General features: G+C 48.9%; 1 long non-coding RNA gene across 1 annotated transcript; it reads right to left on the bottom strand.

Annotated features, from left to right (window-relative positions):
* Positions 1-44,692: 44,692 nt before the first annotated feature.
* LOC141182969 (uncharacterized) lies at positions 44,693-90,300 on the bottom strand. Its single transcript, XR_012257990.1, has 3 exons — positions 89,965-90,300; positions 87,300-87,386; positions 44,693-44,956 (listed from the first exon to the last, which is right to left on the bottom strand). It is a non-coding gene; the product is annotated as an uncharacterized lncRNA (long non-coding RNA).
* Between the last annotated feature and the right edge of the window lie 53,879 nt (positions 90,301-144,179).

Here is a 144,179-nt window from a genome sequence, read left to right as displayed (position 1 = left end):
ATAGCAACTGGGTCTCCTGTGCACTGTTGGCCTAAGCAGTGAATGGAAGGCTTTCCAAAATTATGAGGAACTGCAATGCCCCTTGGAAATGACATGGAGATCAGAGGGCCTAAACTAAACCGTTTTTCCATTTATAGCAACTGGGTCTCCTGTACACTGTTGGCCTAAGCAGTGAATGGAAGGCTTTCCAAAAATTATGAGGAACTGCAATGCCCCTTGAAACAGACGTGGATTACAGCGTACTAAAAACCTTCTACCCATTATTGGGGAGTGTGTTTCCCTTAGTTTTCACCTTTGCATTGAAAAGCAAAAGCTGACTAAAATTAGGAGGAAATGCAATGCCCGTTGGAAGAGTCGTGGAGATTAGAGGTAAGGTAATTAAAAACAACATTTCAATGCCCCTTGGAAGAGCTGTGGAGTTCAGAGTGGCTTAAGAATACGCTTTTAATGCCCCTTTGAAGAGACGTGGAGGTCACAGTAGCTTAACAAGATGGTTTTAATGCCCCTTACAAGAGCCATACAGTACAGCATCTTAAAAACATTATTCCCATTATTGGGGAGTGGGTCTCCCATAGTATTTGCTTATGCCTTCCAAGCAAAAGCTTCCAAAAATTATGAGGAAATGCAATGCCCGTTCGAAGAGTCGTGGAGGTCCCAGTAGCTTAACAAGATGCTTTTAATGCCCCTCAGAAGAGATGTGGATGACAGAGTGGTATAACAAGACGCTTTTAATGCCCCTTACAAGACACGTGGAGGTCAGAGTGGTATAACAAGACGCTTTTAATGCCCCTTACAAGACAACTGGAGGTCAGAGTGGTATAACAAGACACTTTTAATGCCCCTCAGAAGAGACGTGGAGGTCAGAGTGGTATAACAAGACGGTTTTAATGCCCCTTACAAGAGACGTGGAGGTCAGAGTGGTATAACAAGATGGTTTTAATGCCCCTCAGAAGAGACGTGGAGGTCAGAGTGGTATAACAAGATGGTTTTAATGCCCCTTACAAGACACGTGGAGGTCAGAGTGGTATAACAAGACTCTTTTAATGGCCCTCAGAAGAGACGCGGAGGTCAGAGTGGTATAGCAAGACGCTTTTAATGCCCCTTACAAGAGACGCTCATTATTCTGGCATTTGGCAAATATTAAAAATTATGGTAATCCTAATTGACCTAAAATGGGAAAGGTTTATTCTGATTTCATGTCAGATGTTGAGAAAAACATGCAGATGTGTCTATTTATACAGTGTATGGAAACTTCTGATTTCAACTGTATATATATATATATATATATATATATATATATATATATAATATATACACGGCGAAGCTCACACACCACAACACCCACAGCAGAGGAACGGGCTGCACACACACCTGCTCCTGTCAGTGCTGAGAGCGCTCCTCATTTCGCTGCTGGCTCCGCCCCTCATATCGCTGCTGGCTCTGCCTCTCATATCGCTGCTGGCTCTGCCCCTCATATCGCTGCTGGCTCCGCCCCTCATATCGCTGCTGGCTCTGCCCCTCATATCGCTGCTGGCTCCGCCCCTCATGTCGCTGCTGGCTCCGCCCCTCATATCGCTGCTGGCTCCGCCCCTCATGTCGCTGCTGGCTCTGCCCCTCACATCGCTGCTGGCTCCGCCCCTCGTGTCGCTGTTGGCTCAGCCCCTCATATCGCTGCTGGCTCCGCCCCTCATGTCGCTGTTGGCTCCGCCCCTCATGTCGCTGCTGGCTCTGCCCCTCACATCGCTGCTGGCTCCGCCCCTCGTGTCGCTGTTGGCTCAGCCCCTCATATCGCTGCTGGCTCCGCCCCTCATGTCGCTGCTGGCTCCGCCCCTCATGTCGCTGCTGGCTCCGCCCCTCACATTGCTGCTGGATCCGCCCCTCATGTCGCTGCTGGCCCCGCCCCTCATATCGCTGCTGGCTCCGCCCCTCATGTCGCTGCTGGCCCCGCCTCTTATATCGCTGCTGGCTCTGCCCCTCACATCGCTGTTGGCTCCGCCCATCAGCCGCTCACAGTCCTCAGCAATATGGAGACATCCGCACTGATCAGAATCCTCGGGGACGTGGCCTGTCACTGTAGTCACACAAGGGTTGTCATGGAGATCTCAAGGGAAGGCAGGAGGGCGGGGCTTAGAGCAGGAAGTAGAAGCCGTGCAGTGTGATTGGCTCCTTACCTTCTGCCAGTAATGGAGCAGATATATGGCTCCTATATAATGGAGGGGGCTCAGGAGGGGTTCCCCACCCAAAAGGTCAGGGGATAAATAATACTGGACATGAGCGAGGGCAGGAGGACATTATTCTATATTGTAAGAAATCTGATTTCTTCTTTCCTCACAGTTTTTCCTGTGCAAGGCCACATGTATTGTGCGATAATCTGTGAATATGGGGGGATCTGCTCCTCACATCCACATCAATCCCCCCACGTCTGAGCTCTCCCTTACAGGGGTCTTCTGCTCTGCACATTGATGCCGTATCCATGGAGATGACATCATGGCCGGTACATGCGGATCTCCCCGATGGGACCCTCATGTATCTGGAGGACGAGGCGCTGCTGCTCCTCGGGGAGAGGGGGCACAATTCCTGTACACATGATACAGGGGCTTCTGCCATCTCTGGGCTGAGAATAATGCTGGCAGCGTGCAGTCTACATGATGTGAGGATTACAAGTCTGCAGTCACAGAGAGTCACACAGATGACTGCAGGCCTTCAGCTTCACACCGGACAATCCCTTTAAATACATGTATATTGGTCTAAAAATACTTTTTACTATTTTGCTTCATGTAATATTTGCTCTGTTCGGCCTTTACCAGCTTTTTGTTTCCCAGCAGCACATTGATGGCTGCAGAATGAGTTAACTTGAGATTCAGTCAGTGAGCTCCTTATGATGTGGAGTTTCCAGCTCTTTTATTTCTGCCATGATTTATGACTGAATCAGAGATCAGCCCAACTTTCATGCTGGTCTGTGAACATAATCAGCACAGAGAAGGTCAGAATGAGCTCACTGATAAATTCTCAGTGAGCTCATTCTGCAACTAGCAATGCAAAGGAAATAAAAAAGCCAAATTGTTTATGAAACGTTATTGAAAAAATATTTGTATGTATATATTTAGCCCAAAATGTCTGAGTGTCCATATCCTTAGTACCAGCACAGCTGAGGATTTGGTACAATCAGGGGCGTACATAGGAATCATGGGGCCCCATAGCAGAAGTTCTAATTGGGCCCCCCCCCCAAAAATTTTTTTTAAAAATGTAAATAATTGTCGGAGTCACAGAAGATCAGATCTCACAACCTTCCAACCTTTACATAGTAATTTTCCTCCTGCTGAAGTCCTAGATCCCTTTTTCATTGCCCATAAAGTGTGGTGCCAACAAAAGTGCCCCCCAAACACGGTATGATACCCCCATGGTGAATTCCTCCATATGCACAGTATAATGACCCTACTGTACCCCACCTCAACTCCCAGGGTAAAGTATGATCCCCCAACTGCCCCACACCTCTCCACACTCCATAGAGTATAATGCATTCGCCATAGTCCTCCACACAGTATAAGACTCTCGCCATGGTTCTCCACGCAGTATAATGCACTCCCTCGTGGTCCTCCACGCAGTATAATGCACTCCCTCGTGGTCCTCCACGCAGTATAATGCACTCTCACGTGGTCCTCCACACAGTACAATGCACTCCCCCATGGTCCTCCACACAGTACAATGCACTCCCCCATGGTCCTCCACACAGTATAATGCACTCCTCCATGGTCCTGTACGCAGTATAATGCAGTCCCCCATAGGGTAAAATGCAGCCCCCCCCCCACCCGTAGGGTAAAATGCAGCCCCCCCCCCTCCCGTAGGGTAAAATGCAGCCCCAGTCCTCCAGTATTATCAGTACTCACTGATTTAAGAAATAAATACATACTTACCGCTCCTCGTTCCCCGCTGCTTCAGTCTCTGCAGCTGATCACCTCAGCAGCTGCCAGCTCAACTGTCTGACACAGCGTGGCGCGTCATCATGCCGCTGCGTCAGACGCAGAGGAGGAATGATGGGAGAGGGAGTGTCACATGATGCTCCCTCCAGGTTTTCGTGGGCCCCGGGCGAAAGAGTCTCAGTGGCCCCTTTAACACATCCAACCATTCATGATACACAGATACAGCAGAGAAATTATAGATATAGATATAGTACAATGCCAAAAATGTCACTGACTTCTTACATTTCATGAGTGATATCTACTGTAAATTCTACAATAGCTCAGAAACCGGTGAATCCTCACAGCGCACAGTGCAGACCGGACAGTATAGTCCTCCATACAGTGTTATGGCACCACTAAGTCCTCCATACAGTATTATGGGCACCACATAGTCCTCCATACAGTATTATGAGCCCCATATAATGCTCCATACAAAATACTGGATCCCATATAATTCACCATAGAGAATACTGCCTGGTCCCCATGTAATGCCATATGCAGGCTGGACCCCATACAGAGGCCCCACAAGCCCGCTGCATCCTCTCCGGGGCCCCCACAAGCCGGCTGCATACCCCCGGGGCCCCCACAAGCCTGCAGCACCCCCCCCAGAGCCCCCACAAGCCTGCAGCATCCCCCCCAGAGACCCCACAAGCCTGCAGCATCCCCCCCAGAGCACCCACAAGCCCGCAGCATTCCCCCCTAGAGCACCCACAAGCCCGCAGAATCCCCCCCAGGGCCCCACAAGCCCGCAGCATCCCCTTAGGGCCCCCAAAATCCTGCAGCATCTCCCCGGGGCCCCCAGAAGCCCTGGACCGTACCTGCATCACCACCAGTAAAGGTATTGAAGTTTACCCTTGTGTGTGTGCCTGTACTTCCTCTGGGACCGTCCTGCCGTCTCCCTCCTGCTTCCACCATCTTTCTACACCTCTACACTGCCCTGAGGCCTGCTCCACCTGTGGGGAGCCGTCCCATCATAGCTGCCCCTAACATCAGCCTCAGTGGACTGTCGCAGCGCTGGTAACCTCTTACCAGAATCCACAGGTGGCGTCACGACAAATTCCCCTATAAGCATTCCCCCCCTTTTGAGTGACCGCCCTGAGCCACGGACCGGGCCAGCCACCGTGATATCCCCCGGCAACCAGAGGCCCGGCTGCCGAGTGCCCCACGGCCCTGGGGGCGAGTCACTATGAACAGTGGTTCATGAATTAATATTCACAGTGACCCTCCATCCTGTGATTAAAAGGGTCCGTACATTTGACACCTCCGTCTGACTCCCACAGTCTCCTCCGCACAGATCGATATTAAGATGGCCACCGCAATGGCATGGGGAGTGCAGCGGTGAGTCCAGAGCGCAGCTCCTCGCTCTAAAATGCCCATCAGAAAGAAGAGGTCAGACATTTATTTTCTATGAGCGCTCTATTATCCTATTTATCAAACATCAGCACTACAAGAATCCGTCCTGAGCCGTGCTGGGATCTTTGAACGTGGGCCCCCGGGAGGATCGGGCCCCTCATGGTGGAGCAGATCACACTCATTATAATCCATCACTGATAGAAGATACATAAACAACAACACAGGATGATTGTAAAACAGTGAGGTAATATTTTATTGAGCCACCAAACACACAATAAACATATCGAACAGTCCCAGCAAATACCTAATATGGTGCAAATTACAGAGTCTCACCCTTCCGCTGACTCGCTGGGATTAAAGCAGCTGCCAATCCGAGGGGCTTCTGGGGCTGACTACCCCCACCAATGGCACCCCCACCAAAGAGCACCCACAAAGAGGAGGTAACAACAAGCTTAGAAAGCTGACAGTCCATTGAGGTACGTGGCCAGGAGACCAGAAAGTTCCAACCTGGCTTCTCCGAACATATCCATGGAACTAGGTGACCGGAAGGTCCCGACTTGGCTTTTTCCGAGCATATTCACGAGTTCCAGGTGGCCGGAGTGTCCCAACCTGGCTACTCCAAACATCTCCATGGGACCAGGTGACTGGTGGTCCCAACCTGGTTTTCCCAGATGTATCCATGGGTTCTATAGTAGTCAATGGAGCAGATCTGTATTCCTCCAGCCAGGGCTGTGGTCCCTTAAGCTGGCATCCTGTAGAAACCAAATCTGTGTCCCTCTTAATGGATTCATGGTGTTCTGTGGAGCTGTCCCATAGAGTGTTCCTGGCAGTGGTTTTGTAAAAAGACTCCTTTATGTAGTTCACAACTGTCCTTCTTCAAGACTTCATTCACAGGTCAAGAGAAAGGGGTGGTGTTACTAATTCCCATTACTGGAGCATCCACCGTTCATCCCCCAAATGTTGACTTGCAAACATTGCAAACATTGAAGGATAAACTATAAATTCCGAAACAATGCAAGTCAACAAATTGCATGGACTTATAAAATGGTAATCAACATATTTAGCAAACATCCATTGTTCAAAGAGCCTGCGTCCCTGTATTGTAAAGATAACAGTACAATAAACCAGAAGAGTTGATATAAGAGGTAAATAACCATTTATCAATGAACAAATATCACCTCAACCTACAAGATGAGTCAACATTCAGACTCATGACAAAAGATCATGTGCGTTGACCAACCGAAGAAAGAAACACATAAATTCAATAGTTAATAATTCAGGCAATAGTCTATCATTCTGGGCCTATGGAATTTACATCTGGATAATTACGATTAAATGCTGTGTCGTCACAGGCCCCTTTAGTTTTAGGGACTGGCAGGGGTCCTTTACAGTTGCTCTCCCACTAGTTCATCCTACTTTCCTTTACTCCGTTTCAATAAAATATTTGGAAATATACAAAGTAAAAACTCAAATATAATTTTTTTTCTTACATTAAAACTTGATTTTATTAAAATAAACCCCCAAAAAACAAGAACAAAAAAACTAAACCTGATTAACATCGCAGAGAACAACAATCCAAACTGTACAACGATCACATGATTTATCCGGCACAAAAAACAGCATAAGAATAAAATAGTAATAATTAATGGCAAAATTGTAGCTTTTGTTCATTTTGTCTCTATACTGCACGATAAACGCTGGAAAGAAAAAATATAAGAACCATTCCTGGGGTTTTGCCATTGAATGCTGGAAAAAATAAAAAAACATCAGCAGAATTGTTTTTTTTATTAATCTCACGCAAAAGAAAAATGCAATAAAAATTATAAAAACTTTGTCTGTTCCCCAAAATGTTACCAGTGAATCCTATAGCTGCTCCGCATGGACCCAAACTGGTAAACTAAAAACTCCTGCATGCCCCGTGTGTGTGTATGTATATATATATACATACACATATATATATACTCCTCTGTACTATATACACGACAGAGCTCACACACCACAACACGCTCCGCTGCGGCGCCACAAAAAGAGCGGACCTGGCTGCACACACACCTGCTCCTGTCACCTGTATACACAGTTGAAACCAGAAATTTACATACACTATATAAATGTTAGAACCCTCCTGTTTGTTTTTTCCATCTTGTGTTTTGCGGTCACAAGACCATCTGCCTTTATATTCCAGCTCCGCCCTTTTGGCTGTGTTGGACTTCAGTGTTGTTTGACTGCTTTGCTAGCCAGGTGCTTCTGTGCCTTTCTCTGTCAGTTCGCTTGGTCCTTCTGGGACCTCTAGTACCTTTTTGTCAGTTTATCTTTTTGTGTTCTGTAACAACTTCTCTGTTTAGGAGATGTCCCATTTTTGTACCAGTCCTTAGTTCTTTTAGGGACCCCTCTCCTTTATGCTATAGGTCTTCGTTCAGACTAGCCGAGGACTAAGGCGGGTCTGTTCGCTAGGAACAGGCAGCCCGCTACATCGTAGGGATTCAGCTTAGTCTTACTGTAGGGATAGCTTTCTCCTTTCTTTCCTTAGTACTTGTTGCAGATCATAACAATAAAAAGACACATATGCATGTTTTTCTAAATATCTCACATGAAATCAGAATAAACCTTCACGTTTTAGGTCAATTAGTATTACCATAATTTTTAAGATTTGCCAAATGCCAGAATAATAAGAGAGAGAGAATGTTTTAAAGCATTTTTATTATTTACTGCTAAGTCATAAGTTTACATACACTAATATTGCTATACCTTTAAAAAATTCTGGACTGCCCATATGATGATGTCATGTGTTTGGAAACTTCTGATAGCTTTTTTGGCAACATCTCAGTTAATTAGAGACACACCTGTGGATGTATTTTAATGCACACCTGAAACACACTGCTTCTTTGTGTAGCATCATGGGAAAGTCTAAAGAAATCAACCAAGATATCAGGAAGAGAATTGTGGACTTGCACAAGTCTGGCTCATCCTTGGGTACAATTTCAAGATACCTGAAGGTGTCTCGTTAATCTGTACAAACAATTATATGCAAGTACAAACAAGATGGGAATGTCCAGCCATCATACCGCTCAGGAAGGAGACGGGTTCTGTGTCCCAGAGATGAACGTGCTTTGGTCCGATATGTGCATATCAAGGACAAAAGCAAAAGGTCTTGTGAAGATGATAGGGAAAGCTGATAAGATTGTGTCAATATCCACAGTGAAATGAGTACTGTATCAATATAGGCTGAAAGGCCACTGTGCCAGGAAGAAGCCATTACTCCAAAAGAAAGCTAAAAAAGCCAGATTAATGTTTGCAAATGCACACAGCAACAAAGACCTTAATTTTTGGAGACATGTCCCGTGGTCTGATGAAACTAAAACTGAACTTTTTGGGCATAGTGACCATCGTTACTTTTGGAAGAAAAAAGGAGAAGCTTGGAAGCCTAAGAACACCATCCCAACTGTGAAACATGGGGGTGGCAGCATCATGTGGGGTTGATTTCCTGTAGGAGGGACTGGCGATAGCGCCACTCACAGGCATCACGTGACCCCCCGGCTGCAGCCGGCTCTTTCTTCCGCTGATGTCACGTCAAATGAGGGGTGACATTAGTGTCGCGGACCCCGCGGTGGATGCTGGGCTGTGGGCGGGGGTTACCCCGCGCGTCCCACCCAGCATCCTCCACGCCCCACTCCCAATGAATGAAGAGAGGGAAAGAGGGAAACTTTTGACTTAGCAGTAAGTAATAAAAATGTCCTAAAACATTCTCTCTCTCTCATTATTCTGGCATTTGGCAAATATTAAAAATGATGGTAATCCTAATTGACCTAAAATGGGAAAGGTTTATTCTGATTTCATGTCAGATATTGAGAAAAACCTGCAGATGTGTCTATTTATACAGTGTATGGAAACTTCTGATTTCACCTGTGTATGTATATATATATATATATATGTGTATAATATATACACGGCGAAGCTCACACACCACAACACCCACAGCAGAGGAACTGGCTGCACACACACCTGCTCCTGTCAGTGCTGTGAGCGCTCCTCATGTCGCTGCTGGCTCCGCCCCTCATATCGCTGCTGGCTCCGCCCCTCATATCGCTGCTGGCTCTGCCTCTCATATCGCTGCTGGCTCCGCCCCTCATATCGCTGCTGGCTCCGCCCCTCATATCGCTGCTGGCTCCGCCCCTCACATCGCTGCTGGCTCCGCCCCTCATGTCGCTGCTGGCGCTCCGCCCCTCATATCGCTGCTGGCTCTGACCCTCACATCGCTGCTGGCTCCGCCCCTCACATCACTGCTGGCTCCGCCCCTCATATCGCTGCTGGCTCCGCCCCTCACATCGCTGCTGGCTCCGCCCATCAGCCGCTCACAGTCCTCAGCAATATGGAGACATCCGCACTGATCAGAATCCTCGGGGGCGTGGCCTGTCACTGTAGTCACACAAGGGTTGTCATGGAGATCTCAAGGGAAGGCAGGTGGGCGAGGCTTAGAGCAGGAAGTAGAAGCCGTGCAGTGTGATTGGCTCCTTACCTTCTGCCAGTAATGGAGCAGATATATGGCTCCTATATAATGGAGGGGGCTCAGGAGGGGTTCCCCACCCAAAAGGTCAGGGGATAAATAATACTGGACATGAGCGAGGGCAGGAGGACATTATTCTATATTGTAAGGAATCTGATTTCTTCTTTCCTCACAGTTTTTCCTGTGCAAGGCCACATGTATTGTGCGATAATCTGTGAATATGGGGGGATCTGCTCCTCACATCCACATCAATCCCCCCACGTCTGAGCTCTCCCTTACAGGGGTCTTCTGCTCTGCACATTGATGCCGTATCCATGGAGATGACATCATGGCCGGTACATGCGGATCTCCCCGATGGGACCCTCATGTATCTGGAGGACGAGGCACTGCTGCTCCTCGGGGAGAGGGGGCACAATTCCTGTACACATGATACAGGGGCTTCTGCCATCTCTGGGCTGAGAATAATGCTGGCAGCGCGCAGTCTACATGATGTGAGGATTACAAGTCTGCAGTCACAGAGAGTCACACAGATGACTGCAGCCTTCAGCTTCACACCGGACAATCCCTTTAAATACATGTATATTTCTCTAAAAAGACTTTTTACTATTTTGCTTCTTGTAACATTTGCTCTGTTCGGCCTTTACCAGCTTTTAGTTTCCCAGCAGCACATTGATGGCTGCAGAATGAGTTAACTTGAGATTCAGTCAGTGAGCTCCTTATGATGTGGAGTTTCCAGCTCTTTTATTTCTGCGATGATTTATGACTGCATCAGAGATCAGCCCAACTTTCATGCTGGTCTGTGAACATAATCAGCACAGAGAAGGTCAGAATGAGCTCACTGATAAATTCTCAGTGAGCTCATTCTGCAACTAGCAATGCAAAGGAAATAAAAAAGCCAAATTGTTTATGAAACGTTATTGAAAAAATATTTGTATGTATATATTTAGCCCAAAATGTCTGAGTGTCCATATCCTTAGTACCAGCACAGCTGAGGATTTGGTATAATCAGGGGCGTACATAGGACGCAGAAGTTCTAATTGGGCCCCCCCCCCAGCAACAAAAATGTAAATAATTGTCGGGGGTCGCAGAAGATCAGATCTCACAACCTTCCAGCCTTTACATAGTAATTTTCCTCCTGCTGAAGTCCTAGATCCCTTTTTCATTGCCCATAAAGTGTGGTGCCAACAAAAGTGCCCCCCAAACACGGTATGATACCCCCATGGTGAATTCCTCCATATGCGCAGTATAATGACCCTACTGTACCCGACCTCAACTCCCAGGGTAAAGTATGATCCCCCAACTGCCCCACACCTCTCCACACTCCATAGAGTATAATGCACTCAGTATAAGACTCTCGCCATGGTTCTCCACACAGTATAAGGCACTCGCCATGGTCCTCCACGCAGTATAATGCACTCCCTCGTGGTCCTCCACGCAGTATAATGCACTCCCACGTGGTCCTCCACGCAGTATAATGCACTCCCTCGTGGTCCTCCACACAGTACAATGCACACCCCGTGGTCCTCCACACAGTATAATGCACTCCCCCATGGTCCTCCACACAGTACCATGCACTCCCCCATGGTCCTCCACACAGTACAATGCACTCCCCCATGGTCCTCCACACAGTACAATGTACTCCCCCATGGTCCTCCACACAGTATAAAGCCCCCGTCTCACATAGCGATATCGCTAGCGAGATCGCTGCTGTGTCACGGTTTTGGTGACTCACCAGCGACCTCACCAGAGATGTCACTATGTGTGACACTTTGCAACGATCAGGCCCCTGCTGTGAGGTCGCTGATCGCTGCAAAGTGTCCTGGACCATTTTTTGGTCGTTGGCCTCCCGCTGGCCAGCACACATCGCTGTGTGTGACCAGCGGGACCAACGATCTGGCTGGTAACCATGGTAAACATCGGGTTACTAGGGGCACGCGCGCACTTAGTAACCCGCTGTTTACCATGGATACCACTCTGCTACGGTGCGCGGAGGCTACCGTTCACCTTAGCAGAGTGGTATCCATGATAAACAGCGGGTTACTAGGGGCACACGCGCACTTAGTAACCCGATGTTTACCATGGTTACCAGCCTGCTCCTGCTTAAGCAGCAGGCTGGTAACAGGAGAAGGACATCGTGGAACGATTCTTTCCACGATATCGCTGCTCCCCTGATCGCTGGTGAGCCTGCCTGTTTGACAGCTCACCAGCGATGTATTAGCGATGCAGCAACGATCCCTGACAGGTCGTATCGTTGTCGGGATCGCTGCTGCATCGCTTAGTGTGACGGGGCCTTAAGACACTCGCCATGGTTCTCCACTCAGTATAATGCATTCCCCCATGGTCCTGTACGCAGTATAATGCAGCCCCCCATAGGGTAAAATGCAGCCCCCCCCCCACCCGTAGGGTAAAATGCAGCCCCAGTCCTCCAGTATTATCAGTACACAATGATTTAAAAAATAAATACATACTTACCGCTCCTCGTTCCCTGCTGCTTCAGTCTCTGCAGCTGATCACCTCAGCAGCTGTCAGCTCCACTGTCTGATACAGCGTGGCGCGTCATCATGCTGCTGCGTCAGACGCAGAGGAGGAATGATGGGAGAGGGAGTGTCACATGATGCTCCCTCCTCCAGGTTTTCGTGGGCCCCGGGCGAAAGAGTCTCAGTGGCCCCTTTAACACATCCAACCATTCATGATGCACAGATACAGCAGAGAAATTATAGATATAGTACAATGCCAAAAATTTCACTGACTTCTTACATTTCATGAGTGATATCTTTTGTAAATTCTACAATAGCTCAGAAACCGGTGAATCCTCACAGCGCACAGTGCAGACCGGACAGTATAGTCCTCCATACAGTGTTATGGCACCACTAAGTCCTCCATACAATATTATGGGCACCACATAGTCCTCCATACAGTATTATGAGCCCTATATAATGCTCCATACAAAATACTGGATCCCATATAATTCACCATAGAGAATACTGCCTGGTCCCCATGTAATGCCATATGCAGGCTGGACCCCATACAGAGGCCCCACAAGCCCGCTGCATCCTCCCCGGGGCCCCCACAAGCCGGCTGCATCCCCCCAGGGCCCCCCTCAAGCCTGCATCACCCCCCCCAGTGCCCCCACATGCCTGCAGCATCCCCCCCATAGACCCCACAAGCCTGCAGCATCCCCCCCAGAGCACCCACAAGCCCACAGCATCCCCTCCAGGGCCCCACAAGCCCGCAGAATCCCCCCCAGGGCCCCACAAGCCCGCAGCATCCCCTTAGGGCCCCCACAAGCCCGCAGCATCCCCCCGGGGCCCCCACAAGCCCTGGACCGTACCTGCATCACCACCAGTAAAGGTATTGAAGTTTACCCTTGTGTGTGTGCCTGTACTTCCTCTGGAACCGTCCTGCCGTCTCCCTCCTGCTTCCACCATCTTTCTACACCTCTACACTGCCCTGAGGCCTGCTCTACCTGTGGGGAGCCGTCCCACCATAGCTGCCCCTAACATCAGCCTCAGTGGACTGTCGCAGCGCTGGTAACCTCTTACCAGAATCCACAGGTGGCGTCACGACAATTTCCCCTATAAGCATCCCCCCCCCTTTGAGTGACCGTCCTGGGCCACGGACTGGGCCAGCCACCCGGCAACCAGAGGCCCGGCTGCCGAGTGCCCCACGGCCCTGGGGGCGAGTCACTATGTACAGTGGTTCATGAATTAATATTTACAGTGACCCTCCATCCTGTGATTAAAAGGGTCCGTACATTTGACACCTCCGTCTGACTCCCACAGTCTCCTCCGCACAGATCGATATTAAGATGGCCACCGCAATGGCATGGGGAGTGCAGCGGTGAGTCCAGAGCGCAGCTCCTCGCTCTAAAATGCCCATCAGAAAGAAGAGGTCAGACATTTATTTTCTATGAGCGCTCTATTATCCTATTTATCAAACATCAGCACTACAAGAATCCGTCCTGAGCCGTGCTGGGATCTTTGAACGTGGGCCCCCGGGAGGATCGGGCCCCTCATGGTGGAGCAGATCACACTCATTATAATCCATCACTGATAGAAGATACATAAACAACAACACAGGATGATTGTAAAACAGTGAGGTAATATTTTATTGAGCCACCAAACACACAATAAACATATCGAACAGTCCCAGCAAATACCTAATATGGTGCAAATTACAGAGTCTCACCCTTCCGCTGACTCGCTGGGATTAAAGCAGCTGCCAATCCGAGGGGCTTCTGGGGCTGACTACCCCCACCAATGGCACCCCCACCAAAGAGCACCCACAAAGAGGAGGTAACAACAAGCTTAGAAAGCTGACAGTCCATTGAGGTACGTGGCCAGGAGACCAGAAAGTTCCAACCTGGCTTCTCCGAACATATCCATGGAACTAGGTGACCGGAAGGTCCCGACTTGGCTTTTTCCGAGCATATTCACGAGTTCCAGGTGGCCGGAGTGTCCCAACCTGGCTACTCCAAACATCTCCATGGGACCAGGCGACTGGTGGTCCCAACCTGGTTTTCCCAGATGTATCCGTGGGTTCTATAGTAGTCAATGGAGCAGATCTGTATTCCTCCAGCCAGGACTGTGGTCCCTTAAGCTGGCATCCTGTAGAAACCAAATCTGTGTCCCTCTTAATGGATTCATGGTGTTCTGTGGAGCTGTCCCATAGAGTGTTCCTGGCAGTGGTTTTGTAAAAAGACTCCTTTATGTAGTTCACAACTGTCCTTCTTCAAGACTTCATCCACAGGTCAAGAGAAAGGGGTGGTGTTACTAATTCTCATTACTGGAGCATCCACAGTTCATCCCCCAATGTTGACTTGCAAACATTGCAAACATTGAAGGATAAACTATAAATTCCGAAACAATGCAAGTCAACAAATTGCATGGACTTATAAAATGGTAATCAACATATTTAGCAAACATCCATTGTTCAAAGAGCCTGCGTCCCTGTATTGCAAAGATAACAGTACAATAAACCAGAAGAGTTGATATAAGAGGTAAATAACCATTTATCAATTAACAAATATCACCTCAACCTACAAGATGAGTCAACATTCAGACTCATGACAAAAGATCATGTGCGTTAACCAACCGAAGAAAGAAACACATAAATTCAATAGTTAATAATTCAGGCAATAGTCTATCATTCTGGGCCTATGGAATTTACATCTGGATAATTACGATTAAATGCTGTGTCGTCACAGGCCCCTTTAGTTTTAGGGACTGGCAGGGGTCCTTTACAGTTGCTCTCCCACTAGTTCATCCTTCTTTCCTTTACTCCGTTTCAATAAAATATTTGGAAATATACAAAGTAAAAACTCAAATATAATTTTTTTTCTTACATTAAAACTAGATTTTATTAAAATAAACCCCCAAAAAACAAGAACAAAAAAACTAAACCTGATTAACATCGCAGAGAACAACAACCCAAACTGTACAACGATTACATGATTTATCCAGCACAAAAAACAGCATAAGAATAAAATAGTAATAATTAATGGCAAAATTGTAGCTTTTGTTCATTTTGTCTCTATACTGCACGATAAACGCTGGAAAGAAAAAATATAAGAACCATTCCTGGGGTTTTGCCATTGAATGCTGGAAAAAATAAAAAAACATCAGCAGAATTGTTTTTTTATTAATCTCACGCAAAAGAAAAATGGAATAAAAATTATAAAAACTTTGTCTGTTCCCCAAAATGTTACCAGTGAATCCTATAGCTGCTCCGCATGGACCCAAACTGGTAAACTAAAAACTCCTGCATGTCCCGTGTGTGTGTATGTATATATATATATATATACATACACATATATATATACTCCTCTGTACTATATACACGACAGAGCTCACACACCACAACACGCTCCGCTGCGGCGCCACAAAAAGAGCGGACCTGGCTGCACACACACCTGCTCCTGTCACCTGTATACACAGTTGAAACCAGAAATTTACATACACTATATAAATGTTAGAACCCTCCTGTTTGTTTTTTCCATCTTGTGTTTTGCGGTCACAAGACCATCTGCCTTTATATTCCAGCTCCGCCCTTTTGGCTGTGTTGGACTTCAGTGTTGTTTGACTGCTTTGCTAGCCAGGTGCTTCTGTGCCTTTCTCTGTCAGTTCGCTTGGTCCTTCTGGGACCTCTAGTACCTTTTTGTCAGTTTATCTTTTTGTGTTCTGTAACAACTTCTCTGTTTAGGAGATGTCCCATTTTTGTTCCAGTCCTTAGTTCTTTTAGGGACCCCTCTCCTTTATGCTATAGGTCTTCGTTCAGACTAGCCGAGGACTAAGGCGGGTCTGTTCGCTAGGAACAGGCAGCCCGCTACATCGTAGGGATTCAGCTTAGTCTTACTGTAGGGATAGCTTTCTCCTTTCTTTCCTTAGTACTTGTTGCAGATCATAACAATAAAAAGACACATATGCATGTTTTTCTAAATATCTGACATGAAATCAGAATAAACCTTCCCGTTTTAGGTCAATTAGGATTACCATAATTTTTAAGATTTGCCAAATGCCAGAATAATAAGAGAGAGAATGTTTTAAAGCATTTTTATTACTTACTGCAAAGTCATAAGTTTACATACACTAATATTGCTATACCTTTAAAAAATTCTGGACTGCCCATATGATGATGTCATGTGTTTGGAAACTTCTGATAGCTTTTTTGGCAACATCTCAGTTAATTAGAGACACACCTGTGGATGTATTTTAATGCACACCTGAAACACACTGCTTCTTTGTGTAGCATCATGGGAAAGTCTAAAGAAATCAACCAAGATATCAGGAAGAGAATTGTGGACTTGCACAAGTCTGGCTCATCCTTGGGTACAATTTCAAGATACCTGAAGGTGTCTCGTTAATCTGTACAAACAATTATATGCAAGTACAAACAAGATGGGAATGTCCAGCCATCATACCGCTCAGGAAGGAGACGGGTTCTGTGTCCCAGAGATGAACGTGCTTTGGTCCGATATGTGCATATCAAGGACAAAAGCAAAAGGTCTTGTGAAGATGATAGGGGAAGCTGATAAGATTGTGTCAATATCCACAGTGAAATGAGTACTGTATCAATATAGGCTGAAAGGCCACTGTGCCAGGAAGAAGCCATTACTCCAAAAGAAAGCTAAAAAAGCCAGATTAATGTTTGCAAATGCACACAGGAACGAAGACCTTAATTTTTGGAGACATGTCCCGTGGTCTGATGAAACTAAAATTTTACTTTTTGGGCATAGTGACCATCGTTACTTTTGGAAGAAAAAAGGAGAAGCTTGGAAGCCTAAGAACACCATCCCAACTGTGAAACATGGGGGTGGCAGCATCATGTGGGGTTGATTTCCTGTAGGAGGGACTGGCGATAGCGCCACTCACAGGCATCACGTGACCCCCCGGCTGCAGCCGCCTCTTTCTTCCGCTGATGTCACGTCAAATGAGGGGTGACATTAGTGTCGCGGACCCCGCGGTGGATGCTGGGCTGTGGGCGGGGGTTACCCCGCGCGTCCCAACCAGCATCCTCCGCGCCCCACTCCCAATGAATGAAGAGAGGGAAAGAGGGAAACTTTTGACTTAGCAGTAAGTAATAAAAATGTCCTAAAACATTCTCTCTCTCTCTCATTATTCTGGCATTTGGCAAATATTAAAAATGATGGTAATCCTAATTGTCCTAAAAAGGGAAAGGTTTATTCTGATTTCATGTCAGATATTGAGAAAAACCTGCAGATGTGTCTATTTATACAGTGTATGGAAACTTCTGATTTCAACTGTGTATATATATATATATGTGTATATTATATACACGGCGAAGCTCACACACCACAACACCCACAGCAGAGGAACGGGCTGCACACACACCTGCTCCTGTCAGTGCTGAGAGCGCTCCTCATATCGCTGCTGGCTCCGCCCCTCATGTCGCTGCTGGCGCTCCGCCCCTCATATCGCTGCTGGCTCCGCCCCTCATATCGCTGCTGGCTCCGCCCATCAGCCGCTCACAGTCCTCAGCAATATGGAGACATCCGCACTGATCAGAATCCTCGGGGGCGTGGCCTGTCACTGTAGTCACACAAGGGTTGTCATGGAGATCTCAAGGGAAGGCAGGTGGGCGGGGCTTAGAGCAGGAAGTAGAAGCCGTGCAGTGTGATTGGCTCCTTACCTTCTGCCAGTAATGGAGCAGATATATGGCTGCTATATAATGTAGGGGGCTCAGGAGGGGTTCCCCACCCTAAAGGTCAGGGGATAAATAATACTGGACATGAGCGAGGGCAGGAGGACATTATTCTATATTGTAAGAAATCTGATTTCTTCTTTCCTCACAGTTTTTCCTGTGCAAGGCCACATGTATTGTGCGATAATCTGTGAATATGGGGGGATCTGCTCCTCACCTCCACATCAATCCCCCCATGTCTGAGCTCTCCCTTACAGGGGTCTTCTGCTCTGCACATTGATGCCGTATCCATGGAGATGACATCATGGCCGGTACATGCGGATCTCCCCGATGGGACCCTCATGTATCTGGAGGACGAGGCGCTGCTGCTCCTCGGGGAGAGGGGGCACAATTCCTGTACACATGATACAGGGGCTTCTGCCATCTCTGGGCTGAGAATAATGCTGGCAGCGCGCAGTCTACATGATGTGAGGATTACAAGTCTGCAGTCACAGAGAGTCACACAGATGACTGCAGCCTTCAGCTTCACACCGGACAATCCCTTTAAATACATGTATATTTCTCTAAAAAGACTTTTTACTATTTCTCTTCATGTAATATTTGCTCTGTTCGGCCTTTACCAGCCTTTAGTTTCCCAGCAGCACATTGATGGCTGCAGAATGAGTTAACTTGAGATTCAGTCAGTGAGCTCCTTATGATGTGGAGTTTCCAGCTCTTTTATTTCTGCGATGATTTATGACTGCATCAGAGATCAGCCCAACTTTCATGCTGGTCTGTGAACATAATCAGCACAGAGAAGGTCAGAATGAGCTCACTGATAAATTCTCAGTGAGCTCATTCTGCAACTAGCAATGCAAAGGAAATAAAAAAGCCAAATTGTTTATGAAACGTTATTGAAAAAATATTTGTATGTATATATTTAGCCCAAAATGTCTGAGTGTCCATATCCTTAGTACCAGCACAGCTGAGGATTTGGTATAATCAGGGGCGTACATAGGACGCAGAAGTTCTAATTGGGCCCCCCCCCCAGCAACAAAAATGTAAATAATTGTCGGGGTCGCAGAAGATCAGATCTCACAACCTTCCAGCCTTTACATAGTAATTTTCCTCCTGCTAAAGTCCTAGATCCCTTTTTCATTGCCCATAAAGTGTGGTGCCAACAAAAGTGCCCCCCAAACACGGTATGATACCCCCATGGTGAATTCCTCCATATGCGCAGTATAATGACCCTACTGTACCCGACCTCAACTCCCAGGGTAAAGTATGATCCCCCAACTGCCCCACACCTCTCCACACTCCATAGAGTATAATGCACTCAGTATAAGACTCTCGCCATGGTTCTCCACACAGTATAAGGCACTCGCCATGGTCCTCCACGCAGTATAATGCACTCCCTCGTGGTCCTCCACGCAGTATAATGCACTCCCTCGTGGTCCTCCACACAGTACAATGCACTCCCCGTGGTCCTCCACACAGTATAATGCACTCCCACGTGGTCCTCCACGCAGTATAATGCACTCCCTCGTGGTCCTCCACACAGTACAATGCACACCCCGTGGTCCTCCACACAGTATAATGCACTCCCCCATGGTCCTCCACACAGTACCATGCACTCCCCCATGGTCCTCCACACAGTATAATGCACTCCCCCATGGTCCTCCACACAGTACAATGCACTCCCCGTGGTCCTCCACGCAGTATAATGCACTCCCACGTGGTCCTCCACACAGTACAATGCACTCCCCGTGGTCCTCCACGCAGTATAATGCACTCCCACGTGGTCCTCCACGCAGTATAATGCACTCCCCGTGGTCCTCCACGCAGTATAATGCACTCCCTCGTGGTCCTCCACACAGTACAATGCACTCCCCGTGGTCCTCCACGCAGTATAATGCACTCCCATGTGGTCCTCCACGCAGTATAATGCACTCCCTCGTGGTCCTCCACACAGTACAATGCACACCCCGTGGTCCTCCACACAGTATAATGCACTCCCCCATGGTCCTCCACACAGTACCATGCACTCCCCCATGGTCCTCCACACAGTATAATGCACTCCCCCATGGTCCTCCACACAGTACAATGCACTCCCCCATGGTCCTCCACACTGTACAATGTACTCCCCCATGGTCCTCCACACAGTATAAAGCCCCCGTCTCACATAGCGATATCGCTAGCGAGATCGCTGCTGTGTCACGGTTTTGGTGACTCACCAGCGACCTCACCAGCGATGTCGCTATGTGTGACACTTTGCAACGATCAGGCCCCTGCTGTGAGGTCGCTGATCGCTGCAAAGTGTCCTGGACCATTTTTTGGTCGTTGGCCTCCCGCTGGCCAGCACACATCGCTGTGTGTGACCAGCGGGACCAACGATCTGGCTGGTAACCATGGTAAACATCGGGTTACTAGGGGCACGCGCGCACTTAGTAACCCGCTGTTTACCATGGATACCACTCTGCTACGGTGCGCGGAGGCTACCGTTCACCTTAGCAGAGTGGTATCCATGATAAACAGCGGGTTACTAGGGGCACACGCGCACTTAGTAACCCGATGTTTACCATGGTTACCAGCCTGCTCCTGCTTAAGCAGTAGGCTGGTAACAGGAACAGGACATAGTGGAACGATTCTTTCCACGATATCGCTGCTCCCCTGATCGCTGGTGAGCCTGCCTGTTTGACAGCTCACCAGCGATGTATTAGCGATGCAGCAACGATCCCTGACAGGTCGTATCGTTGTCGGGATCGCTGCTGCATCGCTTAGTGTGACGGGGCCTTAAGACACTCGCCATGGTTCTCCACTCAGTATAATACATTCCCCCATGGTCCTGTACGCAGTATAATGCAGCCCCCCATAGGGTAAAATGCAGCCCCCCCCCACCCGTAGGGTAAAATGCAGCCTCAGTCCTCCAGTATTATCAGTACACACTGATTTATAAATAAATACATACTTACCGCTCCTCGTTCCCCGCTGCTTCAGTCTCTGCAGCTGATCACCTCAGCTGCTGCCAGCTCCACTGTCTGACACAGCGTGGCGCGTCATCATGCCGCTGCGTCAGACGCAGAGGAGGAATGATGGGAGAGGTAGTGTCACATGATGCTCCCTCCTCCAGGTTTTCGTGGGCCCCGGGCGAAAGAGTCTCAGTGGCCCCTTTAACACATCCAACCATTCATGATGCACAGATACAGCAGAGAAATTATAGATATAGACATAGCACAATGCCAAACATTTCACTGACTTCTTACATTTCATGAGTGATATCTTTTGTAAGTTCTACAATAGCTCAGAAACCGGTGAATCCTCACAGCGCACAGTGCAGACCGGACAGTATAGTCCTCCATACAGTGTTATGGCACCACATAGTCCTCCATACAGTATTATGAGCCCTATATAATGCTCCATACAAAATACTGGATCCCATATAATTCACCGTAGAAAATACTGCCTGGTCCCCATGTAATGCCATATGCAGGCTGGACCCCATACAGAGGCCCCACAAGCCCGCTGCATCCCACCCGGGGCCCCCACAAGCCTTCTGCTTCCCCCCGGGGCCCCCACAAGCCTGCAGCACCCCCCCCGCAGAGGACCCAGAAGCCTGCAGCATACCCCCAGAACCCCCACAAGCCCACAGCATCCCCCCCAGAGCACCCACAAGCCTGCAGCATCCCCCCGAGAGCACCCACAAGCCCACAGCATCCCCGCCCAGGGCCCCACAAGCAAGCAGCATCCCCCACAGAGCACCCACAAGCCCACAGTATCCCCCCAAGGGCCCCCACAAACCCACAGCATCCCCCCCAGGGCCCCAGAAGCCCACAGCATCCCCCCAGGGCCCCCACAAGCCCACAGCACCCCTTCAGGGCCCCACAAGCCCGCAGCATCCCCCCCAGAGCACCCACAAGCCCACAGCATCCCCCCCAAGGCCCCACAAGCCCGCAGCATCTCCCCCAGGGCCCCACAAGCTCGCAGCATCCCCCCCAGAGCCCCCACAAGACCGCAAAATCCCCCTTAGGGCCCCCACAAGCCCGCAGCATCCCCCCCAGAGCCCTCACAAGCCCACAGCATCCCCTTAGGGCCCCCACAAGCACACATTATCCCTGCATTATTCCCCAGAGCCCCCTAAGATCTCCACAAGCATTAATTAACCCCACCAGACTGCCCTCCAGCATTAACCCCCCCAAATCCCTCACTCGCAAGTATCAAGCCCCCTCACCCCAAAAACAACAAGAAGAAAAGACATCAGACCAGCAATTAATAGAACAATCTCCTGTTTCTCAGCTTAGGATACTGACCTCCTCCTGCAGCTTCACCGGCAGCTCTGTCTCTGCATGAGACTCCGGAGTCTGGTGCTGAACTAGAACACGCCCCCGGAAATGACATCATACCTGGAAGGATCCCATACATTCTAGCGTCTAGGGCACCGGAAGAGGTAAGTATTGTGCCGGCCGGGGCCCTGAGCAGGCGGGGGGCCCATAGTACGCTGGGATGCCCGATGGCGAGTAAGCCCCCCGCCTGCTCAGGGCCCCGCCGCTTGCCTGGGTGCAGGAGGGGGACCCGATGCGGGGGTACACAGTGCAGGCGACTGCTATGGGGCCCCCCCAGCTCACGGGCCCCATAGCAGTCACGTGGCCTGCCGCCATTGGCGGGACGCCACTGGGTACAATGGTGTCTGGCCTGGACAATCCTCTGTAAGGGAAACCAAGTCCAAACTGATAGATTTTCCCTGCACTGATACATTGTAGCAAACGGTCAGGACAGGAGGGGGATCGTCTAGACTGAATACCATTGTAATAAATGCTCCGCTGTTGTCAGGATTAGATTTTTTTCCGGTTCTGGATATTAACAAGAATGATTATATTCTCAGACAACAAGCAGAGATCTTACAAATGGCAGAAAAGTGGAATAATCCTTCATTGCAGAGATGAGAACTTTCCTCCTGTATCCGGCGGATCGTCCTGTGGCTGAGAACAGTCTTTGCGGAGCGATTCCTCCCTATGAGGGGAACGTCGGCGCGGTGGAGCTGCTGTATCAGCCACGGAGGGGAATGAAGAGCAAGAAAGATTTATCCCTCATCCTGGAGGATCCGGATCTGAAGACTGCGGAGATCAAAGCTGAAGGTGAAGCCACATGTGATCTGTATACATCGGCAGAGGGGTCGTCACATGAGGAAATCCCCCCATATATATGGAGATGGCGATCTGTGGGGGCCGGACACAGAATGGGTGTGTGGTGTAACCAAAGAGAACACTAAGTCAGCACAGGAGCTGTGTACACAAAACGGAAGCATTCTGCAAAGTTACTTTATTCTCTTTATCCCCTTCCCGACATCCGCAGAATTTAAGTGTCGCAATTCCAATGAGTTGTGGATTTTTGGTTCAAGTTGCCCAACGGGACCAAAAAATAATGTGATAGAAAAGGATTAAAATTGAAATTTATATATATAAAAAAAATCCTTTTAAATTTCCTACCTCCATTTGTCAATACAAAGCAAGACTAAAAGATTATATATATATATATTTATTTATTTAGTATTGACACACTGACAAAAAGTCCGATCTATCAAATCATAAATATATTAACCCCTACAGCAAATGCCCAACAGCAAAGATAATCTAAACACCCAATTTTTTTTTCTTTTTGGGTAATTTTACCTCCCAAAAAATGCATCAAAAAGAGATGAAAAGTTTGTAGACGGCAGAGAATGGCATCAATAACCCCCGCAGGTCGGCGAGCAGAAAGCGAACCTCGCCCAGATTCATCAGCAGAAACATGGAACAAATGCAGGGTCTCACAAAATGGTGACACAATACCGGGTTATTTATTACTGTTTGGTGACACCATAATACGGCAATTCTGGCTTCTTAATTTATTTTTCCGCTATTTAACGTGCGGTTTAAATAATTTGGGCTTTGATAGGTCGGACTTTTACAGACACGACAATATAAAATGTTTCTTTTTTAATTTCTTTTTTTGTTACCTTGGAAAATAGGGGGGATTTAACATTTTTGTTTATTTTTTTACCTTTGTAAAACTTTTTTCTTTTTTTTCCATTTTTACTTTATTTTTTTATGTCCCCTTAGGGCACTTGAACCTGCGATCTCTTGACTGCTTATTCTATATACAGTAATCCTCTAGTAATGCAGTATACAGTTTATAAGATTAAGTTCAGACTGTGGATGAACTTCACAGGAGTACCAAGATGGCAGCCATGCAGGCCTTCACCATTCCCCTGACTGCCATTGTCATCCATTTCCTGGCGATAGCTCAATTTAAATGCCGCTGTTGGCTCAGGTGGCCACAGTCTACTCAAGTCGCTGCTGTCGGCTCAGGTCACCGCTGTTCTGGGCTGGCTGGCAAATTGCACACAGTAGCAACCCATCCTTATTGAGTTTTATCTGTGGCTGATTCATAAAGTGAGTAAAGGCTACAAAGCTTTAAAAAGATAAAGCCGGTGTTATGATGTAATAGTTGAGGTCAAATGCCGACTAGATTCTCATCCACTTCTATCAGTGGGCTACTCAGAGAGGTGTCTGAGACTCTAGTCAGCATGTGACCAGGCTCGGACTGGCCTGCTGAGGAATTCCCTGGTGGGCCCCACTGCAGGGCCAGCACTGACAAGAGAAGGAAGGCTCCTCCCACTGGTACACTAGCACAGCTATGCACTTGTCTATATACCGTATGCTGTGTGTGTGGGGGTGTGTGGTTTGACTTGTCTATATACTGTATGCTGTGTGTGTGTGGGGGGGACTTGTCTGTATACCGTGTGTGGGAGGTGGGGGACTTGTCTATATACCGTATGCTGTGTGTGGGGGACTTGTCTATATACTGTATGCTGTGTGTGGGGGGGACTTGTCTGTATACCGTGTGTGGGAGGTGGGGGACTTGTCTATATACCGTATGCTGTGTGTGGGGGACTTGTCTATATACTGTATACTGTGTGGGGGACTTGTCTATATACTGTATGCTGTGTGTGGGGGACTTGTCTATATACTGTATGCTGTGTGTGGGGGGACTTGTCTATATACCGTATGCTGTGTGTGGGGGACTTGTCTATATACTGTATGCTCTGTGTGGGGAACTTGTCTATATACTGTATGCTGTGTGTGGGGGACTTGTCTATATACCGTATGCTGTGTGGGGGACTTGTCTATATACTGTATGCTGTGTGTGGGGGACTTGTCTATATACTGTATGCTGTGTGTGGGGGACTTGTCTATGTACTGTATGCTGTGTGTGGGGGACTTGTCTATATACTGTATGCTGTGTGTGGGGGGGGAGGGGGTGGGGGACTTGTCTATATACCGTATGCTGTGTGGGGGACTTGTCTATATACCTTATGCTGTGTGTGGGGAACTTGTCTGTATACTGTATGCTGTGTGGGGGACTTGTCTATATACCGTATGTTGTGTGTGGAGGGGGAGGGGGTGGGGGACTTGTCTATATACTGTATGCTGTGTGTGGGGAACTTGTCTATATACTGTATGCTGTGTGTGGGGGACTTGTCTATATACCGTATGCTGTGTATGGGGGACTTGTCTATATACCGTATGCTGTGTGTGGGGGACTTGTCTATATACCGTATGCTGTGTGTGGGGGACTTGTCTATATATCGTATGCTGTGTGTGGGGGACTTGTCTATATACCGTATGCTGTGTGTGGGGGACTTGTCTATATACCGTATGCTGTGTGGGGGGGACTTGTCTATATACTGTATGCTGCGTGGGGGTCTTGTCTATATACTGTATGCTGTGTGTGGGGGACTTGTCTATATACCGTATGCTGTGTGTGGGGGACTTGTCTATATACTGTATGCTGTGCATGGGGGACTTGTCTATATACTGTATGCTGTGTGTGGGGGACTTGTCTATATACTGTATGCTATGTGGGGGTCTTGTCTATATACTGTATGCTGTGTGTGGGGGACTTGTCTATATACCGTATGCTGTGTGTGGGGGACTTGTCTATATACCGTATGCTGTGTATGGGGGACTTATCTATATACTGTATGCTGTGTATGGGGGACTTGTCTATATACTGTATGCTGTGTATGGGGGACTTGTCTATATACTGTATGCTGTGTGTGGGGGACTTGTCTATATACTGTATGCTGTGTGTGGGGGACTTGTCTATATACCGTATGCTCTGTGTGGGGAACTTGTCTATATACTGTATGCTGTGTGTGGGGGACTTGTCTATATACTGTATGCTCTGTGTGGGGAACTTGTCTATATACTGTATGCTGTGTGTGGGGGACTTGTCTATATACTGTATGCTGTGTGTGGGGGACTTGTCTATATACTGTATGCTGTGTGTGGGGGACTTGTCTATATACCGTATGCTGTGTGTGGGGGACTTGTCTATATACTGTATGCTGTGTGTGGGGGCTTGTCTATATACCGTTTGCTGTGAGGGGGACTTGTCTATATACTGTATGCTGTGTGTGGGGAACTTGTCTATATACTGTATGCTGTGTGTGGGAGACTTGTCTATATACTGTATGCTCTGTGTGGGGAACTTGTCTATATACTGTATGCTGTGTGTGGGGGACTTGTCTATATACTGTATGCTGTGTGGGGGACTTGTCTATATACTGTATGCTGTTTGGGGGACTTGTCTATATACTGTATGCTGTGTGGGGGACTTGTCTATATACCGTATGCTGTGTGTGGGGGACTTGTCTATATACCGTATGCTGTGTGTGGGGGACTTGTCTATATACTGTTTGCTGTGTGGTGGGGACTTGTCTATATACCGTATGCTGTGTATGGGGGACTTGTCTATATACTGTATGCTGTGTATGGGGGACTTGTCTATATACCGTATGCTGTGTGGGGGACTTGTCTATATACTGTATGCTGTGTGTGGGGGACTTGTCTATATACTGTATGCTGTGTGGGTGACTTGTCTATATACTGTATGCTGTGTGGGGGACTTGTCTATATACTGTATGCTCTGTGTGGGGAACTTGTCTATATATTGTATACTGTGTGTGGGGAACTTGTCTATATACTGTATGCTGTGTGGGGGACTTGTCTATATACTGTATGCTGTGTGGGGGACTTGTCTATATACTGTATGCTGTGTGTGGGGAACTTGTCTATATACCGTATGCTGTGTGTGGGGGACTTGTCTATATACCGTATGCTGTGTGTGGGGGACTTGTCTATATATCGTATGCTGTGTGGGGGACTTGTCTATATACCGTATGCTGTGTGTGGGGGACTTGTCTATATACCGTATGCTGTGTGTGGGGGACTTGTCTATATACCGTATGCTGTGTGTGGGGGACTTGTCTATATATCGTATGCTGTGTGGGGGACTTGTCTATATACCGTATGCTGTGTGTGGGGGACTTGTCTATATACTGTATGCTGTGTGTGGGGGACTTGTCTATATACCGTATGCTGTGTGTGGGGGACTTGTCTATATACTGTATGCTGTGTGTGGGGGACTTGTCTATATACTGTATGCTGTGTGTGGGTCTTGTCTATATACTGTATGCTGTGTGTGGGGGACTTGTCTATATACCGTATGCTGTGTGTGTGGGCTTGTCTATATACCGTATGCTGTGAGGGGGACTTGTCTATATACTGTATGCTGTGTGTGGGGAACTTGTCTATATACTGTATGCTGTGTGTGGGTGACTTGTCTATATACTGTATGCTGTGTGTGGGTGACTTGTCTATATACTGTATGCTGTGTGGGGGGGACTTGTCTATATACCGTATGCTGTGTGTGGGGGGGACTTGTCTATATACCGTATGCTGTGTGGGGGGGACTTGTCTATATACCGTATGCTGTGTGTGGGGGACTTGTCTATATACTGTATGCTGTGTATGGGGGACTTGTCTATATACTGTATGCTGTGTGTGGGTGACTTGTCTATATACTGTATGCTGTGTGGGGGGGACTTGTCTATATACTGTATGCTGTGTGTGGGGGACTTGTCTATATACCATATGCTGTGTGTGTGGGGGACTTGTCTATATACCGTATACTGTGTGTGGGGGACTTGTCTATATACTGTATGTGTAGAGGACTTGTCTATATACCGTATGCTGTGTGGGGGTCTTGTCTATATACTGTATGCTGTGTGTGGGGGACTTGTCTATATACTGTATGCTGTGTGTGGGGGACTTGTCTATATACTGTATGCTGTGTATGGGGGACTTGTCTATTTACCGTATGCTGTGTGTGGGGGGGACTTGTCTATATACCGTATGCTGTGTGGGAGGGACTTGTCTATATACCGTATGCTGTGTGGGGGACTTGTCTATATACTGTATGCTGTGTCTGGGGGACTTGTCTATATACCGTATGCTGTGTGTGGGGGACTTGTCTATATACCGTATGCTGTGTGGGGGACTTGTCTATATACCGTATGCTGTGTGTGGGGGACTTGTCTATATACCGTATGCTGTGTGTGGGGGACTTGTCTATATACCGTATGCTGTGTGTGGGGGACTTGTCTATATACCGTATGCTGTGTGTGGGGGACTTGTCTATATACCGTATGCTGTGTGTGGGGGACTTGTCTATATACCGTATGCTGTGTGTGGGGTACTTGTCTATATACCGTATGCTGTGTGTAGGGTACTTGTCTATATACCGTATGCTGTGTGGGGGGGACTTGTCTATATACCGTATGCTGTGTGTGGGGGTCTTGTCTATATACCGTATGCTGTGTGTGGGGGACTTGTCTATATACTGTATGCTGTGTATGGGGGACTTGTCTATATACTGTATGCTGTGTGTGGGGGACGTGTCTATATACTGTATGCTGTGTGTGGGGGACTTGTCTATATACTGTATGCTGTGTGTGGGGGACTTGTCTATATACTGTATGCTGTGTGTGGGGGTCTTGTCTTTATACTGTATGCTGTGTGTGGGGGTCTTGTCTATATACCGTATGATGTGTGTGGGGGACTTGTCTATATACCGTATGCTGTGTGTGGGGGACTTGTCTATATACCGTATGCTGTGTGGGGGGGACTTGTCTATATACCGTATGCTGTGTGGGGTACTTGTCTATATACCGTATGCTGTGTGGTGGGGGACTTGTCTATATACTGTATGCTGTGTGTAGGGGACTTGTCTATATACCGTATGCTGTGTGTGGGGGACTTGTCTATATACTGTGTGTGGGTCTTGTCTATATACTGTATGCTGTGTGTGGGGGACTTGTCTATATACCGTATGCTGTGTGTGGGGGCTTGTCTATATACCGTATGCTGTGAGGGGGACTTGTCTATATACTGTATGCTGTGTGTGGGTGACTTGTCTATATACTGTATGCTGTGTGTGGGTGACTTGTCTATATACTGTATGCTGTGTGGGGGGGACTTGTCTATATACCGTATGCTGTGTGTGGGGGGGACTTGTCTATATACCGTATGCTGTGTGGGGGGGACTTGTCTATATACCGTATGCTGTGTGTGGGGGACTTGTCTATATACTGTATGCTGTGTATGGGGGACTTGTCTATATACCGTATGCTGTGTGTGGGGGACTTGTCTATATACTGTATGCTGTGTGTGGGTGACTTGTCTATATACTGTATGCTGTGTGGGGGGGACTTATCTATATACTGTATGCTGTGTGTGGGGGACTTGTCTATATACCATATGCTGTGTGTGTGGGGGACTTGTCTATATACCGTATACTGTGTGTGGGGGACTTGTCTATATACTGTATGTGTAGAGGACTTGTCTATATACCGTATGCTGTGTGGGGGTCTTGTCTATATACTGTATGCTGTGTGTGGGGGGCTTGTCTATATACTGTATGCTGTGTGTGGGGGACTTGTCTATATACTGTATGCTGTGTATGGGGGACTTGTCTATTTACCGTATGCTGTGTGTGGGGGGGACTTGTCTATATACCGTATGCTGTGTGGGAGGGACTTGTCTATATACCGTATGCTGTGTGGGGGACTTGTCTATATACCGTATGCTGTGTGGGGTATTGTCTATATACTGTATGCTGTGTCTGGGGGACTTGTCTATATACCGTATGCTGTGTGTGGGGGACTTGTCTATATACCGTATGCTGTGTGGGGGACTTGTCTATATACCGTATGCTGTGTGTGGGGGACTTGTCTATATACCGTATGCTGTGTGTGGGGGACTTGTCTATATACCGTATGCTGTGTGTGGGGGACTTGCCTATATACCGTATGCTGTGTGTGGGGGACTTGTCTATATACCGTATGCTGTGTGTGGGGGACTTGTCTATATACCGTATGCTGTGTGTGGGGTACTTGTCTATATACCGTATGCTGTGTGTAGGGTACTTGTCTATATACCGTATGCTGTGTGGGGGGGACTTGTCTATATACCGTATGCTGTGTGTGGGGGTCTTGTCTATATACCGTATGCTGTGTGTGGGGGACTTGTCTATATACTGTATGCTGTGTATGGGGGACTTGTCTATATACTGTATGCTGTGTGTGGGGGACTTGTCTATATACTGTATGCTGTGTGTGGGGGACTTGTCTATATACTGTATGCTGTGTGTGGGGGACTTGTCTATATACTGTATGCTGTGTGTGGGGGACTTGTCTATATACTGTATGCTGTGTGTGGGGGTCTTGTGTTTATACTGTATGCTGTGTGTGGGGGTCTTGTCTATATACCGTATGATGTGTGTGGGGGACTTGTCTATATACCGTATGCTGTGTGTGGGGGACTTGTCTATATACCGTATGCTGTGTGGGGGGGACTTGTCTATATACCGTATGCTGTGTGGGGTACTTGTCTATATACCGTATGCTGTGTGTGGGGGACTTGTCTATATACTGTATGCTGTGTGTGGGGAACTTGTCTATATACCGTATGCTGTGTGGGGTACTTGTCTATATACTGTATGCTGTGTGGTGGGGGACTTGTCTATATACTGTATGCTGTGTGTGGGGGACTTGTCTATATACTGTATGCTGTGTGTGGGGAACTTGTCTATATACCGTATGCTGTGTGGGGTACTTGTCTATATACCGTATGCTGTGTGCGGGGGACTTGTCTATATACTGTATGCTGTGTGTGGGGGACTTGTCTATATACTGTATGCTGTGTGTGGGGGACTTGTCTATATACCGTATGCTGTGTATGGGGGACTTGTCTATATACCGTATGCTGTGTGTGGGGGACTTGTCTATATACCGTATGCTGTGTGTGGGGGACTTGTCTATATACTGTATGCTGTGTTTGGGGGACTTGTCTATATACTGTATGCTGTGTATGGGGGACTTGTCTATATACCGTATGCTGTGTATGGGGGACTTGTTTATATACCGTATGCTGTGTATGGGGGACTTGTCTATATACCGTATGCTGTGTGTGGGGGACTTGTCTATATACCGTATGCTGTGTGGGGGGGACTTGTCTATATACCGTATGCTGTGTGGGGGGGACTTGTCTATATACCGTATGCTGTGTGTGGGGGTCTTGTCTATATACCGTATGCTGTGTGTGGGGGACTTGTCTATATACCGTATGCTGTGTGGGGTACTTGTCTATATACCGTATGCTGTGTGGTGGGGGACTTGTCTATATACCGTATGCTGTGTGGTGGGGGACTTGTCTATATACTGTATGCTGTGTGTGGGGAACTTGTCTATATACCGTATGCTGTGTGGGGTACTTGTCTATATACCGTATGCTGTGTGCGGGGGACTTGTCTATATACTGTATGCTGTGTGTGGGGGACTTGTCTATATACTGTATGCTGTGTGTGGGGGACTTGTCTATATACCGTATGCTGTGTATGGGGGACTTGTCTATATACCGTATGCTGTGTGTGGGGGACTTGTCTATATACCGTATGCTGTGTGTGGGGGACTTGTCTATATACTGTATGCTGTGTTTGGGGGACTTGTCTATATACTGTATGCTGTGTATGGGGGACTTGTCTATATACCGTATGCTGTGTATGGGGGACTTGTTTATATACTGTATGCTGTGTATGGGGGACTTGTCTATATACCGTATGCTGTGTGTGGGGGACTTGTCTATATACCGTATGCTGTGTGGGGGGGACTTGTCTATATACCGTATGCTGTGTGGGGGGGACTTGTCTATATACCGTATGCTGTGTGTGGGGGTCTTGTCTATATACCGTATGCTGTGTGTGGGGGACTTGTCTATATACCGTATGCTGTGTGTGGGGGACTTGTCTATATACCGTATGCTGTGTGTGGGGGACTTGTCTATATACCGTATGCTGTGTGTGGGGGACTTGTCTATATACTGTATGCTGTGTATGGGGGACTTGTCTATATACCGTATGCTGTGTGTGGGGGACTTGTCAATATACCGTATGCTGTGTGTGGGGGACTTGTCTATATACTGTATGCTGTGTGTGGGGGACTTGTCTATATACCGTATGCTGTGTGTGGGGGACTTGTCTATATACCGTATGCTGTGTGGGGGGGACTTGTCTATATACCGTATGCTGTGTGGGGGGGACTTGTCTATATACCGTATGCTGTGTGTGGGGGTCTTGTCTATATACCGTATGCTTTGTGTGGGGGTCTTGTCTATATACCGTATGCTGTGTGTGGGGGTCTTGTCTATATACCGTATGCTGTGTGTGGGGGACTTGTCTATATACCGTATGCTGTGTGGGGGGGACTTGTCTATATACCGTATGCTGTGTGGGGTACTTGTCTATATACTGTATGCTGTGTGGTGGGGGACTTGTCTATATACTGTATGCTGTGTGTGGGGGACTTGTCTATATACCGTATGCTGTGTGTGGGGTACTTGTCTATATACCGTATGCTGTGTGTGGGGGTCTTGTCTATATACCGTATGCTGTGTGGTGGGGGAGGGGGTGCTGGACTTGGTTCTCTTTGCTATATGTGGGGGAGGGAGACCTGGATAAATATGCTATACATGGAGGAGGGGAGCTTGGCTATATACTGTGTGTGGGGGAGCGGGGACCTTGGCTATATACTTTGTGTGGGGGAGCGGGGACCTGGCTATATACTTTGTGTGGGGGAGCGGGGACCTGGCTATATACTGTGTGTGGGGGAGCGGGGACCTGGCTATATACTGTGTGTGGGGGAGCGGGGATCTTGGCTATATACTTTGTGTGGGGGAGCGGGGACCTGGCTATATACTTTGTGTGGGGGAGCTGGGATCTTGGCTATATACTGTGTGTGGGGGAGCGGGGATCTTGGCTATATACTGTGTGTGGGGGAGCGGGGACCTGGCTATATACTTTGTGTGGGGGAGCTGGGATCTTGGCTATATACTGTGTGTGGGGGAGCGGGGGCCTGGCTATATACTGTGTGTGGGGGAGCGGGGACCTGGCTATATGTGGTAGGTGTGGGGCAGTTGATGTTACGGGGGCAGCTTTATTGTGAATGTATATGTAGTGGGTACAATGTGGAGGACTCTTTATAGATCACAGACATCATATGTGCTGATCAGGAGCCTTTCTGTGAATGCGATGTGTCAGGTCAGAGCTGCACTATTGCTAGATGATCTTGTGGGTGAACGTCTCATTCAGACGTCTGTTTTTTTACATCCATGTTATTGACAGACATAATACGCACCTTTATCATCTATGGGGCAGCTCACATATCCATATATATATATATTTTTATTTGCATATAGTAACAAACATTGATACAATTCGGATCGATCCCTTTGATGAAAATCAGTTTTGTTGTTTTTTGCTTTTTTTTTAATGTACCAGAAAACTACAGATGTCTGAATGAGGCCTGAAGATCTGTTCAAATGTGGCAGATTGTTCCTGGAGGATTTCCATAGAAAATCAGAGCAAATTAGCAAAAATCCACAAGAAAATCCACAACAGCAAATTTGCACTGCATGATTATGGTGCAAATCTTTCTGGTAATTCACTGTGGAAAACAGCAGCGTGTAAAATAAAAAGAAATAAACTTGCTGGGAGTTGTAGTCCCTCACCACATACTGCAGTGTTATCATGACGCAGTGATGGTTTAGTTACATGACCGGTGCCTGCGCTGTCACTTGCTGGGAGTTGTAGTCCCTCACCACATACTGCAGTGCTATTATGACGCAGTGATGGTTTAGTTACATGATCGGTGCCTGTGCTGTCACTTGCTGGGAGTTGTAGTCCCTCACCACATACTGCAGTGCTATTATGATGCAGTGATGGTTTAGTTACATGATCGGTGCCTGCGCTGTCACTTGCTGGGAGTTGTAGTCCCTCACCACATACTGCAGTGCTATTATGATGCAGTGATGGTTTAGTTACATGATCGGTGCCTGCGCTGTCACTTGCTGGGAGTTGTAGTCCCTCACCACATACTGCAGGGCTATTATGATGCAGTGATGGTTTAGTTACATGATCGGTGCCTGCGCTGTCACTTGCTGGGAGTTGTAGTCCCTCACCACATACTGCAGTGCTATTATGATGCAGTGATGGTTTAGTTACATGACCGGTGCCTGTTCTGTCACTTGCTGGGAGTTGTAGTCCCTCACCACATACTGCAGTGCTATATGATGCAGTGATGGTTTAGTTACATGATCGGTGCCTGCACTGTCACTTGCTGGGAGTTGTAGTCCCTCACCACATACTGCAGTGCTATTATGATGCAGTGATGGTTTAGTTACATGATCGGTGCCTGCGCTGTCACTTGCTGGGAGTTGTAGTCCCTCACCACAAACTGCAATGCTATTATGATTCAGTGATGATTTAGTTACATGATCGGTGCCTGTGCTGTCACTTGCTGGGAGTTGTAGTCCCTCACCACATACTGCAGTGCTATTATGATGCAGTGATGGTTTAGTTACATGATCGGTGCCTGCGCTGTCACTTGCTGGGAGTTGTAGTCCCTCACCACATACTGCAGTGCTATTATGACGCAGTGATGGTTTAGTTACATGATCGGTGCCTGCGCTGTCACTTACTGGGAGTTGTAGTCCCTCACCACATACTGCAGTGCTATTATGACGCAGTGATGGTTTAGTTACATGACCGGTACCTGCGCTGTCACTTGCTGGGAGTTGTAGTCCCTCACCACATACTGCAGTGCTATTATGACGCAGTGATGGTTTATTTACATGATCGGTGCCTGCGCTGTCACTTGCTGGGAGTTGTAGTCCCTCACCACACACTGCAGGGCTATTATGATGCAGTGATGGTTTAGTTACATGATCGGTGCCTGCGCTGTCACTTGCTGGGAGTTGTAGTCCCTCACCACATACTGCAGTGCTATTATGATGCAGTGATGGTTTAGTTACATGATCGGTGCCTGTGCTGTCACTTGCTGGGAGTTGTAGTCCCTCACCACATACTGCAGTGCTATTATGACGCAGTGATGGTTTAGTTACATGATCGGTGCCTGCGCTGTCACTTGCTGGGAGTAGTAGTCCCTCACCACATACCGCTGAGCTATTATGACTCAGTGATGGTGAATTGTGTATCTAATCCTATCCTGTGTGATACTGTCTGCTGAGCCGTGTATCTAATCCCGCCCTGTGCAATACTGTCTGCTGAGCTGTATCTCTAATCCTCTTCTGTGTGATACTGTCTGCTGAGCTGTGTATCCAATCCTGTCCTGTGCGATACTGTCTGCTGAGCTGTGCATCTAATCCTATCCTGTGTGATACTGTCTGCTGAGCAGTGTATCTAATCATCTCCTGTGTGATACTGTCTACTGAGCTGTGTATCTAATCCTCTCCTGTGTGATACTGTCTGCTGAGCTGTGTAGCTAATCCTCTCCTGTGTGATACTGTCTGCTGAGCCGTGTATCTAATCCTCTCCTGTGTGATACTGTCTGCTGAGCTGTGTATCTAATCTTATCCTGTGTGATGCTGTCTGCTGAGCTGTGTATCTAATCCCCTCCTGTATGATACTGTCTGCTGAGCTGTGTATCTAATCCCCTCCTGTGTGATACTGTCTGCTGAGCCGTGTATCTAATCCTACCCTGTGTGATACTGTCTGCTGAGCTGTATCTCTAATACTACCCTGTGTGATACTGTCTGCTGAGCTGTGTATCTAATCCTCTCCTGTGTGATACTGTCTACTGAGCCGTGTATCTCATCCTCTCCTGTGTGATACTGTCTGCTGAGCTGTATCTCTAATCCTACCCTGTGTGATACTGTCTGCTGTGCCGTGTATCTAATCCTCTCCTGTGTGATACTGTCTGCTGAGGTGTCTATCTAATCCTCTCCTGTGTGATACTGTCTGCTGAGCCATGTATCTAATCCTCTCCTGTGTGATACTGTCAGCTGAGCTGTGTATCTAATCCTCTCCTGTGTGATACTGTCTGCTGAGCCGTGTATCTAATCCTCTCCTGTGTAATACTGTGAGTTGAGCTGTGTATCTAATCCTCTCCTGTGTGATACTGTCTGCTGAGATGTGTATCTAATCCTCTCCTGTGTGATACTGTGTGCTGAGCTGTGTATCTAATCCTCTCCTGTGTAATACTGTGTGTTGAGCTGTGTATCTAATCCTCTCCTGTGTGATACTGTCTGCTGAGCTGTGTATCTAATACTCTCCTGTGTGATACTGTCTGCAGAGCAGTGTATCTAATCCTCTCCTGTGTGATACTGTCTGCTGAGCTGTGTCTCCAATCCCCTCCTGTGTGATTCTGTCTGCTGAGTCATGTATCTAATCCTATGCTGTGTATCTAATCCTCTCCTGTGTATCTAATACTCTCCTGTGTGATACTGTCTGCAGAGCAGTGTATCTAATCCTCTCCTGTGTGATACTGTCTGCTGAGCTGTGTATCTAATCCCCTCCTGTGTGATACTGTCAGCTGAGCTGTGTCTCCAATCCCCTCCTGTGTGATTCTGTCTGCTGAGTCATGTATCTAATCCTATGCTGTGTGATACCGTCTGCTGAGCTGTGTATCTAATCCTATGCTGTGTATCTAATCCTCTCCTGTGTATCTAATCCTCTCCTGTGTGATACTGTCTGCTGAGCCGTGTATCTAACCCTATGCTGTGTGATACTGTCTGCTGAGCCATGTATCTAATCCTCTCCTGTGCGATACTGTCTGCTGAGCAGTGTCTCTAATCCCCTGCTGTGTGATACTGTCCGCTGAGCCGTGTATCTAACCCTATGCTGTGTGATACTGTCTGCTGAGCTATGTATCTAATCCTATGCTGTGTATCTAATCCTCTCCTGTGTGATAATGTCTGCTGAGCCATGTATCTAATCCTCTCCTGTGTGATACTGTCTGCGGAGCCGTGTATCTAATCCTATCCTGTGTGATACTGTCTGCTGAGCTGTGTATCTAATCCTATCCAGTGTAATACCATCTGCTGAGCAGTGTATCTAATCCTATCCTGTGTGATACTGTCTGCTGAGCTGTGTATCTAATCCTCTCCTGTGTGATACTGTCTGCTGAGCCGTGTATCTAATCCTCTCCTGTGTGATACTGGTGTGCTGAGCTGTGTATCTAATCCTCTCCTGTGTGATACTTTCTGCTGAGCCATGTATCTAATTCTCTCCTGTGTGATACTGTCTGCTGAGCTGTGTATCTAATCCTCTCCTGTGTGATACTGTCTGCTGAGCCGTGTATCTAATCCTCTCCCGTGTGATACTGTCTGCTGAGCCGTGTATCTAATCCTCTCCTGTGTGATACTGTCTGCTGAGCTGTGTATCTAATCCTATCCTGTGTGATACTGTCTGCTGAGCTATGCATCTAATCCTGTCCTGTGTGATACCGTCTGCTGAGCTATGTATCTAATCCTTTCCTGTGTGATACTGTCTGTTGAGCTGTATCTCTAATCCTACCCTGTGTGATACTGTCTGCGGAGCCATGTATCTAATCCTCTCCTGTGCGATACCGTCTGCTGAGCAGTGTATCTAATCCTCTCCTGTGAGATACTGTCTGCTGAGCTGTGTATCTAATCCTCTCCTGTGTGATACTGTCTGCTGAGCAGTGTATCTAATCTTATACTGTGTGATACTGTCTCCTGAGCTGTGTATCTAATCTCCTCCTGTGTGATACTGTCTGCTGAGCTGTGTATCTAATCCTCTCCTGTGTGATACTGTCTGCTGAGCTGTGTATCTAATCCTATTGTCGTCACTGAATTTTGGGTCTTCTATCCTTTGGATTACGAGCTCGGAGAGAATGAAGACACAGGACAGGATGTTTGTGTCTAAACATACTCTAAAAACTTTATTACAAAACACAGGGCTAATATACACCCTAAAAGGCAGGAAACAGATTTGCCATATATGGTTCGATTATACAGTTTAGCTGAACAAGCGAAAAAAAGCTAGTTTCTGTATGCTTTAAAATATTTAATTAGACTTATCTAGTTAGCAAGGTCATTTCATCTTTCTGCAAGAACACATTATTGCTACAAGAAGAAACATCTGGCCAGGGAGTATACTTTATCTTCTCACAATGATACAAGAAGGAACATTCATAGCTGTTGTTTTCACCTAAAATAACTGTCAGACTTATATAGCATAGATTGGGCCTTTAAACTTGAGGGACTCCATCTTCTGCTATAACACTATCCTGTGTGATACTGTCTATTGAGCTGTGTATCTAATCCTATCCTGTGTGATACCATCTGCTGAGCTGTGTATCTAATCCCATCCTGTGTGATACTGTCTGATGAGCTGTGTATCTAATCCTATGCTGTGTGATACTGTCTGCTGAGCTGTGTATCTAATCCTATGCTGTGTGATACTGTCTGCTGAGCCGTGTATCTAATCCTCTCCTATGTGATACTGTCTGATGAACCGTGTATCTAATCCTCTCCTGTGTTCTACTGTCTGCTGAGCTGTGTATCTAATCCTATGCTGTGTGATACTGTCTGCTGAGCTGTGTATCTAATCCTATGCTGTGTGATGCTGTCTGCTGAGCCGTGTATCTAATCCTTTCCTATGTGATACTGTCTGATGAACTGTGTATCTAATCCTCTCCTGTGTGATACTGTCTGCTGAGCTGTGTATCTAATCCACTCCTTTTTGATACTGTCTGCTGAGCTGTGTATCTAATCCTATGCTGTGTGATACTGTCTGCTGAGCTGTGTATCTAATCCTATGCTGTGTGATACTGTCTGCTGAGCCGTGTATCTAATCCTCTCCTATGTGATACTGTCTGATGAACTGTGTATCTAATCCTCTCCTGTGTTCTACTGTCTGCTGAGCTGTGTATCTAATCCTATGCTGTGTGATACTGTCTGCTGAGCCGTGTATCTAATCCTCTCCTGTGTGATACTGTCTGCTGAGCTGTGTATCTAATCTTATCCTGTGTGATACAGTCTGCTGAGCTGTGTATCTAATCCTCTCCTACGAGAGTCCCTATCCACATTCTACAAGTACTCAATAACAGGCCCAGCCGATCTAACCTACCCGTCGCACCTGAGAAGGAAGATTAATTTCAATCATCAAATTTCTTTCTATGTTTTATGTTTTTATCATATTAGCCTGGTGCATTTTTAAAGAAATTTGTACACTAATCCTGGTGATACATATCACCCTTTTAAAACTTTTTTTTTTCCCACCCCCATATATTTTATATCTTAATAAAAGCTTCAAGCAAATTAAGTTATCCACCTCTGGTTTTCTTTCTCCAAACCCACTACCATTAGCGCGAATTTACACAATTATCTTAACCCTAGAACAAAAGATCCTCTAAAGCTAGACATCATGCTGCGATCCAAAGAAATTCAGGACAAAATGAGAAACAAAGTAATTGAGATCTATCAGTCTGGAAAAAGGTCTAAAGCCATTTCTAAAGATTTGGGACTCCAGCAAACCACAGTGGGAGTCATTATCCACAATAGGCGAAAATATGGAACAATGGTGAACTTTCCTAGGCGTGGCCGGCTGATCAAAATTACCCCAAGAGCGCAGCAACGACTCATCCAAGAGGTCACAAAAGACCCCACAACAACATCCAGAGAATTGCAGGTCTCACTTGCCTCAGTTAAGGACAGTGTTCATGACTCCACCATAAGAAAGAGACTGGGCAAAAATGACACGCATAGCAGAGTTCCAAGACAAAAACCACTGCTGAGCAATAAGAACAAAGGCTCATCTCAGTTTTGGCAGAAAACATCTTGATGATCGCCAAGACTTTTGGGAGAATACTCTGTGGACTGACAAGACAAAAGTTGAACTTTTTGGAAGGTGTATGTCCCATTACATCTGGCGTAGAAGTAACACTGCATTTCAAAAAAGGAACATCATACCAACAGTAAAATATGGTGGCGGTAGCGTGATGGTCTGGGACTGTTATGCTGCTTCAGGACCTGGAAGACTTGCTGTGGTAAATGGAACCATGAATTCTGCTGGTTAACCAAAAAATCCTGAAAGAGAATGTCCGGCCATCTGTTCATGACCTCAAGCTGAAGTGCACTTGGGTTATGCAGCAGGACAATGATCCAAAACACACTATTAAGTCCACCTCTGATTGGCTTAAGGAAAACAAAATTAAGACTTTGCAGTGGCTTAGTCAAAGTCCTGACCTTAAGAAAGCGGTTCATGCTCGGAAACCCTCCAATGTGGCTAAATTACAACAATTTTGCAAAGATGAGTTGGCAAAAATTCCTCCAGAGTGTTGTAAAAGACTCATTGCCAATTATCCCAAACACTTGATTGTAGTTGTTGTTGCTGAGGGTGCTTCAACCAGTTATTAGGTTTAGAGGGCAATCACTTTTTCACACAGGGCCCTGTAGGTTTGGATTTCTTTTTCCCTTAATAATTAGGGTCTTCATTTAAAAACTGCATTTTGTGGTTACTTGTGTTATCTTTGTCTAATATTAAAATTTGTTTTGAGATCTGAAATATTTAAGTATGACAAACATGCAAAAGAATGAGAAATCAGGAAGGGGCAAACAACTTTTCACACATACACATATACATATATATATATATATTCATCCCACAATGTGACATTCATGGTAGAAGAGAGGGATTGGTAAGATGGGACAACCATTACAAACCAGCCACCTGATCAGACGTTATTGAACACCTTTCCAGAAGCTTTAATCAATCTTATCTACTGTTATTTTCTGAGGAGAGGAAGCAAATGTCCTAAAAATAAAAAAATATAAAAATGAAAGTTAAAAAAATAAAAATAAATAATCGGCTCACCTCCACTATGAGCATTTTTTGCTCTTCTAATAATCCAAGCTTTCCTAATTGTTCTTCTATTTGCTCCTGCGTCTTCATATTCCTCTCCAGCACAAATGATGCATGCTGGGGCTGTAAGAGCTGTAATAGAAGCCTAGAAGAACCATCAGAGGTCAGGCCCATCTGGTTACAGAAAGAACACAGATACACGCTGTATAAGACAATGGGATGGAAACAAGATTTTAAAAGGAGTTATCAAACACTTTTATACTCCACTGGATAGGTCATTAATATAAGATAGGTGGGGGTCCAACCCTCGGCCCCCCGATGATCAGCTGTCATCACCTCTGGCAAGATGCAGGCAATGTTCAAAGTGGAACAAAACCGCTCCGTACACTGCGGCCGCTGCCGGGTGCAGACCAGCTATTGAGGAGTACGGGAGGTGATCTGCAGCACCAGGCAGTGGCCACTGGGGTGCGCTCTGTTCACAAGTTACATCCGGCCGTTGCCAGAGCTATAAACAGCTTATTGGTGGGGAGCCAAGAGTCGGACCTACAACGATCTGATATAGACCACCTATTTTATGCATAAATCATCTGCATTAAAGTATTAGAGAATGTCTTTAAGAGCCCTGCATTTTCAGAGCCAAACTTCAGTCAACATCTAATAACCAATTACAATGTCTTTCTTAGGACTCGTTCACACGAATGTATTTTCAGTAGGAAAGTTGTCTGTGGAACAAATGGACGGCACTCAGACCAATGGGATTCAATGGGAAAGTGCAGAGGAGTCATTTTTCTTTTTTGTCACTGATCGAATCTGTGTGTGAGCAAAAAATAAAGAAAGAAAATGGCAGCATGTCCTCGTTTCATCCGTCAGACAAGATTCACCCATTCAAGTCTATGGGTACAGAAAAAAATCTGCTTTTTACAGATACATTGCAATCCTGTAGCCCTGGAAACTGTAAATGGTTAAAAAGCCAGATTAGATCTGGACTGCACATGGACGACAAGTGAGAAAAGAATTCTCCCACTTTTCTGGATGAAACTCTGAATGATATTTTATCTGCTTGTGTGAACAGGCCCTTAGAGGTCTCGACAAGACGGAGGAGCTGATCCAGAGTGTCCAGGTAAAGCTAGCAGTCCAGGTAATGGTGGATACGGAGGCAACCATCCACATCGTGCTCCATGCCCTTCTAATCTGACCTCCGTGACAGTGATGCTCAGTGTAAAGCCTGAGCTCAGGAGATGTGGGCTCGGACCCTGTTCAGACACACTGGAACTGATCAATCTCCATTCAACATTATGAACGTAAAACTGGAGCACTGGCCCCACTCAAATATATTGTATTATGGTCAAATCATTCCCTTTAGGAGCTGAGTGCTGTGTAATAGAGGAGGATAAGGCCCCCCGTATACAGCAATCTATTCTCTGATAGGCGAGAGGGCAGAGACGTCATCTCCTCCTTTCTGATAATGTCCCCTGTATCCGGCTGACAGTGATTGTGCCATCCCAGCAGGTGACACTAGAGCCGCTCCCCGCTCTTAGGCTATGTGCCCATGTAAAACCGTCTGCCATGCCAAGCAATGTGAATTGGGATGTGCTGTGCACATGATGCGCTAATTAGCGCGCCGAATTCACATTGCGTTGCAAAACGCAGCATGACCATTTCTACCGCGATTACGCGTCCATTGAAAAGCAGCAAACCCGTGTGGCACCCAGGATGAAGAAGAGACTACAACTCCTCTTCATCCCGGCTACCAAGCGGTGAAAAAAAGAAATAAATAAGTTAAAAATAAATAAACCTGTATACTCCCCTCTCCGGTCTGCTCCCGGCGGCGATCCTCTCTCCTCGGCGTCCAGCGGTGTACTGGCAGGACCTGCAGTGACGTCATCTAGTCAGCTGATGGTCACGCGACCGCTGATGTCAGAGGTCAGGTGATGGTTGCGTGACCATCAGCTGACTAAATGACGTCACCGCAGGTCCTGCCAGTATACCGCGGGACGCTGAAGAGAGAGAACGCTGCCGGGAGGAGACTGGAGAGGTGAGTATACAGGGTTTTTTTATTTTTAACTTTTTAATTCTTTTTTTTTACTATAGATGCAGCATTTAAAGCATCTAAGTTGGTCACACAATATAAATCCATGCCGGTTGCATGGATTTATATTGTGTGACCAACTTGTCAAGCACTTTTCCAAGTGATGCTCAAAATCACTTGGAAAAGTGCTTGAAAAAACGCTGAAAAAATGCTGAAAAAACACTTCTGTCTGGCAGAAAAAATGCATGTAAATCTGCATGTAAATCTGCTACGTGGGCACATAGCCTTAGCGTGTATGTGCTGTACTTATCATTCAGGACTGTGCAAAGACCTGCCTGTGACCAAAAGAACAACAAGGCTGTGTGCACACGCTGCAGATTTGGTGCGTTTTTCAATGGAACAGGCTGCCACGAGAGGTGGTGAATTCTCCTTCAATGGAAGTCTTCAAACAGAGGCTGGACAGACATTTGTCTGAGATGCTTTAGTGAATCCTGCATTGAGCAGGGGTTGGACACTAGGACCCTGGAGGTTCCTCCAATTCTAATGTTCTGGGATTCTATGTATAAACACCAGCTGCAATCTTCCATGGAGAAGTAACTGTGGTTTCAGGAGAACTTGCAGCAGAAGGTCTGTGCCTTCCGCTAGCTCCTCCCCTTCTGCTAGCTCCTCCCCCTTCCTTCTTTAAGATGCTGAGAGAGTTCAGTATATAAATTGTAAGCTTGCGAGCAGGGCCCTCACTCCTCCTGTAACGGATAAAATGTGTTACATTGTATTGTTTTTATTGTCTGTACAGGTCCTTGCTTAATTGGAAAGTGCTGCAGAATATGTTGGTGCTATGGTAGAATAATCATTTTTATTTATATGTGCAGAGATGTTTCAGTTTTCACATTCACCACATGAGGGCAGCAGAGTACTATGCTCAGAATAAGGTCAGACATAACAGTACCTGCATATTACATGTGCTGCTGACTAATGAAAGATACTGCCACTTGCACTGGTATGGCTGACATCAGTCTGTACGTGCGCCCGATAATGTCTGTGAGGGCGTATCTGTGCCCTGTTCCTCAGTCTCCTCTCGCTCTCCCTCTGAGCGCTGGTAAATAGGCGATGGTATCAGGGGGAACAATGTCTACCTAGAACTGCACCCTTGGTCTGGGCCAACTACGCCATCTTGTGGTAAGGGACAGTACCAATTAGTGAAGGGGCCATGTGTTTCTGAGTCGGGTCTCACAGTCTGGGGCCCATTCGTAACAGGACAATGGCAGACAAGGTCCTCTGGTCTCCCACCTCAGCTCAAGTGAGGCCGCAACTCTGAGCATCGCGTAGGCCATGCTAATGGAGCTCAGCCAAACTCATCTGAAAATGGCCCATAAGCTTCTTGTAACCAAGAGGAGTCACACTGATGGCCCTCCATGCCGGGATGAGCCCTCTGTGCAACTCGGAGACCCTTGGACACATACGCACCCAATGGCTGCCAGACATGCCCCCCTACACAACACTTATTTTGTAAAGCATTCTGACTTTGCAGCGTTTTCCCACAACACTATATCAGCGCTGGTCCCAGGTGTTGGCAGCTCCATTCTCACATAGGTGGCACTGGCAGAAGGAGATCCTGGACCAATGCAAATATGACAACTTTTCCATACTATTATGCTCTAGTTAAAAAAAAAAGATAAGTTTCATCCATTTTTACTTTTAAACATAATAAAGCAACTTTTTCTTCTCAAGTTGGAGAAATAATGTTTCCTATAATGTCTCCAATTCCATTCCCAGCAGTTCTGCGCTCTCCAGCGCTTCTTTGCGCCTCCCCAGACGTAGTAAGCCGCGCGCCTGACTTTCCTGGACGTCGCTCCTCATTGCGGTGTTTGCCAGCGGTATAAGTGCAGAGCAGTCGCTGGACACATTAAACGCCTTCTGAAAGGGAAGAAAGAGAACGGCCATTATCCTTCCTAAAAGAAAGGGATGGTGGCAGAATTCTTTTCAGATGGTTTAGCAAAGTCTTTTGGATTTATGGGCAAAGTCTTTCCTCCAAAACTGCAGAACTGATTTCTTGCAATTCTGCGAGTCTGATCATTCTATAAGAAAATCAACTAAGTGACAAATATATTGTTTTATTATTGTTCTGTGAGTACAAATCATTCCATAACCTTGGGTTCACCCTGGTATTACACACAAAGCTAATGGTTGGCTGCTGTAAGGGGTTGTGGGGTCAGTGTGTAACTGCAGACTTATAAACCCTCCAGCGCAGAGACTGTGCACTGTGCGGAGTCGCTGGTTTCTGACCCGGGGACGGCGGGGATATATGCATTATACATACTCCCGGGCAGAACCCGACTAGTGGGCGCAGCCCCGCTCCAGAGGGGACTTGTACACACCAGTTTTCTGATTTGGAAGTGACAGTCAGTTTTTTGCTATTTGTATATTGTCTCTCTGACCGAGCGCTCCACCCTCCAGCCTGTGGTGGATTTAATTGCAGCAGGATCCTAGCTACCCATAAATGCAGGCTTTAGCCTAGCAGAGGATTCACATTAGATCTGTTCCCAGCAAACCAGAAAGTGCCTTGTCGTTGGCTGCTGGGTTTGCATGAATTGGCCAAATTATGTGCTAAACATCTCCATTTTTTCTTATTATCTAAAGCAGTAATGACATTCAGATTCCATGTATTTCATGTTTCCATGCTTTAGCACTACAGAGTGCTACTTTGTCTTTATATCATGTGGCTTCTGCCACAGAAACAGCACGGCCATGCCAGCCACACATCTCCTGGATGCTCACTATGGTTATAGTGATATACTGTACTGCTGCTCCCAGGGCTGCCATTGCTGGCCCTACACTGGAGTCTCTGGGCAATGGGGGGCCAATGAAGGGATTGACAGAGAGGAGAGGCGGGGGACACGTGGATTAGTTGGGCAGCAGAGTTTAGGATAGATTGGAGGTGTGCGAGTGGTAGAAGGGAGACCACAGAGCAAGAGGTTGCAGTGGTCAAGGCAGGAGATGATGAGGGCGTGCCTAGTGTTTTTGCAGATTCCTGGTTGAGGAATGTGCGGATCCGGGAGATATTCTTTGAGTTGGAGTCGGAAGGAAGTGGAAAGGGCTTGGATATGTGGTTTAAAGGAGAGGTTAGAGTCCAGGGTCACCCTGAGGCAGCAGGCTTGCGGGACTAGGGAGATTGGGCAGCCATTGACTTTGATGGATAGGTCAGTTGGGGGGGGTTGAGTGAGACGGTGGAAAAATGATGAATTCAGTTTTGTCTATGTTAAGTTTTAGAAACCTGTCAGAGAAGAAGGATAAAATAGCGGACAGACATTGTGGGATTTTGGTTAGTAGGGAGGAGAAATCGGATTCAGAGAGGTAGATCTGTGTGTCATCAGCATAGAGGTGATACTGAAAGCCATGGGACCCTATGAGCTGTCCCAGGCCGAAGGTGTAGATGGAGAAGAGCAGGAGTCCTAGGACTGAACCTTGGGGGACACTGACAGATAGGGGGCGAGATGAGGAGGTGGTGTGTGAGTGGCAGACACTGAATGTCCGGTCAGTTAGGTATGAAGAGATCCAACATAGGACCAAGTCCGAGATGCCAAGAGATGAGAGTCTGTAGTAAGAGGGAATGGTCGACTGTGTCAAAGGCAGATGACAGGTCCAGGAGGAGGAGGACAGAGTAGTGTTGCTTGGATTTGACAGTTAGTAGGTCATTGGTGACTTTAGTCAGGGAAGTTTCAGTGGAGTGGTGCGGTCGGAAGCCAGATTGGAGGCGGTCAAAGAGGAGAGGTGGGAGGACAGTTCAGAATGGACGTGTTGTTCCAGTAGTTTTGAGCCATAGGGGAGAAGTGATATGCGGCGATAGCTAGACAGAGAGGATGGGTCAAGGGATGGCTTTTTGAGGATGGGTGTGATTGAGGCATGTTTGAAGCATGAGGGGAAGACACCAGTTGTTAGTGACAGGTTGAAAAGGTGGGTTAGGGTTGGGATGAGAATAGTGTTAAGGTTAGGGATGAGGTGGGACGGGACTGGGTCAAGTTTGCAGGTGGTGAGGTGTGACTTGGAGAGTAAAGAGGAGAGTTGATTGTCTGTAATGGTGGAGAAGCTGGTTTTGGAGGAGGATGGTTGAGTAGGTGTGAGGAGGGGCTGTGGGGACTTTAGTCAAAATATTTGTCTGATAGTGTCAACCTTCTGCTTGAAGAATGTGGCAAATTCTTCGGCTGAGATGAGAGGAGATGAAGGAGGCGCTGGGGGACGGAGGAGAGAACTGAAAGTTTTGAATAGCTGTTTAGGGTTGTGAGACAGGGAGGATATGAGAGATGAGAAGTATGTTTGTTTTGCTGCAGTAAGTGTGGACTTGAAGGTAGTGAGGGACTGTTAGAATGCAATGAAGTGCTCGTTGGAGTGGGACCTTTTCCATTTCCACTCAGCAACCCTGGAGGCCCTTCGCAGTTCTTTAGTCAGGTTGGTGTGCCAGGGTTGCCGGTTGAATGGGCGAGCTGTGATAAGTGTGAGGGGGCGACCGATTTGAGAGCTGCAGCTATTGAGTGAGGTGTTATATAAAGTGGCAACAGCATTGGCATTGTGTAATGAACTTATTCCTGTGAGAGGGAGAACGGACTCAGAGATTGAGTGTAGGTCAAGGTGTTTGAGATTTCTGTGAGGGTGTGCAAGTTTGTGGAGTGTGGCTTGTGTACCTGGAGAGGAGAGGTAAGAGAATGTAAGTTGTGGTCAGAAAGAGGGAGAGGTGAGCTTGAGAGGTTAGATAGGGAACAGAGGAGGGTGAAGATGAGGTCCAGTGTGTGGCCATCTTTGTGAGTGGGGGCTGAAGACCATTGAGCAAGGCTGAAGGAGGAAGTGAGGAATAGAAGCTTCGAGACAGATGAGTGGGAAGTGTCAATGGGGATGTTGAAGTCACCCATGATGATAGTGGGGATGTCATCGGAAAGGAAATTAAGCAGCCAGGTGTTGAAGTGGTCAAAGAAGGTGGTGGCTAGTCCTGGGGAGCGGTAAAAGACAGCCAGTTGGAGGGGGGAGTAGATGAGCACACAGTGTACTTCAAAGGAGGGGAGAGTAATGGAGAGTGGCAGTGGGATATGGGTGAAGGAGCAGCTGCCTGACAGGAGAAAACCTACTCCTCCACCATGCTTGAAATTGGAGCGGGGTGTGTGAGAAAGATGGAATCCACCGTACGAAAGTGCAGCTGGGGACGGCGTGTCAGAGGTGGTGAGCCAGGTATCGGTGATGCCGATGAAGGAGAGTTTGTTAGTAATGAAAAGATCATGGATGTAGGAAAGTTTGTTGCACATGGAGCGAGCATTGCATAGAGCTCCTGTTAGTGGGACTGGGGAGGCGGGGGCTGGGTGGATGGGAATAAGGTTAGAAGGGTTGCGAGAGTTTGTGACAGATCGTGGATAGGAGGTGGAAGTGACTATATGACAGAAATACCCAACAGTGACAGCATTCTAAAAACTGCACCCCTCAAGGTGCTAAAAACAGCATTCAAGAAATTTATTAACCCTTCAGGTGCTTCACAGGAATTTTTGGAATGTGGAAGAAAAAAATGAACATTTAACATTTTTCACAAAAATGATCTTTTAGCCCCAAATTTTTTATTTTCACAAGGGTAAGAGGAGAAAATGGACCCCAAAACTTGTTGTGCAATTTCTCCTGAGTACGCCGATACCTGATATGTGGGGAAAAACCACTGTTTGCGCGCACGGCAGGGTTCAGAAGGGAAGGAGCACTGTGTGACTTTTTGAACGCAAAATTGGCTGGAATCGAGAGCGGACGCTATGTCGCATTTGGAGTGCCCCTGATGCACCTAAACAGTGGACATCCCCCACAAGTGACCCCATTTTGGAAACTAGACCCCCCAAGGATTTTATCAAGGGGTTGTTGTAGATCGGCTCACTTGGTTGCATGTAGCAGTACACAGGAACATTGTCTCTTTAAATCTTCTGCTGGGTTTATTAAGAATGCAGCATAAACCACAGCACAGATAGGCCAGGAATGCCGTGTTTGTTTATGCTATCAGGAAAAACAAAACATAAAGTATGGCACAGTCCTTGTTGCTACGAGTAACCGTCCGCTTCAGGAACAAACAACTCAAGGTTTGTCTTTCCTTCACATGACAAAACAGCTCAGAGCTTTTACCTCCAAACCCACCCTACACACAAATGCTCTAAAAGGCTGGGATTTTATCCTCTGACCTCCTTCCTTTCTACAGGTGTTTAACCACCTTAGAACTAAAGATGGCTGAGTAACCCCTTCGTGTGCTGGAACCTTTTTCCTATAATTACTGGAGCTCCTAATCTCAGTGCTACACATCTTCCCTCCAGTACTTTGCCAGTGACTTTGTCACAGGGTATAGTGAACATTTTGAACCCAGAGGTACGACACAGAACACAGAGTTTGATAACATTATGTCATCATATTGAATATGTTGTCATTAGTCTTAAGCGCAAGTGCTCGCTACTTGAGTTTGCATCAGGTACTCAGGTATGAAACAAGTATCGCGGGGGCTCGAATGACATGCTCGAGTCCCCGCCTCGCATGTTTCACGGTTTTTAGACACTCAAAAAAACAACAAAAAAAACCATGCAGGGATTGCCGATGCATAGCAGGCAATCCCCATGTGTTTTTTTCTTTTGGCTGTATAACAGCCGTGAAACATATGGGGCAGAGACTCGAGCATGTCACCTGAGCACCTGCGATACTCAGTGCATACCCGGCACCCGATGCATACTCAAGTAGCGAGCACTTGCGCTCAAGACTAGTCACCATATCGTCATCATTTTTTTTTTTTCTTTACTTTTGAAAAAATCCCAACCTCAACACAACCCTAATCCTAAAACAACCCTAAGGCCAGGGCCCCATTATCAGTATTGGGTCAGTATTGTTTCTCAGGAGTGGGAGACAAAACCAGGAGAGGAACAATCAGAGAAAAGGTAGAATAGAAACAAGTCACCAACTCTGCATTTATCACCCACTCCTGGTTTTGGTTCCCACTCCTGAGAAAAAATACTGACCGAATACTGATAATGAGGCCGTGGTCTAACCGTAACTCTAATGCTAGAGCTTATTTTCTACGCTGTTCCTCGTGCGGTATAAGTGATTAGACGACTTTATTCTTCGGGTTGGTGCGATTACAACGATACCAGATTCATATTCATAAAAGACGCTTTTTTTGCAAAGACTAGTTTTTGCATCCCCATATTTTGATAGCTATAATTTTTCCATATTTCGGCCGAGAGAGTCATGTAAGGGCTTGTTTTTTGCGGGACAAGTTGACGGTTTTATTGGTATCATTTTCGGGCACGTGACATTTTTTGATCGCTTTCTACTCCTATTTTTGGGAGGCAGAACAAACAAAAATCAACAATTCAGGAATTGTTTTTTTACGCTGTTCCACGTGTGGTAAAATTGATAAGGTCGCTTTATTCTTCGGGTCAGTACATTTACTGCTATACTACATCTATATAGTTTTTTTATGTTTTGGCGCTTTTACACAATAAAAATGCATCTGAATTGATGATATTTCGCCAACGAGGAATTGGTCGTCACATTCCGGAGTTCTGTTCATCATACTTATCGGAATAAATACCAGTGACAGGCGGCTGGATATTAATACAAGAGCTTTTTTGATATAGAGGTTTTTAAAATTAGTGGCTCCTCTCAATCCTTATATATTTATTATTGTTTTAAAGAAATTATATACACATTTTTTATTGTTCATATATGCACTGTAGCACTTTCATTAGCGTATGGAAAGTATGATCAATTGTTATTCACTTTGTGTCGTTTACTTTTAGTTCACAATCATATAAAGTACAGACCAAAAGTTTGGACACACCTTCTCATTTAAAGATTTTTATGTATTTTCATGACTATGAAAATTGTACATTCACTCTGAAGGCATCAAAACTATGAATTAACACATGTGGAATTATATACTTAACAAAAAAGTGTGAAACAACTGAAAATATGTCTTATATTCTAGGTTCTTCAAAGTAGCCATCTTTTGCTTTGATGACTGCTTTGCACACTCTTGGCATTCTCTTGATGAGCTTCAACTTTTGGTCTGTACTGTATATCTATAGTAAATCTAGCAGTAATACCATTCAGGAGATATAGATATACATGTATACACTCGTTTTGTGAATAACTTTTTGTGCAGCACCACAGCAGCAGGTATACAGGTATAGGGAGCTCACATCTAATGATAGTGTTACAGTGATATTATAGCTGGGCCTTAACGGGAATCTGTCAGCAGGTTTTTGCTATGTAATCTGACAGCAGCATGATGTAGGGACAGAGACCCTGATTCCAGCGATGTGCCACTTACTGGGTGCAGCAATTGTGATAGAATCACACTTTTCTCTGTAGCAGAGCTCAGATGTTGAGCCCTGTATAACCCTGAACACATCATTGATTGGCAGCTTTCTATGTACACTGTATATTGACAGAAAGCCGCTAACCAGTGATGGCGGTGTGGTTGGACTAGGAGACACGAGACACCTAGTCTTATAGTGACAACGTCCTGCTGATAAAATACTGATTGTATTAAAACAGCAAAACACACCCAGTAATTGACACATCACTGGAATCAGACTCTCTACCCTTAACCTGCTGAAAGATTAAAAATAACTGGTTCCCGAGAAGCATCGAAAATCTACTTCACAGTCAGGATCCAGCACCCGCTCAATAGTGCACATTTTCATCAGGCAGGTGTCGTCAGGGCACCTACGAGATCTGCAGCAGTCGTACAGCTGTATTACACAGTCCCGCTGCTGGAGGAGCTATTCCTGATCCTGGCAGTTTAACCCCTTATACCCCACCGTCAGTAGCAACCACAGCATCTAGATGGTTTAGACAGAAGGAGAGGGAGATACGATTACGGTGCAGATGAGTTTCTATAGAAGTTGGGGTCCTAACAGTGACCCCCATGACTGACATCTTACTGCTCCTATTAGACCTTGACTGAAGGAAGGTCTATTAAGACATCGGTCAAAGTAATGTCACCTGCTCTGCAGCTATTAGAAATACCTAGGTCTGATTACTTTCCCATTTGTAAAATGTGATTTTGCGCTGCACCTACAGCAGCACTGTTTCACCATCATCATCAGTGACAGGACCTCCAGCCTTTCCTGAGATTGATCAGTGGAGGAAGAAGCTTTCAGCTCCTTGTTCCACCATTCAGTTCACCCGTATGTCTCTGCTAACAGCTGATTGGACTGGTTAGTGCAACCAGCTGTGACATGCCACTGCCGCCTTGCACTGTGTGCAGGCACAGGAGGCTGAAGGAGGAGGGTCTGGCAGAAACTGGGTGTGGTGTTAGTTGTGACTTCATGACTAGTCTCCGAACCGAACACGAAAAGACTAGTCAGGATGTGACCAGGTCCTCCAAAATCAGGAGTGAGGCTGGTCACATGCTGAAGTATAGTATGTAGGCAACGGGGCAGAATGCTGACAGTGAGTATATTACAAGGGGGCAGCATTCTGCAACTTAGACACATATTGAAAAGTATAAAAGCTCGGACAACCCCTTTAAAGAGGTATTCCTATTTTGGTAACACACACCATACACTTTTTGCACATAATGGTCCTAAGCCCAGAAGTAGCAGAATTCTCTACACTTGTCTCCATTAGTAGCAATGATATCACTCGATGCCTCGTAGACCTCCAGCTGAGAAATTGTCATTTCTCATTACACAAAACTTCATTTATGGACATCTATGGTGATTTCTTTGCCTGTGTGGATTGGATGGGCTGTTACCGACATCTGGTGAGAATTTCATGGCAATAGCACCTTTAGAAATATATTTACTGATGACAGCTTCTCTCAGAAGAAAAGGATTGGGCATGCTGCTATCCAATATGCCTGATCTTTCCTTCCCAGACATGAAGAAACACCATACATGTTAGGTGGTGAATATGAGCAGGCTTGGTCCACATCCACCCAGTGAGTGTGAGCATTGTTACCGGGAGTTCACACTAATAAATCCCTTGTGCATTTGCAATGTGATCTACGAGCAGAGATTCATGGCTGACCCTATGATTCCCGCTGCAGGTTTAGGCTCTGTGCACACAGCGCCTTTATCAGGCCGGTACGCTCCACAACCCGTCTGAAGAACAACCACCCAATAAATAGATAGAATGACCATATACCCTGCAATGTAATCCGCCTCGCTGTGCACATGTTCAGTCCTTTAACCGTTTCACGTTTATGAAGAGGCCACACGGTTAGAAGTGACCGCTCCGTTCTCCAGGCGGTTTCTGCTCGGAGTTCTCCCTGTCTCGGTTTCTGCAGCTTCTTTCTGTAGTAAAGCTGAGTGGGTCGCCGGCATCTACAAGACGTGGTGCACACAGACCCTTATACTTATATCCAGAACACTGAGGACCACGGGAGCATTTTTCTTGCACACGTGAAGATCACGGAGGTGTGAATGAGACCCCACTCGTATCCAAGGTGCGGAGCTCCGAACAGTCATCGTTTCTGGGGCGTCACCGGCAGATCTCTTCTAGGAGATCACAGTGGATCCGGAGATCTCCAGCATTTCTCCATCTTTATGTCTCACTATATTGTGGCTGATATCAGCGACTCCACCCTTATAAATGTACAGAGGCCACAGGTGCAACACACCTGACCCCCTGACCACAACACCCCGGACCCCCTGACCACCAGGGCACAACACCCCGGACCCCCTGACCACCAGGCGGTCACTATGGGGGCTAATGGACTATGTTACTGGCGGAGAAAAGGATTTCTATAGAATCAGTAGGAAACACCCTGAAGGTTTCTCTTTGCGGCTTTTCTCCAGGATTTTCCTCACCCGTCATTTATCGCTTCTCATTATTGCCAGAATCCCAGTGGGTGAGGACGATCCCGGACAGCGCCCTCAATAGTGAAGTGCACCGAGGAACGCTGCAGACAATCAGTAGCTATAGATCGGCTGCAGACATCACATTCTATATGTAGGTATGGGCTGAGTGTGGGATGGAAATACTGAACAGCCCCTGCTGATCCCCCCCTAGTCCTCCATGCTGCTGGTCGGGTCCCACCAGGCTTTCCCAGTACTGTTGGCATGTGACTGCTGCAGCCAATTCAGTGGCCATACCTGCTACCACCACTACTTGAATGGGAAAGGCACGAGCCAACAATGGAAGAAGAGAAGAAAGTAGCGGGGACCCGGTCAGCAGGACGGAGGAATGGAGGGGGGGGGATATCAGCAGCACGGAGGAATGGAGGGGGTATATCAGCAGCAGCACGGAGGAATGGAGGGGGGGTATCAGCAGCACGGAGGAATGGAGGGGGGGATATCAGCAGCACGGAGGAATGGAGGGGGGATATCAGCAGCAGCACGGAGGAATGGAGGGGGGGATATCAGCAGCAGCACGGAGGAATGGAGGGGGGAATATCAGCAGCAGCACGGAGGAATGGAGGGGGGAATATCAGCAGCAGCACGGAGGAATGGAGGGGGGATATCAGCAGCAGCACGGAGGAATGAAGGGGGAGATATCAGCAGCAGCACGAAGGAATAGAGGGGGGATAGCAGCAGCACGGAGGAATGGAAGGGGGATAGCAGCAGCACGGAGGAATGGAGGGGGGGTATCAGCAGCACGGAGGAATGGAGGGGGGATAGCAGCAGCAAGGAGGAATGGAGGGGGGGATAGCAGCAGCACGGAGGAATGGAGGGGGGATAGCAGCAGCACGGAGGAATGGAGGGGGGGATAGCAGCAGCACGGAGGAATGGAGGGGGGGATAGCAGCAGCACGGAGGAATGGAGGGGGGATAGAAGCAGCACGGAGGAATGGAGGGGGGGATATCAGCAGCACGGAGGAATGGAAGGGGGATATCAGCAGGGCGGAGGACTGAGGGGAGGGAGATCAGCAGCACGGAGGACTGTGGAGGGGGGGATCAGCAGGAGAGAAGGCGCTGGGGAATATCTCATAGCACACTGGGACCTCACCAACACTAACATTAACGGCAGAAAATACCGTTGATAAAATATTCAGTTATCAGAAAATAATATAATAACATTGATACCCATCACTGGAGTGGACGTCCTTATGTGCCACGGCCACCGGGCCAGGAGGAACAGCAGGAGGGTCCTTCACCTCCTCGTGTCTATTACTCAGGGGCTACTCACATCTTATAGGGTCACATTGTAACTCGGAATATTAGGATCACAATGGCACAGAGCGACGCTGCAGCTAATCCCTGGTATATAACGATCACAATGGCACAGAGCGACACTGCAGCTAATCCCTGGTATATAACGATCACAATGGCATAGAGCGACGCTGCAGCTAATCCCTGGTATATAACGATCACAATGGCACATAGCGACACTGCAGCTAATCCCTGGTATATAACGATCACAATGGCACAGAGCAACGCTGCAGCTAATCCCTGGTATATAACAATCGCAATGGCACAGAGCGACGCTGCAGCTAATCCCTGGTATATAACTATCACAATGGCACATAGCGACACTGCAGCTAATCCCTGGTATATAACGATCACAATGGCACAGAGCGACGCTGCAGATAATCCCTGGTATATAACATCACAATGGCACAGAGCGACACTGCAGCTAATCCCTGGTATATAACAATCACAATGGCACACAGCGACGCTGCAGCTAATCCCTGGTATATAACGATCACAATGGCACATAGCGATGCTGCAGCTAATCCCTGGTATATAATGATCACAATGGAACATAGCGACGCTGCAGCTAATCACTAGGACTTGGTTACAATCCGCTTCTTACAGCCAATCCCAGCTGTAGAATACTGGCAGATCAGCAGGTGATCGAGTCTCCCCGGGCACAGTGAGCGGCACAAGTCTCCCGGGCACTGGCAGCGTTATCAGGGCAGGTGCCAGTCTCACCCCATCACCCCAGACACCACACACTATGGGCATCTCCTCCTGCCAGCTTCCCTGGCACTGCTGCGCCCCCATCTGACCAGTATGTGCCCACATCACACAGGACCCATCACCTGCTGCCAGTCCCAGATGCCATCGCCTCTGCCAGCAGCAATCAGCAGCCGGAGGCTTCTCAGCCCGGGACATGGGCTGCGGGCACGGGGCTGCTACTTACCTGAGCCCGCAGCAGCGGCCGGTGATGGATGGAGGCAGCGGTCAGGCTCTCCCCGGCTCCCTGACAGGAGGGGCGGCTCACTGACAGGATCTCTCCGCGGAGTGTGGAGGAGACAAGGCGGCTGTGATCTCTGCTGCCCACAATCCCCAGCGTTATATCAGACTGCAAGAGCAGAGGAGAGCAACATTCCAGCCTGGAAAAGTCTGCCGCCACCTAGTGGCCAGCGACTGCACCCAGCAATTGTAATGGAAGCAACAGCAGAGATGCCCCTCCACCTAGTGGCCAGCGACTTCACCTGCACGCTAGTATTGGCTGCAACAGCAGAGGTGCCCCGCCATCTAGCGGCCATGTGCGGTAATGTCGGCGCTGGACTTGCAGCGGAACATGGAGGGAAGGAGTGATGTGCTCTGCTGCTTGTCTGCTGGACCTTGTAGTTCTAATGGATGGGGAGGACATTGTCCCCAGGGTGTCCTGCACATTAGTAGATGGCTGCACCAGGTCCTGGGTCACATAGTCCTATTGCTTCCTCTTTGCTTTCCAACTTTCTTATTTTTTTTATTTGCAGTGTTTGCTGTAGTTTTTATCCTTACTATTTTGGGGTCCATACTGTGAAGATCTGAGATGGTGCATTTCAATAATTACTTAGGCAGGTTAATAATAATAATGATTTTTATTTATATAGCGCCAACATATTCCGCAGCACTTTACAATTAAGCAGGGACATGTACATACAATAAGTTCAATACAAGGTAAGACAGTTTAAACTGTTACATGAGTATTGAGGTCCCTGCTCCTAAGCTTACCATCTACAAGCAACACTATTTTATTCCTTACATCCATGGTAATACAGCAATTCCAGGTAAATGTCCAAAATACAATTGTCTCAGTCCACAAGATCCCCTCCCCGGGGAGGTAATTCCACCGCCTTTGTGCCAAGCGATACTCACTATCCCCCAACTTTTGGTTGGCCCACATATTTCGTATCTCCAGCAAGTATAGTCTGTAGTCACAGTCCACGATCCTCCATATGACACATAAAACCATAGAAGCAAAGGTGCCCAGTAGCAACAGTCCTTTAAGAAAATGTATCAAATCCAGACAATGGATCCCGGATCCCACAACTGTAGCACATTTATTCAGCTCAGGTGGTAGCTGATCTCTACACCATAAGCCATCGATTCATCCATGGTCCAGATCCTCAGACTAGATACTATCCCTTCAACGACATTCCACCAACTCTAACCATGTGGCTTCTTTTCTCCTTCACTGGGATCAGCCCTCTGAATGGACAGAACTGCTCTCACCCTCCCCCCCAAAGCTAGTGGAGGTATTTTTCTCAGGTCAAACACATCACCTGGGTCTACATGTGAGACTCCTTGTGGTGACGGCTCTGCTGGATATACTTTCAACAGTCACACAATGGGCCTATTATAATGCCTCAATAATACTGCCATACAGTGGTCAAATTAATTCCACCAAACAATCCCTAAATACCCACCATATGAAACTCTAAAGAATAGTAACACATAATTACTAAAAACGACGATACAATAACTAAATAATGGCGCCATACAGTCCATAAGAAAATAATTCCATAAAGTGGTCAAATAATTCTGTCATAAAATAATACCGTACGGTGTTCAAAATGTTACATAGACTATAAAAATAGAAGCAATTACATTAGTATGAACAGAATTGTACAGTCCATAAAATGATGACACAAAGTTTCAGAATAATAGTATCCCTAGTGCCAAAAACTACTGCCATATGCTGGCCAAATAATATAGCCACACAGTTCTATGGAAAATAGTGCAATACAGTGCACAAAATAATTCTACCCCGCAGTCCATAAATACACGTCAGAAAGTCCCCAAATAATAGTGCTGTACAATGCTGAAATACACCGGCCAAATAACTGTGCCATAGTCCTGACATCACACCGTAAAGTTTATTGTATTAAAGTTTTAAATATTAGTACAATACAAATCATTACCTAAAAATACTGTTATACCCTGGCCGAATAATTGATAAATTAATGTCCCAAATACTGCACAAACAGCATAAAACCTCCCATATCAGTGTCAGCTCCCATACTCCGGAGGGCCCAATTCCCAACAAAATAAGCAAAATGTTGTGGACCAGGGTCCTCTCTCTGTGGAAAAGCCGCAGCGTATTATAGCAGCAGGAAAGCGGATGGAAGTTTACAAAATGTAATCTGCACGCTGAAAATAAATGTCTCTGCTGATTTCATGCAGAAATTGTTTGCAATGTAGAATTAAAATCTGCATCATGTCAATGTATGTGACACATTTATGTGACGTCCCTTTAGCATTTCCAAGCGTCTTCTGCCCATTAAACCCTAAAAGACGAACATCGCTCAAATGACGTGGATAGCATCCGAGTGCTGTGCATTTTCCTTACAAACTTTCACTCGAAGGGGCGAGTTTTATCTGCAAATCCGATGGAAAATGGATATATCCATGTTTTATCTTTGTGGACATTGTGAACATGACCATAAATTACAGCCCCAATTCCCAAAAAGTTGGGGCTGTGTGTAAAAATGGAAAGAAAACAAGAATGCAATGATTGGGAAATCTCTTATAGCCACATTTTATTCACAACAGAACATAGATCACAGATCAGAGGGTGAACATCAGACATTTTCCATTTCATTTGAAAAACTTACCTAATGTAGAAATTGACGGCAGCAACACAACTCAAAATAAGGTCATGGTCATGTCTACCACTGTGTGGCATCTCCTCTTCTTTGTACAGCAGTCAGTAAACCTCCGGGTAGTGAGGAGACCAATAGTTGGAATTCTGGGAGAGGAACGTATGTACCTTCATCCATCCTGGTTAGGTGTATATGCCACTCCATCCATCCCGGTCAGTATATGCCCCCCTCCATCCATCCATCCTGGTGGGTATATCCCCCCCCTCCATACTGGTGGGTATATGCCCCCCCTCCATCCATCCTGGTGGGTATATGCCCCCCTTCCATACTGGTGGGTATATGCCCCCCCTCCATCCATCCTGGTGGGTATATACCCTTCCTCCATCCTGGTGGGTATATGCACCCTCCATCCTGGTGGGTATATGCCTCCTCCTCCATCCTGGTGGGTTTATGCCTCCTCCTCCATCCTGGTGGGTTTATGCCTCCTCCTCCATCCTGGTGGGTTTATGCCCCCATATATTCAATGCAAAGGAAAAAAAAAAAAACAATAAACGCTTCTACTCACCTTCCACGTTCCCACGCAGCGCTGTGTCTGTGTTGCCTGAAGATGTCGGCGGTGATAACAGCAGAGAAGCTGAGATCACCGCACGGTGCCGCCACAGATACTCACTCGGGGCCTCCACTCCCAGGCATTTCCTCCCCGGCAGCTCCTGTCATGGCACGCTCTGACTGAGCAGTGCGTGCGACGACAGGGGGAATGTACAGCTTACACTGCAGGCTCCACAAAGATGGCTGCAATCTCCTCCCACGGCTGCGACCTGAACAGCCAAGGGAGCGTGCCCAGGTCACAGCTAGAGGCTGGAGGAGCGGCCTCTAATCTTAGAGATAGGGTCGGTGACAGACTACTGTCTCTTATGGCCAGGGCTGCCGTAAATGAGGTGTGTAAGAGCGCTTCTTACACCCCCCCCCCCCCAAATAAAAATGGCAGCCCCCAGTGGCCAATGAAAAAATAAATAAATAAAAAACTAATAAAGTGGTACATTTAATTTTGCATTAAAAATAATTGATTACATAATTATTAATACAAAACATAAAATGGTGGCCCCTTCCCTGTAAGAATAGCACACGGCTCTTTTCACGTCTGGTTATTTCTGTAACAGGTAGAATATGCTCCGTTATAGACCGGGGACAGGTTTACAGCTCTATTTTTGTGGACGATTGATCTGTAAATGAGAACTGAGACCGGTCCGATTTTCATCCGATTTGTAGATAAAGATCATCTATTGAAGTCAATGAGTCTGTCAGAAAAATGGCCAGAACCAACCATGTTGCCTGTACTGCTTGTTTTCCAGTGTCTATAGGCCGGGCAAGCGAGGCGAGGAAACCTTTAGCTTTTTACTTTACATATAAAAAATATGCCCCACTGAGGAGAAAAACTGCCACACTGACCAAAATCAGATGAAAATGAGAAAAAAACACTGATTAAAACCTGACATGTGAACGGGGCCTTAGGCCTTAATCAGATGACAGTGACTTATCGTATATGCAAAAAATGTCTGAAAGTGGTCAGTTTTTATCTTCAGCGTTTCATCAGCTTTTCTTGTATGCAAAATAAATCCATAAATTGAGAAGCTTCTCCTATGGTGACAGTGTTATCACAGACAGCACATGGATGGCAATGCCAGCTGTCAGCGATGTCATGGACCCATAGATCTGACTGGAGAATTTTCATCAACCACTAGGATAAAAAACGGACACTACGCGGTTTTCAACAAAAAAATGACATGTGGACGACTCCACAGATTATATTGTGTATGTGATCTATCCGTAACAAATATGGAGAGGACACAAACATGAAAAACAGACGTCTGAATGAGGCCAAAGATATATGTTTCCACACTGATAAGGGAGCGAGAAATATCTATTTCAGATTTGCCAATGAGTCCATGGCAGAAAATTCCAGTTAACCCCTTTATCACCTCAGGTTTTTCCGTTTTTGCGCTTTCATTTTTTGCTCCCCTTCTTCCCAGAGCCATAACTTTTTTATTTTTCCGTCAATATGGCGTAGTTACCAAAAATGTGTAGCTTCTATTTTATTTAAGTGGTGAAATCAAAATTCAAAGCTTGTAAAAAAAATAATAATTTTTCCGAGACCCGTAGCGTCTCCATATTTCGTGATCTAGAGCCGGGTCAGGGGTTATTTTTTGCGCACTGAGCTGACATTTTTATTGATACCGTTTTGGTGTAGATATGATGTTATCATCGCCTGTTATTACATTTTAATGCAATGTTGCGGCGACCAAAACAACTTAATTTTGGAGTTTTGTTTTTTTTCTCGTTATACGGTTTACTGATGGAAGTCATTCTTTTTATATATTGATAGATCGGGCGATTCTAAATGCGGCGATACCAAACGTGTATTTTTGATTGTTTTATTTTGAATGAGGTAAAAGGGGGGTGATTTGAACTTTTAAATATTTTTTTTTACTTTTTACATGCTTCAATAGTCTCCTTAGCAGACTAGAAGCTGTGATCTTCCGATCGCTTGTGTTACACAAATGGCCGCCTGAGGCAGCAGATGCGCAATTGAGACCTCAGTAGCCGAGATCTCAGGAGACATTTACTTGGTTTGGCTTTCTACTTCTTTATCTAACTGTATTGCCCTCTATATCATCCATTCTGTATGGACTGCCCTGTACTCATATTGGACATTTATGCATTTAGTAGGGCTTAAGGGGATTATTGTGCTTGTTACCCATCAAATCTGTAGATGCGCTCACTAATTAGACTTTGTTTAGGGCAATTTTAAAGTATAATATTGATAACGGTCCTGCACAGTGACAAGATTATGTTACAGGATTCTGGACAAATGTACAGTGCCAGTCATTCAAGGGTTAATTCTTTGGAACACTGAGAGAGACTTTCTAGCCAGTGAAGCACCAGTAATGAACACCTGTGGTAACTACAGCAACTGTGCTGATGTCATAAACACATACATCTATGATATAGAAGATGATTCCGGAACCACAGGTCATTCAGCCGTATGAAGCGCCATACTTGATGTGTCTGGAGACCTGGAGCTTCATCACTCCATAACCTGTAAGGGAGGAAGGGGATACGGCCTAGCCAGCCAGATCAGCCATACCGCCTAGCCAGCCAGATCAGCCATACCGCCTAGCCAGCCAGATCAGCCATATCGCCTAGCCAGCCAGATCAAACTAACCCTAGCGATCAATGGGGTGACAGATGTTGCAGCCAGATCTCCCTCACGTCCAGTACTAGTTGCCTTCACCTTTATGTGTACGGCCTGGAGATGTCGCATTAGACTTCTCCATATGGTGCTCGCACAGGGCACCTACTTTGACCTTCTCCATTACTGTCTGTTTTCTGATGATGTAATGTGTAACTTGTGTGACTATGTGATGTCACTGCTATCATATCTATAGTGGATGTATATTATGTCTCACTGTAAATATGATACAATGTACAAATTCTAGTACAATTTGCTGTTACTTGTTGGCACTATCCTTTTAAGCCCGAGGGATGGGCAAGTCCTCCAGCCATGGTTCCCTAGAGGTTTCCTCCACAGGGGGTTTTCCTCTCCTGAGTGCTGACGGATGATTCTTCGTGAGTCGGAGGTTTGCCATTTTCAGTGTCTTTTTCATAGCAATTGGCTTATTCTAAATTTCAGACACTGAATGAAATAATATGATTTGTAATAAAATTTGGTCTACGTAACATTCACTAAAAGTGTTTTGTGCATTTCTTTCACAATCTTGGGTTGGTGGGATTCTCTTGGGAATCAGGATCCAACATCTATGATCAAGCCATGAAGCCGGATATGGAGTCAGAGCATTTTTAACCCTCTGCTTGAAGACAGAATGGAGCAGAAATGAAAAAGTGTTACTGCACAAGTAGCACAAGTTCACAATCTTCCTTGCATTCAGATAATGGAGGTGGCTGCTGCAGAAAAACATACCCACAGCATGATACTGCAACCACCATGTTTCACTGTGGGGATGGTGTTCTTGGGGTGATGAGCTGTTGGTTTGGTGCCAGACATAGCATTTACCTTGGTGGCCAAAAACTTCAATTTTGGTCTCATCTGACCACAGCACATTCCTCCATATATTTTGGGAGTCTCCAACATGTCTTTTGGCAAACTCAAATCGAGCCTTACAATTTTTAAGCAGAAGCTTTTTTTCTGCCCACTGAAAGAGACAACTATAGACTGGACAAGGGGATCAGAGGATGCCCGCAAGCTCGGACACTGAGTTTTCAGCTCCTGCAGTGTCAGTGTGTGCAGGGCTGAGGATTCAATATAGGCAGTGCTGTCAATCACCATAAGGGGCGGGGCAGAGGATGGAAAGTAAGGGAGGGGTGTAAATGGTTTGTTTGCATAAAAATATAATCTGTACCTAAAGTAGAATTTTTTTTATAGGGGCCAAGATTCCTATACAAATCCATAAATGATTTGAGTATTGGGGGTGACAGACTCCCTTTTAGAAACTGAGACCACCCCATTAACTGGTTGTAGAAAAAACATGAAAGGTGTGAATTAACCAGACAGGTAAATTACAAAAAAGGAGATAAACACGAATGGAAATTTTTTGAAAATGTGATCAGTTTATTTTTATTAAGCATAAAACACGTTTTCCTGGAATATCCCTGTGTTTCCAAATAAATACCAGTAACGCAGTGAAAGATGGACATGGTGGAACAGGTTTCTATTAAAGTGCTTGAGCATATATTATGGATGCACCAAAATTCTGTAGTATAATAAAGCCTGCATCTTGGAGGGTTTCGTCCATATCTGGAGTAATATTAATAAAAATGTGGAGTTGGTGCATCTCTAGTATACTGCTATATCACTAGTAACACAATGGGACACACACAAAGCACTGTGTGCTGCCACCTAGACAGGGTAGCTGCTCAGCAGTGAGGGGTGCGGATTCGGCACAGATTGTCTATGATGACAGATATGTTGAGCTGTCCTCCACATTTATCTGATCGAAACTAGGGGGCTCCACAGCAAACAGTCTTCGCATATCTAGTTCTAGGGGATGCATGCAGCCGCTGATCACCAGGGAATGAAGAGGACCTCCAAAGTCAACAGTGCTGAGTTGCTGCAGAGTGCCCGCCGCTATATGTTGGCCAGATGCCCCCCACTCGGCCCAGTCCCACGCAGATGGTGTTCTCAGGTAGAGCTGAGGATCGCAACAGAAACATTTGTATCTCAATGATATCGCAATACGGTCTTCTATTTAAAAACATTATAAGAAAACTCACAAGCAAAAATACTTATTTTATATATATATAAACCTTTAAGCACAATGGATATTGATGCAAATCAAGGTATTTATTCAGACAATAAATTGTTCATGAGACAGATGTATGACCAACACTTCGGCCTCAGCCTTTATCAAGGTTTATCTAAAACAATACAAAAATGGGAAGAACTGTATAAAAAACGAAAATCCATCGTCTCATGATAAATCAAATTACAATCATATCTGAGAAAAAGAGGGGGGATAACAAATAATCCGACACTCAGCATAGGAAAAAATCTCATATAAATGAATACAAAGCGGTGCTTCATTCCAGAGTTAACCACTAAAGAGGAAAAATAAAAAATATACACGATTTAGTTATGGATTGTAACACATATATGCTTCAAGTGTAAAACAGCCTCCTTCAAAAGAGTAAAAAGGGGGGACATACTATGAGGTCAGACGTATCACAGGTATCAAAAGAGCCAAAGCGTAATGACACCATATGGTGAGCCACAGAGCAATGGCCCTATATATTGCATTACAGCGTAATGGCCCAATATACGCCCTACAGTATATGCCCCTCATCCTTGTATATGCCCCATCCTGGTATATGGAATATGGTCCCCATCTTGGGTGGGTGTATATGTCCCTCCATCCATCCATCCATGCATCCTAGCTAGGTGTAAATGCCCCTCCAGCCATCCATCCTGGATAGATGTATATTCTTTTCCATTCATCCATCCATCCATCCTCGGTAGGTGTATATTCCCCTCTATCCATCCATCCATCCATCCTGGGTAGGTGTATATGCCCCAACCATCCATCCTGGGTAGGTGTATATGCCTCTCCATCCATCCATCCTGGGTAGGTGTATATGCCTCTCCATCCATCAATTCTGGGTAGTTGTAGATGCCCCTCCATCCATCAATCCATCCTGGGTAGATGTATTGGCCCCTCCATCCATCCTGGGTAGGTGTATATGCCCCTCCATCCATCCTGGGTAGGTGTATATGCCCCTCCATCCATCCTTTCTGGGTAGGCGTAGATGACCCTCCATCCATCCTGGGTAGTTTATTCTAGTATGTGTTTATGCCCCTCCATCCATCCTGGTTAGGTGTAGATGACCCTCCATACATCTATGCTTGGTAGGAGTATATGCCCCTCCATCCATCCATGCAGGGTAGGAGTATATGCCCCTCTATCCATCCTTGGTAGGAGAATATGCCCCTCCATTCATCCATCCTGGGTAGGTGTATATGCCCCTCCTTCCATCCATCCTGGGTAGGTGTATATGCCCCTCCATCCATCGATCCTGGGAAGGTGTATATGCCCCTCCATCCATCCATCCTGGGTAGGTGTATATGCCCCTCCATCCATCCATCCTGGATAGGTGTTTACTCCCCTACATCCATCCTGGGTAGGTGTATACACCCCCCCATCCATCCAGGGTAGGTGTATATGACCCTCCATCCATCCTGGGTAGCTGTAAATGCCCCTCCATCCATCCATCCTGAGTAGGTGTATATGCCCCTCCATCCATCCATCTTGAGTAGGTGTATAAGCCTCTCCATCCTTCCATCCTGAGTAGGTGTATATGCCCCTCCATCCATCCATCCTGGGTAGGTGTAAATGCCCCTCCATCCATCCATCCTGGGTAGGTGTATATGCCCCTCCATCCATCCATCCTGGGTAGGTGTATATGCCTCTCCATCCATCTATTCTAGGTAGGTGTAGATGCCCCTCCATTCATCCATCCTGGGTAGGTGTAAATGCCCCTCCATCCATCCATCCTGGGTAGGTGTATATGCCCCTCCATCCATCCATCCTGGGTAGGTGTATATGCCCCTCCATCCATCCATCCTGGGTAGGTGTATATGCCTCTCCATCCATCCATTCTAGGTAGGTGTAGATGCCCCTCCATTCATCCATCCTTGGTCGGTGTAGATTCCCCTCCATCCATCCATGATGGATGTGGATACCCCTCCATCCATCCTTCCATCCATTATGGGTAGGTGTATATGCCCCTCCATCCATCCATCCATCCTGGGTAGCAGTATTTGCCCCTCCATCCATCCTGGGCAGGTGTATATACCCTTCCATACATCCATCCTGGGTAGGTGTATATACCCTTCCATCCATGCATCCTGGGTAGGTGTATATCCCCCTCCATCCATCCATCCTGGGTAGGTGTATATCCCCCTCCATCCATCCATCCTGGGTAGGTGTATATCCCCCTCCATCCATCCATCCTGGGTAGGTGTATATCCCCCTCCATCCATCCATCCTGGGTAGGTGTATATGCTCCTCCATCCATCCTGGGTAGGTGTATATGCCCCTCCATCCATCCATCCTGGGTAGGTGTTTATGCCCCTCCATCCATCCATCCTTGGTAGGAGAATATGCCCCTTCATCCATAATGGGCAGGTGTACAGTACAGACCAAAAGTTTGGACACACCTTCTCATTTAAAGATTTTTCTGTATTTTCAGGACTATGAAAATTGTACATTCACACTGAAGGCATCAAAACTATGAATTAACACATGTGGAATTATATACTTAACAAAAAAGTGTGAAACAACTGAAAATATGTCTTATATTCTAGGTTCTTCAAAGTAGCCACCTTTTGCTTTGATGACTGCTTTGCACACTCTTGGTGAGTTTCAAGAGGTAATCACCAGAAATGGTCTTCCAACAATCTTGAAGGAGTTCCCAGAGATGCTTAGCACTTGTTGGCCCTTTTGCCTTCACTCTGCGGTCCAGCTCACCCCAAACCATCTCGATTGGGTTCAGTTCTGGTGACTGTGGAGGCCAGGTCATCTGGCGTAGCACCCCATCACTCCCCTTCTTGGTCAAATATCCCTTACACAGTCTGGAGGTGTGTTTGGGGTCATTGTCCTGTTGAAAAATAAATGATGGTCCAACTAAACGCAAACCGGATGGAATAGCATGCCGCTGCTGTGGTAGCCATGCTGGTACAGTATGCCTTCAATTTTGAATAAATCCCCAACAGTGTCACCAGCAAAGCACCCCCACACCATCACACCTCCTCCTCCATGCTTCACAGTGGGAACCAGGCATGCAGAGTCCATCCGTTCACCTTTTCTGCATCGCTCAAAGACACAGTGGTTGGAACCAAAGATCTCAAATTTGGACTCATCAGACCAAAGCACAGATTTCCACTGGTCTAATATCCATTCCTTGTGTTCTTTAGCCCAAACAAGTCTCTTTCGCTTGTTGCCTGTCCTTAGCAGTGGTTTCCTAGCAGTTATTTTACCATGAAGGCCTGCTGCACAAAGTCTCCTCATAACAGTTGTTGAAGAGATGTGTCTGCTGCTAGAACTCTGTGTGGCATTGACCTGGTCTCTAATCTGAGCTGCTGTTAACCTGCGATTTCTGAGGCTGGTGACTCGGATAAACTTATCCTCAGAAGCAGAGGTGACTCTTGGTCTTCCTTTCCTGGGGTGGTCCTCATGTGAGCCAGTTTCTTTGTAGTTCTTGATGGTTTTTGCAACTGCACTTGGGGACACTTTCAAAGTTTTCCCAATTTTTTGGACTGACTGACCTTCATTTCTTAAAGTAATGATGGCCACTCGTTTTTCTTTACTTAGCTCCTTTTTTCTTGCCACAATACAAATTCTAACAGTCTTTTCAGTAGGACTATCAGCTGTGTATCCACCAGACTTCTGCACAACACAGCTGATGGTCCCAACCCCATTTATAAGGCAAGAAATCCCACTTATTAAACCTGACAGGGCACACCTGTGAAGTGAAAACCATTTCCGGTGACTACCACTTGAAGCTCATCAAGAGAATGCCAAAAGTGTGCAAAGCAGTCATCAAAGCAAAAGGTGGCTACTTTGAAGGACCTAGAATATAAGACATATTTTCAGTTGTTTCACACTTTTTTGTTAAGTATATAATTCCACATGTGTTAATTCATAGTTTTGATGCCTTCAGTGTGAATGTACAATTTTCATAGTCATGAAAATACATAAAAATCTTTAAATGAGAAGGTGTGTCCAAACTTTTGGTCTGTACTGTATATGCCCCTTCATTCATCGATCCTGGGTAGCTGTATATGCCCCTCCATCCATCCTGGGTAGCTGTATATGCCCCTCCATCCATCCTGCGTAGGTGTATGTGCCCCTCCATCCATCCTGCGTAGATGTAAATGCCCCTCCATCCATCCTGGGTAGGTGTATATGCCCCTCCATCCATCCTGGGTAGGTGTATATGCCCCTCCATCCATCCTAGGTAGGTGTATATGCCCCTCCATCCATCCTAGGTAGGTGTATGTGCCCCTCCATCCATCCTGCGTAGGTGTATGTGCCCCTCCATCCATCCTGCGTAGAAGTAAATGCCCCTCCATCCATCCTGGGTAGGTGTATATGCCCCTCCATCCATCCTGGGTAGCTGTATATACCCCTCCATCCATCCTAGGTAGGTGTATATGCCCCTCCATCCATCCTAGGTAGGTGTATCGGCCCCTCCATCCATCCATCCTGGGTAGCTGTATATGCCCCTCCAGCCATCCATCCATCCTGGGTAGGTGTATATGCCCCTTCATCCATTCTGGGTAGGCGTAGATGCCCCTCCATCCATCTATCCATCCTGGATAGTCTATTCTGGTAGGTGTATATGCCCCTCCATTCATCCTGGTTAGGTGTAGATGCCCCTCCATTCATCCATCCTGGTTAGGTGTAGATGCCCCTCCATCCATCCATCCATCCATCATGGGTAGTCTATTCTGGTAGGTGTATATGCCCCTCCATCCATCCTGGTTAGGCGTAGATGCCCCTCCATCCATCCATCCTGGTTAGGTGTAGATGCCCCTCCATCCATTCATCCTGGGTAGTTGTATATGCCCCTTCCTCCATCCATCAATCCTGGGTAGGTGTAAATGCCCCTCCATCCATCCATGCTGGGTAGGTTTATATGTCACCCCATCCATCCATCCTGGGTAGATGTATATGCCCCTCCATCGATCCATCCATTCTGAGTAGGCGTATATGCCCCTCCATCGATCCATCCATTCTGAGTAGGCGTAGATGCCCCTCCATCCATCCATCCTGGGCAGGTGTAGATGCCCCTCCATCCATCCTGCGTAGGTGTATATGCCCCTCCATCCATCCATCCTGGGTAAATGCATATGCCCCTTCATCCATTCATCCATCCTGGGTAGGAGTAAATGCCCCTCTATCCATCCATCCATCCATCCTGGGTAGGAGTAAATGCCCCTCCATCCATCCATCCCTCCTGGGTAGGTGTAAATGCCCCTCCATCCATCCTGGGTAGGTGTAAATGCCCCTCCATCCATCCATCCTGGGTAGGTGTAAATGCCCCTCCATCCATCCATCCTGGGTAGGTTTAAATGTCCCTCCATCCATTCATCCATCCTGGGTAGGTGTATATGCCCTTCCATCCATCCATCCAGGGTAGGTGTAAATGCCCCTCCATCCATCCATCCATCCTGGGTAGGTGTAAATGCTACTCCATCCATCCATCCCTCCTGGGTAGGAGTAAATGCCCCTCCATCCATCCATCCCTCCTGGGTAGGTGTAAATGTCCCTCCATCCATCCATCCCTCCTGGGTAGGTGTAAATGCCCCTCCATCAATCCATCCATCCTGGGTAGGTGTAAATACCCCTCCATCCATCCTGGGTAGGTGTATATGCCCCTCCATCCATCCTAGGTAGGTGTATATGCCCCTCCATCCATCCTAGGTAGGTGTATAGGCCCCTCCATCCATCCATCCTGGGCAGGTGTAGATGCCCCTCCATCCATCCTGGGTAGGTGTACATGCCCCTCCATCCATCCATCCTGGGTAACTGCATATGCCCCTTCATCCATCCATCCTGGGTAGGAGTAAATGCCCCTCTATCCATCCATCCATCCATCCTGGGAAGGAGTAAATGCCCCTCCATCCATCCATCCCTCCTGGGTAGGTGTAAATGCCCCTCCATCCATCCTGGGTAGGTGTAAATGCCCCTCCATCCATCCATCCATCCATCCTGGGTAGGTGTAAATGCCCCTCCATCCATCCATCCTGGGTAGGTTTAAATGTCCCTCCATCCATCCATCCATCCTGGGTAGGTGTAAATGCCCCTCCACCCATCCATCCTGGGTAGGTGTAAATGCCCCTCCATCCATCCATCCTGGGTAGGTGTAAATGCTCCTCCATCCATCCATCCAGGGTAGGTGTGAATGCCCCTCCAATCATCCATCCATCCTGGGTAGGTGTATATGCCCCTCCATCCATCCAGGGTAGGTGTAAATGCCCCTCCATCCATCCATCCATCCTGGGTAGGTGTAAATGCTCCTCCATCCATCCATCCCTCCTGGGTAGGAGTAAATGCCCATCCATCCATCCATCCCTCCTGGGTAGGTGTAAATGCCCCTCCATCCATCCATCCCTCCTGGGTAGGTGTAAATGCCCCTCCATCCATCCATCCTGGGTAGGTGTAAATGCCCCTCCATCCATCCTGGGTAGGTGTATATGCCCCTCCATCCATCCTAGGTAGGTGTATATGCCCCTCCATCCATCCTAGGTAGGTGTATCGGCCCCTCCATCCATCCATCCTGGGTAGCTGTATATGCCCCTCCAGCCATCCATCCATCCTAGGTAGGTGTATATGCCCCTTCATCCATTCTGGGTAGGCGTAGATGCCCCTCCATCCATCCATCCATCCTGGGTAGTCTATTCTGGTAGGTGTATATGCCCCTCCATCCATCCTGGTTAGGTGTAGATGCCCCTCCATTCATCCATCCCGGTTAGGTGTAGATGCGCCTCCATCCATTCATCCTGGGTAGGTGTATAAGCCCCTTCATCCATCCATCAATCCTGGGTAGGTGTAAATGCCCCTCCATCCATCCATGCTGGGTAGGTTTATATGTCACCCCATCCATCCATCCTGGGTAGATGTATATGCCCCTCCATCGATCCATCCATTCTGAGTAGGCGTATATGTCCCTCCATCGATCCATCCATTCTGAGTAGGCGTAGATGCCCCTCCATCCATCCATCCTGGGCAGGTGTAGATGCCCCTCCATCCATCCTGGGTAGGTGTATATGCCCCTCCATCCATCCATCCTGGATAAATGCATATGCCCCTTCATCCATCCATCCATCCTGGGTAGGAGTAAATGCCCCTCTATCCATCCATCCATCCATCCTGGGTAGGAGTAAATGCCCCTCCATCCATCCATCCCTCCTGGGTAGGTGTAAATGCCCCTCCATCCATCCTGGGTAGGTGTAAATGCCCCTCCATCCATCCATCCATCCATCCTGGGTAGGTGTAAATGCCCCTCCATCCATCCATCCTGGGTAGGTGTAAATGTCTCTCCATCCATCCATCCATCCTGGGTAGGTGTAAATGCCCCTCCATCCATCCATCCTGGGTAGGTGTAAATGCCCCTCCATCCATCCATCCATCCATCCTGGGTAGGTGTACATGCCTCTAAATCCATCTATCCATCCATGGTAGGTGTAAATGCCCCTCCACCCATCCATCTTGGGTAGGTGTAAATGCCCCTCCATCCATCCATCCTGGGTAGGTGTAAATGCCCGTCCATCCATCCATCCAGGGTAGGTGTGAATGCCCCTCCATCCATCCATCCATCCTGGGTAGGTGTATATGCCTCTCCATCCATCCATCCATCCATCCAGGGTAGGTGTAAATGCCCCTCCATCCATCCATCCATCCTGGGTAGGTGTAAATGCTCCTCCATCCATCCATCCCTCCTGGGTAGGAGTAAATGCCCCTCCATCCATCCATCCCTCCTGGGTAGGTGTAAATGCCCCTCCATCCATCCATCCCTCCTGGGTAGGTGTAAATGCCCCTCCATCCATCCATCCTGGGTAGGTGTAAATGCCCCTCCATCCATCCATCCATCCTGGGTAGGTGTACATGCCCCTCCATCCATCCATCTATCCTGGGTAGGTGTACATGCCCCTCCATCCATACATGGTAGGTGTAAATGCCCCTCCATCCATCCATCCATCCTGGGTAGGTGTAAATGCCCCTCCATCCATCCATCCTGGGTAGGTGTAAATGCCCCTCCATCCATCCATCCTGGATAGGTGTATATGCCCCTCCATCCATCCTCGTTAGGTGTAGATGCCCCTCCATTCATCCATCCTGGTTAGGTGTAGATGCGCCTCCATCCATTCATCCTGGGTAGGTGTATAAGCCACTTCATCCATCCATCAATCCTGGGTAGGTGTAAATGCCCCTCCATCCATCCATGCTGGGTAGGTTTATATGTCACCCCATCCATCCATCCTGGGTAGATGTATATGCCCCTCCATCGATCCATCCATTCTGAGTAGGCGTATATGTCCCTCCATCGATCCATCCATTCTGAGTAGGCGTAGATGCCCCTCCATCCATCCATCCTGGACAGGTGTAGATGCCCCTCCATCCATCCTGGGTAGGTGTATATGCCCCTCCATCCATCCATCCTGGATAAATGCATATGCCCCTTCATCCATCCATCCATCCTGGGTAGGAGTAAATGCCCCTCTATCCATCCATCCATCCATCCTGGGTAGGAGTAAATACCCCTCCATCCATCCATCCCTCCTGGGTAGGTGTAAATGCCCCTCCATCCATCCTGGGTAGGTGTAAATGCCCCTCCATCCATCCATCCTGGGTAGGTGTAAATGCCCCTCCATCCATCCATCCTGGGTAGGTGTAAATGTCCCTCCATCCATCCATCCATCCTGGGTAGGTGTAAATGCCCCTCCATCCATCCATCCTGGGTAGGTGTAAATGCCCCTCAATCCATCCATCCATCCATCCTGGGTAGGTGTACATGCCTCTAAATCCATCCATCCATCCATGGTAGGTGTAAATGCCCCTCCACCCATCCATCTTGGGTAGGTGTAAATGCCCGTCCATCCATCCAGGGTAGGTGTGAATGCCCCTCCATCCATCCAGGGTAGGCGTATATGCCCCTCCATCCATCCATCCATCCATCCAGGGTAGGTGTAAATGCCCCTCCATCCATCCATCCATCCTGGGTAGGTGTAAATGCTCCTCCATCCATCCATCCCTCCTGGGTAGGAGTAAATGCCCCTCCATCCATCCATCCCTCCTGGGTAGGTGTAAATGCCCCTCCATCCATCCATCCCTCCTGGGTAGGTGTAAATGCCCCTTCATCCATCCATCCTGGGTAGGTGTAAATGCCCCTCCATCCATCCATCCATCCTGGGTAGGTGTACATGCCCCTCCATCCATCCATCTATCCTGGGTAGGTGTACATGCCCCTCCATCCATACATCCATCCATGGTAGGTGTAAATGCCCCTCCATCCATCCATCCATCCTGGGTAGGTGTAAATGCCCCTCCATCCATCCATCCTGGGTAGGTGTAAATGCCCCTCTATCCATCCATCCTGGGTAGGTGTATATGCCCCTCCATCCATCCTGGGTAGGTGTACATGCCCCTCCTCCATCCATCTATCCTGGGTAGGTGTATATGCCTCTCCATACATCCATTCTGGGTAGGTGTATATGCCCCTCCATCCATCCTGGATAGGTGTATATGCCCCTCCATCCATCCTGGGTAGGATTATCTGCCCCTCCATCTTTCCTGGGTAGGTGTATATGCCCCTCCATCCATCCATCCTGTGTAGGTGTAAATGCCCCTCCATCCCTCCATCCATCCTTGGTAGGTGTAAATGCCCCTCCATCCATCCTTCCTGGGTAGGTGTAAATGCCCCTGCATCCATCCATCCTGCGTAGGTGTTAATGCCCCTCCATCCATCCATCCTGGGTATGTGTATATGCCCCTCAATCCATCCTGGTTAGGTGTATATGCCTCTCCATCCATCCATTCTGGGTAGGTGTATATGCCCCTCCATCCATCCTGGGTAGGTGTACATGCCCCTCCTCCATCCATCTATCCTGGGTAGGTGTATATGCCTCTCCATACATCCATTCTGGGTAGGTGTATATGCCCCTCCATCCATCCTGGATAGGTGTATATGCCCCTCCATCCATCCTGGGTAGGTGTATATGCCCCTCCATCCATCCTGGGTAGGGTTATCTGCCCCTCCATCTTTCCTGGGTAGGTGTATATGCCCCTCCATCCATCCATACTGTGTAGGTGTAAATGCCCCTCCATCCCTCCATCCATCCTTGGTAGGTGTAAATGCCCCTCCATCCATCCTTCCTGGGTAGGTGTAAATGCCCCTGCATCCATCCATCCTGCGTAGGTGTTAATGCCCCTCCATCCATCCATCCTGGGTATGTGTATATGCCCCTCAATCCATCCTGGTTAGGTGTATATGCCTCTCCGTCCATCCATTCTGGGTAGGTGTATATGCCCCTCCATCCATCCATCCTGGGCAAGTGTATATGCCCCTCCATCCATCCTGAGTAGGTGTATATGTACCTCCATCTATCCTGGTTAGGTGTATATGCCCTTCCATCCATCCCGGTCAGTATATGCCCCCCTCCATCCATCCTGGTGGGTATATCCCCCACTCCATACTGGTGGGTATATGCCCCCCTCCATCCTGGCTTGTATATGCCCCCCCTATATCCATCATGGTGGGTATATGCCCCCCCTCCATCCATCCTGGTGGGTATATGCCCCCCCTCCATACTAGTGGGTATATGCCCCCCCCCATCCATCCTGGTGGGTATATGCCCTTCCTCCATCCTGGTGGGTATATGCCCCCTCCTCCATCCTGGTGGGTTTATGCCTCCTCCTCCATCCTGGTGGGTTTATGCCTCCTCCTCCATCCTGGTGGGTTTATGCCCCCATATATTCAATGCAAAGGAAAAAAAAAACAAAACAATAAACGCTTCTACTCACCTTCCATGTTCCCACGCAGCGCTGTGTCTGTGTTGCCTGAAGATGTCGGCGGTGATAACAGCTGAGAGGCTGAGATCATCGCACGGCGCCGCCGCAGATACTCACTCGGGGCCTCCACTCCCAGGCATTTCCTCCCCGGCAGCTCCTGTCATGGCACGCTCTGACTGAGCAGTGCGTGCGACGACAGGGGGAATGTACAGCTTACACTGCAGGCTCCACAAAGATGGCTGCAATCTCCTCCCACGGCTGCGGCCTGAACAGCCAAGGGGGCGTGCCCAGGTCACAGCTAGAGGCAGGAGGAGCTGCCTGTAATGTTAGAGATAGAGTCGGTGACAGACTACTGTCTCTTATGGCCAGGGCTGCCGTAAATGAGGTGTGTAAGAGCGCTTCTTACACAACCCCCAAATAAAAATGGCAGCCCCCAGTGGCCAATGTAAAAATAAATAACTAAAAAACTAATAAAGGGGGACATTTAATTTTGTATTAAAAATAATTGATTACATAATTATTAATACAAAACATAAAATGGTGGCCCCTTCCCTGTAAGAATAGCACATGGCTCTTTTCACGTCTGGTTATTTCTCTAACAGGTAGAATATGCTCCGTTATAGACCGGGGACAGGTTTACAGCTCTATTTTTTGTGGACGATTGATCTGTAAATCAGAACTGAGACCGGTCCGATTTTCATCCGATTTGTAGATAAAGATCATCTATTGAAGTCAATGAGTCTGTCAGAAAAATGGCCAGAACCAACCATGTTGCCTGTACTGCTTGTTTTCCAGGGTCTATAGGCCGGGCAAGCGATGCCAGGAAACCTTTAGCTTTTTACTTTACATATAAAAAAATATGCCCCACTGAGGAGAAAAACTGACACACTGACCAAAATCAGATGAAAATGAGAAAAAAACACTGATTAATACCTGACATGTGAACGGGGCCTTAGGCCTTAATCAGATGTCAGTGACTTATCGTATATGCAAAAAATGTCTGAAAGTGGTCAGTTTTTATCTTCAGCGTTTCATCAGCTTTTCTTGTATGCAAAATAAATCCATAAATTGAGAAGCTTCTCCTCTGGTAACAGTGTTATCACAGACAGCACATGGATGGCAATGCCAGCTGTCAGCGATGTCATGGACCCATAGATCTGACTGGAGAATTTCCATCAACCACTAGGATAAAAAACGGACACTACGCGGTTTTCAACAAAAAAATGACATGTGGACGACTCCACAGATTATATTGTGTATGTGATCTATCCGTAACAAATATGGAGAGGACACAAACATGAAAAACAGACGTCTGAATGAGGCCAAAGATATATGTTTCCACACTGATAAGGGAGCGAGAAATATCTATTTCAGATTTGCCAATGAGTCCATGGCAGAAAATTCCAGTTAACCCCTTTATCACCTCAGGTTTTTCCGTTTATGCGCTTTCATTTTTTGCTCCCCTTCTTCCCAGAGCCATAACTTTTTTATTTTTCCGTCAATATGGCCATGTGAGGGCTTGTTTTATTGTGGGATGAGTTATTCTTTTGAACACCACCATTGATTTTACCATATTGTGTACTGGAAAATGGGAAAAATATCCAAGTGCAGTGAAATGGCAAAAAAAGTGCAATTCCACAAAAGTTTTTTTTTACCATGTTCAGTAAATGCTAACACTGACCGGCCATTATGATTCTCCAGGTCATTACGAGTTCGTAGTTACCAAACATGTGGAGCTTCTACTTTATTTAAGTGGTGAAATCAAAATTCAAAGCTTGTAAAAAAAAATAATCATTTTTCCGAGACCCGTAGCGTCTCCATTTTTCGTGATCTAGAGCCGGGTCAGGGGTTATTTTTTGCGCACTGAGCTGACATTTTTATTGATACCGTTTTGGTGTAGATATGATTTTATGATCGCCTGTTATTACATTTTAATGCAATGTTGCGGCGACCAAAACAACTTAATTTTGGAGTTTTGTTTCTTTCTCGTTATACAGTTTACTGATGGAAGTCATTCTTTTTATATATTGATAGATCGGGCGATTCTAAATGCGGCGATACCAAACGTGTATTTTTGATTGTTTTATTTTGAATGGGGTAAAAGGGGGGTGATTTGAACTTTTAAATATTTTTTTTTTACTTTTTACATGCTTCAATAGTCTCCTTAGTAGACTAGAAGCTGTGATCTTCCGATCGCTTGTGTTACACAAATGGCCGCCTGAGGCAGCAGATGCACAATTGAGACCTCAGTAGCCGAGATCTCAGGAGACATTTACTTGGTTTGGCTTTCTACTTCTTTATCTAACTGTATTGCCCTCTATATCATCCATTCTGTATGGACTGCTCTGTACTCATATTGGACATTTATGCATTTAGTAGGGCTTAAGGGGATTATTGTGCTTGTTACCCATCAAATCTGTAGATGCGCTCACTAATTAGACTTTGTTTAAGGGAATTTTAAAGTATAATATTGATAACGGTCCTGCACAGTGACAAGATTATGTTACAGGATTCTGGACAAATGTACAGTGCCAGTCATTCAAGGGTTAATTCTTTGGAACACTGAGAGAGACTTTCTAGCCAGTGAAGCACCAGTAATGAACACCTGTGGTAACTACGGCAACTGTGCTGATGTCATAAACACATACATCTATGATATAGAAGATGATTCCGGAACCACAGGTCATTCAGCCGTATGAAGCGCCGTACTTGATGTGTCTGGAGACCTGGAGCTTCATCACTCCACAACCTGTAAGGGAGGAAGGGGATACGGCCTAGCCAGCCAGATCAGCCATACCGCCTAGCCAGCCAGATCAGCCATATCGCCTAGCCAGCCAGATCAGCCATACCGCCTAGCCAGCCAGATCAGCCATACCGCCTAGCCAGCCAGATCAAACTAACCCTAGCGATCAATGGGGTGACAGATGTTGCAGCCAGATCTCCCTCACGTCCGGTACTAGTTGCCTTCACCTTTATGTGTACGGCCTGGAGATGTCGCATTAGACTTCTCCATATGGTGCTCGCACAGGGCACCTACTTTGACCTTCTCCATTACTGTCTGTTTTCTGATGATGTAATGTGTAACTTGTGTGACTATGTGATGTCACTGCTATCATATCTATAGTGGATGTATATCATGTCTCACTGTAAATATGATACAATGTACAAATTCTAGTACAATTTGCTGTTACTTGTTGGCACTATCCTTCTAAGCCCGAGGGAAGGGCAAGTCCTCCAGCCATGGTTCCCTAGAGGTTTCCTCCACAGGGGGTTTTCCTCTCCTGAGTGCTGACGGATGATTCTTCGTGAGTCGGAGGTTTGCCATTTTCAGTGTCTTTTTCATAGCAATTGGCTGATTCTAAATTTCAGACACTGAATGAAATAATATGATTTGTAATAAAATTTGGTCTATTTAACATTCACTAAAAGTGTTTTGTGCATTTCTTTCACAATCTTGGGTTGGTGGGATTTTCTTGGGAATCAGGATCCAGCATCTATGATCAAGCCATGAAGCCGGATATGGAGTCAGAGCATTGTTAACCCTGTGCTTGAAGACAGAATGGAGCAGAAATGACAAAGTGTTACTGCACAAGTAGCACAAGTTCACAATCTTCCTTGCATTCAGATAATGGAGGTGGCTGCTGCAGAAAAACATACCCACAGCATGATACTGCAACCACCATGTTTCACTGTGGGGATGGTGTTCTTGGGGTGATGAGCTGTTGGTTTGGTGCCAGACATAGCATTTACCTTGGTGGCCAAAAAGTTCAATTTTGGTCTCATCTGACCACAGCACATTCCTCCATATATTTTGGGAGTCTCCCACATGTCTTTTGGCAAACTCAAATCGAGACTTACAATTTTTAAGTAAAAGCTTTTTTCTGCCCACTGAACGAGACAACTGTAGACTGGACAAGGGGATCAGAGGATGCCCGCAAGCTCGGACACTGAGTTTTCAGCTCCTGCAGTGTCAGTGTGTGCAGGGCTGAGGATTCAATATAGGCAGTGCTGTCAATCATCGTAAGGGGAGGGGCAGAGGATGGTAATTAAGCGTGGGGTGTAAATGCTGTTTTTGCATAAAAATATCTGTACCTAAAGTATATTTTTTTTATAGGGGCCAAGATTCCTATACAAATCCATAAATGATTTGAGTATTGGGGTGACAGACTCCCTTTAAGAAACTGAGACCACCCCATTAACTGGTTGTACAAAAAACATGAAAAGTGTGAATTAACCAGACAGATAAATTACAAAAAAGGAGATAAACACGAATGGAAATTCTTTGAAAATGTGATCAGTTTATTTGTATTAAGCATAAAACACGTTTTCCTGGAATATCCCTGTGTTTCCAAATAAATACCAGTAGCGCAGTGAAGGATGGACATGGTGGAACAGGTTTCTATTAAAGTGCTTGAGCATATATTATGGATGCACCAAAATTCTGTAGTATAATAAAGCCTGCATCTTGGAGGGTTTCGTCCATATCTGGAGTAATATTAATAAAAATGTGGAGTTGGTGCATCCCTAGTATACTGCTATATCACTAGTAACACAATGGGACACACACAAAGCACTGTGTGCTGCCACCTAGACAGGGTAGCTGCTCAGCAGTGAGGGGTGCGGATTCAGCACAGATTGTCTATGATGACAGATATGTTGAGTTGTCCTCCACATTTATCTGATAGAAACTAAAGGGCTCCACAGCAAACAATCTTAGCATATCTAGTTCTAGGGGATGCATGCAGCCGCTGACCACCAGGGAATGAAGAGGACCTCCAAAGTCAACAGTGCTGAGTTGCTGCAGAGTGCCCGCCGCTATATGTTGGCCAGATGCCCCCCACTCGGCCCAGTCCCACGCAGATGGTGTTCTCAGGTAGAGCTGAGGATCGCAACAGAAACATTTGTATTTCAATGATATCGCAATACGGTCTTCTATTTAAAAACATTATAAGAAAACTCACAAGCAAAAATACTTATATATATATATATATATACAGTCATATGAAAAAGTTTGGGCACCCCTATTAATCTTAAGCTTAATGTTCTATAAAAATTGGTGTTTTTGCAACAGCTATTTCAGTTTGATATATGTAATAACTGTTGGATACAGTAATGTTTCTGCCTTGAAATGAGGTTCATTGTACTAACAGAAAATGTGCAATCTGCATTCAAACAAAATTTGACAGGTGCATAAGTATGGGCACCTCACCAGAAAAGTGACATTAATAGTTAGTAGATCCTCCTTTTGCAAAAATAACAGCCTCTAGTCGCTTCCTGTAGCTTTTAATGAGTTCCTGGATCCTGGATGAAGGTATTTTTGACCATTCCTCTTTACAAAACAATTCCAGTTCAGTTAAGTTTGATGGTCGTCGAGCATGGACAGCCCTCTTCAAATGATCCCACAGATGTTCAATGATATTCAGGTCTGGGGACTGGGATGGCCATTCCAGAACATTGTAGTTGTTCCTCTGCATGAATGCCTGAGTAGATTTGGAGCGGTGTTTTGGATCATTGTCTTGCTGAAAGATCCATCCACTTTGTAATTTCATATTTATCACTGATTCTTGAACACTATTGTCAAGAATCTGCTGATACTGAGTGGAATCCATGCGTCCCTCAACTTTAACAAGATTCCCAGTGCCAGCATTGACCACACAGCCCCAAAGCATGATGGAACCTCCACCAAATTTTACTGTGGGTAGCAAGTGTTTTTCTTGGAATGCTGTGTTTTTTTGCCACCATGCATAACGCCTTTTTGTATGACCAAATAACTCAATCTTGATTTCATCAGTCCACAGGACCTTCTTCCAAAAAGAAATTGGCTTCTCCAAATGTGCTTTTGCATACCTCAGCCAACTCTGTTTGTGGCGTGCTTGCAGAAACGGCTTCTTTCGCATCACTCTCCCATACAGCTTCTCCTTGTGCAAAGTGCCTTGTATAGTTGACCGATGCACAGTGACACCATCTGCAGCAAGTTGATGCTGCAGCTCTCTGGAGGTGGTCTGAGGATTGTCCTTGACTGATCTCACCATTCTTCTTCTATGCCTTTCTGATGTTTTTCTTGGCCTGCCACTTCTGGCCTTAACAAGAACTGTCCCTGTGTTCTTCCATTTCCTTACTATGTTCCTCACAGTGGAAACTGACAGGTTAAATCTCTGAGACAGCTTTTTGTATGCTTCCCCTGAACAACTATGTTGAATAATCTTTGTTTTCAGATCATTTGACAGTTGTTTTGAGGAGCACATGATGCCACTCTTCAGAGGAGATTCAAACAGGAGAACAACTTGCAAGTGGCCACTTTAAGTAGCTTTTCTCATGATTGCATACACCTGGCTATAAAGTTCAAAGCTCCATGAGGTTACAAAACCAAAAAAAGTGCTTTAGTAAGTCAGTAAAAAGTAGGTAGGAGTATTTAAAACAAGAAAATGATAAGGGTGCCCATACTTATGCACCTTTCAAATTTTGTTTGAATGCAGATTGCACATTTTCTGTTAGTACAATAAACCTCATTTCAAGGCAGAAACATTACTGTGTCCAACAGTTATTACATATATCAAACTGAAATAGCTGTTGCAAAAACACCAATTTTTATAAAACATTAAGCTTAAGATTAATAGGGGTGCCCAAACTTTTTCATATGACTGTATATATATATATATATATATATATATAAACCTTTAGGCACAATGGATATTGATGCAAATCAAGGAATTTATTCAGACAATAAATTGTTCATGATACAGATGTATGACCAACTCTTCGGCCTCAGCCTTTATCAAGGTTTATCTAAAACAATACAAAAAATGGGAAGAACTGTATAAAAAACGAAAATCCATCGTCTCAAGATAAATCAAATTACAATCATATCTGAGAAAAAGAGGGGGGATAACAAATAAGCCGACACTCAGCACATGAAAATATCTCATATAAATGAATACAAAGCGGTGCTTCATTCCGGAGTTAACCACTAAAGAGGAAAAATAAAAAATATACACGATTTAGTTATGGATTGTAACACATATATGCTTCAAGTGTAAAACAGCCTCCTTCAAAAGAGTAAAAAGGGGGGGACATACTATGAGGTCAGACGTATCACAGGTATCAAAAGAAGCCAAAGCGTAATGACACCATATACGTCCTACAGTATATGCCCCTCATCCTTCTATATGCCCCATCCTGGTATATGGAATATGGTCCCCATCCTGGGTAGGTGCAGATGCCCCTCCATCCATCCATCCATCCAGGGTAGGTGTATATGCCCCTCCATCCATCCTGGGCAGGTGTATATGCCCCTCCATCCATCCATTCTGGGTAGGTGTATATCCCCTTCCATACATCCATCCTGGGTAGGTGTATATCCCCCTCCATCCATCCATCCAGGGTAGGTGTATATCCCCCTCCATCCATCCATCCTGGGTAGGTGTATATCCCCCTCCATCCATCCATCCTGGGTAGGTGTATATCCCCCTCCATCCATCCATCCTGGGTAGGTGTATATCCCCCTCCATCCATCCATCCTGGGTAGGTGTATATCCCCCTCCATCCATCCATCCTGGGTAGGTGTATATGCCCCTCCATCCATCCATCCATCCTGGGTAGGTGTATATGCCCCTCCATCCATCCATCCATCCTGGGTAGGTGTATATCCCCCTCCATCCATCCATCCTGGGTAGGTGTATATCCCCCTCCATCCATCCATCCTAGGTAGGTGTATATCCCCCTCCATCCATCCATCCATCCTAGGTAGGTGTATATGCCCCTCCATCCATCCATCCTGGGTAGGTGTATATGCCCCTTCATCCATCCATCCTGGGTAGGTGTAGATGCCCCTCCATCCATCCATCCATCCTAGGTAGTCTATTCTGGTAGGTGTATATGCCCCTCCATCCATCCTGGTTAGGTGAAAATGCCCCTCCATCCATCCACCCTGGTTAGGTATAGATGCCCCTCCATCCATCCACCCTGGTTAGGTGTAGATGCCCCTCCATCCATCCATCCTGGGTAGGTGTATATTCCCCTCCACCCATCCATCCTAGGTAGGTGTATATTCCCCTCCACCCATCCTAGGTAGGTGTATATTCCCCTCCATCCATCCATCCTGGGTAGGTGTATATGCCCCTCCATCCATCCATCCTGGGTAGGTGTATATGCTTCTCCATCCATCCATCCTGGGTAGGTGTATATGCCCCTTCATCCATCCATTCTGGGTAGGCGTAGATGCCCCTCCATCCATCCTGGGTAGTCTATTCTGGTAGGTGTATATGCCCCTCCATCCATCCTGGTTAGGTATAGATGCCCCTCCATCCATCCACCCTCGGTAGTTGTAGATGCCCCTCCATCCATCCATCCTGGGTAGGTGTATATTCCTTTCCATCCATCCATCCTGGGTAGGTGTATATTCCCCTCCATCCATCCATCCTGGGTAGGTGTATATTCCCCTCCAACCATCCTGGGTAGGTGTATATGCCCCTCCATCCATCCATCCTGGGTAGGTGTATATGCCCCTCCATCCATCCATCCTGGGTAGGTGTATATGCCCCTCCATCCATCCATCCTGGGTAGGTGTATATGCCCCTCCATCCATCCATCCTGGGTAGGTGTATATGCCCCTCCATCCATCCATCCTGGGTAGGTGTATATGCTTCCCCATCCATCCATCCTGGGTAGGTGTAGATGCTTCTCCATCCATCCATCCTGGGTAGGTGTAGATGCCCCTCCATCCATACATCCATCCTGGGTAGGTGTATCGGCCCCTCCATCTATCTTGGGTAGGTGTATATGCCCCTCCATCCATCCTGGGTAGGTGTATATGCCCCTCCATCCATCCTGGGTAGGTGTATATGCCCCTCCATCCATCCTGGGTAGGTGTATATGCCCCTCCATCCATCCTGGGTAGGTGTATATGCCCCTCCATCCATCCTGGATAAGTATATATGCTCCATCATCTATCCATCCTGGTTAGGTGTAGATGCCCCTTTATCAATCCATCCATCCTGGGTAGGAGTATATGCCCCTCCATCCATCCTTGGTAGGAGAATATGCCCCTCCATCCATCCTAGGTAGGAGAATATGCCCCTCCATCCATCCTAGGTAGGAGAATATGCGCCTCCATCCATCCATCCTGGGTAGGTGTATGTGCCCCTCCATCTATCCATCCTGGGTAGGTGTATATGCCCCTCCATCCATCCATCCTGGGTAGGTGTATATGCCCCTCCATCCATCCATCCTGGGTAGGTGTATGTGCCCCTCCATCCATCCATCCTGGGAAGGTGTGTATGCCCCTCCATCCATCCATCCATCCTGAGTAAGTGTATATGCCCCTCCATCCATCCATCCTGGTTAGGTGTATATGCCCCTCCATCCATCCATCCTGGGTAGGTGTATATGCCCCTCCATCCATCCATCCTGGGTAGGTGTATATGCCCCTCCATCCATCCATCCTGGGTAGGTGTATATGCCCCTCCATCCATCCATCCTGGGTAGGTGTATATGCCCCTCCATCCATCCATCCTGGGAAGGTGTATATGCCCCTCCATTCATCCATCCTGGGTAGGTGTATATGCCCCCTCCCTCTATTCTGGTGAGTATATGCCACCTCTCCATCCTGGTGGGTATATGCCACCTCTCCATCCTGGTGGGTATATGCCCCCCCTCCATCCATCCTGGTGGGTATATGCCCCCCCTCCATCCATCCTGGTGGGTATATGCCCCCCCTCCATCCATCCTGGTGGGTATATGCCCCCCCTCCATCCATCCTGGTGGGTATATGCCCCCCCTCCATCCATCCTGGTGGGTATATGCCCCCATCCATCCATCCTGGTGGGTATATGCCCCCCTCCATCCTTGTCGGTATATGCCCCACCTTCATCCTTGTGGGTATACACCCCCCTCCATCCTTGTGGGTGTATGCCCCCCCTCCATCCATCCTGGTGGATATATGCCCCCTTCATCCATCCTGGTGGGTAAATTCCCCCTTCATCCATCCTGGTGGGTAAATGCCCCCCTTCATTGGTGGGTATATGCACACTCCCTACATCCTGGTGGGTATATGCCTCTTCCATCCATCCTGGTGGGTATATGCCTCCCCCTCCACCCTGGTGGGTATATGCCTCCAACTCCACCATTGTGTGTATATGCCCCCATATTTTCACTGCAAAGGAAAAAAAAACAAAAAACAATAAACGCTTCTACTCACCTTCCACGTTCCCACGCAGCGCTGTGTCTGTGTTGCCTGAAGATGTCGGCACTGATAACAGCAGAGAAGCTGAGATCACCGCACGGAGCCGCCGCAGATACTCACTCGGGACGTCCACTCCCAGGCATTTCCTCCCCGGCAGCTCCTGTCATGGCACGCTCTGACTGAGCAGTGCGTGCGACGACAGGGGGAATGTACAGCTTACACTGCAGGCTCCACAAAGATGGCTGCAATCTCCTCCCACGGCTGCGACCTGAACAGCCAAGGGGGCGTGCCCAGGTCACAGCTAGAGGCAGGAGGAGCGGCCTCTAATGTTAGAGATAGGGTCGGTGACAGACTACTGTCTCTTATGGCCAGGGCTGCCGTAAATGAGGTGTGTAAGAGCGCTTCTTACACACCCCCCAAATAAAAATGGCAGCCCCCAGTGGCCACTGTCAACATAAATAAATAAAAAACTAATAAAGTGGGACATTTAATTTTGTATTAAAAATAATTGATTACATAATTATTAATACAAAACATAAAATGGTGGCCCCTTCCCTGTAAGAATAGCACATGGCTCTTTTCACGTCTGGTTATTTCTCTAACAGGTAGAATATGCTCCGTTATAGACCGGGGACAGGTTTACAGCTCTATTTTTTGTGGACGATTGATCTGTAAATCAGAACTGAGACCGGTCCGATTTCCATCCGATTTGTAGATAAAGATCATCTATTGAAGTCAATGAGTCTGTCAGAAAAATGGCCAGAACCAACCATGTTGCCTGTACTGCTTGTTTTCCAGGGTCTATAGGCCGGGCAAGCGAGGCTAGGAAACCTTTAGCTTTTTACTTTACATATAAAAAATATGCCCCACTGAGGAGAAAAACTGCCACACTGACCAAAATCAGATGAAAATTAGAAAAAAACACTGATTAAAACCTGACATGTGAACGGGGCCTTAGGCCTTAATCAGATGTCAGCAGGGTCGGACTGGGGTGTCTGGGGCCCACAGGGGACAGTGACTCTAGGGGCCACCTACAGCAATATGCAGATCTCTTTTCTCTGCTCTCCCTGTTATAGTGGAGCAGTGACCGGCGGCTCCTCACATCTACTGTGCACAGACTAGAACAGGGATGGACAATTTCTGGAGTTTGCATGAAAGAGCTTCTTTGGTTAAAACAAGTGATCACAGATTCATGGGCTGCACAGGATAGGTGATCACTTATTGATTGGAAACCGCACCGATTGGAAGAATGGGGAAGTTTTATCCCTGACAGGACACTTATCCCCATTTTACAATGCAGCGACAGGTGGGACGTCTGACCACAGCCTCATTCGTTCTCTTGGGGGCTTCCAAAAAAGAGCAGCGCTCGCAGCCTCTGAGGGAATGAATGGATCAGTGGTCGAGTCGCACATGAGCTCCAGTCTAATGGGGAGAAAAGCTCCACATTCTGCCGATCGGTGCAGGTCCCAGTAGTCAGACCCCCACCAATCAATAAGTTATCACTGATCCTGTGGAGAGGTGATTACTTGTTTTCCCCGGAGAACCCCTGTAAGTGCATCTCTGACGCTCTGCTCCAAGTATTTCATCTCTAAGGCCACAGCCCCACTATCAGTATTCAGTCAGGATTATTCTCAGGAGTGGGAGCCAAAACCAGGTGAGGAACAATCAGAGAAAAGGGAGAATAGAAACAAGTCACCAATTGTGGATTTATCACCCACTCCTGCTTTTGCCTCTCACTACTGAGAAAAAATACTGACCAAATACTGATAGTGAAGCCGTGGCCTCATGGAAAAAAATCTTTTCCTAGTTAATCTCAGCGAGAACAAATAACCGCCATACACAACATAATCCACTATAACAACACCAATAATACCACATACAAAAGGGACAAATATCACCACACCATGACCAGACCACATATTACCACCACATAGTGACCAAATAATACAATACTGATCAGGAATAAAAACCACAATACTAACAACACTGTCACTATACATATGAGCTCTGTATATAGTGTCAGTGTACAGGTAATACAGTGATCACCAGTGACATTATACACAGGAGCTCTGTATATAGTGTCAGTGTACAGGTAATACAGTGATCACCGGTGACATTATACACAGGAGCTCTGTATATAGTGTACAGGTAATACAGTTATCACGAGTGACATACACAGGAGCTCAGTATATACTATATAGTGTAAGTGTACAGTAATACACTGACTCACCAGTGATGTCTCTAGGTGAAGTTCTTCATCTTCGCTTTTCTTCATCTGGCACAGTCCGCCATCACTTCTTCCAGCCAGGAATCATCTCTGCAGAAAATAACACACAGTTATCAATAACTGATCTCTTTTAGAGCACATTCCCACTTTTCCCCAGGATTCTACACTACACCAGTTGAAGAAATAAAGCGACATAGTGGCGCCCTGCACAGTAACAGGACCCCCCTTTTGTCCCCTCTTATGGAAAACAGTTTCCTAAAAAGTAAATTATATTACAGAAGTAATAATGTCCCTAATTGGACTCTAAAGTAATAATGTTCCCCATTCGCCATCATAAACTAATAAAGTTCCTCAATCTGGCCCCTAAACAGTAATAAAGTCCCTTGTCCAGCGTGGCCACCCATCTATCCAACCTGACCCCCCCCCCCATATATCCATTCTGGTCTCCATGTGTCCAGCCTGCCCCTCCCATATATCCATCCGGGCCTCCATGTGTCCAGCCCGCCCCCCTTCATATATCCATCCTGTCCCCCTCATATATGCATCCCACCCCACCCCATATATCTATCCAGGTCCCCATGTGTCCAGCTTGCCGCCCTTCACCTCCATGTGTCCATCCAGGTCCCCAACTTGGCCACCTTCACCTCCATGTGTCCGATCATGCGTCCAGCCAGCCCCCCCCTTCAGCCCCGTGCCTCCATCCATAAGTCTCCCCATGCGTCCAGCCAGCCCCCCCCTTCAGCCCCGTGCCTCAATCCATGTCTCCCCATGCGTCCAGCCAGCCCCCCCTTCAGCCCCCTGCCTCCATCCATATGTCACCCCATGCGTCCACCCAGCCCCCCCTTCAGCCCCATGTCCCCATCCATATGTCACCATGGGTCCAGCCAGCCCCCCCCTTCAGCCCCATGCCCCATGGGTCCAGCCAGCCCCCCTTTCCGCCCCATGTCCCCCTCCATGTCCCCATGGGTCCAGCCAGCCCCCCTTTCCGCCCCATGTCCCCCTCCATGTCCCCATGGGTCCAGCCAGCCCCCCCATCAGCCCCATCCATGTCCCCATGGGTCCAGCCAGCCCCTCCTTCAGCCCCATGTCCCCATGGGTCCAGCCAGCCCCCCCATTCAGCCCCATGTCCCCATGGGTCCACCCAGCCCCCCCTTCAGCCCCATGTCCCCATCCATGTCCCCATGGGTCCACCCAGCCCCCCCTTCAGCCCCATGTCCCCATGGGTCCACCCAGCCCCCCCTTCAGCCCCATGTCCCCATGGGTCCATCCAGCCCCCCCTTCAGCCCCATGGGTCCATCCAGCCCCCCTTCAGCCCCATGTCCCCATCCATGTCCCCATGGGTCCATCCAGCCCCCCCTTCAGCCCCATGTCCCCATCCATGTCCCCATGGGTCCATCCAGCCCCCCCTTCAGCCCCATGTCCCCATCCATGTCCCCATGGGTCCATCCAGCCCCCCCTTCAGCCCCATGTCCCCATCCATGTCCCCATGGGTCCATCCAGCCCCCCCTTCAGCCCCATGTCCCCATCCATGTCCCCATGGGTCCATCCAGCCCCCCCTTCAGCCCCATGTCCCCATCCATGTCCCCATGGGTCCATCCAGCCCCCCCTTCAGCCCCATGTCCCCATCCATGTCCCCATGGGTCCATCCAGCCCCCCCTTCAGCCCCATGTCCCCATCCATGTCCCCATGGGTCCATCCAGCCCCCCCTTCAGCCCCATGTCCCCATCCATGTCCCCATGGGTCCATCCAGCCCCCCCTTCAGCCCCATGTCCCCATCCATGTCCCCATGGGTCCATCCAGCCCCCCCTTCAGCCCCATGTCCCCATCCATGTCCCCATGGGTCCATCCAGCCCCCCCTTCAGCCCCATGTCCCCATCCATGTCCCCATGGGTCCATCCAGCCCCCCCTTCAGCCCCATGTCCCCATCCATGTCCCCATGGGTCCATCCAGCCCCCCCTTCAGCCCCATGTCCCCATCCATGTCCCCATGGGTCCATCCAGCCCCCCTTCAGCCCCATGTCCCCATCCATGTCCCCATGGGTCCATCCAGCCCCCCCTTCAGCCCCATGTCCCCATCCATGTCCCCATGGGTCCATCCTGCCCCCCCTTCAGCCCCATGTCCCCATCCATGTCCCCATGGGTCCATCCAGCCCCCCCTTCAGCCCCATGTCCCCATCCATGTCCCCATGGGTCCATCCAGCCCCCCCTTCAGCCCCATGTCCCCATCCATGTCCCCATGGGTCCATCCAGCCCCCCCTTCAGCCCCATGTCCCCATCCATGTCCCCATGGGTCCATCCAGCCCCCCCTTCAGCCCCATGTCCCCATCCATGTCTCCATGGGTCCATCCAGCCCCCCCTTCAGCCCCATGTCTCCATCCATGTCTCCATGGGTCCATCCAGCCCCCCCTTCAGCCCCATGTCTCCATGGGTCCAGCCAGCCCCCCCTTCAGCTTCATGTCCCCATCCATGTCCCCATGGGTCAATCCAGCCCCCCTTCAGCCACATGTCCCCATCCATGTCCTCATGGGTCCATCCAGCCCCCCCTTCAGCCCCATGTCCCCATGGGTCCAGCCAGCCCCCCTTCAGCCCCATGTCTCCATCCATGTCCCCATGTGACCAGCCTGCGACCCCTCCATATATGGATGATGACCAATGCTGGGAACACTCACCCAGAAAAACGTGGATATTGCACTTGACTTGAAGTTGAAGCAGGGAGAGCTGTAGCCGGGGCCGGCAGCCTTGTTTCCAGGGTGATGGTGAGAGAGCAGAGTGCAGGTCACCGCACACTCAGCCCAGGAGCCGGCTTAAAAGGCCAAGAGAGCAGGAGAGAAGAGGGCGGTGCGCGGTGCTGGTGCGGTGTTACATACCCGGACGGGAGCCGGTGTTACAAGGCCAATTCCAAGGGAGCAGGAGCCGGGACTCGAGAGCAGAGCGCGGCGTCGGCGTATCGAAAGCCGGCAGGGGAGCAGGGAGAGGAGAGCGTGACGTCAGCGTGTCACCTGACACCACACAACTGCCAGCCACCAGCGGGAAAGCAGAGCACGGTGCGTGTCACCGCCCACCAAGATCACGTCCTCCTGTCATGTGACTATGCGCGTCACCCGCTGTCACCACTGAATAGTATGAGCGCCGCGCGCGACGCTACATGTCCTTCGGCTGCGCTTTTAAAGGGTCCGCACTTTTTAAGAGCCCCCGCTACCAATTCTCTCACTCTCTCATCGGGGCCCACCGGGAATTTATCACACCAGGCCAGTCCGACCCTGCATGGGCCCATCAGGTAAAGTGATGGAATGAAGTTTTCTCTCCTCATGTTGAAAAATGACATTTTCTGCCACCTACTGATGAGAGAAAAAAAGTGATGAAGATTTACAAACTTCTAACATTAGTCAGTGAAAAACATACAGAACAAGGATGCAAATGGATCTTTTTTTGGCAATCCAATCATTTGAATGGGCCAGCTTTATCTGCAAATCAGATTACAATCAAACATGTCTCAAATTTCTTTTGTGAACCATCAGCATCAGAGAAGGTCCATAGACTATAATTATTATGTTTTTATAAGCAAAGAAAAGGAACACAATGCAAACTCTAAAATCAGACATTTAAATGGATGAGTTTGGTGGGCAAACAGGGTCTGACTGGAGCACCGGGACACTGGACGATTATCCGGTGGGCCAGGGTCCTTGGCAGGACCCTGAGCAGGACGTAGAGGGGGCCCACTGGTTTCAACTGAATGTGCGTCCGAGGACATTTCATTAATGATCAGTATTGTAATATTCGGTCACTATGTTGTAATATCTGGTCCGGTCATGGTGTGGTATTTATCCCTGTATGTGTTATTATTTGGTCACTATGTGGTGTGGACATGGTGTGGTGGTATTTCTCCCTTGTATGTGGAATTATTTGGTCGCTATATGTTGGTAATATCTGGTCTGGTCATGGTGTGGCGATATTTCTCCCTTTTACAGTATGAGGTATTGTTCGGTCACTATGTGGTGGTCATATGTGGTCTGCTCACGGTGTGACGGTAGTTCTCCCTTCTATGTGGAATAATTTGGTCGCTATATGCTGCTAAAATCTGGTCTGGTCATGGTGTGGCGATATTTGTCCCTTTTACAGTATGAGGTCTTGTTCGGTCACTATGTGGTGGTCATGTGGTCTGCTCACGGTGTGACGGTAGTTCTCCCTTCTATGTGGAATAATTTGGTCGCTATATGCTGCTAAAATCTGGTCTGATCATGGTGTGGCGATATTTGTCCCTTATACAATATGTGGTATTATTCGGTCACTATGTGGTGGTAATATGTGGTCTGGTCACGGTGTGGCTGTATTTCTCCCTTCTACGTGGGATTATTCGGTCGCTTTATGCTGGTAATATGTGGTCTGGTCACAGTGTCACGTTAGTTCTCCCTTGAATGTGGTATTATTGGTCTTGAAAAAGTAGATTGTGTTGTGTATAGCAGTCAATTGTTCTCTCTGATATTAATTAGGAGAATAATCTTTATTTAGATGTGTGATTAAATACTTGGAACAAGATGCACTTACAGGAATTCTACTGTGAAAACAAGTAATCACCTTTCCAAAGGATAAGTGATAAGGTATTGATTGGTGGGGGTCTGACTGCTGGGACCCGCACCGATTGGTAGAATGTGGAGCTTTTATCCCCACTAGACTGGAGCAGCATGTGCGACTTCACCACTGATCCATTCATTCCCTCAATGGCTGCGAGCGCTGCTCTTGTTTTTTTCTGGAAGCCCCATAGAGAATGAATGGATCTGCGGTCAGACATCCCACCTGCCGCTGCATTTTAAAATGGGGATAAAAGTGTCCTGTCAGGGATAAAACTTCCCAATTCTGATCAGTGCGGTTTCCAATGGTCGGACCCAAACGATCATTAAGTTATCACCAATCCTGAGGAGCCCAGGGATCGGTGATAACTTGTTTTCACCAAAGAAGCCCTTTAATGCAAACTACCGTAATTGTCCATCCCAGTTGTGCTGTGCGCACAGTAGATGTGCAGGAGCCGCCTGTGTTTTACAGTCGAGGTCCCACTATAACGGGGATAAAGGCTAACAGGTATCTGCATCTAGCTGTAGGGTGGGCCCCAGTCTCCCCAGTCCCACGCTGTGGGCAAATATAACCTGTCTGGGCAATTGTAGCCAATTTTGCTGCAAAAAAAGAAAAGTCTTTTTACCTTTTTAGCCATAACTTTCAATGTCTTGGATAAATGTGTAACCCTTTATTAAATTCTGCCTTTATTATGGGGATCTCATGGTAGTAGAGCATACCAGAGGTTGACTATATTTTATTTTTTATTTATTTATTTTTTACAGAAAGATCCACGTAAAGAAAAAAAAGAAGAAAAGTAAAAAAAAATGGAAACCAAAAGAAAATAAACAGAACACACCTTTTTGGTAAATTTTTATACTTTGAGCAGCCCCATGATATAAGCTGGTGCAGGTCACTAATCAGACAAATCCACATGAATGAGTGTAAGAAGTGAATGCAGCACTCACCGCTATAATAAAACATTGTATTCCATCATTAATAACCATCAGCTTCTCACAGAGGGAGGTCGGCGAGTGGTAGATACAGCGCATTGTGAAAGGATTTGGCCCCCTTGAACTTTTCTACCTTTTGCCACATTTCTGGCTTCAAACATAAAGATATAAAATTCAAATTTTTTTGGGAAGAATCAACAAGTGGGAATGAAATTTATTGGATATTTTAAACTTAAAAATAAAAAATGAAAAGTGGGGCGTGCAATATTATTCAGCCCCTTTACTTTCAGTGCAGCAAACTCACTCCAGAAGTTCAGTGAGGATCTCTGAATGATCCAATGTTGTCCTAAATGACTGGTAACGATAACTAGAATCCACTGATCCAATGTTGTCCTAAATGACTGGTAACGATAACTAGAATCCACCTGTGTGTAATTAAGTCTCTGTATAAATGCACCTGCTCTGTGATAGTCTCAGGGTTCTGTTTCAAGTGCAGAGAGCACCATGAAGACCAAGGAACACACCAGGCAGGTCCGAGATACTGTTGTGGCGAAGTTCAAAGCCGGATTTGGATACAAAAAGATTTCCCAAGTTTTAAACATCTCAAGGAGCACTGTGCAAGCGATCATATTGAAATGGAAGGAGTATCAGACCAATGCTAATCTACCAAGACCCGGCCGTCCCTCTAAACCAGTGTTTCCCAAACTCCAGTCCTCACGGACCACCACAGGTCATGTTTTCAGGATTTCCTTAGTATTGCATAGGTGATGGAAGTATCATCAAGGCATCAGGAATTTTCTCACCTGTGCAATACTATGGAAATCCTGAAAACATGACCTGTGGGGTCTGTGAGGACTGGAGTATGGGAAACACTGCTCTAAACTTTCATCTCGAACAAGGAGAAGACTGATCAGAGATGCCGCCAAAAGGCCGATGATCACTCTGGATGAACTGCAGAGATCTAGAGCTGAGGTGGGTTAGTCTGTCCATAGGACAACAATCAGTTATACACTGCACAAATCTGGGCTTTATGGAAGAATGGCAAGAAGAAAGCCATTTCTCAAAGATATCTATAAAAAGTCTCGTTTGAAGTTTGCCACAAGCCATCTGGGAGACACACCAAACATGTGGAATAAGGTGCTCTGGTCAGATGAAACCAAAATCAAACTTTTTGGCCACAATGCAAAACGATATGTTTGGCGTAAAAGCAACACAGCTCATCACCCTCAAAACACCATCCCCACTGTCGAACATGGTGGTGGCAGCATCATGGTTTGGGCCTGCTTTTCTTCAGCAGGGACAGAGAAGATGGTTAAAATTGATGGGAAGGTGGATGGAGCCAAATACAGGACCATTCTGGAAGAAAACCTGTTGGAGTCTGCAAAAGAACTGAGACTGGGACGGAGATTTATCTTCCAACAAGACAATGATCCCAAATATAAAGCAAAATCTACAATGGAATGGGTCAAAAATAAACATATCCAGGTGTTAGAATGGCCAAGTCAAAGTCCAGACCTGAATCCAATCGAGAATCTGTGGAAAGAGCTGAAAACTGCTGTTCACAAACGCCCTCCATCCAACCTCACTGAGCTCGAGCTGTTTTGCAAGGAAGTATGGGCAAGAATTTCAGCCACTCGATGTGCAAAACTGATAGAGGCATACCCCAAGTGACTTGCAGCTGTAATCGCAGCAAAAGGTGGCGCTACAAAGTATTAACTCAAGGGGGCCGAATAATATTGCACGCCCCACTTTTCAGTTTTTAATTTGTTAAAAAAGTTTAAAATAGCAAATAAATTTCATTCCACTTCACGATTGTGCCCCACTTGTTGTTGATTCTTCCCCCAAAAAATAGAATTTTATATCTTTATGTTTAAAGCCAGAAATGTGGCAAAAGGTAGAAAAGTTCAAGGGGGCCAAATCCTTTCACAATGCAGTGTATAGGCGACGGCAGTGCTGTGTATCTGCAGGATTCCAGGCCAGTATCTGCCACCCGCTGGATTTCCCATGGGAGAAGCTCTGGGATTTTATTACAGGGAAACTGTCATCAGCTTTTTGCTATGTAATCTAAAAGCAACAAGTCGGGGCAGAGGACCTTATCCCAGCGATGTGTCACTTGCTGGTCTGCATGATGGCATTTTGATATAATCCCTCTTTTATCTGCTGCAGATCTAGCAGTTCCCTGAATTCACAGATTATGTAGAGACCAATGCGGGAAAGTTAACCCAAATGTGATAGAAGTCAGCATTGGATTTTCTGCTTTCAGATCACCTCACAGACCAATGTAAGTTAAGGGACAAGTTCACATGACTGTTTATCCCACTGTTTTTTAAAGAAATTCGCCATTAAAACTCATGCACACAGTACAAAAAGAAATAGATGCCACAACCAGGGCCGCTCCAGGATTTCATGGGCCCCGGGCAAAAGTCTCAGTGGGCCCCTTTCACACCTACCACGATTCATGATGCACAGAAATATAGGTATAGTACAATGCTAAAGATTTCACTGACTTCTCACATTACATGAGTGATATCTATTGTAAAGTCTACAACAGCTCAGAAACCGGCGAGTCCTCCCAGCGCACAGTGCAGACCGGACAGTATAGTCCTCTATACAGTATTATGGGCCCCACGTAGTCCTCCATATACAGTATTATGGGCACCACGTGGTCCTCCATACAGTATTATGGGCACCACGTGGTCCTCCATATACAGTATTATGGGCACCACATGGTCCTGCATCCAGTACTATGGGCACCATATATTGCTCCATACAGAATAACGGACCGTATATAATGCTCCATACAGTATGATCCCCATATATTGCTCCATTCAGTATAATGGATCCCATATATTGCTCCATAAAGTAAAATGAGCCCCATATATTGCTCCATACATAATGGGTACCATATAATGCTCCATACAGAATAATGGAGCCCAAATATTGCTCCATACAGTATGGGCCCTATATATTGCTCCATAAATAGTGGGACCAATATATTGCTCCATAAAGAATAGGCCCCATATAATGCTCCATAGATAATGGGCCCTATATAATACTCCATAGATAATGGGCCCCATATATTGTTCAATAGATAATGAGCCCCATATAATACTACATACATAATGAGCCCCATATATTGTTCAATAGATAATAAGCCCTATATAATACTCCATACATAATGGGCCCCATATATTGTTCAATAGATAATGAGCCCCATATAATACTCATAACATAAAAAAAAAAATCAAATACTCACCGCTCCTTGCTGGAAGCAGGCCTGTCTCATCAGCGTCTTCCGACTCTCTGCACTGGGACTGCTCAGCAGAGGGCGCTCTGTAGTGACGTCATTGCGCCCTCTGCCCTGAGATGTCACAGAGTAAGAAGACGCAGAAGACAGAGGAGCAGCAGAGGAACAGGGAGAGGTAAGTATTGCAAACAGTTTAAAGCACTGGGGAAGGCCCAGTGCAGGTGCCCATTCGCTGGCATCAGGCCCCGCTGACTCATGGGCCCCATAGCGCGCTGGTGTCCCAGAGGGTGAGTGGGCCCCCTGCTCGCTCAGGGCCCAGGCACTTGCCCGGGTGGTGATGCCGGCCCTGGGTACAACACATACGGCACCCGTTTTTAACTGATCCGCTGCAATGATTATGTAGGAAACTGTATTCATTTACAATCATCCACAGCGTGAGAGAAAACAGCTACAATATTACTGAATAAACAGAAACCCTGCAAGTATAAGAAAATGATTTTATTAAAAATATTTTGCATATCAATCCAGTTTGAAAAAAAATAACTCATTAAGCATTTTTTGGAACGTAGCAGTCCACATCTGACAGACTCCTGTAACTCTGGACACAGTATAATAGTGTGGCCGCTGTTCTCTAGCAGGACCCTCTAATGATAGAAGCAGGACGGCATACTGGATCTCGCACAACGCTACCTGCATGCCATCTGATTGGCTACTGTAAGTGCTCCAGCCGTATAGAGATCACTATGTATACAATATACTCCGAAAAGATGTCAGTGATTACTGTGAAGTCAAAATATTGTGGCCCCCATTGAGCAGGAATGATTAGAGATGGACAAGCTCCAGTCTGCAGACAGTCAGTGATGGCGGAGAGCTGATCATCTTTACTCGCTGCTCATTAGGAAAGTGGTCGCTTTCTGAAACCATTTGACTCTGAACTCGGCGTCAGACGCCATTATGTAAGAGGCCAATGTCTGAGCGGTTTTTGTGTCCATTTGTCCTTCCTCTGTTCTTTCTGCCAAAAGATCCTCACCCATAACCTAAGGATTAAAATAAAGTTGAATTGTTACTAATATTTTTTTACATTTAGCACATGAATTGAATTTCATAAATTAAAAGAAAACTTTCCCTCCGATGTCCACAAAACTGAGCGCCACTACATAAGCCACAAATAGTCTCCCCTCTCTCTCCCAGTCTGTGCAGCGGACGGGAACCATTTAAATGGGTGCAGGGCTGATTTTAGATAAAGTGGGGCCCTGGGGAAAAGTTTAAAGTGGGGTCCCAAATGCTGACATACAGCACCACACAAACATTTAGCTTGTATTTACATGCGCTGAGATCAGGCCGCTAAACGAGCGCAATCCACAATACTGAAGCCGTTCGACGCTTGTTTCCCGACCTCTTTACACCAGCTGAGGAAGAATGATGGATACAGAACAATCACTAATAGATCAATCTGTCCCCATACAGCATCATGTTATCCACCGGGCGATGTGCTGCTGAGAACAAGGATTTTTGTTCTGGCATAAACAATCCAATTACTCGATGAATAGGCAGCATTTTGCTTGTTTAGTATAATACATGCCATAGTCCTCCATATTTTATAATGTGCCCCACAGCACCCCATATTGTATAATGAGGCCCACAGTCCTCCATATAGTATAATACACTCCCGATAGCCCTCCATATAGTATAATGCACTCCCCATAACCCTCTATATAGTATAATATACTCCCCATAGTCCTCCATATTGTATAATGTGCCCCACAGCCCTCCATATTGTATAATGCACTCCCCATAGCCCTCAATATTGTATAATGCACTCCCCATAGTCCTCCATATAGTATAATACACTCCCGATAGCCCTCCATATAGTATAATGCACTCCCCATAACCCTCTATATAGTATAATATACTCCCCATAGTCCTCCATATTGTATAATGCACTCCCCATAACCCTCTATATAGTATAATATACTCCCCATAGTCCTCCATATTGTATAATGTGCCCCACAGCCCTCCATATTGTATAATGCACTCCCCATAGTCCTCCATATTGTATAATGCACTCCCCATAGCCCTCCATATTGTATAATGTGGCCCATATTCCTCCAAATAGTATAATACACTCCCCATAGCTCTCTATATAGTTTAATGCACCTCATAGTTCTCCATATAGTATAATGCACCTCATAGTCCTCCATATAGTATAATGCACCTCATAGCCCTCCATATAGTATAATGCACCTCATAGCCCTCCATATAGTATAATATACTCCCCATAGTCCTTCATATAGCATAATGCACTCCCCATAGTCTTTCATATTGCATAATGTGCCCCACAGCCCTCCATATTGTATAATGTGGCCCATTTTCCTCAATATAGTAAATACATTCCCCATAGCCCTCCATATAGTATAATGCACCTCATAGTCCTCCATATAGTATAGTACACTCCCCATAGCCCTCCATATAGTATAATGCACTCCCCATAGCCCTCCATATAGTATAATACACTCCCCATAGCCCTCCATATAGTATAATGCACCTCATAGTCCTCCATATAGTATAATACACTCCCCATAGCCCTCCATATAGTATAATGCACCTCATAGTCCTCCATATAGTATAATACACTCCCCATAGCCCTCCATATAGTATAATATACTCCCCATAGTCCTCCATATAATGGAATGCACCTCATAGTCCTCCATATAGTATAATGCACTCCCTATAGCCCTCCATATAGTATAATGCACTCCCTATAGCCCTCCCTATAGTATAATGCACTCCCCATAGCCCTCCCTATAGTATAATGCACTCTCCATAGTCCTTCATAGTGTATAATGCACTCCCCATAGTCCTTCATATAGTATAATGCATTCTCCTCAGTCCTTAATAGAGTATAATGCAGCCTCCCTATAGTATAATGCAGCCAAACATATAGTACATATAATATAATGCAACCCATAGTCCTCGTAAAGTATAATTCGGCCCCAACCATAGAGTATAATTCAGCCACTCCATACAGTATAATGCAGCCCCCCAGTTCTGCAGTATTATGGTCACCACGTATAAAAAACAAATACATACAATACTCACCTCTCCTCGTTCTCCAGCTGATCCATGCTCTGCAGAGCGTCTCAGCAGCTCCACTCTGCAGGCACAGTCATTCCCCCGCTACCGATACAGTTCAATGCGCAATGCGGGGGGACGAACTCACGGACCCTATAGAGGCATGCCACGGGCTGGAGGCCCCAGGCAGATGCCTAGTCTGCTTGCCATTACGCCGGCCCTGAATGGGTGTCTCATGCTGGGGACATGTTTTTCTGCTTTTTTTCTTGCCATAGTACAAATTCTATTCAGTAGGACTATCAGCTGTGTATCCACCAGACTTTTTAAACCTGACAGGGCACACCTGTGAAGTGAAAACCATTTCCGGTGACTACCTCTTGAAGCTCATCAAGAGAATGTCAAGAGTGTGCAAAGCAATCATCAAAGCAAAAGGTGGCTACTTTGAAGAACCTAGAATATAAGACATATTTTCAGTTGTTTCACACTTTTTTGTTAAGTATATAATTCCACATGTGTTAATTCATAGTTTTGATGCCTTCAGTGTGAATGTACAATTTTCGTTGTCATTGAAAATACAGAAAAATCTTTAAATGAGAAGGTGTGTCCAAACTTTTGGTCTGTTACTGTATATATCCAGGATGTGTGATCACGGGGTGCCATACATACCAGAATGGGAGATCAAGGGGTGTCATGCATACCAGGATGGGTGATCAAGGGATGCCATGCATACCAGGATGGGGGATCAAGGGGTGCCATGAAAACTAGGATGGGGATCAGGGGGTGCCATGCATACCAGGATGGTTGATCAAAGGGGTGCCATGAATACTGGGGGCTCAAGGGGTGCCATGCATTCCAGGATGGGGATGAGGGTCACGTATACCAAGATGTGATGGGGGCCACATATACCAGGAAGGAGGGACCATACATACCAGGATGGAGGATAGTAACAGAATTGGGGGACATTACCCCAATACCAATGTCAGCAGCAGACTCCTATTAGACAAAGATAGCACAAGTATACACAAAATGCAGTTTTTAAAAGGAAGGTTTTTATGATTAAGGGAAAAGGAAATCCAAACCTAAAGGGCCCTGTGTGAAAAAGTGATTCCCCTCCCTCCTTAAAACATAAATTAACTGTGATTTGTCACATCTTTGGGAAGCTGAGTTCAATTTCCGTAGCCCCACACAGCCCTGTTTACTGCCACACGTGTTCTCAATCAAGAAATCACTTAAATAGGACATGCCTGACAAAGTGAAGTAGAACAAAAGATCCTCTAAAGCTAGACATCATGCTGCGATCCAAAGAAATTCAGGACCAAATGAGAAACAAAGTAATTGAGATCTATCAGTCTGGAAAAAGTTCTAAACCCATTTCTAAAGATTTGGGACTCCAGCGAATCACAGTGGAAGTCATTATCCACAATAGGCAAAAATATGGAACAATGGTGAACTTTCCTAGGCGTGGCCGGCTGATCAAAATTACCCCAAGAGCGCAGCAACGACTCATCCAAGAGGTCACAAAAGACCCCACAACAACATCCAGAGAACTGCAGGTCTCACTTGCCTCAGTTAAGGACAGTGTTCATGACTACACCAAAAGAAAGAGACTGGGCAAAAATTACACGCATAGCAGAGTTCCAAGACGAAAACCATTGCTGAGCAATAAGAACAAAGGCTCATCTCAGTTTTGTCAGAAAACATCTTGATGATCGCCAAGACTTTTGGGAGAATACTCTGTGGACTGACAAGACAAAAGTTGAACTTTTTGGAAGGTGTATGTCCCATTACATCTGGCGTAGAAGTAACACTGCATTTTAAAAAAGGAACATCATACCAACAGTAAAATATGGTGGCGGTAGCGTGATGGTCTGGGACTGTTATGCTGCTTCAGGACCTGGAAGACTTGCTGTGGAAATGGAACCAAGAATTCTGCTGGTTAACCAAAAAATCCTGAAAGAGAAAGTCTGGCCTTCTGTTCATGACCTCAAGTTGAAGTGCACTTGGGTTATGCAGCAGGACAATGATCCAAAACACACCATTAAGTCCACCTCTGAATGGCTTAAGGAAAACAAAATTAAGACTTTGCAGTGGCTTAGTCAAAGTCCTGACCTTAAGAAAGAGGTTCATGCTCGGAAACCCTCCAATGTGGCTAAATTACAACAATTTTGCAAAGATGAGTGGGCAAAAATTCCTCCAGAGTGTTGTAAAAGACTCATTGCCAATTATCCCAAACACTTGATTGTAGTTGTTGTTGCTGAGGGTGCTTCAACCAGTTATTAGGTTTAGAGGGCAATCACTTTTTCACACAGGGCCCTGTAGGTTTGGATTTCTTTTTCCCTTAATAATTAGGATCTTCATTTAAAAACTGCATTTTGTGGTTACTTGTGTTATCTTTGTCTAATATTAAAATTTGTTTTGACATCTGAAATATTTAAGTATGACAAACATGCAAAAGAATGAGAAATCAGGAAGGGGCAAACAACTTTTCACACATACACATATACATATATATATATATTCATCCCACAATGTCACATTCATGGTAGAAGAGAGGGATTGGTAAGATGGGACAACCATTACAAACCAGCCACCTGATCAGACGTTATTGAACACCTTTCCAGAAGCTTTAATCAATCTTATCTACTGTTATTTTCTGAAGAGAGGAAACAAATGTCCTAGAAATAAAAAAATATAAAAATGAAAGTTAAGAAAAAAAAAAAAAATAATAATAATAGGCTCACCTCCACTATGAGCATTTTTTGCTCTTCTAATAATCCAAGCTTTCCTAATTGTTCTTCTATTTGCTCCTGCGTCTTCATATTCCTCTCCAGCACAAATGATGCATGCTGGGGCTGTAAGAGCTGTAATAGAAGCCTAGAAGAACCATCAGAGGTCAGGCCCATCTGGTTACAGAAAGAACACAGATACACGCTCTATAAGACAATGGGATGGAAACAAGATTTTAAAAGGAGTTATCAAACACTTTTATACTCCACTGGAAAGGTCATTAATATAAGATAGGTGGGGGTCCAACCATCGGCCCCCCGATGATCAGCCGCCATCACCTCTGGCAAGATGCAGGCAATGTTCAAAGTGGAACAAAACCGCTCCGTACACTGCGGCCGCTGCCGGGTGCAGACCAGCTATTGAGGAGTACCGGAGGTGATCTGCAGCACCAGGCAGTGGCCACTGGGGTGCGCTCTGTTCACAAGTTACATCCGGCCGTTGGCAGAGCTATAAACAGCTTATTGGTGGGGAGCCAAGAGTCGGACCTACAACGATCTGATATAGACCACCTATTTTATGCATAAATCATCTGCATTAAAGTATTAGAGAACGTCTTTAAGAGCCCGGCATTTTCAGAGCCAAACTTCAGTCAACATCTAATAACCAATTACAATGTCTTTCTTAGGACTCGTTCACACGAATGTATTTTCAGTAGGAAAGTTGTCTGTGGAACAAATGGACGGCACTCAGACCAATGGGATTCAATGGGAAAGTGCAGAGGAGTCATTTTTCTTTTTTGTCACTGATCGAATCTGTGTGTGAGCAAAAAATAAAGAAAGAAAATGGCAGCATGTCCTCGTTTCATCCGTCAGACAAGATTCACCCATTCAAGTCTATGGGTACAGAAAAAAATCTGCTTTTTACAGATACATTGCAATCCTGTAGCCCTGGAAACTGTAAATGGTTAAAAAGCCAGATTAGATCTGGACTGCACATGGACGACAAGTGAGGAAAGAATTCTCCCACTTTTCTGGATGAAACTCTGAATGATATTTTATCTGCTTGTGTGAACAGGCCCTTAGAGGTCTCGACAAGACGGAGGAGCTGATCCAGAGTGTCCAGGTAAAGCTAGCAGTCCAGGTAATGGCGGATACGGATAACCATCCACATCGTGCTCCATGCCCTTCTAATCTGACCTCCGTGACAGTGATGCTCAGTGTAAAGCCTGAGCTCAGGAGATGTGGGCTCGGACCCTGTTCAGACACACTGGAACTGATCAATCTCCATTCAACATTATGAACGTAAACCTGGAGCACTGGCCCCACTCAAATATATTGTATTATGGTCAAATCATTCCCTTTAGGAGCTGAGTGCTGTGTAATAGAAGAGGATAAGGCCCCCCGTATACAGCCATCTATTCTCTGATAGGCGAGAGGGCAGAGACGTCATCTCCTCCTTTCTGATAATGTCCCCTGTATCCTGCTGACAGTGATTGTGCCATCCCAGCAGGTGACACTAGAGCCGCTCCCCGCTCTTAGGCTATGTGCCCATGTAAAACCGTCTGCCATGCAAAGCAATGTGAATTGGGATGTGCTGTGCACATGATGCGCTAATTACCGCGCCGAATTCACATTGCGTTGCAACACGCAGCATGACCATTTCTACCGCGATTACGCGGCCATTGAAAAGCAGCAAACCCGCAGGTATATGTGGATTTACTGCGTTTCAATTAAATTCAATGGCCGAGAATTTGCAGCGTAATCGGGGTGCGTGTGGCACCCAGGATGAAGAAGAGACTACAACTCCTCTTCATCCCGGCTACCAAGCGGTGAAAAAAAGAAATAAATAAGTTAAAAATAAATAAACCTGTATACTCCCCTCTCCGGTCTGCTCCCGGCGGCGTCATCTCTCCTCGGCGTCCAGCGGTGTACTGGCAGGACCTGCGGTGACGTCATCTAGTCAGCTGATGGTCACGCGACCACTGACGTCAGAGGTCAGGTGATGGTCGCGTGACCATCAGCTGACTAAATGACGTCACCGCAGGTCCTGCCAGTATACCGCGGGACGCTGAAGAGAGAGAACACCGCCGGGAGGAGACTGGAGAGGTGAGTATACAGGGTTTTTTTTATTTTTAACTTCTTTTTTTTTGTTACTATAGATGCAGCATTTAAAGCATCTAAGTTGGTCACACAATATAAATCCATGCCGGTTCCATGGATTTATATTGTGTGACCAACTTGTCAAGCACTTTTCCAAGTGATGCTCAAAATCACTTGGAAAAGTGCTTGAAAAAACGCTGAAAAAATGCTGAAAAAACACTTCTCTCTGGCAGAAAAAATGCATGTAAATCTGCTACGTGTGCACATAGCCTTAGCGTGTATGTGCTGTACTTATCATTCAGGACTGTGCAAAGACCTGCCTGTGACCAAAAGAACAACAAGGCTGTGTGCACACGCTGCAGATTTGGTGCGTTTTTCAATGGAACAGGCTGCCACGAGAGGCGGTGAATTCTCCTTCAATGGAAGTCTTCAAACAGAGGCTGGACAGACATTTGTCTGAGATGCTTTAGTGAATCCTGCATTGAGCAGGGGTTGGACACTAGGACCCTGGAGGTTCCTCCAATTCTAATGTTCTGGGATTCTATGTATAAACACCAGCTGCAATCTTCCATGGAGAAGTAACTGTGGTTTCAGGAGAACTTGCAGCAGAAGGTCTGTGCCTTCCGCTAGCTCCTCCCCCTTCCGCTAGCTCCTCCCCTTCCTTCTGTAAAGAGTATTAATAGCACTAACTGTCATCTATCTCACTAATAGGAAAGTTTGTCTTCACTGAATACAGATTTTACAGATGTTACCGCGAATTGAGACTGAAAGATCAATCCAGCAGGAAAAAGAAGACTTCTCTGATAAGATTATAAAATTACTTATTTTCATGTGTAATATTAATTTACAAAACAAAAATTAAAACAACGGTTATTCTTTAACTAATAAAGCACTTAGGACAGGGATTCATTAAGACTGGCCATATTCAAGCTGCTCTTGATGAGGGAGCGTGCTGGAGTCAGACGGTCCAGATTCATTAAGTGGCGCATGAATTATGCGCTTCTGACAAGTGGTGTGTGCACCTTGCCACAAATCTTACTCCAGTCACGGACTGGAGTAAGATTTCTGGTGTAAGGGAAGCCACAGTTCGCTATGAATTAGACAAGCTGTGGTGCCACACTTCCATCCTGCCCCAACTCTGCCCATTTTGGTGAAGCTGGGCAAAACTGACGTGAAAACACCAAACGTCACAACATTTTTGATCAACTCAACAATGTACGAGGTGTATGAAGCGGAGCCGCGCGTGTACAAGGTGTGCGGAGCGGAGCCGCGCATGTACAAGGTGTGTAGAGCGGAGCCGCGCGTGTACGAGGTGTGTGGAGCGGAGCTGCGCGTGGACAAGGTGTGCGGAGCGGAGCCGCGCGTGGACAAGGTGTGCGGAGCGGAGCCGCGCGTGTACGAGGTGTGTGGAGCGGAGCCGCGCGTGTACGAGGTGTGCGGAGCGGAGCCGCTCGTGTACGAGGTGTGCGGAGCGGAGCCGCGGGTCTACGAGGTGTACAGAGCAGAGCCGCGCATGTATGAGGTGTGTGGAGCAGAGCCCCGCGTGTACGAGGTGTGCGGAGCGGAGCCGCGCGTGTACTAGGTGTGCGGAGCGGAGCCGCGGGTGTACGAGGTGTGCGGAACCACGCGTATACGAGGTGTGCGGAGCAGAGCCACACGTGTACGAGGTGTGCGGAGCGGAGCCGCGCGTGTACGAGGTGTGCGGAACCACGCGTATACGAGGTGTGCGGAGCAGAGCCACACGTGTACGAGGTGTGCGGAGCGGAGCCGCGCGTGTACGAGGTGTGCAGAGCAGAGCAGCGCATGTACGACGTGTAAGGAGCGGAGACGCACGTGTACGAGGTGTACGGAGCAGAGCAGCGCGTGTACAAGTGTGCGGAGCGGAGCCGCGTGTGTATGAGCTGTACGGAGCGGGCCGCACGTGTACGAGGTGTACGGAGCAGAGCAGCGCGTGTACGAGTGTGCGGAGCGGAGCCGCGCGTGTAAGAGTGTGCGGAGCCGAGCATGTATGAGGTGTGCAGAGCGGAGCCGCGCGTGTACGAGGTGTGTGGAGCGGAGACACGCGTGTACAAGGTGTGCGGAGTGGAGCTGCGCGTGTACGAGGTGTGTGGAGCGGAGCCGCGCGTGTACGAGGTGTATGGAGTGGAGACAGGCGTGTACAAGGTGTGCAGAGCAGAGCCGTACGTGTACGAGGTGTGTGGAGCAGAGCCGCGCGTGTACGAGGTGTGTGGAGCAGAGCCGCGCGTGTAAGAGGTGTGCGGAGCGGAGCCGCGCGTGTACAAGGTGTGCGGAGCAGAGCCGCACATGTACGAGTGTGCGGAGCGGAGCCAATCGTGTACAAGGTGTGCGGAGTGGGGCGGATCCACACGTGTACAAAGTGTACAGAGCGGAGCCGCGCGTGTACGAGGTGTGCAGAGCGGAGCTGCACGTGTAGAAAGTGTATGGAGCGGAACCATACGTGTACAAGGTGTACGGAGCAGAGCCAATCGTGTATGAGTTGTATGGAGCGGAGCCGCATGTGTACGAGGTGTGCGGAGCGGATCCGCGCGTGTACAAAGTGTACAGAGAAAAGCCGCGCGTGTACGAGCTGTACGGAGCGGGCCGCACGTGTACGAGGTGTACGGAGCAGAGCAGCGCGTGTACGAGTGTGCGGAGCGGATCCACGCATGTACAGGGTGTACGGAGCGGAGCTTAGCGTGTACGAGGTGTGCAGAGCGGAGCCGTGCGTGTACGTGGTATGTGGAGCAGAGCCGCACAAGTACGAGGTGTGGAGAGGAGACACGCGTGTACGAGGTGTGTGGAGTACAGCCGCACATGTACGAGTGTGTGGAGCGGAGCCAATCGTGTACGAGGTGTGCGGAGCGGATCCGCGCGTGTACAAAGTGTATGGAGCGGAGCCGCGCGTGTATGAGTTGTATGGAGCGGAGCCGTGCATGTACGAAGTGTGCAGAGCAGATCTGCGCGTGTACAAAGTGTATGGAGCGGAGCCGCGCGTGTACGGGGTGTGCGGAGCGGATCCGAGAGTGTACAAAGTGTACGGAGCGGAGCCGCGCGTGTGCGAGCTGTACGGAGCAGAGCCGCGCGTGTACGAGCTGTACGGAGCGGAGCCGCATGTGTACGAGCTGTACAGAGCAGAGCCGTGCATGTACGAGGTGTGCAGAGCGCAGACATGCGTGTACGAGGTGTGCGGAGCAGAGCCGCAAGTGTACGAGTGTGCGGAGCTTAGCCGCTCGTCTACAAGGTGTACGGAGTGGAGCCGCGCGTGTACGAGGTGTATAGAGCGGAGACACGCGTGTATGAGGTGTGTGGAGCGGATCCGTGTGTGTACAAGGTGTACGGAGTGGAGCTGCGCGTGTACGAGGTGTGTGGAGCGGAGCCGCGCGTGTACGAGGTGTATGGAGTGGAGACAGGCGTGTACAAGGTGTGCGGAGCTTAGCCGCTCGTGTACAAGGTGTACGGAGCAGAGCCGCGCGTGTACGAGGTGTGTGGAGCAGAGCCGCGCGTGTAAGAGGTGTGCGGAGCGGAGCCGCGCGTGTACAAGGTGTGCGGAGCAGAGCCGCACATGTACGAGTGTGCGGAGCGGAGCCAATCGTGTACAAGGTGTGCGGAGTGGGGCGGATCCACACGTGTACAAAGTGTACAGAGCGGAGCCGCGCGTGTACGAGGTGTGCAGAGCGGAGCTGCACGTGTAGAAAGTGTATGGAGCGGAACCATACGTGTACAAGGTGTACGGAGCAGAGCCAATCGTGTATGAGTTGTATGGAGCGGAGCCGCATGTGTACGAGGTGTGCGGAGCGGATCCGCGCGTGTACAAAGTGTACAGAGAAAAGCCGCGCGTGTACGAGCTGTACGGAGCGGGCCGCACGTGTACGAGGTGTACGGAGCAGAGCAGCGCGTGTACGAGTGTGCGGAGCGGATCCACGCATGTACAGGGTGTACGGAGCGGAGCTTAGCGTGTACGAGGTGTGCAGAGCGGAGCCGTGCGTGTACGTGGTATGTGGAGCAGAGCCGCACAAGTACGAGGTGTGGAGAGGAGACACGCGTGTACGAGGTGTGTGGAGTACAGCCGCGCGTGTACGAAGTGTGCGGAGCGGAGTCGCGCGTGTACGAGGTGTGCAGAGCAGAGCGGCACATGTACGAGTGTGTGGAGCGGAGCCAATCGTGTACGAGGTGTGCGGAGCGGATCCGCGCGTGTACAAAGTGTATGGAGCGGAGCCGCACGTGTATGAGTTGTATGGAGCGGAGCCGTGCATGTACGAGGTGTGCAGAGCAGATCTGCGCGTGTACAAAGTGTATGGAGCGGAGCCGCGCGTGTGCGGAGCGGATCCGAGAGTGTACAAAGTGTACGGAGCGGAGCCGCGCGTGTGCGAGCTGTACGGAGCAGAGCCGCGCGTGTACGAGCTGTACGGAGCAGAGCCGCGCGTGTACGAGCTGTACGGAGCGGAGCCGCATGTGTACGAGCTGTACAGAGCGGAGCCGTGCATGTACGAGGTGTGCAGAGCGCAGACATGCGTGTACGAGGTGTGCGGAGCGGACCCACGCGTGTACGAGGTGTGCGGAGCAGAGCCGCAAGTGTACGAGTGTGCGGAGCTTAGCCGCGCGTGTACGAGCTGTACGGAGCGGAGCCGCGCGTGTACGAGCTGTACGGAGCGGAGCCGTGCGTGTACGATGTGCAGAACGGAGCTGCGCGTGTACAAAGTGTATGGAGCGGAACCGTGAGTGTACGAGATGTGCGGAGCAGAGCTGCGCATGTACGAGTGTGCGGAGTCACGCGTGTACGAGGTGTGCAAAGCGGAGTTGCGCGTGTACAAGGTGTGCGGAGCGGAGCCGCGCATGTACAAGGTGTGCGGAGCGGAGCCACGCATGTACGAGGTGTGTGGAGCGGAGCCATGTGTGTATGAGGTGTACACAGCATGGCAGCGCGTGTACGAGTGTGTGGAGCGGATCCGCGCATGTACGAGTGTGCGCAGCAGAGCCGCGCGTGTAAGAAATGTGCAGAGCGGAGCCGCGCATGTACGAGGTGTGTAGAGCGGAGACACGCGTGTACGAGGTGTGTGGAGCTGAGCCGCGCGTGTACGAGGTGTGCAGAGCGGAGCCGCACGTGTACGAGTTGTGGAGCACAGCCGTGCGTGTACGAGGTGTGCAGAGCGGAGACACGCGTGTATGAGGTGTGCGGAGCAGATCCGCACGTGTACAAGGTGTACGGAGCGGAGCCGCGCATGTACGAGCTGTACGGAGCGGAGCCACGCGTGTACGAGCTGTACGGAGCGGAACCTTGCATGTACGAGGTGTGCGGAGCGGAGCCGCGCGTGTACGAGTTGTGGAGCACAGCCGTGCGTGTACGAGGTGTGCAGAGCGGAGACACGCGTGTATGAGGTGTGCGGAGCAGATCCGCACGTGTACAAGGTGTGCGGAGCGGAGCCACGCGTGTACGAGGTGTACGGAGCAGAGCCACACGTGTACGCGGTGTACGGAGGGGTATTGCGCGTCTATGAGGTGTACGGAGCAGAGCCGCGCGTGTACGAGGTGTATAGAGCGGAGCCGCGCTTCTACAAGTTGTACGGAGTTGAGCCGCACATGTACAAGGCGTACGGAGCAGCGTCGCGTGTGTACGATGTGTGCGGAGCAGAGCCACCCATGTACGAGGTGTACGGAGCGGAGCCACATGTGTACTAGGTGTACGGAGCAGAGCCGCGCATGTACAAGGTGTGCGGAGCGAAGCCGCATGTGTACGAGGTGTACAGAGCAGAGCAGTGAGTGTACGAGTGTGCGGAGCAGATCCGCGCTTGTACTAGGTGTACGGCGCGGAGCCGCACGTGTACTAGCTGTACGGAGCATAGCTCTGCATGTACGAGGTGTACGGAGCAGAGCCGCACGTGTACGAGTGTGCAGAGCGGAGCCGCGCGTGTACGAGGTGTACAGAGCAGAGAAGCGTGTGTACGAGTTTGCGGAGCGGATCCGCACGTGTACAAGGTGTACGGAGCGGAGCCGCGCATGTACAAGCTGTACGGAGCGGAGCCACGCGTGTACGAGCCGTACGGATCGGAGCCGCGCGTGTACGAGGTGTACGGATCAGAGCAGCGCGTGTACGAGTGTGCGGAGCGGAGCCGCACGTGTATGAGGTGTACGGAGTGGAGCCGCGAGTTTACGAGGTGTACGGAGCGGAGCCACGCATTTACGAGGTTTACAGAGCGGAGCCGCGTGTGTACGAGGTGTGCGGAGCCGCACGTGTACGACATTTAAGGAGTGGAGCCGTGCGTGTACGAGCTGTAGGGAGAGGAGCCGTGCGTGTACGAGGTGTGCAGAGCGGAGCCCAGCGTGTATGAGGTTGTGGAGCAGAAACACACGTGTACGAGGTGTGCGGAGCGGAGCCGCGCGTGGACGAGGTGTGCGGAGCGGATCCGTGCGTGTGCGAGGTGTACGGAGCGGAGCAGCAAGTGTACGAGCTGTACGGAGCGGAACCGTGCGTGTACGAGGTGTGCAGAGCGGAGCCGCACGTGTACGAGGTGTGTGGAGCAGAGACACGCGTGTACGAGGTGTGTGGAGCAGAGCCGCACGTGTACGAGGTGTGTGGAGCGGAGTCGAGCGTGTACGATGTGTGTGGAGCTGAGCCACGCGTGTATGAGGTGTGCCGAGCGGAGCCGCGCGTGTACGAGGTGTACGAAGCAGAGTCGGGCGTGTACGATATGTGCAGAGCAGAGCCACGCGTGTATGAAGTGTACGGAGAAGAGCCGCGCTAGTACCAGTGTGCGGAGCGGATCCGCGCGTGTACAAGGTGTACGGAGCAAAGCCACGCGTTTACGAGGTGTGCGGAGCGGAGCCGCACGTGAACGACGTGCAAGGAGCAGAGCCGCGTGTGTACGAGGTGTACGGAGCGGAGCCACGCTTGTACGAGGTGTACGGAGCGGAGCCGCGCGTGTTCGAGGTGTTCAAAGCGGAGCCACGCGTGTAGGAGGTGTATGGAGCAGAGTCTCCAGTGTACGAGTGTGCGGAGCGGAGCCGCGTGTGTACGAGGTGTACAAAGCGGAGCCACGCGTGTAGGAGGTGTATGGAGCAGAGTCTCCAGTGTACGAGTGTGCGGAGCGGAGCCGCGTGTGTACGAGATGTAAGGAGCAGAGCCGCGCATGTACGAGTGTGCGGAGCGGAGCCGCGAGTGTACGAGGTGTACAGAGCAGAGTCACGCGTGTATGAGGGGTACGGAGCAGAGCTGCGCATGTACGAGGTGTACGGAGCAGAGCCGCGCATGTACGAGTGTGCGGAGCGGAGCCACGCGTGTACGAGTGTGCGGCGCGGAGCTGCGAGTGTACGAGGTGTACGGAGCAGAGACGCGCGTGTACGAGGTGTACGGAGCAGAGCCGCGCGTATACGAGTGTGCGGAGTGTAGCCGCGCGTGTACGAGTGAGCGGAGCCGCGGGTGTACGAAGTGTACAGAGCAGAGCCGCGCGTGTACGAGTGTGCGGAGCGGAGCCGCGTGTGTACGAGATGTAAGGTGCAGAGCTGCGCGTATATGAGTGTGCAGAGCGGAGCCGCGAGTGTACGAGGTGTTCGGAGCAGTCACGCATATGTGAGGTGTACGGTGCAGAGCCGCGCGTGTACGAGGTGTACGGAGCAGAGCCGCGTGTGTACGAGTGTGCGAAGCGGAGCCGCCCATGTACGAGTGTGCGGAGCGGAGCCGCGCGTGTACGAGGTGTACAGAGCAGAGCCGCACGTGTACGAGGTGTACAGAGCAGAGCAGCGAGTGTACGATGTGTAAGGAGCGGAGCCACACGTGTACGAGGTGTATGGAAAAGCCGCACGTGTATGAGGTGTGCAGAGCGGAGCCGCGCATGTACGAGGTGTGCAGAGCAGAGCCGCACGTGTACGCGGTGTACAGAGCAGAGCAGCGAGTGTACGAGGTGTATGGAGCGGAGCCGCACGTGTATGAGGTGTGCGGAGCAGAGTCGCGCATTTACAAGGTGTGCAGAGCAGAGCAGCGCATGTACGAGGTGTACGGAGCGGAACCGCACGTGTACGATGTGTGCGGAGTGGAGTGGAGCCGCACGTGTACGAGGTGTACGGAGAGACGCCGCCAAGTACGAGGTGTACGGAGCAAAGCTGCGCAAGTACGAGGTGTACGGAGCGTAGACGCGCGTGTACAAGGTGTGCGGAGCAGAGCAGCGCGTGTACGAGTGTTCAGAGTGGAGCGGAGCCGCGCATGTACGAGGTGTACGGAGCGGAGCCACGCTTATATGAGGAGTACGGACCGGAGCCACGCGTTTACGAAGTGTACGGAGCAGAGCCGCGCGTGTTCAAGGTGTACAGAGCGGAGCCGCGCGTGTACGAGTGTGCGGAGCGGAGCCGCGTGTGTACGAGATGTAAGAGCAGAGCCGCGCGTGTACGAGTTTGCGGAGCAGAGTCACGCGTGTACAAAGCAGAGCTGCACGTGTACGAGGTGTACGAAGCAGAGCCGCACATGTACGAATTGTACGGAGCTGAGCCGCGCGTGTACAAGGCGTATGGAGCGGCGTCGCACATGTACGATGTGTGCGGAGCAGAGCCGCCCGTGTACGAGATGTGCAGAGCGGAGCCGCGCATGTTCGAGGTGTACAGAGCAGAGCAGCACGTGTACGAGTGTGCCGAGCTGGAGAGGAGCCGCACGTGTACAAGGTGTACGGAGCGAGACCGCACAAGTACGAGGTGTGCGGAGCCGCCCGTGTTCGAGGTGTACAGAGCAGAGCGTGTACAAGTGTGCAGAGCTGGAGCGGAGCGTGGCGTGTACGAAATGTACAGAGTGAAGCCACATGTGTACGGAGCAGAGCCGCGGGTGTACGAGTGTGCGGAGCGGATCCGCTTGTGTACAAGGAGTACGAAGCGGATTCGCATGTGTACAAGGTGTACGGAGTGTGTGGAGCGGAGCCGCCCGTGTACGAGGTGTACGGAGCGGAGCCGCACATGTACGAATTGTACGGAGCTGAGCCGCGCGTGTACAAGGCGTACGGAGCGGCGTCGCACGTGTACGATGTGTGCGGAGCAGAGCCGCCCGTGTACGAGATGTGCAGAGCGGAGCCGAGCATGTTCGAGGTGTACAGAGCAGAGCAGCACGTGTATGAGTGTGCCGAGCTGGAGAGGAGCCGCACGTGTACAAGGTGTACGGAGCGAGACCGCACAAGTACGAGGTGTGCGGAGCCGCCCGTGTTCGAGGTGTACAGAGCAGAGCGTGTACAAGTGTGCAGAGCTGGAGCGGAGCGTGGCGTGTACGAAATGTACAGAGTGAAGCCACATGTGTACGAGGTGTACGGAGCAGAGCCGCGGGTGTACGAGTGTGCGGAGCGGATCCGCTTGTGTACAAGGAGTACGAAGCGGATTCGCATGTGTACAAGGTGTACGGAGCGAAGCCACGTGTGTACGAGGTGTACGGAGTGGTGCCACATGTGTACGAGGTGTACGGAGCAGAGCCGCGAATGTACGAGTGTGCGGAGCGGATCATCATGTGTACAAGGTGTACGGAGTGGCGTCGCGCGTGTACGATGTGTGCGGAGCAGAGCAGCACTTGTACGATGTGTGCGGAGCTGGAGCGGAGCCGAGCGTGTACAAGATGTATGGAGCGAAGCCACGCGTGTATGAGTTGTACAGAGCGGAGCCACAAGTGTACGAGGTGTACGGAGCAGAGCCGAGCGTGTACGAGGTGTTCGGAGCGGAGCCGCGCGTGTACGAGGTGTACGGAGCAGAGCAGCGCGTGTACGAGTGTGCGGAGCGGATCCGCACGTGTACAAGGTGTACGGAGCGGAGCCGCGCGTGGACGAGCTGTACGGAGAGGAGCCACGCGTGTACGAGCTGTACGGAGCGGAGCCGAGCGTGTACGAGGTGTATGGAGCGGAGTCGCGCGTGTACGAGTGTGCGAAGCGGAGCCGCGTGTGTACGAGGTGTACAGAGTAGTTTGCACGAGTTGTACGGAGCGGAGTCGCGCTTGAATGATGTGTGCGGAGCGGGGTCGCGCGAGTACGAGGTGTATGGAGCAGAGCCGCGCAATTACGAGTCTGCGGAGCGAAGCTGCGCGTGTACGAGGTGTGCAGAGCCACGCGTGTACGAGGTGTACGGAGCGGAGCCGCATGTGTACTAGGTGTACAGAGTGGAGCCGCACATGTACGAGTTGTATGGAGCTGAGTCGCACGTGTACGATGTGTGCGGAGCAGAGCCGCGCGTGTACGATGTGTGCAGAGCAGAGCCACGCGTGTACGATGTGTGCAGAGCAGAGCCACGCGTGTACAAGATGTGCAGAGCGGAGCCGCGGGTGTACGAAGTGTACTGAGCAGAGCAGCGCGTGTACGAGTGTGCGGAGCTGGAGCGGAGCCGCGCGTGTACGAGATGTACGGAGCGGAGCCACGCGTGTACAAGGTGTGCGGAGGAGAACCGCATGTGTACGAGGTGTACAGAGCAGAGCAGCGCGTGTACGAGTGTGCAGAGCGGAGTTGCACGTGTACGAGGTGTAAGGAGGGGAACCGCGCGTGTACAAGGTTTGCGGAGCCACGCGCGTACGAAGTGTACGGAGCAGAGCCACGCGAGTACGAGTGTGCAGAGCCGCGTGTGTACGACGTGTAAGGAGCGAAGCCACGCGTGTACGACGTGTATGGAACGGAGCCATGCGTGTACGAGGTGTGCGGAGCGGATCCACGCGTGTACAAGGTGTACGGAGCGGAGCCGCGCGTGTATGAGGTGTGCGGAGCGGAGCCGCGCGTGGACGAGGTGTACGGAGCAGAGCCGCGTGTGTACGATGTGTGCGGAGCGGAGCCACGCGTGTACGAGGTGTACGGAGCAGAGCGGATCCACGCGTGTACAAGGTGTACGGAGCGGAGCCGCATGTGTACGAGCAGTACAGAGTGTACAAGCTGTACGGAGCAGAGCCGTGCATGTACGAGGTATGCAGAGCGGAGCTGCGCGTGTACAAAGTGTACGAGGTGTGCGGAGCAGAGCCGCGCGGATACGAGGTGTGCAGAGCGTAGCTGTGCGTTACGAGGCTTGTGGAGCGGAAACACGCATGTACGAGTTGTACGGAGCGGAGCTGCGCGTGTACGAGGTGTGCGGAGCGGATCCGTGCGTGTACAAAGTGTACGGAGCAGAGCCGCGCGTGTACGAGCAGTACAGAGTGTACAAGCTGTACGGAGCAGAGCCGTGCATGTACGAGGTATGCAGAGCGGAGCTGCGCGTGTACAAAGTGTATGGAGCGGAACCATACGTGTACGAGCTGTGCGGAGCAGAGCCGCACGTGTACGAGTGTGCGGAGTGGAGCCGCTCATGTACGGAGCATAGCCGCGCGTGTACGAGGTGTATGGAGCAGAGACACGCGTGTATGAGGTGTGCGGAGCGAAGCGGATCCATGCGTGTACAAGGTGTACGGAGCGGAGCCGCGCGTGTACGAGCTGTACGGAACGGAGCCGCGCGTGTACGAGTTGTACGGAACGGAGCCTGCGTGTACGAGCTGTACGAGGTGTGCAGAGCGGAGCTGCGCGTGTACAAAGTGTATGGAGCGGAGCCGTGCGCGTACGAGCTGTACGGAGTGGAGGAGTGCGTGTACGAGGTGTGCAGAGCGGAGCTGTGCGTGTACAAAGTGTATGGAGCGGAGCAGTGCGTGTACGAGGTGTGCAGAGCGGAGCCGCGTGTGTACGAGGTGTGTGGAGCAGAGCCGCACGTGTACGAGGTGTCTCTGCATACAGCTGAATTTTACCACCACAAAAGGACTAGGTGGACTCTGGCTAGCAACAGAAAAAAAATTATATTTTTTTTTACTGTGCATACAAATCAATTTCACCCCCAAAAACTGATAAGGTGGGCTACTATAGCTTGCGCTATCACACTGGCAAATTATAAAAATATATTTTTGTGTTCTGCACTCAGCTCTGTATAACAGCTGAATTTCAATCCCACAAAATGAAAAGGTGTGCTAGTCTTTATTGAAGCCATAAAAATTAAATAAAAAGTTGAATAAAATGTAACACTAAAGCCAAGTTCACACAACATGAAGACTGCATTTTTTTATGCAGGTGTCCGCACCATACAACAAAATAACAATCTTATTATTGTGTGTTTGCTGAGTTTCTTTTGAGTTTTCCCCCTTAAAATGTGTTTTGGTGAAGCTGTGAATCTACACTTTTAATACTACAGAAAAACTTAGATTTTTGAGCTTAAAAATGTTTTTTTTTTTACAGGCTCCACAGAGGCTTATATATAAAAAATAAAAAAATGCATGAAATCCGCACAGTTCAGCAGCGTCTTTAGACTCACTGCAGGCGTAGATTTCATTAAATCACATCCACTGCACTTGCACATTTAGGCCGTGTTCAGATGTAGCATAAGTGCTGTGTTTTTTCAGCTGCTTTTTTGGAACAGTCATTTTGCAGCATTTAAATGGCCAAGAAAAGTGGATGTGATTTCATGAAAACGGCTCTGTGGTCTAAAGACGCTGCTGATCTGTACGGTTATGGTTTATTTTACGTCTGGAGGCTTCTATGTGGAAAAAGAGAGAAAACGCAGGTAAAAAGACTGCAGGTACCTTAAGAGCAGAATCAAAGCTATTCTGTATTATAACAAAAAATGAACAATGCGGCTTCACATCTGCACCAAAAAACATCAAATAAAGGGGAAAAGGCATAAAAAAATGCAGCAAGTACGCAATAATCAGAAGATTGTTATTGTGTAGTTTGGTGTGGACATCTGCAGAAAACAAAAAAAAAATACAGTATTTATTCAACATGTGAACACGGCCTTGCAGACACAAAAAAGCCAATGTCAAATAGTGAAGCTACATAAAGATGAGAAAGTTGAATGGACAGAAAATAAATCCATAGATCCCAAGTGAAAGAAGCACGACGCACAGATGACACCATGCCAGCCTCATCAAAAGTCACGCCGGATGAGGTAAGGTTAGTAGTGACGCATGAGCGTGTTCTCTTAACCCTCTCACAGAGCACGCTCAGGTGCTGCCTGAGTATTTTCGGCATCTATGCTCGAGCCGCCGCGGCTGCATGTGTCGCGGCTGTTAGACAGCTGTGACACATGCAGGGATTGCATGTTTGTTAGGCAATCCCTGCATGTGTCACAGCTGTCTAACAGCCCCAGCGGCCCGAGCATAGATACCGAGCACGCCGAAAATACTCGGGCAGCAACCGAGCGTGCACGGTGAAAGGGTAAACCGAGCATGCTCGTGCAACACTATAGGTAAGAGATTCGTGGCCTCCTGTCCAGCGTCCCAAGAATTGATCCTCTCAGCTCTAGTTCCAACTGTCCCGGATACGGTGAACAGCCCCGTATAAATAAACTAGCTACTGTGAGCGAAATACGCTCTCTTCTATGCCTTCCGAACTCCAAATTAATAAGATTTGTTTTACGAGCGCTCGGGAAATCAATACAGCACAGCCTTGTATGGTGTACTAGAAAAGACTTCTGCTTTATTAGCACATGTGGCACTTTAAATAGGGTCAGAGACAAAGGAATAGTTCCCTCTGACCTATGAACCAATAGTAACCTTAAGGGAGTGAATAGTAATGTGAAACCTCACTGCCCATCAGTGTTACCTGATGACCATTACATAAGAGTGAAAACAAAATGGATACCACAGACAAACAAGATGGATTCTTTTCTCTCACACTACTGAATCCGTTCTACACCCGGGTGGCGAGCATCTTTATTGGTATATGGTCTCCCATGCTGGTATGTGCTGCCCCCCTCCTGGTATTTGTGCTGCCCCCATCATCCTATACTGGGATGCATGGCACCTCTCTGACGCGCCCCTGGGCCTGTGTCGCGCTGCGTTGCGCATGCGGGAGCTTACCCGGAGCCGGATCTCTTGAGGGTTGTAGTCTCGTGGCGGTGATCCGGTCCGTGCCCAGGGAGTCAGACTAAGTGGCGCTGTATTAGCGGTAGATGTTGGACGACTACGCCACCCGTTGAGTACAGCTAAGGAGCTGCTGCTGCAGGGCAGACCGCTGAGGCCGGTGGTAGGATTGTGCAGCGTGATAGTATAACCCCCAACGGGAGGGGTATGGCCTCAGGGCAGCCGACGTGGATGATGGGGGTAGCAGGAACCACTCAGAGACGGTACGGTGTAGTTCAGGGTCTTTACTGGTGACAACGATAGACCCTCCCGGAGTACTGGCTAGCGATTGGGGCCTGGTCAGTCCTTGAGCAGATGGGATCTCCCCTGGCCAGGCGGAGTTGTAGGCCTCCCAAACTAATGATACTCTTCTGGCTACCTTGCTAGAAGCGGATATAAGTAGCCCACGTCCCTGAGTGTACCGTGTGGTGCTCACCCGTATGGCCGGTGACTCGGGGCCTTCTAGTAGCTTCCGCTCCACGACGGCGGTGCTGGTCCCATGCGTGTGACCGTGCCTTCGGGTTTCTGGGCTTGAGGACCTGAAATCCCCTGCCGGTCGGCTTCTGCTGCTGGGTAAGAGTTAGTCCCCACAGCCTCGGACGCCGGGTCCGGTAAGAAAGCTTCTCAGTCAGGGCGAGCTCTGCAGCTGCCAGCCCCTGACTTGTAGTAGTATTGCTCCCACTGAGCTTCTGCTGTTTCTTCCTGTGACTGTTTCTTGTCTCTACTCTCCTTGACTGCCCAACCCTGCTTCAGCCCCGGGTTTATATAGGGGAAGTTCTTCCCCTCCCAAGACTGGGCAGGAGGTGTGGCATGCACAGGATCCCTGGCCAAGAGACCTCCCACCTGCTCTCAGACATAACATTGCTTGTTACTGTGGAAACCAGACCCCTGGGGTGCCACATTCCCCCCTAGTGAAATTTAGTACTCCGGGACTAAACATATTTTAGAAAAACATAACAAGATATAACAATAACAATACAATAAAGAAACACATAAAGGTGGTCACGGCATGTCCATAACCGGGTGCAGTCTTTGAAGAAACAAAGGTGTCCATTTCACCAAAACAGGGAGACGTAACCAGGTAGGGGTCTGTCCTACCCCGAGTCCTTAACAGTCTCTAGTCCATCCTGGGTTACGCTCCAACTAATTGTACAAGGATTCCCGGTAGATCCACCAAGGATTCCTAAAAATAACTAGAAACACAAAATTATACACAAGCAACAATACACAGGTAAACATAAATAAAACAATTTATACACTTTAAATCCTCCAGCGTGCGGGTAACTGGCCTCTAGTGGCTCTAGTGGACCTACGGAGCTGACTGTCTGGCCCCGAACTACAGGGTGTAGGAGCTGTCAAGGGTAAACTGGGCAGCTGTCTACGAGTTCCCTGACTCACTAGGGATATGGCAGGCTCACTGCAAGCAGAGGATTGATCCTCCTGGTCTGCGGGTGTGGGGTCTTCTGCCTCCTGGACCGGCTGTTCTTCCAGCTCTACCCGTTGCTCCGTAGGTGCTTGGGATGACGGTTGGAGGAAGGTGAGTACGGGCACCACAACTGCACCATTGACTTGAGTCCAAGACCGAGGGAAGTCCCCGAGCACCGTACTAACCATATCTTCCCTTTCCTCTACGGGTCGATGGTCTTCTTGTTCCTCTTCAGGGTTCCTCAGTTGTTCGGGACACTTCTTCAGGTGGTCCCGGGATACAATGGCTGTGGTTTCCCCTCCGTCTTTACTGATGGTGCAGACCTTCGGGTTCTCGTGGCTTGAGGGCAGTACGGTGTACGGGTCCTTCTCCCACTGGTCGTCCAACTTGTGGAGCCGTCTCTTCCTCTTCAAGACCTGCTCTCCGGGTACCAGGGGAACAGCGGGAGCATACTGGTTGTAAGTTTTCTCTTGTCTTTCCCTAGCCTGACAGAGACTTCGCTCCACGCTCTCCTGTACTCTCCGGTACTGCTGCTGCCTCTCTGTGTCCCAGTCTGCTTCTGGTGAAGTGTCCTCGGGTGTCAGGACTCCCATTTCCAGGTCAACAGGTAACTTACCAGGTCTTGCCCTCATTAGGTAAGCCGGGGTACAGTTGGTGGAACCTACCGGGATGTGGTTGTATAGGTCCACCAGATCGGGCAGCTTCTCAGGCCACAGACTGCGTTCTTCCAGGAGCAACGTTTTCAGAAGATCCATTACCACCTGGTTCATTTTCTCACAAAGTCCATTAGTTTGCGGATGATAGGGTGTCGTCCTTATCTTCCGGCAGCCATACAGAGTGCAGAATTCTTGGAAGACCTCCGCTTCAAAGGCAGGTCCCTGGTCTGTCAACACTTGGTCCGGGTACCCGTGTGGACGGCAGAAATGCTGCTGGAAGGCTCTCGCTGCTGTTCGAGCTGTTAAGTCCTTGACGGGGACGACAACCAAGAACCGGGAGTAGTGATCCACGATGGTTAGTGCGTAGACGTAGCCACTTCTGCTTGGGGTCAGTTTTACATGATCCAAGGCTACCAGTTCCAACGGCTGCCGGGTGACGATGGACTGCAGGGGAGTCTTCTGGCTGGCACGGTCCTTCCTTCTTAGGTTGCACGGGCCACAGTCTCTGCACCACTTCTCAATGGTTCCCCTCATGCCTACCCAGTGGAACCGCTCGCGCAGCAGGAACTCCAGCTTCTTCCACCCGAAGTGTCCAGCTCCGTCGTGGTATGCCTCCATCACCATGGCTGCGTCTCTTCGTGGCACCACTACTTGCCAGAGTAATTCATGTGTCCGGGAGTTAACCATTCTGCGGCACAACTTCCCTTTGTAAAGGAACAGTCGACTCTTCTCTGCCCATAGTTGTTTGGCTTCCTCCGGAGCGTCTGGTTCAAGGCGAGCCTCCGGCCGAGTCAGCATCTCCTTCACCAGTCGGACGGCAGGGTCGCTGTCTTGCGTTTCCGCCCAGTTGTAGTGGGGTAAGGGGTTCAACGTAGCAGCCTGCTTACTCCTTACCCGGTGGGAGTACTGGATAGTCCCATGACGGTGGAACGCAGGGAGTTCAACTTCTTCCAGTCCCTCCGGATCTTCTCCTCCGTCCGGCAGGTTGGGCATCCTGGACAGGGCGTCCGCGTTGGTATTGGAGCGTCCTGCCCGGTATTTGATTGTGAACTCGTAGTTGGACAGACGGGCCATCCACCTCTGCTCCAGGGCACCGAGTCTTGCCGTGTCTAGGTGTGTCAACGGGTTGTTATCCGTGTACACGGTGAACCGGGAAGAAGCGAGGTAATGCTTAAAGCGCTCGGTGACTGCCCATACCACGGCCAGGAACTCTAACTTAAATGAGCTGTAATTCTCGGGGTTCCTTTCGGTGGGTCGCAGTTTTCGGCTTGCGTAGGCGATTACTCGTTCTTTCCCTTGCTGAATCTGGGACAGCACGGCTCCTAGCCCGATGTTACTGGCGTCGGTGTAGAGGATAAAGGGCTGGCTATAATCCGGGTATGCCAGGATTTCATCCCCCGTGAGGGCCATCTTCAGCTGGCGGAAGGACTCTTCTTCCAGCTCCTCCCATTTGAAGGGCGGCTTCTGGTTCTTGGCCTTCCGGGACTGGCCTATCAGGAGGTCCTGCATAGGAGCTGCCTTTTTGGTGAAGCCGGGGATGAATCTGCGGTAATAGCCTACCAACCCAAGGAACTGCCGCACTTCCTTTACACTGGAGGGACTTGGCCATTCCTTAATTGCGGTGATCTTATCAGGGTCGGGAGCCACTCCATCAGCGCTCACCACGTGTCCCAGGTACTGCACCTTTGGCTTCAGGAGGTGACACTTAGAGGGTTTCACCTTCAGGCCGTAACTTGCCAGGGCTTCGAACACTTCCGCCAGATGTTTCAGGTGGTCCTCATAAGTCTTGGAATATACGATGACATCGTCCAGGTACAACAAGACCGTCTCGAAGTTTTTGTGTCCCAGACAGCACTCCATTAATCGTTGGAAGGTTCCTGGTGCGTTACAAAGTCCAAACGGCATACAGGTAAACTCGCTAAGTCCCATCGGGGTGGTGAATGCGTCTTCTCCCGGTCCGCCTCTGCTACAGGAACCTGCCAGTACCCGCTAGTGAGATCCAAGGTAGAGAAGAAGTTAGCAGATCTTAAAGCAGCCAAAGACTCCTCTATCCTTGGTAAAGGGTACGCATCCTTGTGTGTGATACGGTTGATTTTCCGGTAATCTACACACATCCTCATAGTGTTGTCTTTCTTTTTGACTAAAACCAGTGGGGCTGCCCAGGGGCTACAACTATCCCGGATTACCCCAGCCTCCTTCATGTCTCTAAGCATCCCCTTGGCGTGTTGGTAATGTGCAGGGGGTACGGGTCGATACCTCTCTTTTATGGGAGGATGATCTCCCGTGGGGATGCGGTGTTCTACCCCCTTGACTCGCCCGAAGTCTAACGGGTGTTTCCTAAACACTCTCTCATACTCTTGAACCACCCGGTAGACTCCCTGTTTCTGGTGGGAGGGAGTGGAGTCAGTTCCCAAGTGTAGTTGCTGACACCAATCCTCCATTACTTTCTTAGAGCCGTTACCTTCCTCCGGGTGAGATGGAGGCAAGGGTTCCACAGATTGTATAGCATTTTGGCTAATGGTATATAATTTGGCTAGCGTGGCATACCGGGGCAGGTACACTTCCCTCTTCCCGATATTGATTATGCGAACGGGCACCCTCCCATGACGTACATTAACCACCCCCCGTGCTGTCAAGATGGTGGGCCTACTGTCTGAGTAAACTGGTTCTACCATTGCCTGGTAATCTCTACCCCTCAGACCAATAGCTGCCCGGCACCAAATCATCATTTCACTTTTTGGGGGCATGGCAATAGGAAAAGGGTCACACATTCTTACGCTACCAATCTCACCGCCGGAGAGTTCCACCTGTTGCCGTCGCATCAGTGCCCGGATCTCTTTCTGGAGCACCCGCTGCTCGCCGGAACTGGCGTTCTTGGCAACCTGCTGTAGAAGGAAAATCACCTCTGCAAGACAATTTTCAATTACATTAGTTCCTAGAGTTATTTTTGGGTGACTCTCATGTTTGTCAATATCTACAATGATCAGTCCCTGTGCTGCCAGTTCGACTCTACCGATTTTGATGGTCACTTCTTTAAATCCGATCTGTGGCACGGGCTGGCCATTGCTGGCGATGATACTCAAGTCGTCGTCAGGGTAGCGGGTAATATCCGAGTCATTCCAGTATTGCTTAAAAAGCACGTACGGGATGGTGGTGACCTGTGACCCGGTGTCCAGTAGGGCACTCATGGGAATGCCATTCAGTACCACAGGCAAGACTGGACGTCCTCCCACATATCTGTCGCGCCAGTTCGATGGGCCTGGTGGTCTTTTTCCTGGGGGTTGGCCCTCTACCCCAGGTTGTGCCCGTTTAAAGAACAGTACCTTGCCATATGTCCGGGTTGATTGCAGCGGCGGCAGATGGGTCGTCCGTCCTCGCTGTATCGGTCACTGGGTCTTCCTCTGGCCGGTGGGGTCCTCCTTGGTCGACGCCACGGGATGTCCTCCGGTCCGGATGCCAGCTGGATCTTCCCTGGAGTGGAAACCTGTAAAGACTGCACAGTTCGGGTTAGCGCAGCAACGCTCTTAGCTAGCTCTTGGACCTGATGGTGTAGGTCTGGAGCCGGGTCATTGCCCAAAGCCTGCGCATCAGCTCCCACAGGCCCTGCCGACAAGGGCGCCGCCTCCTGGTGGTAAGTGGTAGTGGGGCGCCTGTGGGTCACAACGCCACCTGGTGCCGGTTCTCGGAGCACCCGGATGGCTCTGTCCTTGAACTGTGCAAATCCCAGATGGGGATCCTGCAAGGCCATTGCCCGCAACTGGGTTCGGTGGGTATTACAATATAGTCCCTCTATAAACTGTTCGGTCAACAGCCTGTCCTCGTTTCCCACTCCATCAGGGTCGGTCTGCTTAATGGCCCTCAGGGCCTCTTGTAGGTTTAGTGCATAGTCCCTTATACTCTCATGCGCTCGCTGCTTGCACCCGTAGAATCTAAGCTTAATCTCGGCTGAGGTACGGGTATCAAAGGTGTCCTTCAGCCGGGTTAGTATCCCTGCGACAGTCTTCCTCCCAGGTGGCCAGGATTTTACTTCCCTTTTGGCTGCCCCGGTTAGTTGGGCCACCAGGATGCTCACTTTTTGCTCTTCTGTGAGGGGGTACACCTGGAAGAGGCTATCCAGCTTTTCTCTAAAGTCATGCAGGGTATGTGACTCCCCTGAGTACTGGGGTAGCCAAGCTGCTCCCGGGATATAGGGCATGGTGAAGGGCATAACTGCAGCAGCGGTAGCGCTGGCGGGGGTTGAGGCAGTGAAGCTCTCCTCCGTATCCGACATCTTCCTCCCCCCTAGTGGACCGTGGCCTACCTTGCGATGATCCTCTTCCGTAGGCCGCGGCTCCGCAGTGGATGGTTGAGGACCTTCCGTCGCGCTCCTGTGACGTCAGCGTCTGCTGGGCTCCTTCCAGGACCTTACGCAACGTCCGGACGTGAGGCGGGGCTTCAGTTCTCGCGCGCTTTCGGAGTCCACGCCCCTCTTCTTCCCGCGCGGCGTCCTCAAGATGGCGTCCAATGGCGGGAAAACTCCACAGATGGCGGGAAGAAGGCAGAAGATGGCGCCGGATGGCGGGAAACTTCACCGATGGCGGGAAGAAGGCTGAAGATGGCGCCGGATGGCGGGAATCTTCACCACAGGTAAGTTTGAAAAGTCTCTTTTTCAGGCACGCAGTACCCGGTGGTTGCGGGCACGAGATCCTGCCGACTACGCCAAAAGTTGACGCGCCCCTGGGCCTGTGTCGCGCTGCGTTGCGCATGCGGGAGCTTACCCGGAGCCGGATCTCTTGAGGGTTGTAGTCTCGTGGCGGTGATCCGGTCCGTGCCCAGGGAGTCAGACTAAGTGGCGCTGTATTAGCGGTAGATGTTGGACGACTATGCCACCCGTTGAGTACAGCTAAGGAGCTGCTGCTGCAGGGCAGACCGCTGAGGCCGGTGGTAGGATTGTGCAGCGTGATAGTATAACCCCCAACGGGAGGGGTATGGCCTCAGGGCAGCCGACGTGGATGATGGGGGTAGCAGGAACCACTCAGAGACGGTACGGTGTAGTTCAGGGTCTTTACTGGTGACAACGATAAACCCTCCCGGAGTACTGGCTAGCGATTGGGGCCTGGTCAGTCCTTGAGCAGATGGGATCTCCCCTGGCCAGGCGGAGTTGTAGGCCTCCCAAACTAACGATACTCTTCTGGCTACCTTGCTAGAAGCGGATATAAGTAGCCCACGTCCCTGAGTGTACCGTGTGGTGCTCACCCGTATGGCCGGTGACTCGGGGCCTTCTAGTAGCTTCCGCTCCACGACGGCGGTGCTGGTCCCATGCGTGTGACCGTGCCTTCGGGTTTCTGGGCTTGAGGACCTGAAATCCCCTGCCGGTCGGCTTCTGCTGCTGGGTAAGAGTTAGTCCCCACAGCCTCGGACGCCGGGTCCGGTAAGAAAGCTTCTCAGTCAGGGCGAGCTCTGCAGCTGCCAGCCCCTGACTTGTAGTAGTATTGCTCCCACTGAGCTTCTGCTGTTTCTTCCTGTGACTGTTTCTTGTCTCTACTCTCCTTGACTGCCCAACCCTGCTTCAGCCCCGGGTTTATATAGGGGAAGTTCTTCCCCTCCCAAGACTGGGCAGGAGGTGTGGCATGCACAGGATCCCTGGCCAAGAGACCTCCCACCTGCTCTCAGACATAACATTGCTTGTTACTGTGGAAACCAGACCCCTGGGGTGCCACATCTCACCCCCCAATCCTGGTATGCGTGGCCCCCCTCATCCCCCAATGCTGGTATGTGTGGCCCCCTCATCCCCCAATCCTGGTATGCATGGTACCCCTCATCCCCCAATCCTGGTATGCGTGGCCCCCCTCATTGCCCAATGCTGGTATGCGTGGCACCCCTCATCCCCAATCCTGGTATGCATGGCACCCCTCATCCCCCAATCCTGGTATGCATGGCACCCCTCATCCCCCAATCCTGGTATGTATGGCATCCCTCATCCTATAATCCTGGTATGCATAGGGCCCCTCATCCCCCAATCCTGGTATGGATGGGGCCCCTCACCCCCCAATCCTGGTATGTATGGGCCCCTTACCCCCCAATCCTGGTATGTATGGCATCCCTCATCCCCCAATCCTGGTATGCATGGCGTCCCTCATCCCCCAATCCTGGTATGCATGGCGTCCCTCATCCCCCAATCCTGGTATGCATGGCGTCCCTCATCCCCCAATCCTGGTATGCATGGCGTCCCTCACCCCCCCAATCCTGGTATGCATGGCATCCCTCACCCCCCAATCCTGGTATGTGTGGCCCCCTCATCTCTTTCACGCTGCACACACATACAAAAAAATAAACACTTATACTCACCTTTCTTCCCTGTGCTCCAGCGCTGCTGTGTCCTGCTCTGCCGGGGGAGGAGTGCGGCGCCGGAGTACGTGCGTGCCCATACCGCGCTGTCCGGCGCCACTTTGCTGAAGAGACACTGCAAATGTGTCTTCAGTAAAATGGCGCTGGATAGCGCTATGCGCATGCGCCGATCCGACGCCTCACTCCTGCCCCGGTCTCCGGCGAAGAGAGAGGCGCCGCGACAACGCTCCTCCCGGTCAGGTAAGTATATAAGTATGCATTTAGTGTCTAGGCATACCGCGATCTCCGGCGCCATACACTGCTCTTACCTGTAACGGCTCCATGCGTTCTTCTGTCTAGAGCCAGACTGCGCGTCGCACATGCGCAGTCTATCGAGGCTTCAGACAGAGGGACGCTTAGCTGATTATATTATAGATATAATTATAACACTGTTTATCAATGTACTATATTTTGTTGCTGTGGTGCTCTTTCAGTCATATTTTGATTTATTTTTTTATCTGCAGCATGTGGTCTGAAGAGCGGCAGGCACAATCTAGTACCGTCCTCCCGTGTGGTCTGAGGCACGGCAGGCACTATCTAGTACCGTCCTCCCGTGTGGTCTGAGGCACGGCAGGCACTATCTAGTACCGTCCTCCCGTGCGGTCTGAAGAGCGGCAGGCACTATCTAGTACCGTCCTCTCGTGCGGTCTCAAGAGCGGCAGGCACTATCTAGTACCGTCCTACCGTGTGGTCTGAAGAGCGGCAGGCACAATCTAGTACCGTCCTCCCGTGTGGTCTGAGGCACGGCAGGCACTATCTAGTACCGTCCTCCCGTGCGGTCTGAAGAGCGGCAGGCACTATCTAGTACCGTCCTACCGTGTGGTCTGAAGAGCGGCAGGCACTATCTAGTACCGTCCTCCCGTGCGGTCTGAAGAGCGGCAGGCACTATCTAGTACCGTCCTACCGTGTGGTCTGAAGAGCGGCAGGCACAATCTAGTACCGTCCTCCCGTGTGGTCTGAGGCACGGCAGGCACTATCTAGTACCGTCCTCCCGTGCGGTCTGAAGAGCGGCAGGCACTATCTAGTACCGTCCTACCGTGTGGTCTGAAGAGCGGCAGGCACTATCTAGTACCGTCCTCCCGTGCGGTCTGAAGAGCGGCAGGCACTATCTAGTACCGTCCTCTCGTGTGGTCTGAAGAGCGGCAGGCACAATCTAGTACCGTCCTCCCGTGTGGTCTGAGGCACGGCAGGCACAATCTAGTACCGTCCTCCCGTGTGGTCTGAGGCACGGCAGGCACAATCTAGTACCGTCCTCTCCTGTGGTCTGAGGCACGGCAGGCACTATCTAGTACCGTCCTCCCGTGTGGTCTGAGGCACGGCAGGCACTATCTAGTACCGTCCTCCCGTGCGGTCTGAGGCACGGCAGGCACAATCTAGTACCATCCTCCCGTGCGGTCTGAGGCACGGCAGGCACAATCTAGTACCGTCCTCTCTTGTGGTCTGAGGCACGGCAGGCACTATCTAGTACCGTCCTCCCGTGTGGTCTGAGGCACGGCAGGCACTATCTAGTACCGTCCTCCCGTGCGGTCTGAAGAGCGGCAGGCACTATCTAGTACCGTCCTCCCGTGTGCTCTGAGGCACGGCAGGCACAATCTAGTACCGTCCTCTCGTGTGGTCTGAGGCACGGCAGGCACTATCTAGTACAGTCCTCCCGTGTGGTCTGAAGCACGGCAGGCACTACCTAGTACAGTCCTCCCGTGTGGTCTGAGGCACGGCAGGCACTATCTAGTACCGTCCTCTCGTGTGGTCTGAGGCACGGCAGGCACAATCTAGTACCGTCCTCTCGTGTGGTCTGAGGCACGGCAGGCACTATCTAGTACAGTCCTCCCGTGTGGTCTGAAGCACGGCAGGCACAATCTAGTACCGTCCTCTTGTGTGGTCTGAGGCACTATCTAGTACCATCCTCCCGTGCGGTCTGAGGCACGGCAGGCACAATCTAGTACCGTCCGACTTCTTTACAGCACTCTAGGGCATACAGGTGGTGGTCGTACTTTATATGGGGAAAAACAGGTGACAGGTTCCCTTAAGGCTGTGTGCCCACGATGCATTTTTTAAGCAAAAACGCTGCAGAAACGCTTAAAAAACGCATGGTAGAAGGCCTGCCATGTTCCCCAATGATAATCCGCATGTGCTGTGCACATGCTGCGGAAATTTCCTCTGCGGATCATCATTGCGGAAAAAAACACAGCACTACCAATTATTTTGCGGAAGTGCTGCATTTTCGCCGCCATTGACTTGCATTAGATCGCATGGATTACGCATCACTGTATATGTAGATGCGCATTCCATGCGTTCTAGTGTGCGGATGGTACCCAGGTATAGAGGAGAGGAGACCGTCCTCCGGACCTGGGTACCATAGAAAACTGTAAAGAAAAAAAAAAGAATAACATAAAAAATAAATATATACTTACCTTCTGGCGGCCCCCCGCTGCACTCCTCCTCTCATGCCGGAAGTTCGCGATGTACTGAAGGACCTGTGCTGACATTATAGTCATGTGACAGGTCACGCGACGCTGACGTCAGCAGGTCCTTCAGTGTATCGCTGCTGGCAAGGGAGAACGGAGGGAAAGCAGGACACCGGGGGCCATCAGAGGGTAAGTATATATTTATTTTTTTAACATTCTTTCGGTCACACTATATAAATCCATGCCGGTTGCATGGATTTATTTAGTGTGACCAAGTTGTCAAACACTTTCCAAGTGATGCTAAAATCGCTTGGAAAGCGCTTGACAACCCGCATGCGGAAATGCAAGTGAAGAACGCTTCACTTCCGCTTGTCCCTGGCAGCAAAACGCATGTACAATCCGCATGCATAATCCGCATGTACAATCCGCATGCACAATCCGCATTGTGATGCAGCAGGCATCCCTTTAATGGTTCAGTGTGTGTTTTGACGGACCACGTACCTCCCTCAGCTGACTGGTCACATGACTGTGACATCACACAGGTCCTTTTGCACAACAGAAGGTCTGGACATGTGACTGTGAGATAAGCACAGGTCCTGTGGCTGTTTCTATAGGATATAAAAACCCTGGTAATTTGAGACAGAAGTATGCAGGGGTGCAAGGGGTGTGATAGGCGTGAGGCCTGTGGCCTGTTACCCGTGTGTGTGTCACCGTGTGAGGCCTGATGAAGCTTGGTGGACTCCTGGAGGGAGAAGCCTGGATCCTTGTGTGTGTAAGTGATGCCAGTAAGCCTTGGAGAGCCAGAGGCTTTGGAGGATAAGCGTCCTGGAGGGCAGAGCCTGGATCTGTGTGTGTGTGAGATGCCAGTGGCCTTGGACGGGACAAGGGCTGGAGACCACGTGTGGTAAGCTCTAGAGCCACAGTGGTGGCGGAACCAAATGGACTGAAGCAGCTAAAACCTGACAAAGGTAATACACTTTGTTATATGGACATTGCTATAGTATTACCTTGCTGAAGGCTGTATCTGAAGCCAAGTGGGCCTGTCTGCCACTTGAGCTTGTGGACATTATATGTGTGAACTGCGGTTTATGAAGTATAATAAACTGCTGAAGTGTGAAAACCGGAAAGACATTGCTGGTGTGCATTAATTGACGCGCTGCAGCGAGTATTCCCCAGGATGATGACTAGCGCTGCCTTACAGCATGTACAATCCGCATGCACGATCCGCATGCACGATCCGCATGGACGATCCGCATGGACGATCCGCATGGACGATCCGCATGGACGATCCGCATGCGTTTTTTTCTGCCAGGGAGTTGCAGAAACTCACAGGATAAAATCCTGAGCATTTCTGCATCGTGGGCACACAGCCTAAAGCAGGTTTTCATCTATGCAGCTTGTACAAGTGAACTTCATTGTTTGAAAAGTGAGTTACCTGTCTAAGCCATGTTATTATAGTACCTTTTATATGGTTTACACAGGTGCATCATGGGCTTTCCCTGCCCTATGAGTAAAATGAAAGGCTAAAATACAATGTGGAAGCTTAATCAGAGAAATGTTTTATTTACATTCAGAACAGGTTTAAAAGAAACAAAATAACCATTACCACAGAAATCTCAAACGTTTAATTGTAGAAATATTATAGAAATAACATTTTACCATTATGTATAGAAATAATTCTAATTTTATAAAAGTGCATTTATGGGAGGATTGTGGGTAAGGTCTTTGGCTTTGCCCCGACCCCTCGGCCTGCCTCCGGTGTCTGATGTCTCAGCGTCCTGGAACTGAGATCATGATGCTGCTTTGGATAGCAAATCAATAGCCTTGAAAAACCCAGGAATAAGGGAAGGGGGTCTTTAGGGAAATTGGTCTCGAAAACAAGGCAGCGTGGAAAAATCTATTTTGTAGCTGTAGTCGACAACATCTCAGACCCAAGCGTTGTTGACTACCGAGAGCCACTCATCCCGGAACCAAAGGAGACGGCCGCCCACCCTGAGAAACATCCCAGGTGGGAATCTTCTAGATCCGGGTCTGGCAGACCAGCGCTGGTGGGTTCGTTGATGCCAGTAGGGGGCTAGCCTAAAGGAAGGTCTCTTCTTTTCCTGGTGGGCCGGAGTGTTGTCCTTTTGGTTGCTTTTCTACACTGAAAATTTCCGAAAGGACCAAAACTGGACTGTGCGTCTCTTGGGAGGAGGGCATTTGGCCCTCTGTTGCAGAAACAAAATACTCTTACTCCCCATGGCATTAGAGATCATCTTATCTAGCTATTCGAAAAGGCAGCAGCCCTGGAAGGTGAGGCTGGTGGACTTTTTGGAAGCTGAATACAAGTTCCATGATTTCAGCTATGAGGCCATGGGGATGGTGATGTTGCCGGCTGCCAGGGCTGAATAGGGGGCTGCAGGGGGGCGGGCACACTCTCCTTATGGGGTCTCTGGGGGGATATAATGTTTGCAGGGGGCCATCTGCTGGGACGCCCCCCCCACAAGCGCGCCCCCCCCACACACACAAGCGTGCATCATCCGCCCCCCCCCCACAAGCGTGCATCATCCGCCCCCCCCCACAAGCGTGCATCATCCGCCCCCCCCCCACAAGCGTGCATCATCCGCCCCCCCCCCACAAGCGTGCATCATCCGCCCCCCCCCCACAAGCGTGCATCATCCGCCCCCCCCCACAAGCGTGCATCATCCGCCCCCCCCACAAGCGTGCATCATCCGCCCCCCCCCCACAAGCGTGCATCATCCGCCCCCCCCCCACAAGCGTGCATCATCTGCCCCCCCCACAAGCGTGCATCATCTGCCCCCCCCCACAAGCGTGCATCATCTGCCCCCCCCACAAGCGTGCATCATCTGCCCCCCCACAATCGTGCATCATCTGCCCCCCCACAATCGTGCATCATCTGCCCCCCCACAAGCGTGCATCATCCGCCCCCCCACAAGCGTGCATCATCCGCCCCCCCACAAGCGTGCATCATCCGCCCCCCCACAAGCGTGCATCATCAAGCCCGCAGCATCCCCCCCAGAATACCTTCAGAGCCCGCAGCATGCACCCAGAGCCCCCACAAGCCTGCAGCATCCCTCCAGAGCAACCACCAGCCCGCAGCATGCCCCCACCAGAGCCATAGACATGCCACCACAGCCCGCAGCATGCACCCAGAGCCCCCACAAGCCTGCAGCATCCCTCCAGAGCAACCACCAGCCCGCAGCATGCCCCCACCAGAGCCATAGACATGCCACCACAGCCCGCAGCATCCCCACAGAGCCCCCACATGCGTGCATCATCAGCCCCCCCCAGCGTCCCCACAAACCTGCAGCATTCCTCCAGAGCCACCACCAGCCCGCAGCATGCCCACACAGCCCCCACCAGAGCAATAGACATGCCACCACAGCCCGCAGCATCCCTCCAGAGCCCCCACCATGCCCTCAGCATCCCCACCAGCCCGCAGCATCCCCCCAGAGCCACCACGAGCCCGCAGCATCCCTCCAGAGCCCCCACCAGCCCGCAGCATGCCTAGACAGCCCCCACTAGAGCAATAGACATGCCACCACAGCCCGCAGCATGCCCCCAGCATCCCCACCAGCCCGCAGCATCCCCCCAGAGCCACCACCAGCCCGCAGCATCCCCCCAGAGCCACCACGAGCCAGCAGCATGCCCCCACAAGCCCGCAGCATTCCTCCAGAGCCACCACCAGCCCGTAGCATGCCCACGGAGCTCCCAGAGCCCCCACACGTGTGCATCATCCGCCCCCCCCAAGTGTGCATCATCCGCCCCCCCCAAGTGTGCATCATCCACCCCCCCAAGCGTGCATCATCCGCCCCCCCCCAAGCGTGCATCATCCGCCGCCCCCCCACAAGCGTGCATCATCCGCCGCCCCTCCCCACAAGCGTGCATCATCCGCCCCCCCCACAAGCGTGCATCACCAAGCCCACAGCATCCCCCCCAGAATACCTCCAGAGCCCTCAGCATCCCTACAGAGCACTCAGAGCCCGCAGCATGCACCCAGAGCCCCCACAAGCCTGCAGCTTCCCTCCAGAGCAACCACCAGCCCGCAGCATGCCCCCACCAGAGCCATAGACATGCCACCACAGCCCGCAGCATCCCCACAGAGCCCCCACACGCGTGCATCATCCCCCCCAGAGCCCCCACAAGCGTGCATCATCCGGCCCCCCCCACAAGCGTGCATCATCCGCCCCCCCCCCACAAGCGTGCATCATCCGCCCCCCCCCCACAAGCGTGCATCATCCGCCCCCCCCCCACAAGCGTGCATCATCCGCCCCCCCCCCCACAAGCGTGCATCATCCGCCCCCCCCACAAGCGTGCATCACCAAGCCCGCAGCATCCCCCCCCAGAATACCTCCAGAGCCCGCAGCATGCCCTCAGCATCCCCACGGAGCCCGCAGCATGCACCCAGGGCCCCCACAAGCCTGCAGCTTCCCTCCAGAGCAACCACCAGCCCGCAGCATGCCCCCACCAGAGCCATAGACATGCCACCACAGCCCGCAGCATCCCCCCAGAGCCCCCACACGCGTGCATCATCCGACCCCCCCCCCCCCCCCAGAGCCCCCACACGGGTGCATCATCCCCCCCCCCGCAGATTACCTCCAGAGCCCGCAACATGCTCCCACAGAACCCGCACCAGCCCCATAGAGCACCCACGAGCCCGCAGCATGCCCCCAGAGCCACAAGCCCACAGCATGCCCCCACCATCCCCCACAGACCCGCAGCATCCCCCCAGAGCCACCACGAGCCCGCAGCATCCCTCCAGAGCCCCCACCAGCCAGCAGCATGCCCCCAGCATCCCTCCAGAGCCCCCACAAGCCCGCAGCATCCCTCCAGAGCCACCACCAGCCCGCAGCATGCCCACAGAGCCCCCACCAGAGCCATAGACATGCCACCACAGCCCGTAGCATCCCCACAGAGCTCCCAGAGCCCCCACACGCGTGCATCATCAGCCCCCACCAGCCCACAGCATGCCCCCACCATCCCCCACAGACCCGCAGCATCCCCCCCAGAGGCACCACCAGCCCGCAGCATCCCTCCAGAGCCCCCACCAGCCAGCATGCCCCCAGCATCCCTCCAGAGCCCCCACAAGCCCGCAGCATCCCTCCAGAGCCACCACCAGCCCACACAGCCCCCACCAGAGCAATAGACATGCCACCACAGCCCGCAGCATGCCCCCAGCATCCCCACCAGCCCGCTGCATCCCTCCGGAGCCACCATGAGCCCGCAGCATCCCTCCAGAGCCCCCACCAGCCAGCAGCATGCCCCCAGCATCCCCACAGAGCCCCCACAAGCCCGCAGCATCCCTCCAGAGCCACCACCAGCTCGTAGCATGCCCACAGAGCCCCCACCAGAGCCATAGACATGCCACCACAGCCGGCAGCATCCCCACAGAGCTCCCAGAGCCCCCACACGCGTGTATCTGCATCATCATCAATCATCATCATCCCAGACCACCCAAAGCCCGCAGCACCCCCCCAGAGCCCAGCACTGACCTCCTCCTGAAGCTTCACCGTATCACTTTCTGCATGAATCTATGGCGTCTGGTGCTAAACTAGAACACGCCCATAATGCAGTCAGGACACGCCCACGGAAACGACGTCATACCTGGAAGGAGCCCATACATTCTAGCGTTTACCAGGGAGGAGGCTGCAGAGCGAGTGGTTGGTGGTGAGGCTGCTGAGTATTGGGGAGACATGGCGGATGACTGCGCACCCCACACTGAGCTCCCGGGGGGGCAGCCTCAGTCCTGGGGGGACACCCTGGCTTCCTGTGGATGTGGTTAGTCCCCTGCACTATAGAGAGCGGCTCATAGACTGCTGTAGAGCAGCAATGGTCGGTGACGGGTCAGAGCCGGTGATTACAGGGAGCCGCAGCCTCTCACCTGTCAGCAGTTGGACTATAAACCAGGTTTCCAGTCACTGACAGTATGGCTGGAGCTGCGCCCATTATGCACTGTTAGAACTTGGCGATGTCTGCCATGTTTGGAGGTTCCTGGATTCTGTATTTTTCTGCACAGGGTTTGTCCATGAGAAAAAGGAACACAGAGCGCCAGTCCTGGCCACAGGTTGTGTCTGGTACTACAGCTCCGGTCTAGTGACGTGACAGGTGCTGAGCTGTAATGCCACACACAGCCTGTGCCCAGGGGTGGCGCTGTAATACAACAGCTCTGACTTTCTACTCTGGGACAACTTCTGTAAGGCTGAATTCACACATCTGTGCTCCACGGAGCGAGCTCAGATCTGACAACCGCTGGGTCACCAGTGCTGATCTGTGATTACCTCCTAGGAATAGATGAGGCACTGATCAGGTCCGGAGAGCCGGGCCGGGTCCTCGGATCCCACCACGGATGTGTGAATTCCTCCTTAAGTTAATATCTTAGTGTTAGAGTTCTCCTTTAGAATTTCTGTTCACATGAGAGTAATTTATTATAGTTTATTGTGTAACTTTTGAAAAACGTATCGATTACTAATCCTGAGTTACAGCCAGTGATAGTCTAGAGCTGCATTCAGAGATCTGCAGGCTTCTGAGCTGAAATCTCCCAGCAGTCCTTGCTGAGATCACTATTGTTAGCGTTGCAATGTTAAGGCAGGTGCAGATAGCAGTGTTTTCGGTCGGAGTGCGATCTGACAAAACATTGAATCGCACTGTGTCTAGTGTTTGTCCAAGAAGAAAAATCGGACATGTGCACGGCCCCATAGACAGTCTGTCCGAGGACAAAAATCACTATGCTTGAGTTTCATCTAATATTCGGATCATGCTCGGCCATACAAGTTAATGAGTTCTTGGAAAAGATCACACTGCACTCAGATGACATCTGAGTGCAGTCCCATTTTTCACGGATTGACGTAACGAAGAAGATGGAGAATTTTTTTTGACCTATGTCTTGTATCTTGTTTTGTGTCACTTTATGTACAGTTCTGGCCAAAAGTCTTGTGACTGATAGAAATTTTGGTGTTCACTTCAGTGATTTTAGATCTTTTAGTCAGATGTTTCTGTGGTTACTGCAGTACAATTATCAGCATTTTATAAGTTTTATACTTTTATTGACAAATACATCAAGTTTATGGAAAGATTCAATATTCAGTGTTGACCCTTATTTTTCAAGACTCGTTCCCTTCGCCTTGGCAGCTGGATATCGGCTGCTGGGCCAAATCCTGACTGACGACGGACAATTTTTGTCTAATCAGTGCTAGGAGCTCACTACATACATTTCTGTTTGTCCACCCGCTTTTTGAGGAGTGACCACAATCGAATTGAGATCTGGAGAGTTTACTGGCCATGAACCCAAAATGTTAATGTTACCCAGACACTTAGTTGTCACTTTTGCCTTGTGACATATTCTCCGTCATGCTCATATATGCATTGTTAATCACCAAAAATGCTCCTGCTGTGTTCTTAGGTATAATTGTGAGTGAGCCCACTCCCTTTTGATGATGGATAACTCCACACATGACTCGTCTCGGGGTGTTTTACTGTTGGCATAACACAGGACTCAAAGTAGCGCTCAGCTTTTCTTCTCCGGACATTCATTCTTCCATATGTCCCTAACAGTTTGAAGGGGGCCTTCATCAGGGAAATAACTTTACCCCAGTCCTCTGTAATCCAATCACTGTAGTTTACTGCATTTTATAATCCTGTTCTTAATCTTTTTCATGGAGAAAAGTGGTTTCTTTGCTGCCCTACTTGACACCAGCACAGCCTCCAAAATCCTTCTCCTCACGGTGTGTACAGATGCACTGACGCCTGCCTGCTGCCATTCTTGAGCAAGCTCTGCACTGATGTTCAACCAATTCCATAGCTGAATCCTATGTAGGAGATGATACAGGGACTTGCTGGACTTTCTTCGGAGTCCTGAAGTCTTCACAGCAAATTAACCTCCCCCTATTAAGTTATTATTTATTATAGTGCCATTTATTACATGGAGCTTTACATGTGAAAAGGGATATACACAGCAAAAAACAAGTACAATAATCTTGAACAAAACGAATCACCGACTGGTACAGGAGGAGCGAGGACCCTGCCCGCGAGGGCTTACAGTCTACAATGAATGGGTGAGGATACAGTAGGTGAGGGTAGAGCTGGTCGTGCAGTGGTATGATGGAGCGGTGGTTACTGCAGATTGTAGGCTTGTCAGAAGAGGTGGATCTTCAGCTTCCTTTTGAAGGTTTCCACGGTTGGCAACAGTCTGATATATTGGGGTAGAGAGTTCTAGAGTAGGGGGATGCATGGGAGAAATCTTGCGTGTGATTGTGGGAAGAGGAGATAAGAGGGGAGTAGAGAAGGAGATCTTGTGAGGATTGGAGGTTGCGTGCAGGTAAGTACCGGGACACTAAGTCACAGTTATATGGAGGAGACAGGTTGTGGATGGCTTGGTATGTCATGGTTAGGGTTTTCAACTGGAGTCTCTGGATAATGGGGAGCCAGCGAAGGGATTGACAGAGGGGAGAGGCCAGGGAATAGAGGGGGGGACAGCTGGATTAGTCGGCCAGCAGAGTACAGTTATCTGACAGGAGAAAACAAACTCCTTTGTCATGCTTGCCGATGGGGCGAGGGGTGTGGGAAAGGTGGAATCCAACGTATGAAAGTGCAGCTGGAGAGGCCATGTCAGAGGGGGTGAGTCAGGTACCATTGATGCCAAGGAAGGAAAGTTTGTTAGTAATGAAAAGGTCATGGATGTAGGAAAGTTTGTTGCAGACGGAGAGAGCGTTCCATAGAGCTCCTGTTAGTGGGATTGGGGAAGCAGGGGATGGGCAATGGGTATAGGGTTAGAAAGGTTGTGGAAATTTGATAGATTGTGGATGAGAGGTAGAAGTGACTGTGGGGATGTGGTGAGGAGGGCCATGATTTGGAGAGATATCGCCAGCAGTGAGGAGCAGCAGGAGAGAGCGTGAGGTGGCTGTCTGTGTTTGGAGACAGAGGATTGTATGTTGAGGAACAGATCTGAGGAGGAGGTGAGATGGAGGGAGAGATGACCAGTTCATTACTAGGTGTAGGGATGAGAAGGGTTAGTAGAACGTGTAGGACTATAGGGGTGAGAGTGAAAACAAAGGGAAACATTTTTTACTCTGGCTGTGCAGTTACCTTCAGTTATCTTCTGGTTCAATTCTGGTCTAACTCAGTGCAGCACACTGTAAGGTGGCTGCCAGACAGGTCGTGGACGGGAGGTATGTGTCCCCGAAGTACCAAACTTCGGTGATGTAGGACATGGTGAAGCAGGCTCCAGAACACATAGTGCTGGGAGGGAGTTAATGGGCCTTATTAAAGGGCCGGGTTTCAAGAGCAGCTGAAAGAGTTGGGGGGGAAACAGCTGCTCACTTACCTCCAGTCCAGGTCTTGGAAGGCCTGATTTAAGACAGCTGCGCCTGTCTCAGTGGTGCTGTGTGTTGTGCATTGTGAGCAAACCTTGCATGTGCTGCTCAGTCTGCTGGAGGCAGAGAAAAGCACTAGATTTAAACGGCTGATGCCGTGCTGTATGGACTGGTTATTTTTAGTTTTGTTCTGTTATAGCAGTGTTTCCCAAACCCCATCCTCACGGACCCCCATAGGTCATGTTTTCAGAATCTCCTTAGTATTTGGGAAATACTGCGTTATACCTTTTGTGTATCTGTTGTATGGTGGCAGAAGGTGCCATGCACCCCCTGCTTTGGGCAGAGGGGGGGGGGTATGTAAGGTTGCTGCCGGACAGGTCGTGGACAGGAGGTATGTGTCCCCGAAGTGCCAAGCTTTGGTGATGTAGGACCCGGAGAAGCAGGCTCCAGCACACATAGTGTAGGGAGTTAGTGGGCCCGGATTAAAGGGCCGAGTTTTACGAGCAGCTGAAAGAGCTGTTATGTTTTGGTTTCCTGGTTGGTTTATGGACATTTAATAAACCACCAGTTTGTTTTGGAACCTGCGGACTGCATTCCTGTGTGAACCTGCGCCTACCCAAGAGCTGATCCGTCACAACACGTATATGATGCACCGCAGACTAAATTCTTAATGATCCCATAAATGGTTGATCTAGGGGCAATCTTACAAGCAGCAATGGCCTTGCCTGCAAAGCAATGATGACTGCACATGTTTTCTTGAAGGTAATCAGAAGACAATGATTTGAAGCACCAGCCTGCTCTTGTAATTCAGTAAGCATGACTGTGGAAATGGGGGTTTTGTGGTTAAGTAATTTCCTTGGGAAAAAATTAATATGCATTTTTTTTTTTTTTTAACAATTCATCTGATCATTCTTCATAACAATCTACAGTTAATGCAAATTGACACTATAAAAACTGAAGCAGCAAACTTTATGAAAGCCAGAATGTGTTTCAGTCTCCAAACTTGTCGACTGTGTATTATTGTGTTACCTCTTTTGTATATTATTGTCACCTCTTATCTTGTGTGTCGCTTCTCTTTTCAGTTTGTTAGCCACATGCTGCCAGGCGAGAGCTTGTGGGCACAATCATGCGGCTGGTGATTCTTGATGACTATGCCCTGGCCAGCGAATGGGCAGCAAAATACATAAGTAATCGCATCGCCCAGTTCAATCCTGGACCTGACAATTACTTCACACTTGGGCTACCCACAGGTAATGTGCCTTTTATCTATCTTTATCCATGTGTACGGCAAAGCTTCATAGAGGAGGGAGACTCCAAGTTCACCGCTGAACATCTGCTCTCTCCATGTTTCGTTGCGATCTACCAGTGTCTCTGTAAGATTTGGCCATTCTCTACTGTTATATGCAAGAGTGTGCCAATTTTCCAAAGGAACAAGGAGATTGAGTAGCTCAACAGCCTCTTGCCACTGATCGGCAAACAAATTTGGAGAAAATAATTGGACAAAGCCTGAAGGACGCTGTAATGCATGGCTGTGTTCTGGGGGATCGATGAAGACATAAGAAATAGGAGTGTGAGTTGGGGGGTCTCCCAGTGGTAATACAGTTGGAATCACTGCCTTATTAATACAACGGGGAACTGTTTTGATTTCAATTAACATTAAAGGGGTTGTCCGTACCCTACACTGATTTAATCCTAAATCTCTATTTAATTTAATAATCTACCGTATTTTTCGGACTATAAGACGCACTTTTTTTCCTCCAAAATTTTGGAGGAAAATGGAGGGTGCGTCTTATAGTCCGAATGGGGGGGGGTGTGTATGTGTGTGTGTGTGTGTGTGTGTATATATATTCCTGGTATTTGTGCTGCCCCCGCCATCCTATCCTGGAATGCGTGGCTCCCCTCATCCCCAATCCCGGTATGCGTGGCTCCCCTCATCCCCAATCCCGGTATGCGTGGCACCGCTCATCCCTATTCTGGTATGCGTGGCTCCCCTCATCCCCAATCCCGGTATGCGTGGCTCCCCTCATCCCCAATGCCATTATGCGTGTCACCCCCTCATCCCCAATCCTGGTATGCGTGTCACCCCTCATCCCCAAAAAAATATACACTTATACTCGCCTTTCTTCTCTGTACTCCAGCGCTGCAGCGTCCTGTTCTGCCGGAGGCCGGGGGAGGAGTGCGGCGACAGAGCACAGCGCCGACCGGCGCCAATTTGCTGAAGACACACTGTAAATGTGTCTTCATAAAAATGGCGCCGGATAGCGCTATGCGCACGCGCCGATCCGACGTCTCACTCCGCCCCCGGTCTCCGCTGAAGAGAGGCGCCGCGGCAACGCTCCTCCTGGTCAGGTAAGTATGGCGCCGGAGATCGCAGTATGTGTTCAGTGCCTACACACACCGCGATGTCCGACGCCATACACCTCTTACCTGTAACGGCTGGATGCGGTCTTCTGTCTGGAGCCAGACTGCGCGTCACGCATGCGCAGTCTATCGAGACTTTGGACAGAGACCCGCATTCCCGGTTATATTATAGATGTGGGGTGTGAGGGGAGTGGTAGCTGTGGAGGAGCGGGGCACAGGAGGCAGCGGTGCAGCCTACACTGTCCCTGCTGCTAAAGAAAATGAATATTCACTGCTCCTTAATAGCAGCACACAGTGTAGCTGCGCTGCGGCTCCTGCTGCTGCCGGAATCGCCTGTGCCCTCTGTTAAAGGGCATGAATATTCAACCTCTCTCCACGCCCATGGGCGTGGGGAGGGGGTGAATATTCATGCCTTTTAATAAGCGGGCACACGCTATAGCCCGGCAGCAGCAGGAACCGCAGCGCGGCCAAGCTGTGTGCCGGCTATGAAGGAGAGTGAAGTCACTGCTCCCCGCGCACACAGACCCGGCGTGGGGAGCAGTGACTTCCGGCAGCTGATCTCTCCATGTGAGCCGCGCATGGCAGTGACGTGCGACTCACATGGAGAGATCAGTGCGGGCAGACAGGAGGAGAGAGAAGAAAGGTGAGTATAAGAGTTTATTTTTTTTATGTGCAGCCTGATGGGGATTAGGGGGACCATGCATATTAGGGTATGGATGAGGGGGCCATACAAAACAGGATAAAGATGAGGGGGCCATACATACCTGGACGGGGATGATGGCCGCCGTGCGTACCTGGACGGGGATGATGGCCACGTATAAAAGGAAGGGGGTTGGGCATATATACCAGGATAGGGGATATTGTCAAAATTGGGTATTACCCCTATACCAGTGTCAGCAGAAGACCCCCTCCCCCTTAAAAGTGCATCATGAACAATTTTTTGCTTAATTTTTTTTTTTTTTTCCTCTAAAACCTAGGTGCGTCTTATGGTCCGGTGCGTCTTATAGTCCGAAAAATATGGTAATTGCTTTTCTAATATACTTTAATTAAAAGTTCATCTAAATTTATCTAACTGGGGTGTGTTTGTATGTGTGTATACATTTGTTTTTTTTACCAACTTCCTGTTTGATAACATTTAGTTTGAAAATCCCCAGTGCATCCTGGGATATGAAGACGGACGTGATCAGGGAGCAGAGGCTGCGGTCCCTGCTGCTGCCTCTTTCCCCACCCTGAATGAAGCGTCATCAGTGATGCCTGTTTCAGGGGCTGGGCTAGTCCCTGCTACTCTGCGCATGTGTCGGTTGTCAATTCTAACTCTCAGTGGCTCAGCAGGATCTTGTCACTGTGCAATATTCTTTTTAATGCGCAGCGTCAGGGATTCCTCAGACGACACCGGGGTGATCACGCAATATCTCACCCTGCCGTCACTGTGTCATGGATTTCGTCTGGAATCGCGAGCACACGATCCAGATTACTTCGACAGAATGCTACCTCCCGGAAGCTAAAATACGATAAATGAGGGGCCCGGTGAAGAAAGCCATAGCAAATTCGGTCATGTCCCTTGGAGGTGCAATGTACCTGTTGGGTACCCTGATATCGTGGGTTCTGTGAGCACAATACCATTCCAGGGTTTTACAGTGGGATCTGCTACATAATGAAGTTTCTCTTAAGGGGCACTTGGAAGGGAAGATGTCCTTATCACCCCGGTCAGTAAAATCTTTATAGAGGTTAGGCTCATCCTGCCACCAATCTCGGGGGGTTCCCTGGGTACTTGGGGTCACTAGCACAATTACCACAGATGCGAGTCCCAGAGGGTGGGGAGCCCAGGGGACCTGGTCAGATATCGAAAAGGGTCTCTCCTCCAATGCAAAAGAACTTTTGTCGGTCCGAGCTCTGCTGTGCCTGTTTGGGGTGAAGTTCGGGTCCTAGGAGGCATCGACTATGCAGCCTGCACAGCCGATCACAGCCCGGGCACCACGTCTCCGGGTAAATCTCCACCTTTTGAGTTACTTCTTGTGCAGCAGCCCCATGCAAGTTGCTCCGCTCTCCTCGGCCAGCTCCTGCTGAAGACTGAGCTCCTCTGTCCAATCTAGGAGCTCAATAGCCCTGATCACGTCAGTGGTAGCCCAGCGCTGCTGGATCAGATTTACAAATGGCAAACTAATCAGCCCTAGGCATTTCTAATATGTGCAGAGCAGGCGACATAAGTCTGACCGGTGTCCTCATAGACCTTTCCTCGGCCGGGGTCTAATAGGAGCAGTAAGATGGCCGTCATGGGGTCCATTGTTAGATCTCGGCTGCCATAGAAACTCATCGGCACCATGATCGCGCCTCCCTCTCCTGTCTAAAGTGCCTAAATGCTGTGGAAGCCCCCTACTGTGTCATACAGTGGATTAAGCTGCCAGGATCAAGGTTGGCTCCACTGTCGGTGGCTGAGGCAGGAGCAGGACTGTGTTATACAGCCACACTTCTGCCGCAGATCTTGTAAGAGCCCTGACAGGACCTGCCTGATGATAATGTGTCCTATAGAGCGGGTCCTGGTACCGGACTGCCCTGTACATATTCACCACTAGCTGGGAACCAGTTACTTACAAGGTCTAGTTTCGGATGTGTTTCCAGAATCTGTAGTTATCAGCATTTTATCCTTAAGGCCGAGTTATAATATCACTGTAACACTCTCGCCCTGTACCTGTATCCCTGCCCTGTGTGCTGCACAAAATTATATAACAAAGTGTGTGTGTGTGTACACAGATATATATCTCCTGAATGGAATTACTGCTAGATCTCCTGTACATAGAAATGAGGTTCTTAGCGCACATTTTGAGCAAATTGTGCGAGCCCATCTGCCAACGTCAAGGCGACCTCTTCAGATGGGTCCCTACACTAACACTACACTAACTTAGTAACTGGGACTAGTTTTTTGTATTATTATTACCACCATGTTTACTATTTATTATTATTGCCGTAATGCAATTAATTGTAACTGTTATAACACTAATTAAAAAAATTTAATTAAATTTTTTTTATTATACTTGTGATTCTAATAATGGTATTACTAAAATCCCTTTGCCTAAAGCTGTTGATCCAGAAGTAGGCAAAAACCCCAGGACACCTAACGGCAATATGTTTCTTAGGGGAAAAAATTCCTTCTTGACCTATGGAAAAGGCGATCAGTCCTAGGACCCTGGATCAAACCTAATAATGTTATTACAAGTTATATAATATTATGCTAATTATTGTACTACTGGAGTTATTTTAATTTGTTTTTATAAATCTAACTATTTGAGATGGTTATTATTAACATTGTGCTATCTTATTACAGTATTATTCTTCTTTCCTATCACTACTAATACTGCCCTATACCTACAGTGTTGATCCAGAAGAAGGCAAAAACCCCAGGACACCTTCAGCCAATTTGTGTTACAGGGGAAAAAGTCCTTCTTGACCCCGAGAAAAGACGATCAGTCCTAGAACCCTAGATCAAACCTAATTATGTTACTAGTTATGTAATTACTATTACTGTACTAAATGTACTTCTACAGTTTTTAATATAATTTTTTTTATATATTTTGTCTTATGTCCTGCTTTCTTATTAAAGTACTACTCTAACTTTTCTATAACTATTTAATATTACAGTATTGATTGAACTACGTCTATAATTTTTATTTACTCTTTGTTCTTTCTAGAGATATAACTAGTTTATATTATTATTATCCTGCTATCTTATTACTGTATTATTCTTCTTTCCTATTACTACTAATACTACCCTATACCTACAGTGTTGATCCAAAAGAAGGCAAAAACCTCAGGACACCTTCAGTCAATTTGTGTCACAGCGGAAAAATTCCTTCTTGACCCCGAGAAAAGGCG

Source organism: Phyllobates terribilis, unplaced genomic scaffold (genome assembly GCF_046119375.1).
Source record: "Phyllobates terribilis strain yellow unplaced genomic scaffold, ASM4611937v1 Scaffold_38__1_contigs__length_12584779, whole genome shotgun sequence".
Lineage (NCBI taxonomy): Eukaryota > Metazoa > Chordata > Amphibia > Anura > Dendrobatidae > Phyllobates > Phyllobates terribilis.
The sequence above is the reverse complement of the archived record's forward strand: the minus strand, read 5'-3'. Positions and strand labels throughout refer to the sequence as shown.